The 113,785-nt window shown below is 40.4% G+C and overlaps 7 protein-coding genes across 22 annotated transcripts; 3 read left to right on the top strand and 4 right to left on the bottom strand.

Annotated features, from left to right (window-relative positions):
• Positions 1–7,992: 7,992 nt before the first annotated feature.
• Positions 7,993–9,456, bottom strand: kctd12 (potassium channel tetramerization domain containing 12). Its single transcript, XM_022740858.1, has one exon. It carries the CDS (start codon positions 9,432–9,434, stop codon positions 8,568–8,570), a length of 867 nt encoding a protein of 288 aa, XP_022596579.1. The 5' UTR covers positions 9,435–9,456; the 3' UTR covers positions 7,993–8,567.
• Positions 9,457–10,920: 1,464 nt separating this feature from the next.
• acod1 (aconitate decarboxylase 1) lies at positions 10,921–14,298 on the top strand. The gene is made up of 5 exons (XM_022741098.1): positions 10,921–10,957; positions 11,169–11,330; positions 11,881–11,970; positions 12,074–12,273; positions 13,170–14,298. The coding sequence occupies exons 1-5, from the start codon at positions 10,946–10,948 to the stop codon at positions 14,128–14,130; spliced, it is 1,425 nt and encodes a 474-aa protein (XP_022596819.1). The 5' UTR covers positions 10,921–10,945; the 3' UTR covers positions 14,131–14,298.
• LOC111218685 (ES1 protein homolog, mitochondrial-like) lies at positions 14,295–17,038 on the bottom strand. Its single transcript, XM_022741099.1, has 4 exons — positions 16,809–17,038; positions 16,064–16,235; positions 15,674–15,872; positions 14,295–14,851 (listed from the first exon to the last, which is right to left on the bottom strand). The coding sequence occupies exons 1-4, from the start codon at positions 17,001–17,003 to the stop codon at positions 14,656–14,658; spliced, it is 762 nt and encodes a 253-aa protein (XP_022596820.1). The 5' UTR covers positions 17,004–17,038; the 3' UTR covers positions 14,295–14,655.
• Positions 17,039–20,918: 3,880 nt separating this feature from the next.
• Positions 20,919–24,537, top strand: cln5 (CLN5, intracellular trafficking protein). The gene is made up of 4 exons (XM_022740252.1): positions 20,919–21,090; positions 22,426–22,600; positions 23,147–23,372; positions 23,507–24,537. The coding sequence occupies exons 1-4, from the start codon at positions 20,984–20,986 to the stop codon at positions 23,992–23,994; spliced, it is 996 nt and encodes a 331-aa protein (XP_022595973.1). The 5' UTR covers positions 20,919–20,983; the 3' UTR covers positions 23,995–24,537.
• Positions 24,538–25,406: 869 nt separating this feature from the next.
• Positions 25,407–33,435, bottom strand: fbxl3 (F-box and leucine rich repeat protein 3). Its single transcript, XM_022740251.1, has 5 exons — positions 33,169–33,435; positions 31,051–31,432; positions 30,776–30,898; positions 29,815–29,986; positions 25,407–29,283 (listed from the first exon to the last, which is right to left on the bottom strand). Exons 2-5 carry the CDS (start codon positions 31,429–31,431, stop codon positions 28,643–28,645), a joined length of 1,317 nt encoding a protein of 438 aa, XP_022595972.1. The 5' UTR covers position 31,432; positions 33,169–33,435; the 3' UTR covers positions 25,407–28,642.
• Positions 33,436–34,263: 828 nt separating this feature from the next.
• mycbp2 (MYC binding protein 2, E3 ubiquitin protein ligase) lies at positions 34,264–95,742 on the bottom strand. Of its 14 annotated transcripts, none has more exons than XM_022740522.1 (84): positions 95,107–95,742; positions 92,026–92,101; positions 85,556–85,771; positions 83,546–83,699; positions 83,074–83,270; positions 81,652–81,894; positions 80,908–80,979; positions 80,473–80,569; positions 80,283–80,356; positions 78,264–78,402; positions 77,984–78,060; positions 76,189–76,393; positions 75,905–76,069; positions 75,595–75,753; positions 75,260–75,464; positions 74,949–75,094; positions 74,320–74,430; positions 73,865–73,969; positions 71,525–71,644; positions 71,288–71,369; positions 71,030–71,147; positions 70,475–70,833; positions 70,197–70,369; positions 69,653–69,778; positions 69,296–69,423; positions 68,868–68,959; positions 68,639–68,773; positions 68,423–68,506; positions 68,222–68,318; positions 67,898–68,090; positions 67,212–67,486; positions 66,746–66,967; positions 66,373–66,564; positions 64,914–65,120; positions 64,647–64,784; positions 64,312–64,490; positions 64,071–64,213; positions 63,856–63,956; positions 63,536–63,754; positions 63,216–63,438; positions 62,156–62,274; positions 61,949–62,036; positions 61,776–61,825; positions 61,483–61,655; positions 61,204–61,348; positions 60,836–61,042; positions 60,364–60,419; positions 60,173–60,288; positions 59,865–59,962; positions 58,228–58,344; positions 57,348–57,488; positions 54,191–54,415; positions 52,788–52,920; positions 52,553–52,678; positions 49,508–49,687; positions 47,909–48,013; positions 45,543–47,180; positions 45,214–45,383; positions 44,836–45,083; positions 44,568–44,735; positions 43,645–43,814; positions 43,345–43,544; positions 42,962–43,111; positions 42,704–42,864; positions 42,423–42,579; positions 42,085–42,309; positions 41,882–41,947; positions 41,254–41,493; positions 41,002–41,091; positions 40,824–40,904; positions 40,471–40,737; positions 39,409–39,692; positions 39,210–39,306; positions 39,000–39,119; positions 38,805–38,906; positions 38,578–38,706; positions 38,326–38,458; positions 38,054–38,157; positions 37,363–37,551; positions 37,154–37,261; positions 36,574–36,783; positions 36,383–36,490; positions 35,765–35,930; positions 34,264–35,391 (listed from the first exon to the last, which is right to left on the bottom strand). In XM_022740522.1, exons 1-84 carry the CDS (start codon positions 95,376–95,378, stop codon positions 35,276–35,278), a joined length of 14,295 nt encoding a protein of 4,764 aa, XP_022596243.1. In that variant the 5' UTR covers positions 95,379–95,742; the 3' UTR covers positions 34,264–35,275. The 14 variants fall into 14 exon arrangements, with proteins under 14 accessions (XP_022596243.1, XP_022596244.1, XP_022596249.1 ...); XM_022740523.1 differs by having other exon boundaries at positions 43,645–43,802; XM_022740528.1 differs by having other exon boundaries at positions 43,645–43,802; positions 44,676–44,735.
• A 3,444-nt stretch (positions 95,743–99,186) lies between these two features.
• Positions 99,187–107,972, top strand: scel (sciellin). Of its 3 annotated transcripts, none has more exons than XM_022740923.1 (25): positions 99,187–99,267; positions 100,678–100,715; positions 101,283–101,391; positions 101,618–101,680; positions 101,827–101,898; positions 102,034–102,066; positions 102,181–102,222; positions 102,311–102,346; positions 102,528–102,599; positions 102,701–102,769; positions 103,106–103,177; positions 103,272–103,346; positions 103,447–103,503; positions 104,242–104,304; positions 104,516–104,569; positions 104,658–104,699; positions 104,809–104,877; positions 104,966–105,013; positions 105,112–105,162; positions 105,452–105,520; positions 105,710–105,772; positions 105,871–105,939; positions 106,452–106,560; positions 107,331–107,433; positions 107,576–107,972. In XM_022740923.1, the coding sequence occupies exons 2-25, from the start codon at positions 100,691–100,693 to the stop codon at positions 107,590–107,592; spliced, it is 1,482 nt and encodes a 493-aa protein (XP_022596644.1). In that variant the 5' UTR covers positions 99,187–99,267; positions 100,678–100,690; the 3' UTR covers positions 107,593–107,972. The 3 variants fall into 3 exon arrangements, with proteins under 3 accessions (XP_022596644.1, XP_022596645.1, XP_022596643.1); XM_022740924.1 differs by having other exon boundaries at positions 104,963–105,013; positions 105,874–105,939; XM_022740922.1 differs by having other exon boundaries at positions 104,963–105,013.
• Positions 107,973–113,785: the final 5,813 nt, after the last annotated feature.

Genomic DNA, 113,785 nt, shown 5'->3' with positions numbered 1-113,785 from the left:
CCACTGTATATTTTGTATTTCTATGTGTTTATTTAGAAGTACAAGGAAAAATGGTATTCAGTAAAAACAAAAAAGAAATAGCACAAAGGTCTGGTCAGAAATATGAGGCTTTTACAAAGAAAAAATCCCATTGCAACAATTGGGCCCTTTTAAGTTGATTACTGGGTTTAGACGTAACTCAGCAATGTAAGGTTTACTATGAATGACAATTCTTTTGCGGCTCTGTGGTTTGTGTATTTTTAGTGAGAGGTCAGTGATGACAGTAGTCCTCCCAAAAAAGAAAATAATGGTGGAAATTCCCAGGAAAATGGAGTAAATAGACCTATGTCCTCACATACTCTCCTATATAGGTAGAGACAGGATAATGTTTGTATTCGAATCATATCTGAAAGTGCAGTTTGTGTTTGAGAAAGTATTTGACATTTTTCCTTTAAGGGTAGTTCTTATTTGTGCAAATACAAATAACATTTGTGGAGTATTTACAACAACATTATTGTTGGATTGATTTTAGATGGCAAGTAATACGTTTTCATCTCTTGGCTTTTGCGGAAAATTACATCCTCAGCCTTCTGCCCGACAGAAATGTGCAAACTCAAACAAAAACAGAAAAAAATGTTGTTCTTAATAACACAATAATGATATGCTTTAGGGTGCTTCCTTTCCATGAAATTCAAACCAGCTTTTGAAAGTCGGTTGTACTTTCGGAGGACTACAAATATTTGTAATCAGTGCCAAAAGAATCATTTGAGAATTTTAGCTGCCCACATTGCAGCAGCATTTTCCAGAAGACTTTTACTGCATAAAATCATCTCTTAATATCCATATATACAGTATATTCTTTGATCAAATTCACTGAAAAGGCCTTGACCATATAGTGTAGAGGAATCTGTGCTAAACATATATCAAGTGACTAGTTGAGCTACTGTAGACTAATTTTCTCCAATGACCTTTGTTTAAAGCAATAGTTTGAGGGGGATGTAGCTGTCCTTGACACAAAATCCACCTATCAGCATCTCTAAAGCTCACTCATTAAAATGTTACATCTTGTGTGTTTAATCTGTACCAAAAACATTTAAAAACAGCTATTCACTGTTTTTGCGTCAGACTATTTGTTAGTCAGAAGTAGTTTTCAGGTAGAGAGTCCAAGAAGTTACAGCTGGAATTGCTTTTCTTCCAGTCGTTATGCTAAGCTAAGCACCTGCTGGCTCAAACACCAAATTTAGACATGGTATTGATCCTCTCGTTGAACCCTCGGCAAGGGTTTGATGAAAAGTGCCAAAATGTCAAATTATTCCTTTAAATGGCAAAAACCAGTCAGGATCTATCATTTTACACAGCTAGCCGTGGTTTAATTTTCAAGTCATTTTCAAAACAACTCTTGGGTAAAGATATTAGCATAAAACTATAGCATGAAGGTTCACATGTTACATTCACGTCACTGAAACTAGAGGCCACTTGAAGTCCTTGCTTTAGCAAATCAACTTTAACAGCTAAAGAGGAACACACGAGTTGCTGTGTTTCATGGACAAGCCTGTAATTTAAGTTATTCCTGCCATATATCACACAAGTACAGTTACCCTTTAATTGGACCCAAACTATTGCTGAAAATACATTTGAGAGAAGCCATGAGAGGCTCGACTCTGCTGTGAAAAACGAGTTGTTAAGAATTAATTGCCTTTTCCCTAGTAGTGCAGCAATTACCATGTATTGTACTGCATCAGTACATATAGAGCTGTTGCTGCAGAGCAGAGCAGCTATTCTCTCATAACTCCACTTGACTCTGCTTTACACTTCTGTCCAAAGTAATACATCAGTGCATTAATCAAAGCTATTTCTAAACTCAGACATAAGCTTCTGACTTGTTACTCGCCTTTAGAGTTATTATTCATGCTACTGCGCTCTGTAATTCTGTCTCCCATACACAGAAAAGCTTTTTTCTCCAAAACTAAGCCAGATGTGGAAAACCTGGAACTAGAGCAATGGCTTCAAAAACCAGAATTCATGTGAATACCACGAACCACATTCGTGCAGGCACAACCCTGTCATTGTGGACTGATTCTGCTCTTTTAGGGTGACTCAGACAACTCATAACAACCTCCCAGATTCAGTGAGAACAGAGAAACACTTCAGCCATTAAACTATATTACATTATATTAGAAGGTATGTTGTTCAGCATATGAACACTGTTTATTGTTCTCCAAACAAAGAGAGGAAACTACATGGGGTGTGTTCCTATGGAAAAGATTTGGAAACTGAACACGCACAGACAAAAAGTAGTTAAAAACTTTGAGCATGAAAGTTTGCTCTTGACTTTGAGAACAGTAGTTTGACCAAAACTCAAGTTCTGCTTACTAGCTTTTTGGAAAGCTTTCAACTCCATTTGAAAGAAAAAGCCCAGCAGTTCAAAAAGGGTTTTGCATTGAAAAAGGTCACCAATATTTGGCGCAGGGATCAAAACGATGCAATCAGGTGCAGCCACACAGGAATTAAAACCGTGCAGAGCATCAAGCAGTGAACAAGTGCCTTGCTTTCTTAAAAGGATATCTGATTTGCAATAAACCCTGTTAATGCAGCAAACACTCAAAAGAAAGGGCCTCCATGTGAGACGAGTGGCCCCCGGTATATAAGGCAGCTTTTATAGAAGTGCACAGCAGCTGTGGAAAGAACCTTTTTCTATTTGATGACTGTAATTTTCAAAAGAACTCAGCTGGCGTGAAAGGTGGGAGGTTTAATGGCCACGTGGACGGATAGAGCAGCGTCTCACCTCAGGTGATCAGGACACATTGCATTAGTCTGAAGGCTGCTGATCACAAATGGCATTTGCAATCGTCTAACAGGAGTCGAAAATAAAAGGAGGATGAAATAGGAGTGCAATGAACGTTAGAAACTCTCATGAAAATCAATTTTCTATGCAATGCACTGTCAGCGACATCATTTGCCGTATGGGAGATGTGCTTAGTCTTATGTTATTGGTCTCATAACAATATCAGCAGTAGCTCAGTGGGACTTAGTGTTTTTCTCTCTCTTATCCTGTCTAACATCTTTGTGGCTGTCTTGTAATTGTAATTTAGGTCTTTCATCTAAATGCAGGCACTTGCACTCATTGTGGGTTGAGCTGTTGCCCCTTGGCCCTCTTTGGCTGAAGTGTCCCACAGGACTAAATAAGTAATCATTAGTAATCACTAATGTAGTATTACTGGTATTATTATCATTATTATTATTATTATTATTATTATTATTATTATTATTATTATTATTATTGTGCACTGTTGTTCCTGCATCTATTATTCTCATCTCACAGCGAGAAAGCTCTCATTCATGGCGACCTTTCATTTAACAAGCAATATGGTTATCGTCCTCTGTGTCTGCATTCATTCCTTCAGTAATCTGTGAAAAAACATTCTCCCTCCATGCCTTCTTTATTTATTTGGGTGTGGATGCGCAGGATGTAGGCTGATCTTTGTATGTGATTTACACAGCACTTATTGGCATGAAACTGAGATTGTATTGAGATTGTTATAGTCTTACTTTTTTCTACTACAAATTCTTTTGTTAAAGTCCATTGGCATGAACATCTTCTTTGACCTGATTTTTTTTTTTTTTTTTTTTTTTTTTTTTAAGACCAAAATTTATTTGACGAAGCTGCTTCTATCTTTACATGTTACCACAATAACAGGTGGTGAACATTAACAACAGCGAAACTTGATCAAGCCAAAATAACAAAATAATTCATGCTGACAACCTGCTAACGTCAATATTTGTATACGACGATAATATCATATTCATTTTTGGTTTGATATATAGGTTACTGTGGCCTGCACTAAGGCCCCCACACTCTGTATAATACATATTCTATTCTATTGATTGAGCATATGCTGTGTTTTCAGTCGTATACTGTCAGAAGTCAGTTACTGCTTGGTACGCAGCATGCTGTTTGCAGGGTGTCATGTGTTCAAGTGGCCTGGGTGCATATGATGTAATTGCAATGTCTCTGGTTTGATTTCAGTAGGGCACCTTTGTCGCATGTTTCCCCCTATCCTTCATAATGTCTGTTTAAAATCCTGTTTACGTGTCTTTGTTCTGTTCTGTGCTTACATTAAAAAGAAAATCAACAATGATTTAGTTTTCTAATAAGATGGGTGTCATTCCCAAATGCCCTGCCTGTCTTTATTACAGAGGGAAAAGTGCTGCACATTGTACTGTAAATGCTGAATGTGGTTAAAACTGAAAATAGGATGGACAATATTTGTGATTTATCTTCCAATACCGTACTCACTGATGAACTTTCTTGTTGCTCCTGGGTTCTGTTGACACCCTGAGCCTTTTCACCATAGGTAACACTATAATATATAAATTATATACAAATTTTGCATAACAGTGGGAAACACCCTCTTCTGAACGCTGACTGATGCATATCCCCTGTTGTGAAGTCAAGTTTAAAATGTATTTCTGACTCAGAATTTAATTAGAATAATGAAGCCTTTGGTCCAGAGCCGCTGTTGTGATGTGCTAATGAAACCGACTTTGATCTAAAATAACTCAGGAAGCTGAAACGCATCCTGGACCCATGCATGGAATTCAAACAGTCCCGATTTGTTGAGATTCATGTCAGGGTGCTTGATGACGAGCATGCGCAGACAGAGGAACACATATTGCAGATAGAGAAAGGAAAGAACAGTATAACAATGGTTGACAATCAAGTCTTTTTTCTCTCAATCTTCCTATTTTCCTCCAGTCCCTGACTCACTTTGTCTCACAGCTTCCTTCTTTTGTTCTCTGTTATCCTCTCATCAGTCAAACTAAAAAACCTGACAGCCCATTTATTTCATTTCCATTTAACTGAAAAGCAACATAGTCATGGGAATTTATGGAAAATGTCAGCAGCTGTCATTCGTGTTTAGTATATCATCCTATGTCCCGTATATTGTTATAACAGTCCTCATTCCTCCATTATTTCTTCTCACAATTCAGTGTTAACTAGAAATATATTGGTTGTCCTCTTTTGTTGTTTTCTTTTGCTTTGTAACAGTACCTCTAAAAACTTTACAGACATTTAGACTGAACCGTCATAAAAACTCATTTGCTCCATCATCCATTTAGACTTTAATTAGCAGACGTCAGATACTGTACTGGATGAATTTTACATGGTCACATGGGCATGTGAAAGACTCCACAGTTTTACTGTTGAACATACAATGTTCTGCTGCAGTGTATAATACTTAAGTGCAATATTACAGTTTTAGTTTTAGTGGTTTTATTGGTCTTATTGTTTTTTACTGTTGAATGTATGAACTTCTTCTTAATGCTTCTTAATGTATTTTATGAATGATTGTAAGGATACTGCTCTATCTCTTAACTTCACTTAAATTTACTTTACTAATCTTAAAACAAGACAAGTCAATAAGAAATGTACAATCAAAACTATAGATTTGTAGTTTGATACTGTGGCTTATAGATATCCAAATACTGCTATGGTACCAATTAAATTGTAACTAAACATAAAAAGACAACAGAAGTCTAGCCTGAAGAAAGCTTTATCTTTACAATATAAAGTTACATATAAATGAAATAGTGGACACTAGTAAACCTGAAATGCCTGACTCTGATTGGACTCTACTTTGTGATTCCTTATCATTTAATTTAAATTACAGATAATAAGTGTTGCTAGGGCGGTATAAAATCCTGCTTTATATTAACAGGCTTTAATGTATTAAGAGTGCATGTGTTTCAACAGCATGATTTGTTCTGCAATGAATGACAACCTTTGCTGCACATGTTCGAGTGGGTTTCCTCCCACAGTCCAGAAACATACGAGTGTTGTGGAGATTCACTCAAATTGCTCACACTGCACCGTGTGTAAAAGTAGGTTTGAGTCAGTCATTGTTTGTAGGCTGATATCTGTGACCGACTGGTGACTGACCCAGGGTGTTTCCTTGCATTTGGTCCAATGAATTCTGGTAAAAACAACAATAGTAATTATCACTGTCTGGTGTGTTTTTACATTCACAAAAAAAAACATTTATATAAGCTCTTGAGCCTATTTTCAAATGTTTTTTTTGGGTAGAACTGGACCATGCAAAGGTTGCTCAACTTCAAATCCCAAGATCATTCACTTGACCTAAAAATGCTTCATTCTTTTACACCAAGACAAAAATATGTTTGGACATATTTGGACATCCTGTGTTTCTCCCGATTATTTCATGAGGATTATTTGTTTTCAAGGATATAACACATTTATTTAAAGCAAAAAGATCACTGTGTTGCAAATGCACATTCCTATCCGACAAAGAATAATTTGCATATATGAAGGCGGGTGACAATATCTTGTCTCTTGACCGGATGCATTTAAGTATATCAAGGCTAGGTTACCACAGATGTCTGTGAAGAATCATCTCAGTCACTGCAGCTGCTGCTTCGGTGCTGTTGTCACCCAGCTGGATTAGGTTCAGTGAACCCGTAGAGTCATTTGGTCTGCCACAAAGGCTGACTGTTCATCTGATGTTGCTCTTTTGTGAGACCAAAGAAGAAGCCAATGGTAAATTTTGAGCTTCCTGGAAATACTGAAGCAAGCAATAGGACCAATTTAGGTTTCCAAGTAAAGTATGTTTTGCGTCATGTTTGACTCAAGACAAGTATGAGGCAACTAAACTAGTATTGTTGGTAGTTTATTGAATTTAAATGAAGTTGAAGGAGAGGTTTGCTCAAGCCTAAACTTAGTTGGTGTTACTTTGCTATAATGGGACCATATTTCGAGACTCAGTCAATTTTTAACTGATTTGTTGAACTACTATTAATGTGCATGTAAAGGTAGTCAAACTGTTTCTCACACTTCTCACTCTAAGTTCTTTTTTTTTTTTCATTTTTTAGCACCAGATATTTTTGGCTTGATATAGAGATGGCTCTGTTGTATTCAAGTGTCCTAAGGACCCTGAAACTGCACCAGCTAAATGGAATGCAGCCATCATTAAATTTATTATGCTTTTCTTGCTGTGATATATCAAAATTACCTCGAATGAAAAAAGGCATCCACAGTGGTCCCCAGAGAGATCACTATCCCAGAGATCATTTTCATTCCTGTCCAAACAGCACATCTCCTCACAACTTTTTAAAGTCGAATTGGACCAGACTGATGTATTTAGCTCATGAAACCCAAAAATGTTCCCTCTGAGTGGATGTCCCCAGACCCCTACAGAGGTTACGTCACTGCTTCTGGTCTATAAGCCCCTGATGTTCTATAATCCCACCCATGGCTCTGAATGTAAGGCCATTTTTTCATTTCTGTTTTGAATGACCCACGTAATCCATGGCTGGCTGTACACCGGGCCGTTAAATAAGTCTGCTCTTGCAGCAGAGGTGCACCAATCGACACTCCATTCATCCACACTCCCTGGCAGACCGAACTCTCGCATTTGTGTGCAGCTGGACCCTTTCATTATTTACACTTGAAATGATAATGACATCATGTGTGCACAGCTGCACTATTTGCATCCACATGGCATGCAGCTGAATTTGTGTGACAAAATGGATAAGTGGTAATGAATCCTCCTGCAATATTGACATGCTAACTATGTTCAGAGTTGGAGGTTTTTCTTCATCTGTAAATTAATAACATAACACATTGAATAGAAAAAAGATACAGTGCTCTGAAACAGCAATTTGCAAGAGTGATGAGCTAAGTTTGAGCCAAGGGAAGTTCATGGTCAGGATTTTTTAAGTCAGACAAGAACACAATGAGGAGTATAGACACATTACTGCCAATTGAAATGCATCACTTCTACCTGTGTGGGTTAAAACAGATTTTGTGGAGCTGGCCGCTTCAGTGCCATGATGGGCTGAGGTTCCTGGGTAGCGCATCTCTCTTTGAGGCTGACTCTTTGATTCCCCACTGAGTCAAATTTAAAAGGTTGGAGGGAGATGAATGCCAGTATTTTGTCACACTGTACAGTTCGTGCAGATGTTAAGAAGAAGGTAGGATGATTGGCAAAGGGCTGAGAAGATTTTATTTCATCTGAACAGGTTTAACATATACAACTCTACCAGGCAAGCACATATACTTACAATCATGTCAGTGATAGAACTGCTACAAGAGCCTATTAGATTATACAAAACTTGGCCAAACATGTGATCAAGCAAGCCTAGAAGTTACAATGACACTGAATACTAATTGCTGCTTGTCTGTTCTTGGATGCCGCTCAATTCACACAGCACTGAGTCAGATATGACTGAAACATTGACATGCAGTTCTATGAAACGGAGATGATGGCATTTTGTTGGTGTTCTCCACAAATAGGGCTTTGGAAGAGTGTGTCACCTCAAAACGATGCTCTTCTCACTTTCACCATCCAAATTGCATAATCTTCTCTTGACATGCTGTCAAATCTATTTTGGGGGCATTTTGTGTCTCTGGTAAACCTCAGAGCTGGAAATACTGGTAGCCTATTTTAGAATAGTGGAGCAATATTTTTTTTGCAGTTGCTATTCAACACAGCAAATGCAATACTTTTAAAGACATTCCTTTCTAGATTATGAAATGTCTATGTACATCAACATGACATGACTACTGTTAGTTATTCTCGACAGAAGACATATTCAGTGTAGCTTGTCCAGATTTTGTCCTCGTTTGGATCATTGCTGGTGTAGGCGCAGGTGCCTGTAGAGCTGCAGGCCACCATGTGGAAGCCCACCTCTGTCAGCTTGTCAAATGCCTGCTCTAGAAAATTATACTTCAGATAGTACCGGGATGTGTATCTCTCCGGGGGCCTGTCCGGGTCTCTGCTCTCATTCAGCGTGTCCCCAAACACTTCTTTGGCCAGCGAGGTCTTCCCGCAAACCGTGATGCGCGCCACTCTCCTGAATTTGGCATCGGTTTGGATGTCTCTCCCAATGGTGTACGAGCCTCGGTATCCTATCGTGATATAGCCCGACTTTCTGGAGTCCAGGGATGGGGAGCGCATGGCCCCGCTGACAGACATGGCGCGTAAAGTCTCCATGCCGCCAGAGGAGCCGCACTGCTGCGCACCTTCCTCTGTGTCGCTCTGGCTGATCTCCTCGCTGATTGAATTATCCTTACTCACCCGGGGGCTGAGGCGCTTGGCGAGGTCCCGCAGCTGGAAAAAGTCAGCCTCCCTCTGCAGTCGACTTTTCTCGGGGAAGTAGTCCGGGAGGACCAAGTTGAGGTCTCGGAGATAATCTAGGATGTAGCGGAACAAGAACCCATCCCTGTCCAAGAAAAAGCGCCCTTTGCTGTCTCTCGCCAACTCCTTGGGTGACTTCTTGCTGAACATGTTCCAGAGGAGCGAGTCTGGGACGGCGATCAGAGTTTTGTGTCTGGTAACATAAACCTGTCCGCCGACATTCAGCTCAATGATCTCTGAAAACGGAGATCCCGAGTCCCCGCAGTTGGACACCCCGCGCTCTGTGTCGGCCAGTGCCATCCTCTCTGAGCCGCTGCACTGATGTGGGATCAGTGGAAACACTGAGCAACAAAGTGGCAGCGGCTTGTTTATGAAGCCTGGGCTTACCACGTGCGTGAGTGCGCGTGCGTGATGGGTTGACTGTTAAGTTGACATTTAACTATTGAATGGCTGACTTGAAAAAAATAAGGGCTCATAGCCCCCCCCTCTCTCTTCACACACACACACACACACACACACACACAGAGAGATGGAGAGAGACTGTAATCTCCTCCAGCATCAGTTAAAGCAAACACCCACATTTGATTATGTGTCATTTGTTCCTTCCTGCCCTGTTTGACATGAATTTATATTTATTGTTTAATTAATCAAATAAATTGTTAGTTTTTTTTTTCAAATCCCATGGGAACACACAAAACCAGAAACCATGCAAATGGCTTAAGTTATTCAAGCTTTGAAATCAAGACATGGTTGTAAAATATGGAAAGAGTGACACCCATTGCAGCTCTGAAGGAAATGCAGCCAGCATCTTAGACATCACAGAGACACACACACACACACACACACACACACACACACACACACACACACACACACACACACACACACACTCAGTCAGTCAGTCAGTCGTCACCACCACATGTTGAAGTCGGCAGTGCAAACTGTTGAAGTTGAAATAGCTAAAAAAAAAAAAATGGATAAATGAAACTGTTAAAGTAATAGAAAAGCAGTTGGAATTGTAAGCTATAAGTAATGAAGAAGCACTTCATATTATATATATATACATATATATAATAGTTAGCTAAAAGTAATGAATAAATAGATAAAAGCAGTAGATAAAGAGGTAAAAGTGATGAAAAACAGCAGAAATAGGAAGCTAAGAAGTAATTGATATCTGGGCTTCTGCCATTCCAGTTTGTGTAAGTGTGAATGTATACTTGACCAAACAGCTAAATACTGACAGTTCCATTGTATAAAAACTATTGCATTAACATCCACTTTTAGTGCTTAATAATATCTGGAACATAACAGGCGGTGGGGTAGTCATTGCAAATGTTTTTTGTAATGTTACATCCAAAGACAAAGTCTTGTGATTGTCAGTGAGTGAACTGGTTGAGCTGTGTGTCATTTCCCTGTTCAAACTTCCCATTACAGAGAGCTGAATTTCCATTGTCAGTCATCTCAAAAATAGACGGGTTGTGAAAGACAGCATGATTTCTTTGTCAGATAGCATAGGATGTTTTGAACCGATATCTGGAATTAAATGTGGCTTTCAAATTCAAACATTTGGAATTAAAACAAAGCAAAATCAGGTAATTTAGTAGATTTGCCATCCACCATTTACCAAACAATGAAAATCAGGAAAAATTAATCAAAGGCTATATCCAGTCATTGTGAAAGTTCCTACTTCTCATTCTGGTGGGTTTTACCCACTTTGGAAATTTGGTGGACCAACCTTCAGATAGTCCAAATACATAAAAGGCAGCTGCACTTGAATACTTGGTCATTTGAAGCATTGATGAGCTGTAACAATGATACGCAAGGTATAGCTGTTTTCTTTCATACTCATATCTTTCCTTAGATTACATATTTTAAGCATTTCACTACATGTGATTAGGTGCAGTAGGTAGCTTTTGGAAAGTGTTTTGGGGTTTAAAGACAAATACATGCAGAGTATTTTAGTTAATTAGTCAGGTCTCTGGGGAGGTTTGCACCTTGAGGTTTAGACTGACTGGTCGTGTTTCACCTTACCAGGGTATTACAGAGAGCTTTGGAGCTGCTATCCATGCCCTCAACACCGCTCGGCTAACAGATGGTGTGATTAACAGAAGCAAAAGGATGATTCTGGACACCCTGGGCGTTGGGTTATTAGGAACCAGGACAGCTGTCTTCAACAAGGCTCTCACGTACAGCCAGGTAAAGTAAACTGCTTGACGAGTGGAGGTATATTAATATAAATAAATTAAACTCCAAATGAGAAAGCTTTAATTCTGACTTAGCGAAAGTAAGCTTGAAAACACCACAACGATGGCTGATATTAAATTCTAAATTAACAATATTTGTCAACCCTCTATATACTATATATCCACTGTGTGTCTTTAGTAGTGTCAACTTGTGATCATCATTAAATCTTTATTTATTTTCCGTCATTAGAAGTTATGTGATCCTCACATACTAAGCTATTTATTGTACAGCTGACAAATACTGCTACTGCTAAGTATAGACCCACTATATCTACTATCAATAAAACCCACTATTGTGCAGTGTTCGTGCTTTCCTTTTCTATAGGGTGTTTATATTATTAGTCTACTTCTTGTACTTAAATAGGCCAAGCTGTAGATATGATCCATTTTATTCTGCTGTTTATTCAGAATTGTGGAAGCTGGAAACATCCCTACTGAGTTCAGAGTTTATTTACATCCCCATTTAATTGCACTCTTACCCTCATTAATCTGTCTGATTGCAGTTGTTCACATCTGAGGAGAGGAGCAGTGTTTGGGGTAAATCAGACATAACTCTCCCTCCTCACTATGCTGCATTTGTCAATGGCATCGCGGTACGTTTGCTCAAATAAAAGCATCATATTATATAGAAACATGAAAGTGATGTGGATCTGGCTTGAGACTGATCATTGGTTCTGTCACATTGTCTGATGACAGGTCCACTCCATGGACTTTGACGACACATGGCATCCTGCTACTCATCCCTCGGGGGCTGTGCTTCCTGCACTGCTGGCCCTGGTAGAGACACTGCCCAGCCAGACCTCTGGTCTAGACCTGCTGCTGGCCTTTAATGTTGGCATCGAGGTGCAAGGCAGACTCATGAGGTTCTCCAGAGAGGCATACAACATCCCTGAGAGGTGAGATATTTGGAAATATTAACCAACATTTGAGTTCTGTGCATATTTTCCGTCCAGTTGTAAATTGGAGTCCAGTGGAATTACTTGAGGATTAAAGGGCTGATTCACCCAAATCACAAAAAGTGCAACAGCTACCTCTAGTGGTAACTAGTCATGAAGACAGTTTTGGTTTTAGACAGTTGGGTGGTGAATGGATTTTAGTGTGTGGAACTCACAGCATTCGAAAATGAAATCTAAAAACATTTCCAGAAAGTGTCCACACAACTTGATGAACCTCTCTGTCAACAGTTTTCATCGGGACGACTGGTTTGGTACACAGTAGTTTCAAAGGAAAACTAGTCACCAGGGTGTGAGAATTAACCAAAAAACAAAACTTGCTGTAAATAAATAAGTAAACAAAATTCCTGTCGCATCTAAATCATTGAGGTAGCAGCACAACCTGCCAAAAAAATTAAAAGTTTACTTTTTGTAACTTAGGTGATATGACCATTTATTGCAAAGCAGACAAACCCGAACTTGTGCCACACACCAACAATTATTATCATTATTGATTAATCAAAAAAATATTTTCTCAATTTACTGTTTGGCATCTAAAATGTCAGATAATACCCGTCTTTTAAGGCTTCAAATAGCTTGTTTTTTCTTACCAACAGTCTAAAGCTTGAAAAACTAGCAAATCCTCACCTTTGACAAGCTGGAACCAGTGAATGAAAAATGAATTAATTGATTATCAAAATTGTTGTCAGCTAATTTTCTGTCAGTCAACTATTTAATTAATTATTTCTAATTAATTATTTAATTATTAATTGTTAATTCAGGCCTCATCAAAGCCTCATTAAACTTGAATATATATACTAAGGTTTTGGTCATCTTTCTCCCTCTCTCCTGACACCCAGATTCCACCCTCCCAGTGTTGTTGGGGTGATGGGGAGTGCTGCAGCCTCAGCCAAGCTGCTGGGTCTTTCCCCTGCACAATGCAGTCACGCTCTGGCTATCGCAGCCTCCTCTGCTGGGGCTCCCTTGGCCAACGCTGCCACACAAACCAAACCTCTCCACATAGGAAATGCTGCTCGGAGAGGCCTGGAAGCTGCTCAGCTAGCCCAGATGGGATTGGAGGGGAATCCAGCCATCCTGGATATGGACCATGGGTTTGGGGTTTACTACAAAGACTACTGTCCTTCAGCAGTTGCAGATTCTGCCTCTGGCGGCTTTAAATGGATTCTGGAAGATCAGAATGTGGCCATCAAGCGCATCCCTGCTCATCTGGGGATGCACTGGGTTGTGGATGCAGCTCTGGCAGCCCGCAGACAGCTTGAAAATACAGTTGGGAACTTCGACCTCAGCCACATCCAGCACATCACACTACGAGTACCTCCATCCAAGTACATTAACTGCCCCTTGCCTTCCACAGAGCACCAGGCCAGACACTCATTTCAGTTCAACGCCTGCTCTGCTCTGCTGGATAACAAAGTAACGGTGGCCTCCTTCAGCGAAGCTCAAATTAACCGACCTGCTCTGAAGAGGCTTCTGGCTAAAGTGACGGTCGAGAACCCTGAAGATAACCCACCCAGCTTTGACAAGATGTACTGTGAGGTCCAGATAGAAACAGATCAGGGGCAGACTTACACAGCCAGGTGTGATACCTTTTATGGCCACTGGAGGAAGCCACTGAGTCACAAGGACCTGGTGGAGAAGTTCAGTGTTAATGCATCTTCGGTGTTGTGCACAAAGGGGGTGGAGGGAGTGATTGATGTGATGGGAAACCTTGAAAGAGTAAGTGAATGCTCAGTCTTGGGCTCATATCTGAGGATGACAAGTAGTCCACATAGGCAGCTATACAGCAGGAAGGTTTTCTAATTGTACAGTATGTGATGAAGCCAGTGTCTCTATGATAAACTGTATTTTTGTGTAATATTTGAAACATTTCAATTATCACACATTACGGTGCATGCCATACACATGCATGCACTCATCTTTTTCTTCTGTGGTGTTTGGGTGTGAAATAAAGTGAACTGAAAAAGTGAACTTTTTCATTTTATTGCATTTTTTTGTACAATACCATACACCTATTGATTTTCAAAAATCTTAAGTCTAACCTAATTTCTGTCATGACACTGATCCACTGCATCTCAGTACAATTCAGTAAGATCGAGTTAAACTGAGATTTTTGTCAAATAATAGAGACACCTGAAATATTAGACCGTGCGGTGCACATTGCTGCTACAAACATGTATATTTCAAGAGTATCTGGAAGTGCTTCTAATCAAGGTGATACTTCATCTTCTTAAAATCAGCTCAGCAGGCAACTATCATAGAGCTCGCTAAATCGACACGACCACCGTTCTTTCCCTTGTTTCCACCATCTTTTGAGTTTCACTAGGATCAAGCAATTTTCAGAACATCCCGCACCATCGCGCCAATTCCGTCAAATATCTCATGGATGGGAGCGTTGCACATGAAGGCACTGGTGGTGACCAGCTTGTTCTTCTCGTCCACGTGGCTCTCGCTGACGCTCTTGCTCATATGTTTGCAGCCCAGCTGGTTGATTGCCGCTGCAGTGTCAGTAGTGTCGGGGTACCTGACAGAAAACAAAAGTGGGACCGAACAATGTTTAGATGTTTGAAAGCAGACAATCAAGGAAAGTTAATAATAAATAAAGATTTATTCCAATTTATTTCTAATGATGAAAATGACACTAAAGGTACGTGTAGGTGAGATTAATTAATTGGGTGAGATTTTATACACACGCATGTATTTTTTTGTCTTGTCATTATCATGTTTTCTATTTTGACTTTTAATCTCAGGCCTTTCTCTCAGACTGGCCTCTTAGTTGATGCCCTGATTTGAAACACCTGTCCCAGTTGGTGCAAATGTCAGGTGACTGCTCTATCTTATCCTTAAAAAGGAAGTCCAGCCCCCCGCTAGAATAGATGTGATAATTCTGCAAACGCCAAAGTAATTTCTGAGAATCCAAGAGGTCCAGCAGTACAAGAAACCTGAGCCTTCACATGATCCAACAGATTGCAAACAAGCCAACAGTTGAGCCAAAATATCTGAACAACTTCGTTGTGGAGTAAAACCGAAAATGGGCACACCCAAAATGTGGCAATGATTACAACAAAAAAATCGAACTGTGCATACGTGATATTTTCACCATTTGCCTTTGCTGTCACTTCCAAATAAATCTGGAAAAACCACAGGGTCATCTCAAATCCCCAAAAAATAATTGCTTGCATTTCTTAGCCTGTCAAACTTCCCTTTTCAATGTTGCTGCATTCCCAGACCTCAGCATTTAACTTTGTAAAAGAAAAAGCAGAACTATGACAAAAAAACCCAGGTTGTAATGAACTGGAGTTATACAAGAAGTAGTATGAGGTGTTCTTAAACAAGTTAGACTCACTTATCATCCTTCTCAAGGCCAACAGTGACCTCACACCCAGGAAACACCTTAGCAGCCAGGACAGGTGAGATGCAGCAGAGGCCGATGGGTTTGCCCTCGCCGTGGAACGCCTGCAGCACGGCCTTGACCTCATCATTAACAGAGCAGTCCTTCCCCTGCACTGCCCATGTACAGAGGTTCTTCGCTGCCCCGAAACCACCTGCCCAATATCAAAGAGAAAATTCATTAGGCAGGAATATTAATAGGTAAATACAGGCCCTGGTTTCAACCTTACAGGGTCTCAATCAAGACTGAGACAGTATTTAGCATTTAGACTTAACCACTGAAGCATGTAACACAGGACAGAGAGAGAGGGAGAGAGAGCAGGCTGTCATGTTGTTATGACCACACCTGGGAATATAACAGCATCATGGTCTTTAACACTGAGTTTAGACAGGTCCTGGATGTTTCCACGGGCCAGCCTGGCGCTCTCCACCAACACGTTTCTCTTCTCTTGAGACGGTTCGCCTTTCAGATGGTTCACCACATGCATCTGGTCAATGTTGGGGGCAAACATGTCTACCTGCAGGTGATAAAAGCAAAGGTGAGGACTTCATAACATGAAAAACACCAAACACCATCGACACAGCAACTAATGATTATTTTTACCTGTTGATGCTTTAACCTACAGTCATGTTGTGCAGACTAGAGCCCTTTAAAGGACAGGTTCATCTGAGGAACAACTTCCGTGACTAATAACTCCTGAAGTGTACATATGGACAACTGTATTTTCTAACTGACTTGAAAATATGTGAACCTATCCTTTAAAAAAGTGTCATGCACAATATGTACAATTTAGCTGATCACAGTCAAATGTGCACAGCAGTTTTCTGGGCACCATAAAGCAAGGGTATGTAACAATTTCAGTTTGGTCTAACAAGTTGTATAGGTCATGCCCAGACCCCAAAGCCTGCAGCATGTGTATCTAACTTTTTGTCACATATGCAATGAAGACAACAAGAAAAGAGGAATTTGTATTTGTATCAAACTACTAATAATCTGGTTATAGAGTGTATCTCACACACTTTTTCTCCAGTTCCCCCAGCACAACATACAGTGTGCGTAGTTGCAGATCAAAGCTACCTAACAAACTTACATTCGCACCTCCTCTGCTCAGGTGAACCAAAACAGCGGAGGCCTCGTGGATCTCACTGCCATCATAGACTCCGCAGCCCGCCAGCACCACGGCCACGCGTTTAGCCATATGTGCTGAATAATAGCTTTTGTTCACCGTCTGAATGGTCCTGAGTGTCAGGAAGTTACGACCACAGTGGTGCAGCAGGGTGAGCATGGCGGACTGTCAGAGGAGAGGACGCCCCCTGCTTCCGTTTCTTCTTCTGCACTTGAGGAGGCGATGTGTACGTAGCCAGGTTTCTGGGTACTTTAGCGCCATCCTGTGTGTAAACCCCACGGTTCAGCTGGTGTTTAAAAAATATTAGAGAGAGGAAAAAGGCTGATGCAAAGGAACAAATAAAAAGGTCAAATTACACTTTGATTTAAAGACATACGTTTTTTAAAAAAAAAAAAAAAAAGGTGCGTGCATGAAGTATAATTCTTCTGCAGTTGGTCACGTTGTATAATGTCTAAACAATGAAAATAATTCATAACTGTTGTTTTTTTCCGCCAGCCCACAACTGATCCAACTACATTTCCAATGAATACTGGACACTTTGGCTTTATTTTGTAAATTAGGCCGACTATACTATTACTTTTTATGCCTTACTATATACTATTTTGTTTTTTGTTTTTTTGTTTTTTTTATATTTTAGTGTACTATGAAGTTTTTATGACTTATTATGCTATGACTTTTTTTTATAACTTTTTTATGCCTTACTACACTGTGACTTTTTAATGCCTTACTATATGATGACGATTTTATGACTTTTTATGCATTAATGTACTATGAAATTTTTATGCCTTACAGTACTATGTCGTTTTTGTGCCTTTCATGGATTATTTTGCTATGATGTTTTTTATGCCTTTCTATACTATTTCGTTTTTATGACTTTTTATGTCTCACAATAATGTCATTTTTTATAAATTTTTATGCCTTACTATACTACGATGTCTTCATGCGTTTTTATGCCTTATTATACTATGACGTTTTTATGCCTTACTATATTGTGTCTTTATTATGCCTTACTATACTATGATATTTTTATGACTTTATATACCTTACTATAGGCTAATATGATGTTTTTTATGACATTTTATGTCGTACTATACTATGATTTTTTATGCCTTTTTATGCTGTACTATACTATGACTTTTTATAACTTTTTATGTCTTACTATACTATGTTGTTTTTATGCCTTTTTGTGCCTTACAATATTATGACGGTTTTGTGCCCTACTATATTATGATATTTTTAAGACTTTATATACATGACTATACTATGATGTTTTCTTTGCCTTACTGTACTATGTCTTTTTTATCACTTTTTATGTCTCACAATAATATGTAATTTTTAAGACTTTTCATGCCTTGCTATTCTATGACGTTTATATAACTTTTTATTCCTTACTATACTATGACGTTTATATAACTTTTTATGCCTCACTGAACTATGACTTTTTTATGTTTGTTTATGTCTCACAATACTGTCATTTTTATGACTTATTATGCCTTACTATACTATGACATTTTTTGTCATTTTTATAATTTACTATACTATGACATTTTTTTATCATTTTTATGCCTTAATATACTATGACATTTATGCCTTACCATATTATGATGTTTTTATGACTTTTTATGCCTTACTATACTATGACTTTTTTATGCCTTTTTATGTATCACAATACTATCACCTTTTTATACCTTTTTATGCCTTTTTATGCCTTACCATACTATGATGATCCTGGGGCCTCTTAGCTGTTACTCGTCCTTCTTCAGAGCTCGTGAGATCATTCTCCATCCGTGGGGCTCCAACCATATAAGCAAACACAAACATTCATCTATCTAATCAGGACCTCCAGATGTGCCCTAAATACCTCAGTGTTCTACACATGTATACAGTCACACATCAGTTACATGCATGTAAAACAATTAAAACCTTGCATTATTCTGTCTATTATACTGTCGTTTTTATGCCTTGCTATATTATGCCATTTTTTTATGACTTTTTATGTTTTATTATACTATGCCATTTTCATGCCTTACTATACTATGTTGTTTGATGCCTTGCCATATTATGATGTTATGATGAATTTTTATGCCTTAGTATACTATGATATTTTTTTGACATTTTATTCCATACGTTACTATGATGTTTTTTGGCATTTTTATGCCTTAATATACTATGACATTTTATGCCTTACCATACTATGATGTTTTTATGACTTTTTATGCCTTACTATACTATGATGTTTTTATGACTTTTTATGCCTTACTATACTATGATGTTTTTATGACTTTTTATGCCTTACTATACTATGATGTTTTTTTGATGTTTTATGCCTTCCTACACTTTATCCTTTTTATACCTTTTTATGCCTTAATATACCTTGACTGATGTTTTTAGGACTTTATATACTTCACTATACTATGATGTTTTTTTGCCTTACTATACTACTGTATGTCCTTAAGAAAAGATGATTTTTTTTTTATGACATAAAGATGAAAAAATTATGACAATCAGAACAACAAGTCAACACTTCAATGTGGCTGGTTTAATTTGTTCATGAAGGACAGATCTATTACAAGGCACAACAAGGTCCCTCTCAGTAACAAAGGTTTGACTGCTTGTATGGTCTTTTGCGCTCTGTTGAACGAGAAAATCTGATGTTGATCGGGAGATCTTCACGTTCCTGGGGCCTCTTAGCTGTTACTTGTCCTTCTTCAGAGCTCCTGAGATCATTCTTCATCCATGGGGCTCCAACCATATAAGCAAACACAAACATTCATCTATCTAATCAGGACCTCCAGATGTGCCCTAAATACCTCAGTGTTCTACACATGTATACAGTCACACATCAGTTACATGCATGTAAAACAATTAAAACCTTGCATTATTCTGTCTATTATACTGTCGTTTTTATGCCTTTTTATGCCTTGCTATACTATGACTTTTTATGCTTTATTATGTTATGACCTTTTCATGCCATACTATACTATGATGTTTTTATGACTTTTTATGCCTTACTATACTATGACTTTTTATGCTTTATTATACTATAACCTTTTCATGCCTTACTATACTATGATGTTTTTTGGCATTTTTATAACTAACTATACTATGAAGACTTTTTATTCCTTATTATACAAGACTTTTTATGCCTTACTATACTATGACTTTTTTATTACTTTTTATGCCTTACTATACTATGACATTTTTATGACTTTTTATGCCTTAATATACTATGGTCTTTTTTTCACTTTTTATGCCATACTATACTATGACTTTTTATGCCTTAATATACTATGACTTTTTATGCCTTACTATACTATGGTCTTTTTTTCACTTTTTATGCCATACTATACTATGACTTTTTATGCCTTACTATACTATTTCGTTTTTATGCCTTACATTAGTAAGTCGTTTTTATGACTTTTTATGCCTTATTTTATTATAACTTTTTTATACCTTTTTATGTCTTACTATACTATGTTGTTCTCATAACTTTTTATGCCTTACTACACTATGACTTTTTATACCTTACTATACTATGACATTTTTATGACCTTTTATGCTTTGCTATACTATGACTTTTATTAACTTTTTATGCCTTACTATACTGACATTTTTATGACTTTCTATTCCTTCCTATACTATGAATTTTCTATGCCTTACTACACTTTGATTTTTAAGCCTTTTAATGCCTTACTATGATATGACTTTTTATTACTTTTTATGCCTTACTATACTATGTTTTTTATCCCTTACAGTAGTAAGTCGTTTTTATGACTTTTTATGCCTCACTTTCATATGTAATTTTTTGCCTTTTTATGCCTTATTTTATTATGACTTTGTCTTACTATACTATGTTGATCTCATAAGTTTTGCTTATTTGACAATGTATTTATTTATGTTCCCGCATTTATTATTTTAATTTATTTATATATATAGATTTATTTTCTATACTTATTCCAACATCCCGTGAAATCATAACTAATGTCTTCTTGTTTGGACTCGTCATGTGATTTCGTGTCATCAACAAAACCATGTGACCACTAATGAGGAAGTCAGTTCAGAGGGGAGGGATCATGGGAAGACTCTTCCTTCCTTCTGCGTTTCATTCTTAATTTTCTGTCTGTTTTTGAGAGGTTAACATGACTCAGACGGAGCTTACTCTGTGTTTAAACCTGCTCTTGTTTCTCCATGTTGTCGCTCAGTTCAGGAATAATGTTCAGCGGCAGCAGTGGCCCGTTCCTTACAGGTATGAAGACACCAAACCTTTATCTCTCCCCGCTGTTTCTGCTCAGTAACGTTGAGTCATGTGACAAATAGAAAATAAACGGAAGTGTTCTGAGAAAGTTTAAACTAATGAAAAAGCCTTTGCCCTCTACTTCTGATTGATTGAGTCCTAAAACACAGAGACGATTTAATTTTCTGTCTTCGTTAAATATCCCGCCACCCTACCAAACTTTAGCTGTTATACATCCATTGAACTGTTAATAAGGATTTTGTGTATTCCAGACAATGTGTGTGCAGTCACATTCAAGTAGTAAGGATCTGATCTGAAATAGATCCTAGCTGCTAAATTATGGATGATGCGTTCACGTGACTTTGGAAACTTTGGACTGTAGAACATCTTGCTGTAGGAGCGTATGAGAAACATAATTTTAGCGATACAAGTGGTATACTTTGTTTAACAAAAGTAGTAAAGATGACATTTGTAAGAACTGTTTATGATTTTTAACACAATAACAGACATATCAGCTGATTGACACAAGACTTAATTGACCAGAAATAAAATCACAGGACACAATCATTTTATATCTATGAAAATCCAGTCACCGTGAAAACCCAGTCACCATATCCACACAAAAACAACTTTGTAATACGCATGAGTACCAGAGTAGTGTTTGAGTACTAAAGCACAACCCTGTCTGGTGTACACCTTTTAAGTTGACATTTACTTGTTATTTCAACCATAATATATTCTACACTAAATTGCCAGTTTATTAGGTACATCTAGTTAAAACCAGCAGTTCCTCTGTATTAGGCTGCATTAGATTTTACTAGGTGTACCTAATAAACTGCCAGCTAAATGAACACCTGATAGGTTTTCCTCAGGACCATAGTATGAAAATGAAGAAAGCATAAATACATCAAAAGTGTGTACCAAAAACCTGAGTTGTGCATTTGAATTCAAATAGTGCAATAAGATTGTGATAGAGATTGTGACTTTTTGATTCATGTGAACTCTCTGGATTTATTCTTGTGGTATTTAGGGAAATGTTTCATTATAAGTGTAAGCAAAAGGAATTATATTTTTATTAAGTCTTATCTTGAATGAAACCACCATGCTGGAAGGGATCATATGGACACTAGGGACCTAGTATCGCCATTTTTGGATCAGACCATTTATTTATGTAAACATAATGAATCAGGATTTTTGAATTTTACTTTTTTATTCTTGGTTTTAGTCATGGCCCAGATTGTGAATGTGGTAAAGGTTGTCTAACCATGTTATAGAAAAGTTTCTGTAGTGGTATGAAACTCTCCTTGGTGCTGACATGGTCTGCGGTACATTTCTCATCATCTCCAGACGGTTTGATCATCGCCCTGCTACAGACTCTTACTGTGACGCTCTCTACCCGTTCTGCCCCACCGGAGACCGCGATGGACGAATTCCCTACATGAGAGACACTGATGTAATCTCAATTTATCGACTGCAAACACCTGTGTGGGAATTCAAGTACGGAGATTTGCTTGGGAAGTTTGTAAGTACATCAGTCCTCTTGTGGTCAAACACACAAAAGTTACCTTCTGTGAAATGAATGAGATTTGAAAAATGAACCAAAAGTGTTTGTGGCAGATACAGGCACTTTAAGCCTGTAAAAAACCTATTTGAGGATCTTTTATTAACACTGACAGGGGCAACGTCAGGGCTTTGTCAGGCTCATGAAAAATGCAATAGGCCGAAGGCTTAAACACACACAATCAATCAATCAGTAATCAGTCTGTTCATCACAGCTAATAACTTATAAATTGCAGGTTTTGTCAGTGGAAATAATAGGATGAAATATTTTAAACTAAATGTAATCAACATTGGATTGGATTGGATTCATAAGGACAGATATTCTCTGTTGTTGATAATTATATTCTCTGAAATTGAGATGAAGAGACGACTGTGTTGCAGCTGCGTTTAGATGGTGAAACGTAATTAAATATAGTAGGATTATATTTATTCATAGAAACACAGCTGTACACACTTCCCCCATGTCCACACACAGAGAGCCAGTATAATGTTTCTGTTTGGTTCACAGCGTATCATGCATGACGCTATTGGATTCAGCAGTTCAGAGACGGGAGCCAACTACACCGTGGAGTGGTATGAGCTGTTTCAGCTTGGTAACTGCACCTTTCCTCACCTCAGACCAGAGGAGTACGCACCTTTCTGGTGCAACCAGGGAGCTGCCTGCTTCTTTGAGGGCATCGATGACTTTCACTGGTCACAAAATGGCACCTTGGAGAAAATAGGAGAAATAACTGGTGAGACTTCAAGTTTAATCCTGTATTGTGAGTTGCTCTAACTCAGTCAGAATAATTATTTTTACAAGTGATGTTTTCCTGTGCTTGTTGATGTCTTCTTGCTTCCTGCAAGTCATTTTCCTTTGTTTTTCCAGGGAGCCAGTTCAATGACATGGCCCAGTGGGTCCAAGACGACAATGAGACTGGGATCTATTACGAGACATGGACAGTTCGCTCTGACCCCAGCCCTAACTCCACAGTGTGGTTCGAGTCTTACGACTGCTCCCAGTTTGTCCACCGCACATACAGGAAATTAACTGAGCTTGGAGCCAAACTGTCCAGTCGCTCACAAACCAACTACACCAAGATATACCTTTACAGCGGGGAGCCCACATACCTCGGCAATGAGAGCGCCATATTCGGACAGCCTGCTCTGAAGAATCTGGCATTGGACATCCGTGAATTTTACCACACATTCAGGCCACACCAGTCATTCATAGACTTTGCCCTCAGTATGTTGGAGGCTTATAAAAAGGTTGTGTTGGACAAGAGCTTCTACCTCTACTACAACTTCGAGTACTGGCATCTGCCCATGAAACCTCCCTATGTGCAGATTACATATGAAGAGGTGCCTTTGCCTTAACATAACACCTGCACCACAGTTACTCACATTAATGATTAATCTGTTGATTAATTGATTATCCAAAAGCCAAATGTATTAGTAATAAATAAGAAGTAGCAAATCTTCACATTTGAGAAGCTGAAACCAGTGAATGTTTGTGGATTTTGTTTTAGAAACGACTTAAATGACGAATCGATTATCAAAATAGCTGTCGATGTTCAAAGTTTTTTTGCCCAGAAACAGCTGTTGAGAAAACAATCTCACCACAAACGTCACATGATGTTCATCAGCAGGTTTTGCTCAGTTGAAAAAATGCCCTCTGCAGTTTTCTTGTAAACAAACAAAAGTTGTCATTCAGTGTCATTCAGTGTTTCTCAACAGAATGCATTGTTTGTAACCCTGAGGCCTAACAAACATGTTTGCTGCATTTTCTTTCTGTTAAATAATTTGCAACGTTCATGTTTTGAGTAATTTGAAGTGTGCATTGTTTACATCTGTGTTTGTTAGCTTGCAGAGCTAACGGTCTTCTCTGACTCTGTTGCTGGCATTGCTGCATTTGAAGCTAAAATTCAAGTCCTGGAGTGTGAGCGCTCAGAAAAACATGGAAATTTACTATTCCATGACAACTGGGCAAACATTAAATATGACCTCCAGAACAGCTACTTTTTTTTTCCAATTTATTGAAAGTAAAAAATTTGCACAAAGCATTTGGTTATTTTTTGTATGTTTGGGATGGGATGATGGACATAAATATTTAGACAATAGAGTTTGCTGTTAATTGGAGAATAACATTTTCGTGAGAATGCCGTTATTTTATATACAGAAAGAAAGTCCCCGCAGTTTACAGTAATAATAATTTATCCCAGGACTACAGCTAAAGGAAAGAAAATTATATCATATCGTGTCATGAATATCATCACCATGATCATCCTATGTCATACTCTCAGGTGGGACTACTTAAGTTAAACTTTGAGCACATGTCCCAGCAGAGATTCTGGGATGTTTGATAAATACAGACACAAAGTATTGCAAAGCATTGGAGGTGATGTTCACCAACATAACGATGAATGCATGTCAATATTTTAGCACGGATTTCCATGATTTCTGGACTTAGGGGCTAAAAATGACTTTCAATTATTGTAAATCTACATGGACGTGTCAGTGTAAATGAATCACATCAGGTCCAGCCTTTATGTTATGTGTTCATATGTGTACAGTCATTATCGAGTTTCATATTTTAATATCGCAACAATTCAATGTTTTTCAATATATAATTTTTGACTCATTCCCACATAAACTTTACATGGCATTGTGAATTTTTTTTATTTTTATTATTATTAACTGAGCTAATCATGTGCACTCTGATGTACTGCACTGTTAGAACTGATTTTACTGCACTGTCTAGAAAATAATGAAATGACAGATGCAAAGAGTACATTCACAAATTTTTATTACCGGTATAAGAGCACATATCCAAAACAATAATTTTAATTTCAAGACAGGTGACCAGTAAAGCAAAGTCGACAAAGCATTTGCCCTACAGAAACTAAAGTAAAGACAGCATTCTTAACACCAGTTTACTCCAAATAAGACTTACTGGAGGATTCTTCTGAACCAATGAGGTTAAAATAACAGTTATTGACAAAAGGGTTTTTATAATGAAAGATAAATAGATTGTCCTTCTTAATCTGTGCTTATGTGCAACATGTTAAACTCATTCAGCTGAATTTTTCAATAAAAGCCAATAAAGGCAAAAGGAAAATGGTTAGAACCAGTCGAATATTGAGACATAGCCTTCACTTCAGAGCTGCTGTCACAGCCATTGCACAAATGATGAAAGACAATCAGGAGATATGTTACTGTACCGTTGAGATGCTAATGTACATGAGCACAGACAATCAGCACATGTATCTACTTCAATGATCAGAGACCAATGCTATCAATAGACTATGTTAGTTCAAATACTACAAAGAAGGAACCGCACTTCTTGCAATTAAGTGTCTCATTTTAGTTTGTGTTATTGTTTGACTACATGAAATGTTTACATGAAAATTATGGATACAAGGAATTCTGTCTGGTGGAAAAATAACGCAAAATCTGGGTTTGACATAGATCCTATGACATACAGTGACATCCAAAGGTTTGTTCACTACCAATAACTATTTATAAAAATACATTTTTGACTAATTATATCTTACATTCAATTACACAGCTTTCAAAAACATGCTGTCAGAAGTCAAAAGCTTTGTGAATTTGCAAGTAATTTCTCAATATCTGAAGTGCCTTCTACCCATTTCTACAGATTTTTAAAATCTATGTCACTCCAGCTGTTTTTTTAAGTACATCCCAGTTGTCTTTTGATGTTTCACTTTTTTGAAATTTTCCAAAAGATGATCAGGATTCTGATAAGTGTGGAGATTATGTAAATCTGCACTCCTTCGTTTTCCTGAATTTCAAGCAGGGGTAGTACAATTTAATTCTGTTTTAGTGTGGGTTAAATTCTCTAAATGGAGTGTGGCGCTTCCTTGTTAAAATCTCTCTATTGTGTTGATCAATGCTAAATTGTATAGTAGTGAACTCAACACTCCTGAACTACCTGCATGCAACAAAACCATGGTGACAGGTGGAAGGGTCAAAACCAATAAAACCAATCTTGGTGCTGGTCTGCTTGCTGGTTATAATGATTGCTTCTTTTTGTCTAACTGAAAAACACAAAATCAATTACAAAAGCAGTATCCATATCAATAAATTACGCAGCTTATCTTCTCTAGTGACTACAGTATGAAAAAGATCCATCTAGTAAAGGATAACTCGCACTCTGGTTTTATAAAAGACACGAGCTGTTAAGGAAACTTCAAACCCTGACAGAGGGTGAAATAAAGAAATAAGTAAATTTCTATTCATAATAATCAAACACACAGCGTTTTATATACAGATGCATTTGACTTCCTTCTTAAAGGAAAAAAAGTTTGTTTCACTCATCTGACTTGCCAATTTCTTTTGACTGAAATGAATGGATGTTTGGGACAGGAGCACTAATGAAATCTGGAAAGACTGTGTTTGTAATGAGACGATGAATACCGCTTCCTCTCCTGTATGTGTGAGGTGATAACATGATACAGAGCAAATGCGGGCTTATAGGAGGGCAGATATTCACAACAGGTTTAGAACTTGAACAGGCAAATAGCAGAAGATACAAATGAAACCTATATAGGAAATATATTCATTTAATGCACCTGAGACACACAAAGGATTAGTTTTGCATTCTCAGTGTGTACTGTAAGCTAATAGCTGAAGAGGCTAGTCTATTGTGATTACAAAACAATCTGAGTTATGAAGGCTGGAGACCAACATCTACCTCCAAATTCAGACATGTCTGTGCACTGTTTATATTTACATAGAATCATTTCTCTGATTGCTTTTTAAAAAATCATTAATTACAGCTTAATTACTTCAACATACTGTTCTTGGTATCTGACTCATCAGAAGCCCAGCACAGTGTAAATAATCAAGATTAAAATCTGGGTCCAACTAAGACTAATTGGAGCATTATTATAAAGCTCATTTCCTTGCTTTCATTACAGTAGGAGGACATGGTTTGTCCGAACAATTATTTGGTTTTCATGTAAGGTGCTTAGGAAATATAACTGTACAGAAGCCTTCTTAATAAAAACAGAGAAAGTAATTTGTCAAGCCAATTGATGCACGATGCAGTAAAGAAATACCTGCATATGTTGGAGAAAATAAAAAACCCATGACATCAATCAACATTGTACACCTTCACATCACAAATATAGAGACCTATATACACATGTTCTGTTTTTTCCTCTGCTGGTCAACTTCTAACATTTTCAAAGATCAACCATCTTCTCTGATGCGTGACTGCGCTCGGGCGAGGAAGAAAAGCAAGATGTCATCAACACTACTGCTGTTTAAATTAGTTTAAAATGAGGTGAAGGACCCAGCCACTCTACTGCAAAATGAAGTGAATTCACGCTCAATTACACCTTCAAAACAAATCATATATGCAAATAACATTGCAGTCATTAGGAAACCTCCAATGCCTTATTGTGTTACAGAGTACAGAGCTGCTATCTCAGACTGGATTTAAGTAGGCCAAGTGGTAGTCTAACAACATGCAATTGTGCACCTAATTGTCCCCAATTACTCCACAATGTTAAAAAACATTGAGAACACACGCGCGCGCACAGACACACATAAGCACACATACACACACTGACATCTCTCATTATATAGATTATCATAACCAAGCTACAATGTCCATATAACTCAGTTTGCAGTTATAAAAACATTGCTTTTCTTAGTCAAATATTTCCACCCACGCTGGTCTGTGTGCTGATTGTTTAATATGTGAAGAAGCCAGCCGGCCCTTTTCTGTCTCTGCATCAGACAAAGCCGGATTCCACAGTCCACAGAAGCTGACAGGCAGAGATTTTTGTGGTGTTAGCACTACATGATAACATTGTGTAGAAGTTGGGTGCCACATTATTCCCCTGCACAGCACTCCACACAGGGGCTCAGCAAGCTTATACTCTCCATGTTGGCACCAAATATTCCACTACAGCTGAGCATTTAAAGGCTTTTCAGTGCAAACATGGAGGCTGTGACTGTTCGACACCACGTACTCAAACTCCTCTCTGGCTTTACTTTACCAGGTCGGCATCATGTCTGGGAACCAGACCCGGCCCAGGTGCTTCGAAACCTCCCAGTGAATCTCATCCAGGGAGTATTTGTGATCGGGAATCAGCACCTCCTCCATGATGGACAGCTGCGACAGCCTCCGCCCACACATCTTGACAAACTCTACAAAAGCGCTGCAGGAAACTTCGCACTCACCCAGGCCGATGGCCGACAACTGGGTGCAGTGCTTTGCGATGCGGATCAGCTCCTCATCAAGAGGACGCAGACCGTTGGCGCACACCACCAGCTCCACCAGACGGGGGCAGTGGAGGCCAACGCGGCCCAAGACTTCCTTGCTGACTGAGCGGCCGAAGTAGAGGTGTGTGACCGGGATCTCCTCATTAAAGAAAGGGCCGAACTCGTCCTCATATAGGAAGAAGTACATGACCAGGTTGAATTTGGGCGAGTGCCGCACCATGGCATCCCAGCTGCTCTTTTTGATGGTGTGGAAGTGCTGGCCAGGGTTCTCGCTCACAACATCGATACGCAAGTGTTCCAGGTGGACGTGTTTCTCCGAAGAGAGGGCCAGCAGGAGTTCATCACTCAGGAGGTGGTAGTTCAGTGCTAGCTCTCTCAGCCCGTGACACTGGTCTGCCACGCACAAGATTCCTAAAAAGAGGAACAGATTGGTCTTTTAAAAAGATCATCAAATCCAGTTTTTAAATTTCTAAAAACGATAGAATCCCTGAAAACCTATGGCCATTAACAGGAGGGAAAAATTTGCTCCTAAGCATAAAAATCCATTGTATTTGCCAGAGGTTGCAGTTGAATCAGAAGTTATTATCACAGCTGACAATTAACAACAGATCCAGGAAAATGAATGTAAGGAGAAACAGGAAAACTACATAATAGTTAATGCATAATACATCATGCGATGTCTGCCAGGCCACCTCAGGAAATGACAACATTGCATGAGGCCAGACAAGAAAATTACAGCGTCTTAATAAGCCACTGACTGGGAAACACTGAAAGCCTTGTGACTCAAAATAGCAAATCAAAAACATTTCATTAAAAGTACAATGCAGGCAGAGATAGAAAATATTTTGCTTTATGTTGTCCGACTACCACAAAAAACAAACATCACACAAAGCATGACAAATGTAATCTTCACAGCTACAGGAGTCTTTGCTCTCATTGTACCTGCTGGAGAGACGTGAGGGCAGCTGCTCATCTTCAGCAGTTTCAGGGTGTCACTGTTGTTGGCCACCAGCACCTTCAGAGACGGATCATCAACTGGCGTGTCGTCAATCTTCAGCGAAGACAGCGACTTGGAGTTGACAAACACCACAGTCAGAGCTGAGATGAAATGAGACTGTGGAAGGACAAAGACGACACACGGAATTACGAAGCAATCAGAGGCAGACAGCACATTTTAGAAGCGGCTAACAAGACATCAACAAGAACTCAGTATAGTGGATAAAATCATTGTCTTATTTAATATTTAATCATTTATATTTGGAATGATGATGCCTGATATATAGTTTACATAGTTTTTCATGTGGAGCATTAAGTTTTTACCAGTAGCCTGATTTACTCCTGATATAACACAACTCTCCTCCTCTCCTGTTCACCATCTCTATGTATCTAAATGATGTCTTTCCTTGATTAAGTTACTAAATCAAAGTAGCAAACAGCATTTATTTGTACAATATTTGTTACAGAAATAACTGCACAAAATCTGGAGGATCTGGAGAATGTGCAGTATGTGTTCACGGTATGTGTCAAAAAAAGTTTCGAGCTGCTCTGATGATAATGCTGATGATAAGTCGTAAAACGACTCATACAATGCTGAGAGCTTCCCAGAAAGATCTCTGTGCAAAGAGACAAAACAAGACTTGCAAAATCCACCTCCAGTGTCCTTCCTAGGCTGCTGAACTAATTACAAATTTGTCCTTTGCCATGCATGAGAACAGACACTCTTTTTCAGCCCCATCCCCAGATAAGATCAGAATACAAAAACAATTCTGTCCACAGACATAAGCATTGTATAATCAGATGAGAATGTACACAATAACAACAAGACTTCCTTTGACTTTCCTTACAAAACTGAAGAACAGGATACTATAAAGACCATGACACATTGAGTTTATGTTAATTGTACCTTTGGAACCTCCATAAAACTGGGCCTGGCTGTTGAGATGAGCCCCAAAGTCTTCAGTGAGCAATTCACCAACTGTGAAAGAATGTCACATGCTGCTTCTGCAGACTCTGTACTACTGTCCACCTGCCAAGCACAAAGATTGAATATCATGCCAGGAACATAAAAACAATATTTTTACACCAGACGATGCCAGCGAGTTATATTAAGACAAGATTCAAGACATTCCTGATGTGTTGCATGTTTCTTCACACAAATAACTGCTTCTACTCTCTTACCTTGAAGCTGACATACTGCAGGTGATTGGAGTGCCTCTTTATGATCTGCTTGATGAGGTCTGGATGTGTGGCTTTCAGGTAAGAGCTTGCAGGCTGGTTAAGCTCAAACTCAAAGCATCTCCACAGCTCGGGCATGTGGAAAGCCTGGTTCCACCTGCGACACACCTGAGAAGCATAAGCCCGGTCCAGCAGTGGGAGGTACTGGAAGATGTGGAGCAGGAGCTCCTGAGGCAGCCGTGCCCATTCGCAGTCTAGTGACTCGCTTGCCGCCACTGCCTCCGACTCCTCTCTCATCTGCTTCCGAACCTTCTTGCGAGCCTCTGGTGGGCTCTTACTAGAGGAGCTGTTGCTGCCCTCCTCAGCTCCTTTCATCCGCTTCATCCTGAAACACAGAGATAAACCAGCTTGTTATGATCCAGCATGCTGAAAAAACATTAGAGACACATTTTAACTACACAATAGATTATATTGATGAGTATTGATGATATATATTGATGAAGTCCATTCAGGTTAACAGAAAGAGATGTGAAAGATTATCCAAACAGTCACTTTGTTACAGGTTTCCTGTTCCAAACACTGCACACATGCACTTAATATGGATAGCACTGAATCTGAAAATAATCTATCCCACTTTCCAGGATAGATGCACAAACATTCATCCTAGCAGGGGATCTGAACTGCTTGAGTGGTTCAAGCCTTACACAAAACAGTTATATAGATCCTTTCACATTCAAATATCCATCTAAATAATACAAGTTTTACTCTTGTTTACAGATAGATAAGGCTGCAATTTTACTTGATAAATGACTGCTGATTGATCTCTTAGACTATCAAATGTCAAAAAAAAAAACTTAAGATGGTCATAAAATGCACATCACAACTTTGCAGAGCTGAAATATTTAGTTTACAGTTATATTTGACAAAGAAAAGCATGAAATGTTCTTATTTGAGAGGCTAGAATCAGAGAATATATGGAAATATCTTACCAATTTTACTTGATAAATGACTGCAGTAATTAATTGATTAACAAAACAGTTGCAAATTATTTTTCTGTCAACAATCAACATATTGTTTCAGCGCTTCATACTTTAATTTTGTTTACTCCTAGCATCCCTGAATCCCCTCTTTCTGATGATTTCCTACTTGTTCTCTTGGTGAAGAATGACTCATCTGACCATATCATTTTTTTCCACATCTCTATAGACCAGTGCTTATGGTTTTTGCACCACTGAACTCTCACATGTGCATTCATCTTTGTAATTAGGGGTTTATGCACTGCAACCCTACTATAATATTCCTCTCCCTCGCTCAATTGTTGACTGTTCTTGCTGACACAGTCTGATCACATCCTGCATTCACATTCTCAGTCACCTCAGGAGGAACCGCTCCTCTGGTTATCCTAACATATAGCTGTTATAAACGAGCATCAAATGTGCACTGTCGACCACAATGTCCGACCCCATATACTGATGTATTTCCCATAGATCTAAACACAGATGTCATTATTCATGATCTATTGAAACACTATCCAGCTGAACAGTCTTTGTGACTCATGCTCCTGCCGTCCCTGCCCCAACAACGAACTATAACTTTGATCTTTACTTCTTGCCATCTTAATATAAAATCAGAATAACCTGGGCCTGTTCAGCACTTTTATACCGGCCACAGAGCATGGATGCTAAATGCTTAATTGCATCGTGCAGTGCACATGTGCAGCAACAGCTGCATTCGTTATGTTACTCCATTCATTTATTCAAGTTTTTCCTTTAATTTGTCACCGGTGTGTACATTTACCGGAGGCACGTAAACGTCTATACATTTACATTGAGAATATACGCAAGAAAGAATATTTAATTTGAGTATTAAATAGCTGGCTGTGTAGCTTGTCTTGTTGCACCAATGCTCGGGATAAACAGAATTAGTAAGAAGTCGTTTATCGATAAAGTTACCGACGCAGTGAATGGATGTAACCATTATTTTGGGTTGCTTACTTAACAAACTCGTGGTAGAAATGTGCCTTCGTATGATAATAAAATTCAAGGTTTTATTCGCAGAATGACCAACAATCTAATTTCATACCAATATAAGATGAATACAACGCAACTTGTCCAAACCTACCTCGTTGTTTACACACAGCTAGCTCGCTAGCTGTTAGCAGGAAAATCCGACAACTGGTAGTCTTGACACTTCAGCCCGGGCCCACGCTGGAAAAACTCATTCGCACCAACCAGACAACACGCATCGGAACACAATAACCGAGCCGTTTGACGATGTAGAAGAGTGAGAGGATGTATTCGGTCAAGAAACGGCCAGAGCCTGGTACCTCCGCTCGATTGACCTAGTTCCTCCGCGGGAGTTACGGCTCCCCTGAATCTGAAATGGCGAAGTGTTGTTGTGACAGCAGCGCTGCATCATGGGAAATGCAATGCGAAATGGCTGTTGGTAAAGATCGTTTCTGGTCGAAAGATGACTCACTTGAAAAGTAAACATATCTTATCCCGTTTCTCTTGAAATGAAACAGACTCACTCCAACAATTATCACTGACACAGTTTCAGAGTTTTCTGAACACTTAAAAAAAACATTTTTGTTAGCTTACACATCAGTTGCATGCAGTTTTCACACTTTATGAGACATATTATCAATAACCTTAAAATATATTTTTACACCCTTGTTGAACGGGTTACACCCGGTAGACATAACAAGGAGCCAGGGCTGGATTTTTTTTGTTTTAAGAGGTGACTGAAAATACTGTTGCCATTCACTGACAAAATATTTTGCAGACTGGTACCAGAGAATAAGACAGAGTAACACACCATTGTATTTTCATAGTCTCTGTTGAGATGCACAAGAGTTTCACCTTTGATTCCAATATTTACAGAAATTCAGTACACACTAACTATATACGACTTTAGTTAAATATGTCAGCGTCATGTCACCACTCGTGAAGAAATGACACAGTGTATACTTTGTGAAACAGAGAACCTGGTTTATTACCATTCAACTCCATCCACCACAGATATTACAGAGCAGATTCACAAGTATTAAGCTTTTTTATATAACAGCAGCTGCTTTTTTTCCACACTCTGTTCCCATGATCCCCCCCCCCCCGTCCTCCCTGCCTCCTTACTAGGGAAAAGCATTACAGGTGCACAATTTATTTGGTGTGAAGACTGGCCCCTCAATTCATTCAGCTGTAATCAGTCTCACTGTGAGGTTCTTTGTTTGTTCTTGTACTACTGTAGGATTTGGTACTTTTTTTGTTGTTTTTTTTTTTAAACAGAGCTGCAAATGGGATTTACATCCACCATCATTCACTGCGGGTGCCAGGCTCCTCCTTCTCACTTCTAGACAACAAAAGAGATCTGACATTTAGAAGAGGGGGGAATTACGACTCTCTACTGTATAAAAATGTACAGTGGCTTTATTGACATACATTCCATAGGTTAAACAGCTGCAAAATAGGAGGCACACCCAGTATTGCACTTCATTTAAAGTTCTGGCTCAAAACATAACCCAGAATATCAAACAAAACTGAAGTGAAGAGTAGCAACTTCGGAATACAGCTATTTTGAATAGTATCGTTATATACAAGATTAATTAAATCGTACACTATTTTCCGCCCAAACTTAATATTCTTAACAGTCTTATCCACCAACTCAACTTTTTTTTGTCCGTCAACCCATGATGCACTTGACAGTGGAGGATACTGTACAAGATTACGAAAAAGGTTTACATACAACAATATTTTAAATTTATAGTTAGGAAGCTGGAAATACGGCCTGTTCCTTTTTTTTTTTTAAACCCACGTTCGATCCACAGTTGCCTTTAAGCAAATTTATTTCATATTCACTGTTTAATCTTGTATTGTTACACTTCAGGAGGTGTGCAACGTCTATAGAAGCCGAGGGAATACAACGGCCGCATGCAAACACGTCACAAGTTATTTTCTTTTTTTTAATCTTCTTTTTTTAAAATTCTATTGTTCTTTTTTTCCCATTCAGGTCACACTGAATCCAAAGGAGCCACAGCTTGTGGTCGTAGCAGGGGCCCAGATACTGATGTTGGTAGAGGAGCAGACCTGAGGACTCTTGGCGTAGAGCAGGAACCTGGTCCAATGTCCAGGAGACTTGACAATGCAAGAGCCAAGCTTCACAGCTGAGCTTCAGCAGCAGCAGCCAGAAATCACAGTAGACAAACTGGTTTTCAGTAAAAGTCTTGTGTCGTTTAAAAGGTGTGGGCATTCCTGCACACCCCACAGCCCAATGCGAACTCCTCCCCTGTAGGCGGGTGAACCACATGCAAAGGGCACTCAGTGCCCTCCAGCTGCTTGCCTTTGGGTCCTGTGACAGAATGGACAAGAATTACATCTCAGCTTTTTTCGGTCTGGTATTTGTTGTTGGTCAGTGTCTTCAAAGACACAGTGGGATGAAAAAAATTCACTCTGACACACTTTGTGTCAGTTGTTAAATTATCTCATTGGATGCCAAATATCGGTAATGGTAGATGTGTGTTTGGATGTTACACAAAAACTTTGTTTACATTTTCTTAAGAATGTGGTCGAAGTCTCATCCTAACCAAACCCCTCCCACATATTTCACTTCACTCACAAAAGACACTGCAACTGCCATGTCATTGTGACTTTAAAGGCTGCATGTACACACTGAATAATTCAACATTTTCCAGAAGAGTAAAGTCAATAGAATTATTAAGTACCTGCAGGACAATGCGGCAATTCCTCCTTGGGGACACTGGTCATCCTCTGGAAGTCATCATGACAGGCGTTGCAGAAGTGTGTGGTGCCAAAGCAGAAGAAAACAGCCACTGAGCAGCAGTACCGGCATTTATACTCCAGGAAGTCGGTGCCGTGCTTGGAGCACATCTGGTGATAGTAACAATAAATCATGAGGGGTAAGCCTATATTTTGTTTTATGAGTACAGATGAGCACCATTTTAAATGAATAGTTTAACATTTTGGGAAATACACTGGTCGGCAGCCATTGAACAGTTCCACTCACAACATGTAGTTTTAACACTGGTTTTTATACAGATTAAACACGTTAATAATGAGCTTTAGAGGTACTGGTAGGTGGATTGTGTTACCTTTGGAGAGAGCCAGGTTAGCCGTTTCCCCCTCATTTCCAGCCTTTGTGCTAAGCCTAGCTAATCATCACTGAATCCAACATCATGTTTAGCATACAGAAATAAGAGTGGTATCAATGTTCTTATCTAATGTCAGTAAGAAAGCAAATAAATGTGTTTCCCAAAGTGTTGAACTGTACCATTAAAGCGGTTGTAGTATAGCTGGGATCCTCCCAGGCATCGTTTACCTACCTGAGCCCTGGAGACATCTGAGCATGCTCCACAGATCAGCTCACTTGGGTCGTAGTCATCTCCCTGTCCTGCCTCTGCATCACAGCGGGCCTCTCCACCAAAGTAGGCCTGGAAGCAAAGGACAGCGTTCATTCTCTACCCCTAAACGACATTTAAATGAAAATGTTTTGCAGCTTTATTTTACATGGTACCTTCTTGCACTTGTAGCAGACATAGTATGCGTATCTGTTCATGGCAAAGCCTGCAGGGTCGTTGTGGAAGCGTGCGCCTGGTGTAGTTATTGCCTCACTCTTATGCAGACCCTCGTACTCCAGCCTCATCAGAGCCTTTCTCCTCACGTCCTCATAGAGCTCCTTGATAGGGTCGAGCAGGTCCTTGATCACAGAGTGATTGATTTTGTTCTGGAAGCAAACAGTGATACAAACAAACCGGTCAGTGTTCATAAAGGTGGCTCTGTTTCATTTCAATTAATTGATTTATGAACAATGCATATTAATCCACTTTGATGTAAATGTGCCAGTGTTAGCCAGCAAGCTAATTTAATTTTTTTCTAATGTTGAGTTACTGAGTCTGTCAACGGCATTTCACAAAGATTACAGTGCAAAGCAGTCATAGTCTGCCAGAGAAAAGATGAGTAAAATGAGCTTTCATCAAAGCATTTAAGCAGACTGAGCTCAATCAACTTTGAGGCGTGGTGGAAACAGTTTTCAACCTCTTTGTTGCTAAATTAATCTCAGACATTAAGTCAGACAGGCGCAGGTAACGCCTTACCTTACAAATAGGACACAACATGAAACCAAACGTGATTCGGGGGCCGAGCCAACGATTTTCAAGCACACGACGAGTACACTGGAGGTGGAACACATGAGTGCAGTCCAGCTGGGAACAGGACAAAGAGTCAAACATTAAACAAGGGCAAGTTTTAACTGAGATGTGAAAGATCTGACACCAAATGGACAAACAGTCATATTCAGAGCTACCTGTACTGCAGGAGCAGCAGAGAGGGCTTCTGTGAAGCAGATCATACACATGTCATCTGCATCCTGTTTCAGACAGCCAGTGCTCTTGTCACAGCCATGCAGACAAGGGAGGCAGGTCTCCTCATTCTTAACTCCTCCACAGGGGTGTCCACAAGGATGAGTCTTACTGCACGCCAGTTTAGCGTACTCCTAGAACACACGACAGAAACCGGTGAGGCTTAGAAACATCACAAATTAATCTGCCTGCTCAGATTTGGTCTTTAATTTCTAGATTATAAAATACACTCTTTACTACAGAACTCTACATTATCTAATATTCTCCTCAAGACAAAGACTCACCTAACACAAATATCTGTCTTATGTATTTTAAATAGGATACAGTGTTTTAGCCAAACTGGTCAAGGTTATTTTTCTATCTTGATAGATAGTTATATAGTTATATGATAGTTATAATTAAGATATAATTGTTCTGTTTGAGTGGATCGACAGATATCGGTTAAAAATTTAAGTATAATAATCTAGGTTTGTTATTATTGTTTTTGTACATGTGTTTATGTTGTGTTTATTTTGTGAGATAAAATCTAAAAAACATATATGTTAGATTATTTTTAGAGCTTCAACTCTCTATCAAAACAATAGACAAGAGATAGTAAGTCATTGAGTTTTCTTGTTTATTGTTAATGTTAAGTACCTGGCAGTCTGGGTCTGAGCAGACACTGCCCACTGCAGACAGCTCGGTGCCATTCCTCGTACCACAGAACCTGCAGGCATCTGAGCTGCTGGAGGCTGGTTTACCTACAATAAACATTAAGATCTGTCAGAACAGGATCACATGCATCGAAGGAGGGCATAAGGAAAGGTTTAATAATAACAATGGCACAATTTAAGCAACTTTTTCAATAACATACTAGCAACACCAAATATAGTCACACAAAACATTGATAGGCTTTGTTTATATGTTACCCGTGTGCTCTCTGAACTCCACCATAGCCTTCATAGTCTTTGAGTCAGCCAGAGCCATGAGCCAGAAGAGCTTGGTCCTCCCACAGCCTTCATGGAGATCCACCTTTATTGCCTCCTCTTCCTCTTTGAACACCTGAATGCACGAAATCATGAAAATAAGATTTAACATCAGCCCATTCTTCTCCATATTCCTTCCTTTTTTCACATTTTTTTTTCACATTAGTAATTTTCAGGTAAACAACTAAAACCAACCTGTCTCTGGTGAGAGCGTGTGCGTCGGTGCAGGTGGAGGAAGCGGTCACAGTCAGTGCAGAGGTTGCCGCACATGTTACACAGTATGATGGCTGCTGTCTCACCGTCGTCGTGGTTGTCACACATGGGCTGTGGGTAGAAGCAAAGGATGATGATTAGTTATTCATTTGATTTTCTTTCCATTATTTTCATACAGTGCAGCCCTTGGCGTTTTATATCGTTCTCACCATCTGCTTCTGCTGTCCATCTTTGCCCATCCAGCGACCAGAGGACAGTCTGTCTACATGGTCCTGGTCTAACACACACAGTGATGCTAAAGCCAGCCACAGCTATGAGGCAGAACAAGAAATAATATATTATTACTTAATATCATGTGTTTTTAAACACAGATACATCTCAAATGATGGAATCTGTATCCATACCCGTGTGGTGGCGATACAGCGTACAGGGGACCGATGCTCCTCCTCCATTTTAGTCAGGGCTATAATGGTCTCAGCTATTGCATTTTTGGTGACTCTGGACCAAGCATCTGAAAGGTGTCCCTAAAAAAAAGCACATTACTGTCTTAGACACATGACATGAGAGGTGCACGCACTTAAAAGGAGGGATCGGTAAAAACACCAGGAACTTACAGCTGCCATGTCTTTAACCAGCTTTATGATGATCTCTGCAATCTGAGGAGGAGTCGAGCCTTTCATCCACCAGTGGCTCTCCCCTCTCCGGATGTAGCTGAACAGAACAGGAATCATAAAATTTAAAGGGTCCAAAAAAAAAAAAAAAAAAAACATTTAACCACAAACTCATAAATTACACTATCTAGCAGAAACTCACCTAGAGTTGAAGATCATGGGCAGAGTGACAGTAGTGACCCCTTTGCCAGCAGCCGTGCCAGCTGTGCCAGAGATGGTGGTGCCTTTGGCTTTCAGCTGCACTGTCAGGGCTTTTGCGATGCAGCCAAGGAACATGTCAAGGATGCCAAGCTTGTTCCAGTCGCCCTTCTCTGTGGAGTGGATGATGTCACTGATGTCTGCTGGCGGGAGAGCCTTCACCCCGATGATGCTTGCAAGTCGTACTGGGGTCACCTCTGGAAGGACGCGTCTAAGCAACGAAGTCACCTGAGAAGAGCAAAGATCAGATATCAACCAGGACCTTTTTTTTAATTTGTCACAAGGTATTTAGCTAAACATGAACACACCAAAGGAAAATCCTCTGATATACTCCAAAATGACAGATGTTACTCTTCTTAGTCTGAGCTGATTTGAAGGAGCTTTGCATGTGTCACAACTATGAATGATTTAAAATATTAGCATCCGTCATGCAGTCTATACAACCTAGTAGCTGAAGGAACCAAGCATTACAATCTCCCATCATGTGAGAACATCTTAAGATAATCACAATGCAATGAATTATAATTAAAGGTTTACACAGCATTATGTTTATGTCATGATATTAGATTACATTTTAGTTCTTCATGACCTCATTGTGGACAACAGCAAATGACAGTCCTTGGCTCCTGGTCTCTTGCTCACATTTTGTTAGGTCTTGACATCCTTTGCCATGTGCCAGTGCGGCATGTTAAATGTGCCCTGGAGAGCTTTTGACCACTAGTAGCACTTAAGGGCAATACTTTGATGAGTAGGTCCCTCTTTTGTTTGTGGCCGCCGTGCATTAGGACACATTTCCTGCTGCCAGTTTATTGCTGTTCCACTGATTGACAGTTGGTGGCAGTAATGTGCAAGGAAACACGGCAATGAGCCAGGAAATGCAGGTGATGAGATAACACTGCCAGTTATCAAACATGGGTGTAAACAATCCAGCTTTGAAAAACAAAATCAGCTTTGCAAATGTTTTATGAGTAAGATAAATGAACTCAGTATAGTAGTAGTGTGTCACCTGTCTCTGGACTCGTGGGGAGGCCGTGTGCAGCAGAGAAAACAGGTCTTGCATGAGTGTTAGCTGCTGAGCGAGATACTGGCGGCCCACGTTGGAGCCACTCAGCGCCAGGACCATGGACAGGAGCTCAAAGCAGTAGGCGTCTGAGGAGGCATCATCATCACTGGGCTGGGAGTTGGCGTTCTCTTTGCTGGAGATGGCGTGCTCCCACTCCTCCCTCACACGTGTGGCCTCCATACGGATGGCCTGGACGATGTGGGCGCAGACCTGGGATTGAATACACAAGTTTGGTTAGAGGGCTGAGTGTATAGTAATTCATCCTGTCTGAATGGTCAAAGGAACTGATAACTTACCTGTTTCTGTAGGTTGGTCAGTTTGCTCCTGCTGAAAATGATACCCACCATGTGCTCTTTGAGGTCTGCATCAGATGGTGCCTATTCACAGAAATACCAAAAGAGTAAAGCATTAGGTTAAAGGTCACTAAATATGCAAGGCAGTTAAGCAGGTCAGTTAAACTATCAGAGTGCAGACCTTGTCCTCTCCCTCTGGTGATGAAAGCAGGTTTTTCTCCTCCTGTTCTGGAGTTGGCTCTGCATCTCCACAGATTAGTTTTCCAAAGACCTAAATATAGACAATAAAGAAGTAACAGTAATGTTTCAAGAACATCCAGCTATTTGCACCAAAAATGTAATATTTGCAAGACATCAAGGTTTCAAACTGACAGTGCAGTATGGTAATAGAAAAATAACTATAGGCCGTCTGGCTGAAGCAGTTAAAACAGACCTGAGAGGTGATAAGGCGGAAAACTCGGAGCGTCTCTGCCTCGCAGTTCTTCTGCTGGGCCATGCTGGCTGAGATCTGTCCAGGAATCTTGATGCTCTCGCCCTCTTTCCAACCGAGGACCTTCACCTGGCGGACCCTCAGGGTGTTTTCAGGACCTTTCAGTTCCACCTTGATCACATGATGATCTCCTCCAGGAAGCTCACTTGTCACCCAGCCCATGTGACGCGAGTCGAGGTCAACCTGGGACGCAAAGTCAAAGGGGTGTTCACGCAGAGCTCTGCCACATGTGCATGTAAATCTGTAGCACATTAACCGCAGTGAACCTTATAAAAACAACCCTGCAATTTAATGCTCCATTGTTTCTACATTCCTTGATTCCAAGGTTAATAAAATTTGGAAGAGGGGCAAAGAAAAAAATCAATATAAAGTATACAGCTATATATAGCACAGCAGCAAAGAGACAACACAGGCCACTTGCTTTTGTGTTTTAAAAATGACTTAGTTACACTTTGGCTGCACTTCAAAAACTCTAGGCCTTTGAACTTTAAGAGCATTCATTAAAACACAAATTATACTGGTTATATTCCCACGTTTTTAATTATTGTGAAGCCAAAGAAACTGACCATACCTGTTTAATTCTGCAGAGGTCCTCTATTGCTTTTCCACATAGGAATGTCACTGATGTGACTTTGTTCTGTGGAGTTGTATAAGAAAACTCATATAAATACATTTTCATCATCAATTCTATTAAAGTCATAATTTTGCATTTATACAAGTTGGGCATAAAAAACAAGTAGTTTATTATGCCCAAACACTTCAGTGTCCCCTTACCCCGATGTCTCTGGAGTTGTCCACATGAACAGACACGTTGGAGGCATTTATGCCTTTCACACAGCTGATGGTGATGCTCTTGGTTTTGTTCTTGTCCTCATCTCCAGATTCCCAGAAGGTCTCTGTGGAGCCGTCCGTTAGGCTGCCGATCATGGCAGGACGGCTGGACGTCTTGATGTCCACTACACTGGTCAGATCCTTCAGACAGGTCACCAGGCAGAGATCCTATCGCCACAAACAGACACAACAGGGTCAGGTCAGCACATGGCAGATGGATAACAGAAGACAGAGCTGTTGCATAATTAAGTGAGTAAGGAAGGAAGTGACTGTGTTCTTGCCTGGCTCATTGCTTCATAACCTGACTGGACACTGATGTTGAAGCTCTCCTCGCTGTCTCCATCGTCTGACTTGGACAAAATATTGTTGATGTGATGAAAAACGTTGCTCTGGTGGAGGAACTGGTGGTCCGACTGCTTGAACTTGAGACTCCAGCACCTTAAAGAACAAGTCATAAACATTTACATTCCTCTACAATGTGAAAAAGGAAAAAATACAAAGGAGGTGGTGACGGTTACAATCACAAAGGAATTTGTGGCATATTTCATGCTGGAAATTCTACCTCAGTGCCATCTGCTGAAGTGAGCTGCCACTAGGAAGTGACATCATGAGGTCAGAGATGGTCTGAAGGAGGCGGTGGAAAGTGTGAGGGAGAGGATGAGCTGCCTCCCCGGCGATAACAATATCTGACAGGGGGTGTTCACAAACACCAAGGTCTCTTTCCTGTAGGGCGCAGAGTGCAGATATATTCACATTTAGAAGATGCAATAACAGAGCAAAAGTAATCAAGCATGCTTTTTGACTTGTTACCACTCATTACCTGTTCCACAATTTCTTTGTTCCCCTTGTTCTCATCATCTTCCTCATCCTCTGGTTCAAACGGCGACGGGGTAAGAGATGCTACAAAGTGCCAAAGGATGTCGTGCAGAGAGGTGGTCTGGATCACGTTGCACAGCAGCCAGTTAAATGCCTGACAGGAACACCAAGAGTAAATCACACTAATTAGTCCTGTTATTACATAAAGACAATGATAGAGTCAAATTAAAATATATTAGCTAATTTAGTACACAAATCTAATTGATTCGCTCATAGTATTCAGCCAACTAATTGCCTATAACCCTGAGTCCCTGCTCTATAATAAGCAATAATCAAAGCATGATTGAGCTGAGCTTGAGACAGATATTGCAGCCCAGACAGCTGTACCTCCATAGCAAACACTCTGCAGGCAGACTTCCTCAGTGCATGCTTCATAGCCACCTCCAGGCCCTCCAGGTCGTGATGCTGGATAACAAAAGCCAGGACAGGCCACTGGAAGTTCCTTTCCCCTTTACTGAGGGAGCCGTGGGCCGAGATCAGCCGGGAGAGCTCGGGAGACGGGTGCCTCAACAGGGAAGAGCCCACCTCTGAATGTGCGACAGAGCAAATCAATGATCAACAGATGATGCTGTGCTTCGTATAAGACTCAGCATCACTAACCGTTTCTTAAATGTCATACGTGATTACCTGCATCACCACTGTGGACCCTGCGTCTGGGCACAGCTTTGACCCGGGCTGGAGACGGTGAGTGTTGCTTGTCATACTCAGAGGCTACGACTGAGTAAGACCTCTGAAACACTGTCCGCTTCGCCGTGTCGCTGTCTGTGATTGGACTGGTCTCGAGACTAAAAGAGAGCCCATAAAGACAAACACAGACATATACTGTTTAACCATCAATTAAAACAACTTTGAAGACATCGACATCCTCTCTGACTTTTAACATAGTCCTAGATGAAGTATGTTTTCCTAGTAAGATGTGTGTTTGCTGATAGAACAGTGTGTGTTCCTTTTCAGCAACTATTGATGGGTGGACTTATAGATGTCAACAGATTTTGGGAGTAATTCAATACTTTTTTTTTTTTTTTTTTTTTTTTTTTATAAATACAGTTTTCTTTGCTTTACAAGAACAACTTAATTAGTACTTAACAGAGAATGAAGCAGTCAGGCTCTTTTGTACTCTGCAAGATGAGCGTGGTCATGATAACAAGGCATAACAATTAAGACACATCTTATGAAGAATATTCAAGTGTGCTTGCTGCCAAACTGTATAGGGTGCAGGGGAGAGAGAGGGAGGCAGGGGGAGGTGGTGTATATCTGCATGAATAAAATTGCATTATCTGTTGGCCTGCATGAACATCCATTCATTATTCCGAGGAAATGAAATGAAATATTTTGGCCACTGGAATTTCAGTAACTATAAAAACAATATGCACCCTGATCTGCAGTTGTATGGAACATTTAGAATTTATGTCTATTCAGCCCGCAAACAGCAGAGGTTGGTGCCGTGAGAAAAGTGGTAAGTAACGGCAGGAATGTACTTACTTTCCATAAACACACTAACGATGGAAGGTGGAAGTAATTAAGGAAAGAGTACTAGTAAGATGTTTTACCTGGGGGGCATTGATTTCATGTTGCTCTCAGGTTCCTCAAACACATTGGGGCAAGCATCAGGGGTGACTGAAATGTAGGGCGCAGGAACAGATGTGGAGCGTAAATACCTCATCTCATCTTGGAAGAGGTTGTCATCTTGGTAGGCCCCAAAGTTCTCCGTGTGTTGCCTGGGGAATGCGAGGGAAGTGAGAGCAGCGCAAATCATTAGGCAAACATGTAATACTCATCTATGAAAGGCAACGTATTATTAACTGAGCCGTTAGCTACCTAGCAAGTGTCTGTAGGTAGAGGCAGCCCATTTTATTGGGGAGTTCATCCGACACACCCTCCTTGAGGCTGGGAAGCAGCTGGGAATGCAGGGGCCGAGGTGGGTGGTGGCACAGCATGCTGGGCTCGGCGGCGCTGCTGAGGGACAGCAGGAATAAAGCATTTGCCCGAATCACTTGGTGGGCCTCCATTGTGGGCAGCGCCCTCGGCGTCTTCACTTGTAGAGGTTTCTTCCTTGACTGCTTTACCTAACAAAGACCATGCAGATTGGGTTTGGTACAAGTAGTTAGTGTGATATAAAAAAAACCAAAAAAAAAAAAAAAAAAACTTGGGGGGGTTTGATTTAAGCGCTAAAACCTTCTAACAGCAGTGGGATACCTTTTCCCTGGCAGCAGTCTGTTTCTCTCTGAGGTATTTTTCCCGACAGCGATCACAAACCAGGTACCAGGTGCTGCCTCCTATGCCTCCATCTCCACAGTTCCCAGCCCAACCACCGCAGAAGTGGCCAATACTGTTGTAGCCCTGGCCTCCAGCATAGCGTCCACACCCTGCCAAAGGAACAATGTTAAAATCACAGAACAGTTTTTAAATTATGCCACTTTTAAAAAAATTTTAATGGGAAACCGACACAGTAAAACACTATTTGAAAGTCTAATGTACTTATGTCTAACCATGAAACTCTTAACCAAAACTTCCTGAATTCTTACCTGGGTGAGCCTGTCTCATATGGTAGGTGACAGGGTAAGGGTGAGATTCCCCACATAGTTCACAGATGGTGTCTTTCTCCGGACCACCCATGGCGAGCTGTGCCATCTCTCCAAACAGATTCCCTCTGGGCCGCACCTCTGCCTTCTCCCTTTTCTTCTTCTCCTTCTTTGCCTTTTTACTGTCTTTCTCATGTTCCTTCTTTTTTAAGATGGCGCTGGACCCCGGGCTGGGGAAGATCATGTTCTGAGTTGCTGCCTTGATGGTGGCCATTGATATGTCCTCCCAGAATGCCACCAAATGCTGTAATGTTAACGGTAAGATTGACTTTGCCCTCATAGAGGGATGAGAAGACATGTCATAGGAAATGGCATCTCCTTTACCGTCTTCACACTTCTCTGGCAATGGGGGTTCCTTCAGCATGGACAGTACCTTGTTTTTGTTGATGCTGCCCATTTTAGAGATATCTGGGCCATGTGGAGCAATATTGAACATGTTGAGTGCAGAGGAAATCTCTAAGGAGTGGCGGTTCTTTAACTTACTTTCCTTCTCCTCAGCACCCTGTCCTCCCAGGGAACTGCGGATCGGGGCGTGCTCTTTGGTTAAGTCTGGGTTGAACTTGAGGAAGGAGGAGCAGGCCATTGCGTCGTGTACAATACCTTCATGCCACAGGAACGCTGCAAAGACTGCTCGGGCACATTCAGCCACAGAGGGAGACATAGCCTGTTTGGCAGGCTCTGTGATCCTTGATGTACTCTCACCTTTAAAGAGAGGCCCAGATTTGTCCTTCTTAGGGCGCGCATGTCGACTGGAGGTTTTGCGGCTGACTTTAGGTGAAGAGCGGCTCTCTAGTTCCTCTTTGACAGGGGCTTTGCCAATGCTGAAATGCACCTTACATGATCCTTCTTCAGAATTACGAACCTCCGCATTCTCATCATTGGCCTCCTCGTTGGAAAGGAGTGCACTAGAGGTGCATACCTCCACTACTTCACTGTGGAGGTTCTCTTGGGTTACATGAGGAGAAGGAACACGGTTCTCTGCATTACTGATCACACCTTTATTTGGATCTTTAGGAGACAGTTTGGGTTTGGGGGAGGTAGATCGGCCTCTAAGTGGCTCTGTAAGTGGAACCTTCTTCTTTCTGAGTGTGTCTGGGTCCAGAGTGTAGGAATCTGATTTGGATCTCTCTCTAGGAGGGTCTAACCGGGCTTTGGAGGATGGACTAACTTTAGGTGGGATGTTCTTGTCATGGTGGGTTGAGGAGGAGTGCTGTGAGGAGGTGTTGGAGGGACTCGACCTGCCTGAGGAAGATACACCCTTTTGTTTGGGAGAAGAGGAGCGAGAGCCAGGATTTGGGGACTCAGCCCGAAGTCCTGAGGTTCTGCCGTCTGCCTTTAGAGCCTGCAGAGTGTTGTGATTGGGTGAATGAGAGCGACTGTGAGAGTCAGACCTCAGTTTGGCCGTGTCCGACCGCAGGATGAGGGCTTCACTGGCTGAGAGTCCCCCCTCACCCGTCTTCACCCTGCTCTGTTCAGATGAGCGGCTTCCCCGACTCTCCTGTTTGGGCGAGCGATTCTCCTGACGGTGTTTGGAGGCTGGTGACATGGGCCGAGCACCGGACATCAGGCCCCCTCGTTCACCTAAATGTTAATAATTCAAAGAGTTATACCACAAAACAGGGCATCATCAGTGGTAAGAATTTAACCATTTACTCAACATGTGAGTGAAAAGCAAAAATGTAATGTTAAAAAGATAAGGTAAAATGAAATGAAGAGCAGAAAGACAGACAACTTAAGTTACAAAAGTGGAGGATGTTATACTTTGTAAAGCAAATGACAACAGTGAGTGATAGATTTTATTAAGTACAAACTTTGGTGACTTCTACTTTAGCAGCTGGGTGTTTCTCCCAGCTTTGTCTATTACCAGACAAACTCTGATGTGAATGATGATAGCTAGTGGACCATGGAGGAGCTGATGAAAGATGGATTCCAGCCCAGTTCTGGGACCTCTCCTACTAATACTGGATCGAGCCTCTTGTGTTGACCAGAAACCAGGCACTTAGTCTTATAAATGCAAACAACCTAATATTGTCAAGGCAATCAGTAGCATTTAAAGTCTACCTCATTTTAAACTGAACTTGGACTCAAAACTCATGTGTAATCAGGCACTAACTTCATTTTTTTCCTTTTATTGTGTTTATTATATACAGTTTTGAAGGTTAGAAGGTTCAACAAGGCACTCATGAGTAAATTATTATTCACAACAGAAGCTGTGGTTTTTTTTTTCTCTTCAGCTGTGTGTTTTTGTAAAGAGTTCCTACCCACCCTCTGTTCAGTCTGAGGGAGGCATGCATGCTGTGATTACCCACCCTTTTGCCTCAGAGCGAGAGATGAGAGAGCAGTACCATGCCCAGCCACGGACACACTGCTTTTGTGCACACGCTCGCGAGAAGCAAGGCTGCGAGATGAACCATCTACAGCGGAAAACAGTGGAGCAGGTAAACAAACAAGGCACGGAATTGCAAGGAGGCCACCGCAGAGAGAAAGAAAGAAAGCACAAAGAGGCAATGGGGTCAAGTCAAGAAGGCGAAATAGAAGAAGGCAAAAAAGGACAACACGTTAAAGTGAGGGAACGATCTATAGATGGGTAGAGAAAGTGATAGACATGAAGATAGACACCGTTATAGAAGAGGAAAAGATAAATCAGAGCCGTAGAGGTGTCATAGAGAAGAAAAAAAATGTATGTGTGCATTTTTTCATTATTTGTGCTCTTGATTGAATATATGATGGACAGTATTAACCCTTCTTGTAGAAGCTAACAAACACCTTTGGCACACTGCATTCATTTAGCCAGGATTCTGAAGAGGCTGACGAAGAAGACATTTATGAAGTGCTCCACAAACATCCTCAATATCAAAGGTTTTATAGTGCAACAATCCTTTATCCTGTAAAATAGGATTAAGGTATCTCAAAAATAACACAACATTGTCTTTTACAGCCCAAATCCGAATCATATTCACATAACTCATTCCAAGATCAAATAAAACATTATTTAATCCATGTTATTCATAGTGAGAGTGTGAATGGTACATGTGAAGACTAAGTCACCGACCAGTATGCTAAACAGAGAGCATGAATTCTTTTTTTCTCCATGACATCTCCATGAGAAATAGAACGAGTAGAGAGAAAACACAAGAAAAGACAGACAGGGAGAAAGAAAGCTATACAGGCATACAGGCTGAAAAAGTTACCGACAGAAAAACAGATATTTTGGATCATGTTGTAAGATAAAATCTTTTGAAATAGTGGTATTGTTTTTATTTGAATTATCCAGTGAGAACAACTGTTATATGTTAAATGATTACTGATGTGAAATGTTGCTGTTTTAGGGGATTATTGTAGACGGAAAACCAACAACTATTTAGTTGTTTATATTTGCAGTGAAGCCCTGGGCTGGTTGAGGCAGAAAATGAAACAAGGTGTTGATCGAGGATGGAGGATGCCAATCTAAAGTTAAAGCAGCAATGAAGAAGATGAGGAGGCAGAAAGGCACACTTAGCGAGAAAGCAAGCAGAAAATTAAGCAACTCAGCCTATTACTTCAGCACTCGGCAACAAATATCCCTTTTAACAAGATGTTTAGTCTACTATTAAAGTTTAAAATCTTGTTTTAAAAACAAGTGAAAATACCCATAAATGCATATTTTTTAAGGTAGTGTCACCTGACTTGTTTTTTTTTTTTTCAGAAACAAGATTTAAACATTGAATAATAGACATGTTGGCTTGTTATGGATATTTCTGCATTGTAGAACATAACTACATCGTTATGTGTCACATATCGCTGCTGCTCCTCCCCAGAAAAAACATAAAATAAAATGAACAGAGAAAAAATCCGGAAAACAAAAAGCTGTGAGGAAAAGGAGCAACACCTGTGCAAGCAAGCGCTGTCAGAAAGCAGGACAGACTTACTCAGAAGCTGTGGTTGTGGCTGAGACAGTTGGGAGGGGGATTGTCCAAACACAAATGGGCTGTGGACAAGGGAAGAGGAGGAGGGAGGTTGGGCGGCTTGCTCAAATACGGAGGAAGAGGGAGCTGCTGAGAGGAAAGGCCCAGACTGAATGGAATTCAGTATGGCACTCAACCGGTCACCTGCAAACATGGAGACAGAGGAAGGGGAAAAACTAGAGCTTATACTATGGTTTAAGCTTTCCAAAGGGGGATGAGGGTCATTAACTGTTTGTTTTCTATCAGTCAGTCATCTAGTCATCTCCCATAACACAATAGATGTGCGAAATGGGGGGAGCTATTATGGGCATCCAGAGTCCTGGAAAGTTCTGTTCGTTTTGTGCAAAGACAACATTAAGTGACGGGCAATCGGGGAACTTCCAAGGCCTACAATGGGCATGACACGCCCCTGGTTGAAGCAGAATTGAAGGGAGTACAAAAGGCGAGGAGCCATACCAGGAATCATCTGGTTCTTCAATTAAAAAAAGGCAAAAGATACAAGCCTGCGTGCATACGGAAAAACTGAAAGAGACAAGAAAACGACGATTCCCCTGAAGCATTTTGGCAAAAAACATCCAATACGTACACAAAAGACGCGAGGCTAAAGATTACACTTTGTAAAAACCTGACTATACGATTTATATTAAAAAAGGAAATCAGTTGACTTTTGGATTCTCTGACAAATTTTCATGATTCCAGTAGCTATGATGTGGGGTTTTATTCCCACTTGCAACATCAAGGCATTCTGAATGTTAAAGCTCTGATTTATACCTTTCCAGAGTAATGTAGGCTGTTTTAGTATTTGCCATTCACCATACCTAACCAATGCAAAAAGGGGACTTAACATAAACTCTGATAGTCATAATGTAAAGGTAAAGCATTGTTAAAATATGCAGAAATCTCCAGTGTGTCTATGTTGAAGAACTGCTGAGAATATAATTAACAGAAAACTTTCCAGAACAAGCAGCTCCTCCCATTTCACAACTCTATTTGGGGAAGAGATATATTATGGGAGGGGCGGAGAGGGGTCTCTTCTTAAGCGTTCATTTTAAGAATCACTCTGAGGAAAGCCTGCATGACCACTTCAGAAGATCCAAAGACATGTGCAGGGGAAAAAATATATTGTATATTAAGCTGACACTGCATCATTCCTCATTCAAAACCTTTCACCACTCATCACAGAAGTCTCCCAATCTCTAGACACAACTGTTGTTCAGTGACTAGTTTAATGGTTCACCAGCCGGATAGAAAACAGTCACTATGTAGTTTATGACAGAGTACGCAATGTACAGTAGGTTACTGAAGAGATACTCTGAAGTGTCGGAGCCAGGATTGGCAGGCTCCCTGGGTAAAGCCGAGATGGGGAAATCAACCACCATGGCTGAGTATTGAAGCCTGAGAGACCTGTCAAAAAGCTCTCCAGCTTCCTCAAAGTGTTTTGCCACAAGCTGGTGCATCAAGCTGACCAGTCTAAAAGGTGGCCAACTGATAATCCACAGTACGTTGGATCCCTTACACAGGTGACTCGGGTGGTTCAGCAGAAGCTGTGACCTTGACCTACAGTTGCAACTTGAACTGCGATTCCCAAACGCCGACATGCAGCATTGTACTGACTGATTGGTTCAGTGTAAACAAGGAAAGGCGACATAATGAACATAGCTGGATCTCTGTTTGGAAGGGACTATATTCTTGCCTGTGCTAATGACAGCCAAAAATGACACTGAAATTAGTCATCTTTCTATCTGTCATATTAAAATGACAGAAATAAAGGGAGCTCCTGCAGTTGTAACATTTGCAATCATACAGAAAGCTTGACAACATGTTTGCGTTCTGTGTAGCAAACAGATTCAGGTGCATTTCCATCAACCTCCAGATTGGAGCAAGAGCTACGCAGATTTGCATTTAGAATGGTAAAAACAAGTTAGAGGCAATCAGATTTGTGATCTGCCTAACTAAGACACATATATGTGGCTTAGTGCAAACGCCAGTATGAAATTGAATCTGGTTTTTATCCAGACACTTCAAATGAGTGTGTGAATGAGAAGTGTCAATGGGGCCATTAATATACGGAAGAGCAAGCATTGTGATAGCAAGAGAGATAACTGTATTATTTGCGGAACCATTGTTCTCGGATTAGCATGGTTATGTGTCTCAACAGATCAACCTCCTTTTTCAAGCAAAGTGAGGAAGAGAAAAGCAGTTTGAAAGAAAATTGACACAGCGTCAGCACAATATTTAGGCAGAGAGACAAACAGATATGTTTGGAGCGAGCTAATCTTTGATGGTGTAGCAAAACTGATGAGTTCATTCAGGTGATGTTCTCAGTAATCACCTATAGTTTAAAGAAAACAGTGAATTATCAAATGTTTTCTAAAAGACTAAATTAAGACAACATAGAGTAAAAGGTGAAATCACAGAGACGTGTTCAGGACCAGTTATCTGCGTTGGGCTATCCCACATTACCCAACTAAATGAAGCCCACAGTAGTCCACTAAGTGGAAGCACATGGACTCGCCCATGCACACACACACAGACATATGCCTGACATTGCGGAGATGTTAGGCATGAGATAACAAGAGCAGACACAATAAAAAAGCATGCATAAATAAAAAGAAATGATAGATCAGTGACTGATGGCACCTGTGACTTTAAAGGGATTGACCAACCCAAACATCTGAGCCCAAAAAGTGTTCTTACCACATCAGCCAAATTATACAATTAAAATGCATTATCTATCAAACTATTTGTGAGAAAAGTCTCAGTCAAAAGCAAGGGAAGAGGTGAGGCACTGTCTGCTAAATAAAGCAGGAAATAATCAAATCAACACAAGTGGGCAAAGTTAGAGGTGAGATACACATCAGTAATGCAAAAACCTCATGAGGACTTAAAAACCTCAAATGTAAATGAACAGAGTCAAAGAATGTGATGATGTTAAAAGCAAAGTGATATGCAGATTGAGGATATGTTTGCAAAATCTGGTCTCTTAAAACCTTCTCTAGTTCACCTCACCTTTGTTGTTGGAGATGCCATAGTCAAAGCCCTGTGCTCCGTTAGAAGTTGCGGCTCTGTTGAAGGCCTGCACAGAGAAAGGGCTGGGTGGTGGGGTCTGGGCCCCATGCTCGAGCAATGCTTGTTCTGTAAGAGCAAATTAGATTGTGGTATCTTAAAATATATCACATTTTCTCCTGGGTTTTAATTCTGGTTTATGAGCAGTATTGTGAAGCAAGGTCAAGCTGTGGCTTACCGTCATCATGGCGAAGGTACTGGTTTCCCCCGCGGTCTCTGGCCAATGACCAGGCCTCTCCTTCATCACTCTCACAGAACTCCACTACACTGTTCTTATCCAGCTGTACCCAGGTCCCCTCTGAGTTGACCACCTGATACACAAACAACACTCTTTATCTGTACTCACACACACACTGGACACTTGTCTCACACACTTGCATACTCTGTCTGGCCCTAGTCTTTAAAAAACCAGTCACAGCCGTTTCCCATATCAACCCTCCGTCCATCCATGTTATTACTGCACAGACACAAACTTTACTGGAGTAGATCACTAACATGCAAACATTCAATTCATCTGATTGACACATACAAAAATCTACAGCTGTAGATCACATCAATTGATTTTGTGTATCAGCAGACACTGCAGGACAAAACTGATGTAGCCAAAATGAAAAAAAAAAAAACTTACTCAAAGAAACAGGTAGCTTATTGAAAGGTAAATGCAAGAGGTTGTTTTTTCTCAACTTCCTGGAATATTATCATTTTGGAAAAACACACACAGACGGTAGTATTAGTATGTGCAGGCTGCACCTCTCAGATCCAGACAGGGCATTCCAGTATAGGCTCAGAGAACAAACTATTGAACAGCATGACACACCGCAGCAGCCAATGACAGGTCATATCAAAAAAAAAAAACTTACTCAAAGAAACAGGTAGCTTATTGAAAGGTAAATGCAAGAGGTTGTTTTTTCTCAACTTCCTGGAATATTATCATTTTGGAAAAACACACACAGACGGTAGTATTAGTATGTGCAGGCTGCACCTCTCAGATCCAGACAGGGCATTCCAGTATAGGCTCAGAGAACAAACTATTGAACAGCATGACACACCGCAGCAGCCAATGACAGGTCATATCCAAAAGAGAGAAGGCTTCACTCATCACCAGGCCAAAGACAATTTATCAAGTTCAAAGAATATTGACAGAATTGTTAAAAGTGCAAGAAAGATACAGTCAAGGCACAAAGAGGCTCCAGCATTTTGTGATCAGACTTCCCCTGAGAAGTCTCGAGGCAGCTGAATATGAAACCCTGAAACTGCAATGGATTTATAGACAAACTGAAATTAGTAAGTCAGGAAGCACGCAAAAAATGTTGCAGCCACAGGAGCTGATTAGACCTCAACAAGTGGAAAGATACAGAACACACACCCACACCCAGAAGCAGCTGATGTATTCCCCTTAGAAAGAGAGATTACATTCTTTACATTCAAAATCAATTTAGGAAAAACAGGGAAGTCTAATTTCTGAGAATTAAGGCCAAAATCTGCTAGCATCAGCTTTAGTACATTGCGTGATCTAAACAGACTGATTTATTCATCTCCAGCCACAAAAAAAACATTGCATTATTTGGGGTGAGTGCGTACCTCGCCTATGGCCTTGACCTTGTTGCCAAGTACTAACATTCCAATGGGGATACCCCTAAGGTTTGGACAGCTTCTGATGTTGTGACCAGAGGGGCCGGTCTTCACTACCTTATAAAGCCCCGGGCCGCCGCCCTGCCCTGCCCTGTTCTGCACCCGAATGGGGGCCTCGTGGGAAGGGCAGCTGCTCACCTCCTTAACGTTCTCCTCCGATTGGCCCCTGACCTCCTGCAAGAGGTAAGAGCATGGATTAGAAGCAGAGTAACAGATCAACAGGCGGCAAAAATATGAAAGACCAGGACAAGGCTCAGACAAACTAAGTCCTAAATTATTACGGGGAAAAGCCAACGTTGGCAGTGTAACAGGGAGTTGTAAAAGAGTGTGTATACTCAGCCAACCTTCCCTGTATAAATTAAGGTTACATTTTTAGAAAGCAACAAGATTAGGCCTGTGTCCAAGAAATCATAGCAAGAAATCATAAAGCTGGACATGTGCTGTGTGGTCCTCATGGTCTTATATCAACAGTAGGCCATTTTGGAAAAGACTCTCTTGCCAGGAGTTAGATGAGAAGACTGATAACACTCTCACATCTGTCCGTTAATTATCAAGAATATGGAGCTACAGCCAGCAGCCGCTTATCTTGGCATACACACTGGAAACAGGGGAAAACGGTTAGCTCTCATGTTTTGTTTGTTTAATCTGTACAAAAAAACCCCCAAAAAACCAAAACGGGGTAGTTATGTGTTAGTTACGGGGCTTTAGCTTGGCTCAGCAATGTTCTTGGAGTCACTGTGAGGTCTCAACAGAAACTTTATGAAGTTACAGTTCCCTGCAAATAAATAGTCAAGCACATAACTCCTGTAAAACCACATCTTGCTGTTTTAGCACTTTGCTTTCGTATGGATTAAACAAATGAGATAAAATGCATTAATTAGTTAAGCTTTAGGCACTGTTATGCTCATTCTGTCACTTTCAGACAGAGTTAAGTCGAGTTGTTTGTTTCCAGTCTTTATGCTAAGCTAAGCTAACCTGTAGCTTTACATTTACTGGACAGGGAGTTCTCATCTGAGTCTTGGCAGAAAGAAAATAAGTGTGTTTCCCAAAATGTTGAACTATTCCAATAAACTATTTTAATAGGCCATTTCCCTCTCAGATGAGATACTCTTGTCTTACCTCTAGATATCACATGAAAGGGACAACTAAAAACCTACATACACTTCCATTCTCAACAGCAATAAGTCAGATTCAAAAACCAAATTTTTACCCCTAAATATTAAATGTCCTGTACGTACATGTTAAAAGATTAAAATATTTGCAGTACATAAGAACATAAGAACTCAATATTCCACTCAACATCAAATTAATGCAATTTAGATGACTGATAGACAATGGACCTACTCAAATGTTCACTTATTTTCATACAATCAAAATGGAGGCATGCTATGAAACACAAGGATACAGGACTATATTTGACAAGCTTTTCAAACAAGACCTCATGCAACAGACTGGACATTAGTATCTTCAACCCCATGCAACATACAAGCTTGTACAATAATTATTCAAAAATCCCAAATGTGAATACTGCAGTAGTCTATAAGAGTAGTAGCCGCTGACATACTGTATCAACCATGCAATTGTGGTTCGGTCTCTTATGCCCGATTAACACTGTGGGAAAACTACAAAGTCACAAGGGGTTCAAGAGGACAAGGAGAGCAACAGATAGATGATACGCTATGGGGCAGACAAGCTATTTATCCCTCCTTCAAACAACTCACCTGCGGTGGGAATATAGTTAAGGGGGTCCACGACAAAAAGCCGATATCCCTGACTCCTTGGCTAGCGTTAAAGACATTCTGAGCAACAGATCGTGAGACAGTCAAGAAACAGTAGACGACCCGAGAAAGGAGAGAAAATAGGATGGGGGAAGGTGCTCGTGTATTTTTTTGGAAGAAAAAAATCAATTTTGGCCTGGCTCTTCTGGAATTTCCAGGATCAGAGGTTATTTGAGAAAGTGAAGAAGAGAGGACAGAATCTGACTGGTGTCAGATAGGCCGGTTAGTTGTGGAGCACTGATAAAAGGGGCCATGAGGAACTGCAAATACAGGCACAGCCTGTAATTTTACAATACGAATCCAAGAATCAAATGCATTAATAAATATACAAAACCCAGTTGCAGGGGCAGAAGAATTTCAAGTCCACTCTAAAAACCACGGGCTCGTTTTTCCAAATCCATGACCAAATGAAATACATATAAAGAAAAAACTTCCAAAAAAATTCCCCACTTGGATGATGTAGTGTGTCATGCTGTTCAGACAGAGACCTTACATGGAAGCCTCCTAGCACCTAAAGCATCCCAATGCAAAGGTGGAATTGTAGAGCAGTAGAGGCATAATTTCCCACTGAATTTTTGTGGACCAGTGACTGCTTCATGACAGAAAACCACCTAGACATTAACATCTTGTTTTCTGATACTTTCCTATTACCGAAATATTCATGTCTTCCATCATACCCAGTCACATTCTTCATTTGAGTCTGTTGCATATTATGGCGGTTTTTGTGGCATGGAGCAAAATGCGAGAGAAACCATTGTTATCACATGCTGTAGTGTGTTTTCATGAATTGTGAGTGAGAGGCAATGAAGAAAAGAAGACTGAGCAGTGCAGACTAACAAACTTCACCAGATGAAATTGCTCCTTTACTACCTTTTTTCCTTGTCTGTCAATTCCTGCATTGGGGTTCACTTCAATGCACTAAAAATATACTCCCTTGGCATGTGAGCATTTACAAGTGTCCTGTCCAGCTAAACATACAATGGTCGCGTGATGGTAAACTTTTTGCCCTCAAATATGAGTTAATGCATGCATGCTCCCAGCTGCTGTTCCTTTGCAGTGTGTTAGTGAAAGTTTCATACTCAGTGTTGTTATATAGATGTTTCATGCAAGTGAGCACCCCAGTAGTTATACTCTGATAAAGTTCTCAGTTTACCATGCTTTGAAGACATTTGGGGAGTGGGTGCCAAACACAAGTAAGTCCCTGACTGAAAACCCATTATCATTAAACAACAAAGATGACCTTTGAGCTTTTCCCTAAATGAACAGCACAGGAGCCTCTCTTCTTGCTAAACCGAGTCAGACTGCTCAGCAGGCCGTCTTCTACTTACGTCGGCTGGGACCAGTAGGCTCCGGCCCAGGTGCTGGTTAAAAGAGAGGCACCAGGCTTCAGTGTACCCATTCATGCTGGGAACATACTTCTTTACTGTTTCATCATTGAGCCTGAGCCACACACCATCATCATTGTGGATCTACGGGAAAACAAGCAACAGAGCAGAGCACAGCCGTGCCCTCCTGTTACTATGGAAACAGGAAGGGCAGCACCTTCACACACGCGAGCTCTCTCACACACACTCACACTCACACTCACACACAGACACGCATGCGCGCGCGCACACACACACACACACGCTCACACGCTCACACGCACACCACAGCACTCCTGAGGCTGCAGGAAAGTCACACTAGAGGACTCTAAGTTGAGCTTACAGCAGGGTGCAAGTGATACATATAGAAACGTGTCACTAGTGTTGCTACCAAAGGGTGAGGGTGCAGCTGCTGTGCAGGACTGGTAAATATACTAAATACTTGTCATTAAATAAATGCTACAATTTTAATTTTGGTTTTGATTTAAATCCATCACATCCTTTGGATATATTGTATGGTGCAGGCATTCAAGACTTTCCTGTAGCCTCAGAGTGCCTTGCAAGAATATGAAGCAACATAAAGTAAGAGCAACAAATTTATAAGCTTTGAAAGTTGTAATCATTACTGAGAAAGGGAATTACATAATACACCGAAACCATCTAAGAAGACTCAAAATTACTTAAAATTGTTAATCTAGACAAAAACACCAGGATTACAATATTTATGATTCTGTCTTAATGATTTAAAGAGGAGAAATACAGAAATAGAATAAAAGTGGACAGTGCTCCAGCTAGTAAACTTATATGACATAATTTATATTCCGCCTGGTCTAAAGTCAATTACCTCGTCAATGAAAGTGATGGTGCCATTGACATGCACTATGCCTATCTGTTCACTCTGCAGGGAGGGGTGACTACGCACACGCAGGCCTGCGCTGTCCTTGGACACAAATTTGCGGACCTGAGAGAAGCAGAGGGGAGATGGAGACTGTGAGCGGCAGGAGCAAAGAATAGAAAGAAAAAAAAAAAAAGACAAGAAGTGCAGCAGCAGGAGGAGAAAGAAGAGGAAGCAGGACAAGTTGACAGTGGGAGGTTGCATGCATTAACCCACACAGAGCTAGCTTCTGAGTACACACATACACACGGGAAAAGTTAAGGAAAAACTTTGGCAGCTCTATTTTCAGTAGCACAAGTCTACAGCTATACTGGTGCATGGAAAACCATGGAACGCACGTTCCGAAGGAAGATACGCAGTGTTGATTTAAAGCGTATTGCTATATTGTTGCTTGTTTCCCCATTATGGAGTGCAAAATCAAAATGCCACACGTTTCACAAAATGATGATGACCCCCAACATGCCTAACATCAGTTTGATGCATTCTTTGCATGTGAACGTTCAAAAATAACTTCCGACCACTCTTTTGTTAATTTTCAAAATATCAGTCTCTGCTGTTTCAATAAATGACTGAGATACAGTACCAGCAGTCAGAATGTTTACATGCACACAATAACCTGAGTACTGTGAATAACCCAACTTATAGTCTTATTATGGAAATAGAAATAAAAATAGACAGACTTTGTTATTTCACAGAATACAACCAAATTAAGGACGCTACTCCTGATTAGTTCATTAAAGGACACAGGGAAACAAAACAACCTCAGCAAACAAACAACCACAGCCAGCAACACAGGTTCTAAAATAATAAGAAAAATAAATAACTGAATGCACTTATTGAATAAGAATAAATGCAATTACAGCACTAGATCTAATAAATATTGTCCAAGAAAGACAGTCATCATATTGCACGTAAGGGGTCATTCAACGCTTGTTTGAGTTAACTGTGTTTATGACGCTGGAAAAGAAACTGTCTTTGAGTCTGGTGGTCCGTTCTTTGATGGTCCTGTAGCACCCGTCAGAGGGCAACAGGTCAAAAAGGTGGTGTCCGAGATGTGAAGAGTCCTACAAAGAACCTCATGAAGTTACGAGGAACATATTAACAAGCAGTTTGCTTGTTTGCCCATTACACAAAAATATGTCTCTCTTTTCCTTGCTAAATATCTGAATTTGTTCACTGGTTTGTATTGGATCCCTTCCACCTCGTACTGGACAGATATCTTACAGTCAGTCTTCATTGCTTTTCAATGAATCTGTGTTTGTTTTGTTTGTCAGATCAGCAAGCTAGAGGTGCAAACGGACATGTCTTATCTCAGTACAAATGGCAATATTAACAACTCCATGTTATAGGAAGTGCCTTGTTTCAGCATTTATATCAAAATATTGCTCAATGCAGCTTTTGGGGTAAGAATTTAGTTAAAGTGGTTATAGTTATGAATTGATATTAACAGGTATAAGGCAGGAAAATATTGTTTCTGGTCTCTGTTGAGTTGTATTTGATGGGTGAGTGCAAGCATGCATGCATTTTATAGGTGTATTTATGTGTATGTTCATGCCCCTGGTGATTAATCAAAAGAAAAAGCTCACCTTGCTAGGCTGAGGTTCAGCCTTTGGTTTCACCATCTGAGTTCCAGGTGGTATCATGCCTTTGGGGGGGTCTTTGACTTCCACCTCCAAACCAGCATCTAAATGAAAAGACCATTTACAGCTCAACATTGTACACATTCTGAAGGCCTGAAAATATTAATTAATCAATATGCATAGCAGATGCATTGTATTATGTCACTTAGTGGGGTTTAGGAAGTTGGTAATGGTCATCAGTGAATAACCTCTATTCACAGTGTGGGAAACACTAGAACAGGCTGTTCTATCCAATCAGATTTACACTGATTTACCTATCTCAATGCCATCAATGGTGACGTGGATTGTATAGAGGCCTACTGCTCCTGGGGTCCAGTTGGCGCTGTAGGTTCCATCAGTGTTGGCACGAATCAGCATGTTCTCACTGGGTCTGTGCGGGAAATGATCAATAAGTAGATTGTGTCTCACTGGTAATTGAGTTTTGTTTCTGCATTACCTCACTTACCTCTTTGGGGTGGGGGAAGCAAAACGCAGCTCTTCAAAGGAGTAGTTTTCATATGCCTGAAAAAACAAAGGGCACAACTGTGAAGGTAACAACAAAAACACTGCTCTACCAAAATACAGTATTTTACAAGTTTAGTATGACAGAAAAAGAAACCATTTTTACCGGGTCTTCTCTAATACCTTTAATCTTTCAATTCCAATTTATTTTTTGTCTTTTCCAATTATGCTTTATTTTATATTGCAAGATGAGTTGGCACAACTTTTGAATGTAAAACTGCAGATAAACAGAAAAACAACAGCTGTAGACAGTGTAAGAGGTGCACATGTTTACATTGCAGATGCTAACACCTTTCTTGGCTTATAGTTGTAATACTGACAGGTTCTGCAGGTCTAAACTGCTATTCCCTATAGGGAGCAAACAACTCCCCCTTGTGTAGAATCTACAGGACAACCGCCAGTTGCATGAGGCTGACCTTCATCATGGTAATAGCAATGTATCGAGCTTCTTTCACAATCATGGGCTCGTACGTGGCCTCCAGCTTGGGCATTGGCAGACCTCCAAAGGTAAGGTCAGGACCAGAGGACGAAGGGGAGGAGCCTCCAGGAAGCCGCTGCAGCTTCTTCACATTTTCAGGCTGCATTGACTTCTTTTGTGAAACAGGTACAGCCTTTACTTCCACCTAGACGAGAAACCGAGTCAAACCAATCAGAAAGGTGGCACGGTGGCACTGGAAAAATGATGAGTAACAACTTTACTTTTTGATTTGACATCGCAGACAAAATTAGTCAAAAGGCATTTCATTTCATTTGGAAGCAGAAAAGCCAAAGCAATTATCCTGACCTTCATGTTGGGAACATGCACCACATCTCCATACTGGTCTTTGGTCTGTACAACCACGGTAGCTGGCCATCCACAGCGTATGTCATCTTTGTTCAGGATCAGAGATGTCTTCTGAGGGTCTGCATAAGAGTCTGGCTGCAGCCACCTGCATGTGACAAAAGAACAAAGGGGGAGAGAGATGGGGAGGGAAATGACTTGAATTAGCAATGATGTCAGGGAATCACCACTCAAAACCTAAACAACTGAGTCATCTGCAATCAACTGCACACAAAATCTTACCTGGCCAGACGTCCTCCACTTGAGCTCTGTACACAGGTGATGAAGTCCTCAAGGAAAGAGTGCTCATTGGTTTGGAGGTGGAGGGGCAGATTCCCCTCCAGGGCTTCCAGGATGGTAGGGGAGTGAGACAAGGCCAGACCCTTTCCCAGAATCCCTGAGTGGGCCTTACACACCTGGGGGAGGGCAAAGGAAAAACTGTTTAGTATAGTATAATATAGTAAGAGATATACTGTTCTTTCCACAAGACCACAACAAGTCTTAAAGAATATCTTTGAATTTAAAAGAATACATACCTGTAAAGAGGCTTCCTCGAGAATCTCAAGATCCTCCTCCAATTCATTGCCTTGAATTAAAAAGATTAGAAAAATAGATGAATGGTTTACTCAAGATGTCACCCAAGATTCATTTGCTCCCAGTTGTCACAAAGTATCATGGCATCATACAGGTTTTTGGGTTTTTTCCTTACCTATAGGGAGTGCCAGGTCCTTCTTCATCAGAGCTGCAGCACATACGCTGCCCAGGTAGGCCAACTCTTTCTCTAGTTGGATAATACCCTGAAATGTCCAAAATACTTTGTTAAGAAAGTTATTTTTTTTACATGGTAGAGATGACATACAGGATGCAGCACAGTCAAAAGATTGAATTATGATGCTTGACAGAAGAGTGTCTGTACCTCATCAGGGCCAGGGTTGAATTCATATCCCACAGCCACACACTTAAAGCCGTAGAAGCAAGCTTTCTCATCTTTAACATAATCGGATGCTGTTTCCAGTGAGAACAGAACTTCATTTCCTGAGAGTAGGGAGGACAGAAACGTGTAATAATGGATGAAAAGAGAGGTTGGAGCTCTGTAAGTGATCACTGGTAAACTAATGGCTGCCTGCTGTGACTGAGTAAAGCCTCATTAAGCAGATTAAAGCACTCAGGAGAACAATTAAGATCATTGAACAATAACTAGGCTGCAAGAATAACCGATGGGTTTAGAACGACATCACTCCTCAATCACTCCTTATTAAAGCTTCATCATACACATTTCACCATAAATAATGCTAGTGCTCTTACAGTTAACAAATGAATGCATTGCCATAATTCATATTTTGGGTTTGTCTACTTGTCTTGTTTGGCATAGCTTTCTCGTGATCACAGTGCAAGCGATTTTGGGAATTTACTGCCCTCGGTTCGCCTTGTAAGGTATGTAACACATCATCCCAGAGTGGGAGCTTAAGAGTACTATAGACGCTGCTGCCTTATGAGGGCGAAAGAGTTGCTTGTGCAGTACATTGCGCTTGGCAGGTGACGATGCTTTCCAGAAATGTAAACACTGTTGCAACATGAGAAGGAAGACGAACCTCTGATCCTCATAGCAGAGCTGTAGATCGTGGTGAGGTAATTGAAATGCATTCTTTTCCTCATCCTTTGAATTAATGTTTGGGACGACTGCTTTCAGCTACAAGTCTGACAAGCCCCTCAAATAATAAAGGGTGTTTCATGCAGTTTAAGTGTTTATGAATTCAAATATCAGAAATGCACGACAACTTTATCATGTCAAGGCCAACCATGCTTTTAATATGATAATAAAAGCATTAATATCAGGAAGTAAAATTTGTCCGGTGCAATTATGTGTCTTGATTTTAAAATAAGAAAAAAAAGAACTTCAATTTTTTCTTTGTGATTCTGTTATGACACTTGAAGCTGCATGTCCAATAAAAGTTGAACTGCTAAGCTTTTCTTACCTGGCAGCACGAGGACTGTGGTTGGCCACCCTGTGGAGCCTGAGAATTTCTTTAGCTCAGTCCAGGTGTTGATGGTGTCATGGATCAGAGGTTTTCCCCCCAGGCTGGACAGGTGAAGAGTTCGGCTAGGGATGAGCAGGCGTAGGACATCCTCCGGCTGTGCAGTGCCACACTGAGGATCAAACTCAATGGTGGTCCAACGGACACAGTCTGGGAATGATACCTGAGGCAAGGTGGAGAGGCAAGATTAATTTCATGTCTCTTATTTTTTCAAGTGCAAATTACTTGCTAAGCAGCTAGAATGCAAAGGAATACTTTACCCTGTATTGTGTGACACCTGCTTGCTTGTAAGGGTGGTCACTCTCCATTACTGAATAGTGGTTTGAGGTGGTACAAGCTGACAGGCCCTGCTCAGGCTGGTTGCCAGTCGTGCTGTCTGTTGACTGGTTGGGATTGAAGGTGGGTGGGGCATATTTTTGGTTGAGGGCAGAGACAGCAGGTAGCAGCTCCTGAACTAGTCCAAAGACCTCTACAGCAGCCTGGATGAGGAAGAGGAGCCATTTCACCACAATGCCACATCAGGAAAAGACAAATTAACACTTACAGACAAAGGGATTGCCCTCCTGCTTTGACCTCTTACCTTAGGTACAGATGCAGCCACAGGGCCAATGTAGGCCAGGATAAGGGGCAGGAGCATGGAGAACAGGCTGGATGAACTTAATAACTCCGGAATATCATCCACTGGAAAGAACAAAGGACAGACAGGCTGAGTTTATGTGATCTAATTTAAATCCAAGAAGCTCTACAGGAATTATCAGGGCTTCGATAAAACAGGTGTTGGTTTGCTGTGCCTACCATCGACAGCAAAGGCCCTATGTAGCAGGTCCTTGGCAGCTCTGACCACAGCACTGACAACAGACAGGGCTCTGCTGCAGTTCTTGTCCTCCTCATTGGCTTTGCTCAGCAGCTGAGACTGGAGATCCCCATCATACTCACTCCTTTAACCATGAGGAAAAACTTGAGTTAGCAAAAAAAAAAAAAAAAAAAAAAAAAAAAAAACTTAGGAGACATTACATAAAGCTGGATTTGTGTTTACCTGTAGTAGAGGATCTGTGGGATTTGTCCTCTGGTCTGGTTGGTCCCATTGCTACTCAAGCTGCAGGTGCTGAACGTGAAGGACACACCGTCAGAGCACTGCACCGTGGTCATACCTCCGTCCCCATTAGCTGTCCTGCTACCGTAGTTTCGCAATCGGACAGCATACTTCACCCCCTCCTGCAATGGAATAAAGCCATCACTGACACATCCACATTTTTTTTTTTTTAAAACATCAGAAAATTCTATAAAGTCAGACAATAGTTACAATAACAGCTGCATCTTAAAAAAATATAACACCATATGTAAGTATTGTTTTTCTGACAGCCTATGCACCTTGAGTGGCACAGCCTTGTCCAGGCGAATCTCAGCAATATCACTGGGAGAATCATCAGTGCTGTAGGTACCCTTCACCAGCTCAAGAGATGTCCACCTGTGGGAATGTGCAGAGTCCCCTGGGTGCTCTGTCTGCGCCTGAAGGGTGAGGGAACAACAGTGGTACAAAAACAGTGAGCTAAAAAAGCTTCAAGCTCATTCAGCAAGGCCAGAAGACGTGTAAAATATAATAAAAATATAAGCTGACAATGTTTCATAATCACTTACGTCATCAGCCAGCACCTCGAGTTCATACTCATGGATGCCCCCTCCTCCGTAGACACAAACGCCCACCAGCACAACGCCTGGCTTGTCCACTGTCAGACAGATGGCATCCGGAGAGCCATTGCCAGTGTTCCAACTCCTGCCCTGGCTCGTTTTAGTGAAGCGGTTGGGAGATGCTTTGACAGAGTGGAGGGAGTTCAGCCCATCAACCTTAAGAGCAAGAACATATTACACAGGTTATTCTATAACCACATACAGCTGTTTAACCCGTTTGAGGGTTTTTTTTTTTTTACTACAAATATTGGCAAACAATGAAATACTGAATAGCAATCATTTTCTTTGTCCACTGCATAATCATCACCTTACACTCAAAAATCAGTGTGCAAACCACCAGACTGAAATATTGAGGACAAAGCATAAAAACTGCAATAAATTTAAAATATTGCTGCATAATCAATGGATTTCATGGATGAATGTATAATGGCTGTTATCTAAAAGTAAAGGCCAGCAATGTGGTTTATTTAGAGACAGAGAGAAAATAGATGGGCTCTAAGAAAAACACTGACATAAAAAAATCTCATGTTTGAGATGTGTTAGGTAATATAAACTACTTCTATTTATATCAGCCTACTGACTAAAAAGACACAGCTGCAAAGGGACTCATCCAGGTGCTCCGGGGAGGAAGCGTTGTTTCCCTGACGACAGACGGGGGAGAAAAACTGTGATGTCGAGTGACGGTTACTATGACAACGAAAGCTTGAGTCCTGACTGCAGTACCCGGGTATGTGTGAGAACAGAAAGAATGATGACAATTAAATCAAATGTGTGAAAGAGGAAGAGTGACAGACGTCTGTCCCACCCACTAAATGACTCAGCTTAAAAACAATACAGAAAACCCAATGCCTCTCTTCCTGTTCTTTTTTTTTTTTTTTTTTTTTTTTTTTTTTGCAAAAGTAAAGACAATACCTTGTCCCAAGAAAGACGTGTCACTATGAAATGTTACTTCAATAACAACAGAGCCTTGAGTAAAAGGATATGGCGTGAGGAAACAGGAAAGAAAGATGAGGACAGACACGTAGTTTAGTTGACAGGTCTCATCTACAGCTATTAAGGCTGTTATGTAAAGATTCTGGTTTCAAAAGAAAGGGAAATGGATGCAGTTGTGATGCAAGCTGCTTGAACAACTAAAATTAATGTGGCACAAGTCATCTCCAATCACAGACGACCACAACCGGACAGAAACATCAGAGGTTAACGAAAAAAAACATACACATTCTAAGGATGACAGGTGTTTATATTTTTTGGGGAAAACCTCCAAAAAAAGCACATCAGGATTCAGTGTCTTTTTAAAAGGACACTAAACATGGGTCTATATATGCCACATCCAAGCCCTGTGTCCCTACATATATTACGTGTGTGTGTTTGTTAGGGGGCATGTGAGTACTGGTGTGAGTTAAGTTACCTCAGAGCCCAGGGCAGAGGCTGTGAGCTCAGAGACAATGGAGGCCAGCAGACCACAGGTGTTGGAGACCAGGTGTGGAGAGAACAGCTCCACCTCCTTTCTCAAACTCTTCCTCACCGGCAGCACCACAATCACCAGCATCTTCTCTAGTACCTCCCGGAAACTGGTCATGCCCATCAAGTTTTCCTCCGTCTATGGGAGTAAAACATTATTTATATTTATTTTGACAAGAACAGGATATGGTAATAATCAGAGGCCACCATGTTCTCTCTATCAAACATTTCTGGGGTCACAGACCACACCCATAAGCACTCATGTCCACCATTTTGAAAAAAGATACCTGATGTACAGCATATGATGTGCAAACACTCACATGGCTTAGCTTCTCCATATGGGCCACCAGCAGGGGAAAGCGGTGAGCGAGGGCCGAGTCATTCTCTGTGCTGACTTGCTTGACCAGTGAACGCAGCAGCACTTCCCCATCATATGCAATGGGCAGGATGGATGTCAACTTGACTGAGGTGTTGCATAGAGCTGACATTACAGCCGCCAGCAGGCGGCTGCTGGATGTGCGAAAGTTGGCTTCAGCAATGTCCTGAAACACACGGAGTATAAGAATGAATCACTCATCTTATTATCTTCTTTTTCTTTACTCTAGATAAGAGTATCATGTCTCTGTCTGAAAAAATAAGGTAGGCCTGCTGTCTTTGTTTGTATTTATCATCATAGATCAATAGATTAATCGATAATGCAAACAATAATTTGTGGCAGCCCTTTTAAGCACCGTTATGTGGTCTGCTGTCAGATCCCTCTTAGAAGAACTTTTGCCAGCAAATTACCTGGTCGAGGCAGTTGAGAAGGTCACAGAGACAAGCCCACTGCAATGCTGGGGTTGGATAGAAGGAGTGGAAGCAGGCAGTGAAGGTGTTGTGGCACTCCTGCAGTACAGCTTCTAGCAGGGTAAGAGGCTGAGACAAGTAGCCCTGGGGGTCATTGTCCAGCTTAGTCAGGCAGTTGTCCATGCCTTCTGACAGGATCTTCTTCAGCAGGCTACGTGTCTTTCCCACACACTCTGCCAGCTTGCTTGACTCCTCCACCACAGCTTTGGTGCTGGCTGGAATTCAAACAACAGACAATTTGAAAGCTTGTCAGAGCTACGCTCTATTTAAGAATTCATTGAAATGTTCTTTTTGAAATAAAAACGTACAGAAGTTTCATATTTCATACATGTGAAATATAAAACTTTGCAAAGGTTTTAATGTTTTCTAGGCCACAGGCATATAAGTATTAAATGGCAGATACACTATTTGATTGATGATATGATTGTTGTCAGTCGTTTTAGTTCAGAAAGGCATTCATAACTGAAGAGGAAAAGGCTTTTTTACAGCTTACTCTTAATTCAAATTTCAAATCATTCAACATACACTAATAGTTTGAATGCAGCAGCACTGTGGTTTTCTTTTTGCAAAGCACATGCCATTATATTGTAATGGATGAAATGCGTTTAAGCTTTCTGTGTTCCTACCAGCAATGGGGAAAATCTCACAGATGTAGACCCTGAGCAGGCGAAGGCAGCATGTGCCGACAAAGCGCAGTCTCTCTAGGTCTAGCAGGGTGGCTGTGTACTGGAAGCCCTTCAGCCCTCGCAACTCCTCCACACCCAAAACCAAGGTGGTCCAACTCCAGTGAAGGATACTGAGCAGAGACTCAAAACACTCCTTCAAAGAGAAGTGGTACAAAGTTAAACACAGTGCTGTAAAAAATGACCTGCCAAGACACTTTAAGTGGGGGGAAATCAAGAGGACTAAACAATATTAAACACTAACAAAACATAAGAGACAGTACTCACCACTGAGACTGTACGAGCGAATGAGCGTTTAAGGATATGGACTGGTTCACTGGTCTGCTGTTTCCCTTTAGACGCATTGCCATCATTTGAAGGAAGCCTAATGTGAAAATATAAAGGAACAATACAAATCATATACTTGACTAGCGTCTAAACAAAATAAGGTTGCATCACTGGTAAGAAAGTGTAAGAAACTTTACTAACCTGTAAAGCAGCTGAGGTATTTGACCCGCATTAACATCTGTACCGTTGTTTGACTTCTTAGAGCTTTTGAACTGAAAGACCACACTGAAGAGGAAAATAAAAAACAATTAAGAAGCTGTGGTCAGTATTCAAATTGAAACATTATTTAGCATTTAAATTTGAACAAATGACATAAAAAAGTATCAGATGTACGAATTTTAAATGCAGTAGTTTTACCCATCATCAGTGGTAATGGTGGCCTGCCCATGGGAGCCACAGTCACTGCTGGGACCAGACACTCTGGCCCACGCCACATACCACCAGCCCAACTGCAGCAGCACCGGCTCATCAAACATCATGGCATATTTCTCCCTAAAAATAAATCATCATCATCATCATCACCATCACTCATAGTTAGCATACATAAAGATTGTATCATTCTACAGCTTTCATACATAAACAGTACCTGGCAGCACAGTCATAGGCCAGTACATCAGTCTCAGCCAGCAGATCACCATCTGTCTCATGGTCACCTCCATCAGGTCCCAGCTCAAAAAGCTGCACAACAAGAAGACTGGGTTAATATATTTTAAATGCTTGTACTTTGAGAACAGCATCCCACTTCCAATCCATTGAGTGTATTATCCCCCAGTGGTGATTTATTAGTTTCAGGAGGTGTATCTCTTACAGTGCAATTATTCTAGCCTTCCTATATGATTATGGTCAAACAACTAAATGAGGACATTTTACAAGCTCTGTAAATGTTTTGTGAAATACTTGCAGCAAAGTGCTTTAATTTTGAAAAAAATATATGAAAAATGTAGACAATAATAAATGAACATTGAAATGAACAATGAATAGAGAGAGAGAAGAAAGAGAGAAAGAACTGCTCACCTTGATCTTGGCAGTGTACTCCCCTCGACCCCCAAACAGGCCCAGCCCACCCAGCAGGATGTCTGCATCAGCACAGAAGCGGATGGCCTCCACAGAGTGGGCTGAATAACCCCAACCACCGCCATGACCTATAACATCAACCAAAAGATCAATAGAATTGTATCAGGCTATGCAGGGTACAAAGAAGCTCTATTGTTTATCTACTATGACATTTCAGCAGTTTTGACTTACAGGTAAGAGGTTGGTCTGGCTTGATATAATCACAATATCATATCAAAGCTCAGAATATCCAAATGTATCACCCAGTATGTTGTATCATGAATCATTTTTTATGTGTTCTGTAAGAATGCCACTTACTCTCAAAGCGGTTCACCACGCTGTAGTCCTCCTTGGAGTAGACCTTCATCACTGCCTGGGTTTCTTCCTCTGCACTGGCTACGCCCATTTTTAGCTCCTGCATGGCTGCCAAAGTATCCAAGCAACCTAAGTGGACACCCCAGTATACTATATATTAGCAGTGAATGATGACAAAGTTCATAATCTACAGTAAGCATTCCTGCAAATACTTAATAATATACCTGGCTATGATCAAAGAGAAAATCTTTATTTCAAGTCGGTTTTCCCAACAACAAACTGAAAAATAATTAATGCTTCAGGGACAGAGGATAAGCTACTGGTAATCCAAAAAAAAGGCCCATTGCATGAAAAATTCAGAGGCTACTGGGACTAAACTATAGCCTGGTCACAGCAGTGGAGTCAGGCTGAATCTCATTTAGATACACAGATGTCCAGTGACCCAGCAACATATGCATTGTAGCATTCGTGTACATATTTATGAGACATTCATAAAAGATTCATATGACCTCAGATCCTTTGCTGAATGGCTAGTGCAGAGGATTACCAAGGATGTGTAGGGCCCCATGAGAGCGAGTGGTAGTTGCATGTGATCCTGCGGGCAAAGCAAGTTCTGGACTAAGGATGCTACAGCGAGCCTGTAGATCTGTAGCAGAGGGCATTCTGGCATCAGCTATCACTGCATTGTAACACCACATCTCTCTTGCGGCTGGCAAGAACCTAGAAGGACACAGGGAGCCACGGTTAAGGATAACATATGGAATGGATTCAAATCAGCATACAGTATATGGCATATAATTAACTGAAATTAATCATTATACTGACCTCCAGATGACATCATACACAGGGTCCAGACACAGGCCAAATCCTTGTAGGTCCTCCTGCTCAGAGTCATTGAACGTCCTGCAGCTTCCATCCATTTTGTTGATAAGCAAGCATTTAAATGGAGGCGGCTCAGACACAGAGGAGGGCACAAGGCCAATGATATGTTTGCTGGCAAAGATCTCTGAAGTTGCCAGGACATGGGAGTTGATAAGAGCCTCATCGATCCGCAGGAACGTCTGGTCTCCGCTGGCACCAATCCAGGTAGCCTTTCGTCCATATTTGGCACCAATGTTGGGCATGGGAGACGGCTTAGCATTCCAGTAGGGCATGTCTAGAATTGGCCGGCCAAGCTGCCCTTTCTGTAGAACAAGAAGACAATAGAGTCACTCTCCAGAACACTTTATGGTGAACTACTTCTTAACAAGTGTAGAGTAATGTACATCTTGAGTGTAACCTCCATTATGTGTGTAAAATTAAGCTTTGGATGTCAAGAATTGTGCATTAATTGAAAAAGAAGTTGGTCACAAATGTTATCAGGAACAATATTTTTCTTACCGAGAAGCTGCCAAATGTGAAGACCTGCCCATCCATGAGGAGAACGGCTGTGTGGTTACTGCCTGCTGTCACCTGGACACTCGGACCGGGAAGGGCCTGCACCAGAGTTGGAGAACCCCTAGCAGATAGAAACATCTGGTTTAAATACTGTTTGTTTATGTTTGTAATGCAATTCAAGTCTAGATTACATTTACAAATCTTTAATAGAACAGGCGGACTGAATGAACAAATGTTGTGGCTAAATTATGGCTGTTGTACCTGGAGTTGACATCTCCATGTCCGAGCTGCCCATGTTGGCCGTAACCGAATGTGTAGACATCTCCATTTTCCATCAACACCACTGTAAAGCAACATAATTATGACCATTATTTTCCCCACTTTCTTTACTTCAAGGTCAGACTACTCTTGTTAGACGTTTTAAACGTTTTCTTCATATGATATGTTGACAAAGCTACTGAGGTGCCTGACCAGACGCAGCAAGAGAAGCGAACCTACCTGAGTGGTGAAAACCGCAGCTGACCTGCACAGCTCGCAGCTCGCAGTCAAATCTCACTGCCCCTGGCGGGTAGGTGGTGATTTTGCTGGCATCCTTCTCTCCTCGCTCACTGCTACCATCTACAAGGCAAACGCTCAAGTCAGCATATTTGAGTAGAGAACAGGGAGAGAGTGAGGTTTAGTAGCAACTTCAGACCGCTGAGGTTGAATGTTCTCTGCACAGCCCGGAAAAAGGAAAGCTGGAGGGTAAACAGTGGAGAAAACGGGGGGGGGGGGGGCATGCCAAAATAGAAAGGAGGGAACAAAACCTCTGAAACAGAAAGGCTTTGGCAACCAGTCCCATTACAGACGGACGGATTGTTTATTTCATAAATAATTTGGTTTTCTTTTAAACATCCGAGGAAATCTGGTTTACCCAGAGCCCTGTCTAAGAGGTCACAGTTGTGGTGTGTGAGTGGAAGAAGTTGGATAGAGACCCATGCATTACAGTAAATATAATGACTGTCAATACCTTTTTGGACCAGGAACCAGCTCATTGTGGTGTACCTCTGTTACTGAGGCCAGCCAGATGAGATGACAGCTTTAGGTTTCAATATTTGAACTTCACAGGAAATGTAAAATGAGTATTGACTGACTCATGGCCCAAAGATTCATAGGATAGGGTTGAAAGTTTAGCCCATGTACACAACTCTCAATGTTGATGAGTACACACAGTGCTCTTAAGTGACATCTAAAGCACAAAAAAGATGCGCCTAAACAGGAACACAAATATTGGAGGTTGGGGGGGTGGGGGGATTTGGAGCAAGCATTCCTCTCCATGAAGGTAAAACCATGAAGAGGTATGCTCAGGGGAGGTACTCCAAATAACATAGCCTTACAAGTGTGCATCAATCACAATGAAAGGACAGTAAATCAGCAAATTAACAGCCTCAATTTCCTAACTGACATTAAAGCGGAAACCACTGCTGCTCTGAAATAAAATACACTGTGGCGTCATTCTTTCCCATTTAACAGTGGGACATTAGAACAAGCCATTTATCTTTTACAATGAGTTTGTATTGAGAAGGTTTTCAAACATGTACATGTTCAGGAAACATTCAACAAGGGCACATTGTCATTGAAGCTAGTCATCAAACATCAGTCCCAGCCAAAAGCATCCAACTACAGTGTCAGACCAACTTGCGCCACCTATCAGCAAGAAAAGTAACAGCAGCAGTTGAGATGGAGAAAATGTAGACCTGCTGATATGCACAAAAATAACAGCAGCTTTTGATACTTTTTTCATTTTTATAGCTATTCTTTGTGTGCCTGACATTTTATATTTTACTCATTTTATATGTTAACTGAAGCAGATTCCTACTACTACTAATAATAATAATAATAGCATTCACAAGGCTAAATCAAGGTGTTATGTGTCCTTGTTATTTTTAGAAAGCAAAGAAAAATGCTCCTTCACAACCACATTTTGTTTTTGCAAAGAAAAAAGGGGGCTGAGATCAGAGACCAAAACAAAACAAACGATGAGAAAACTAGAAATATAGGATGTCTCTGTTCTGTCTTTTCTGCTCAATATTTGAATAATTCATGTAGGTATTACTGAAATCATGTTTATTGGTTGAAACTTCGCTTCACACAAATGACTATTTCTCCAGGCAATTTACATACACACTCACTTGTCTGATGGTAAAGTGCCTGAAAAGCTTTCTGTCAATGGATGTTTAGATGTTTGAGTCTGTGAGTGATTTCTAAGCGATTTCCATGAGATGCTTCTAAAATATGTCAAGGTAAAAACTCTTCTTCCTTCCATGTGTGTCATGTTTGTCAGCTATGCTATTTTCCCTGCTTGTAATGCTGCAGTTGGACACACAAAGTGACAAATCAGCTGCTATGGGAGTGACGGTAAATCCAGTTAGACAAGGACATTGGTTTATATTTAGGTCTAAACAACGGCAGTGGGCAGAGTAGTCATCCTCCTCTGAGGATTAGAACTGTTAAACCAGAAAAATGAATTAGCTTAACAGACCAAATCTTTATTATACCTCAGTTCCTTCCTTCCTAAATGAATATAGCACAACATACAATAATCAAATCCAAAAGGGAACCAGCCTGTTGAAGAGAATCTGGACTTTAACCTAGTCTAAAGGCTCAGTCATTTCTCCACTGTGAGTCACAGTGAGTTCTTTTTGCCAACAGGCTACATTGTGTGTTACCATTAGACCTGGTGAGTACGCAAGAGTCCTGCCTTCAGAGAGTGAGAGAGGAGGTGGGCGGGACAGCCAGATTGGGAGATGAGTCAAAGGGGTGTCTCTGCACCCGTTGAGTTAGTGAAGACCGTAGTACCTTTGTGCTTGTCCCGTTTATGCCTTAGTGCCTGAAGGGGTCTTATTCTGGCTAGGGCCTGCTCACGCTGGTTCATAAAAATGGGACCAGGAAAAACAAGGGGGCCTGGGGGAGAAAGAAACTTTCACATGCATGCACAATGCTCACAAATGGGAAAGAACACATGAAAATACTACACCACAACAATACACACACACTTAAAAAATTATAAAAGACACCAGCAAGGGGGAATTCACCAAGGCACAACACCCAAGCTCACACAGCACCTGAAAGTTATTTCAAACTGAACAGGATGGGTATATTGTTATCTTCACCCTATTCATTAACCCCCACTCCCACCTTCTCACTGTGCCTATGTTGAATGGTCTACCACAGAAATCTTAACTTGCTAAAGCCAAAAAACCACACAGCTCTTCCCTTAACATAGTCCCATTCTGTCTAGCCCTGATCCATACCTCTGCCCTCCTCCAGCCTGTGCCGGCGGTTGATCCTCTGTCGTTTCTCCTCCTGACGGATCTGAATGTGTTCCTCGATGTTCACTCCTGGAGGGGGAGGGACAGGCACAGCTGAAAACACAAAAGGCCCCGGGTATACGCAGCCCAGACAGGACGCAGGAGGAGGAGGAGGGAAGACAGAGCAGAGCAGAACAAAACAAGACACACATCAATGAATGATGGAGAGAGGTGATGGAGAAGCAATGACTCTGCACAACACAACAATAAAATGAAGGACGAGTGACGAAAGGTTTGTGAAACACTGCATCCAAGCAAATGCAAGACAGTGTGATATGTGCAGTATAAGCAGCGCGCTGGCACAGCTCAGAAGGATATATAGCTTACACACATCCCTGCTCAAGACATTCATTCAGTCATTTATTCTGATCAGTTATGGAGGATTCAAGATACTGCCAACCACCTAAAAGTGTTATATCAATATCGGCCACAGGTAGATGATTGAGATTTTAACATGCATATGACTTATCAGACATTGTGGTTTTGAGCAAAATGTAAACAATGGAAGTGGTGACACAGATGAGATGTGAATGTTGTATGAATGACAGAGCAAAACAGGGGAAACGTGATACCTAGCAGCAGGTCCAGCGGAATCATCTCCTTCACAGCATCAAAGATGCCCCTCTGTCTGGCCTCCTGACCATCAAGCTCCCTGGCACAGGCCTTACAACAGCCACACGCTGAGCAGCCAGACTCTCCAGACCCACAGCCACAGATACTGGTCACAAACAAATACACACAAACGTAATATTCAAATTATGATATTCAGCTCAGATAAGCATTTGCATGGCTTTAGACAGTACTTAATATTTGATAAACACAAGTCCAGTACAAATACTAATGCCCATATTAACCCTTCCACGGTTTGTGTGTGTCGTCTTACCCTCCTGGTACTCTGTCTGGCCGTCCACTGCTGACACAGCTGGCACCGTAGCCAGTGCAGTCTCCGCATACCGTGCAGACCATGCACTGGTCCAACTTCCACTTGTGCATGCCTGGCTGGCACATCATGCTCTTCTCTTCTTTCTCCTCCAGCTCGTCCTCCAGGTCTTCATCCATGGCTGTGGCCATGCTCTCCACACCAAACGCTACACCAAGCATACACACCAACATGCAAGGCAATGGAATAAGTGTAGTACAAAGCCAGTGTACATATATGTAAGACATAATATATATTGCTATGTGTATTTGTTTTTTTGTGTTGTTACATTTCCTAACCTTTCCCTGTCTGGCTCATGGCTCCAGTGTCTCTGCCACATTGGCCCTTGTTATTCACACCAAATGTCCATACTTCACCACTCTTGGTCAGGACACATGTATGGGCCTTTCCCATGGCAACCTGAGTTACAAAGTGACCTTTCAGGTCAGTCACCTGGCCTGTGGAGAGGAAAGAAGTTGTTTCAAACAGAGATATCTTTATAGACAAATAAATGTTTGTTCTTAAAAAAAAATCTTTAATCTGTCTTTATCAAAGAAATGTAGACAATGAGCTGAGAATTTGAAAATAGCCCTGTCCCAGTCAACTCACAGGTACTGTCACTGTAAATGGCATCTTTGCCAAACATGTAGAGCTCTCCATCCTTGGTGACAATGCTGCTGCTGCCATTGTTGCACGCTGTGTACACTGCTGTCTTGGTCTCTAGTTTGATCATCTTCTTGGGCTTGTACGGCTTTGGCTGCCTGCGACTTTTAGCTGAAAAGGAAAATAGCACACATCACCTTTAGAACTGCAGCTGAGATGGCTTTGATTCTGTGTTTAATGAAGGTTGAATAAAGTGCTTAATTTTTGTTGACCGTTTGAAATCGGCTTACTGGACTCTCCATCCTCTCCCTTGCTGGCAGAACCTGTAAAGAAAACACTTCCGTCTTCGGCTACTAGCAGTGCATGAGAACCATCATGGCCGACTGAGAACTGAATGATCTTAGGAGACTTGGTAACGGGCAGTTCCACCCATTTTCCTGCTGACGGGCCACCCTGCTTTATACCCAGGCTCTGATACTTCCCCGTGTAGTAGATCTGTGAAAAGAGGTGGTTTGAACACAGTGAAAGAGAAAAACCAGTTCAGGAAATACTAAGAAATTCTCTAATAGTGACAATTATTGAGAAGAGCAGGATGAACTCTATGTACTTGTTGAACTGTGCTGTAGCAAAGGTAGAGCCGGGATTAACTTTTTTTTTTATCAGACAGCCCTGTGTTTTTAGCCACAATCCTCTATCGTGTCACTCCTATGTCAGTATGGACACAGCCTTAACACGTGTATATTTTACCTATTCAAACAGCAGAGGCAACCTGTGACGATACATGTACAACGGCTGCTGCTGGAGGTGAATGAATTTTTATGGCTCAAATCAACTGACATTCACTTTGCAAATTACGCAATTCCAACAACAACCCATTCAGAAAGAGCAGTAGCTTGTAAGAAATAAACAGTGGGCCTTTGGTGTTTGTCAGCAATATCACATGCCCGGCACAATGTCCAGTCCAAGTGATGAGTGACCTTTGTGCCAAGACACAGGTCAGCTGCTCCTATTTTTACCCATCCAGCTGGTCTGGGTTAGGGTAATCTGTAGATAAAGTGTGCTGTGAGATTAGGCTTCTACACAGACACAGAAATGTGCAACAGGCAACTGCCCTGAACTGCTATCTACAAAAGAAGCACGCCGCACCACACCTTAAGCACTGACACACACACACAACCACACCCTCCACACACCCCAACAATCAACATAGTTAGCATTCTCGTCCGACTTAAGACAGTCTGCATAAAAATGTGAAGTATCCTCTTCAACACAGCATTGTGATTGGGCCTGCTTTGCTTAATTACAAAGAATACAAAAACCCTGCAGTCTAACAGTTTAAGTAGTATTTCCTCAGTCTCTGTATACAGACACAAACATAATATCTATGCTGTTTACTCTAGCTTTAGAAAAATGTGTTGCTATCATATATAATCTAGTAAAATCTATTATTTCATGTTTGGTTATACTCTTGTATAAGTTCATAAACATAGAAAGCTGCAGTGAGCCCTGGTACTTCTTCCTGGAAGTGGACATCACACTACAGGTCAGAGCCACTGCTTAGCTGGGTGAAATACTCTAATCACTTCCAGTTATTTAAGCAGGGATGTCACTTTCTAAGGTCAGTGTGTATATAACCAGTAACAAGAGTTTATAAAAAGACCATCAGACATCCAAAAGACACAGTTCCATCCTTCTGTATTATTTAAAGACAACTTACCTAAGAGAGCCACCAACTTTTTCCAAAACAAGAGGACATGTCTTATTGTTAGGCTTTAGTACAACTTGATCTTTGGAAAATCTGACTATAGCTAACTACATACAGATGTCATGGACTAAGGGAAATGTTAATTTTGTCCGATAGGCTTCATGTGGCCAGTGTGACATAGAAGGACAAAACACATGAAGAAACCATATTAATTCAGAGCTTTTTTCCCCAGTTTCACCCTCTGAAGTGCCTGGTCTGTCATTAACGAGACAAAAGTTGTTGAGAGCTCAGCAGTTGAACCTGTTCCAACTTTCTTTTTTTTTTTCCTTTCTTTTTTTTTACATTTTGGGGACACCACCAGATCAGATTTTCATTCTCACCTTTCCCGAGGCGGTTTTCATCAGAGCGAACTCCCTGCCCGCTCCAAGCAATGCTGCCTCTTCATCAAAGCCTGTGCCTGAGAGAATAACACACTGTTAAGGTCCAAACACACAAGGAGACAAGGTAGGAAAGTACTTCTTTTTCTTTTCTTTTTTTTTATTCCTCTGTGTTTTGAACAACTTCTGACAAATTTGTGACCTTGTGGACACACACAGTTTGAAGTGCCTGAAGCAGGTGTACAGACAACATGCAGATATTAGAACATTTTATATCACTTACTGATGATGTGCAGATCCTTCTCGAGGTCAAAGAGCGAGATGCCGCAGGCGTGCAGACACTTCCTTGCCAGCTTCAGCTGCAGTTCCTGCTGCAGGGCCGGGTCTGAACTCATAGTATAGATCCGCACCACAAAACCATCCTGCAGGAGTCAGGGCCAACAAGAGGAAACACTGTTTAGTTTCACAACTCCACATTGCTACAGAGTGGAATTCAGAGTCAATTTAACAGCTTTAGGACACAACAAGCCCCTGATTTAATGAAAATATATCCCTGCTGCAGCTCACTGAATGTCACAATCAAAATGAATCTAATACGCTTTCTTGCCAAGAGTGAGACGAGAAGATCAACACCATTTACATGTATGCACACTAAATATGAATATTTACAGTATATACATGAGGGTGGCAAGAAAGCGAATAAGCATATTTCCCAAAACGTCAACATATTTTTTGAAGTTACGGTGTTTGTTGGAGAAATGCAGTGGAAACAATACTTCGACTACGCATGTGTAACTGGCCACAAGTGCATGTGTGCGTTTTGGTACAGTGGGGGATGAGGCAAGACATAACAACTTGGCCTTACATTCAACCCACACACTCATGTAGGTTAGTCAAACGGCAGGGGATGTGGATGAAAGAGACAATTTACAGGAAAGAAACCCAGTATAGAGAGGACCACAACGGGAAAATAATTGGGAGACAACAGGGATATAAAAAAGGGATGAAGGGTAGCGTGTGGATGGTCTGGTTTCCACTGTGTGGTAATGATGACAGACTCATCTATTGTGCTTTGATTCCTACAGAGCAGTGCACATGTGCCACTCAACTCATTAAATAAGCGCCTTTATCCTCTGGCCAGTCCTACCCCCCTGACATTGCCTCCCTACATGTTACCTTCTTCCTGTGACTATTTCCTTGACCTCCTATAGTTTACCCACATTATCTTCTTCCTCTTCTTCCCAGCATCTGAACCCCCTACATTGTATGTGTGTCTCTTGTGGTTTTCCTCAGCTGTAAGTGGTCTGTGCAGTGATTGCATTTGCTGCCTGCTCACTAAAAATGCATGCAGCTTCTGAGGATGCCCCCACCCCCCAATACAGTATCCCACCCCCTTTGATTAGCCTAGAAACTGCTACTCGGGAGGAGGGCTAGTTGCAACGGCATATATGTGGATTTCACATCTTCCCATCCCCCATCCACATTAGAGTGCTTATGCAGATGACTGTTTGTGAGATTAAGCTCTCTGGAGAATACCCACATGTGGTCCCACTGCCCTCGCTGCCACGCCCACATATACACAACGCAAACGCACAAATATACACCCATACAGAGCTACACACCCCTGTGTGGCACAGCTGCTGATCAGCTGAGGCTCCTTCAAAGAGAGGCTGGAGCCTCTTTAGCCGGGGAAGTGACAGAACAGCTACCCTCATTTTAACAAACAAAAGAGTTGGTTTTCAAGACAGAAACAACACATATAAAAAAAAAAAGAACTTGCTCAGTTGCTCAAGCTAAAAAAAGATTTAAAAAAAAAAAAGATGAACTGAAGAGAATTTGATTGCACTGATGGGTATAAACAACTGAGAAGACAACCATGTACCATCACGGTCTCTGTATCTCTTTCACACTAAGTAAGAAGGGAAACTGCTCACAAATGCTGACAAACACGTCTCTTTGCGATTGTATCTATCAGTCTGTAACTTAACCACTGTGACGCAGCAAGTCAGTGACCAAGTGAGACTTTTAAAACCTTGCTCACATACTGCAGACTGCAGCAGGGAATTTAACAGCACTATAATCTTAAAACACTACGCAAGCACATACAGTAAGTGCATAATAAAGTCAGCTCCCTCCAACCGTGTTTCCAGGGGACATGGGCAGTACAGCTCAGGTGTTTTGTGGTTTCTGTTCCACATTTGGGGGAACTCCTGAGCACACTGAGGACTAGCCTCACTGAAACTGATTTAATTTAAAATTTCACACTTAAATGTTTAAACTTTAGCCAGAACATTAAACTTACATCTTTGCAGGCTGCGATCTGGTTGATGTACTCTCCATCTGTGAAGATGATGTTCTGTCCATCTGAGTGTTGGCCTGCAAAGTGACAGTGAATATATTTTGACAATTTTGTTAGTTGCAGTTTTGACGACTTAACCCCCATGAGGTGTTTTTTTTTTTTTTTTTTTTTATATAAAGTGTTTTATCAGCACCTGGCATGGTGACAGTCCCCTCATGCTCCAGAGTCTCAGGGTTGATCTTGATGGCCGACATACTGTGGTTACTTGTGTCCCGATACAACAAATACCCCTGAAGATACAACACAAACATCACTGCTAATCTGCAATCAGAAAGGGCTTTCCCTAATATAAGCCCTACAGCAAACTTGGACAGATAAAGATGACTGTGTAGTTCAGCAATTTTAATTTAATTTATACTTTCATTGACGTCACACTCTTTAAGAACAACACATCAGAAGTTTTAAAAACAAAGTTTACAGACTTTTGGGTCGACTTCAAATAACCAAAATCACTTAATTCACATGGAGATCAACTCAAAGTCTAAATGTGATCAAACTTTTTATACACTCAAAGCTGCTTCAGTGAAATGTATGTGAGGAGCATCTTGATCAAAGCTCCACTACCTACCTGAGCAAAGCCCAGCCATGATCTCTTCTCCTTTCGATTCCTGATTCGAGATGTGGAGTTGTACACGTGGCCCTGCGGGGCATTGATGACACATGAGCAGACAATCACAAACACTGACAAGCCTTCATTTAATGTTGACAGATGAAACACTGGTGTTTTATTTAAGACTCAACAAAGTCATCAACTTCTTTAAAGCAGGAGAGCTTCCTGTTTTAAAGTAGCATTGTGGCTCTCTAGTGTCACAGTTCTCTCCTGCTCACATTCACATAAAAATAATAATTAACCCTATTTATATACAATTATGGAATGTGGAGTTCACCTAAATCTCAAATAGGCCTATACTGTATACTGTATGGTGCCTTCATGTTTAAACTTAATTTCATCACATGATCACGTATAAAATAAAAGTCAATTCCATCTTTAACATAATGTCTCATTTAGAGAGATACTGCTAGACATGCACCTCTTTCTTGCAAACATCAGACAACTGTGAAAACCATGCATCTCCAAAACGTCAACTGTAACTTAAGAAAAACAGCCCTGTTTTAAGTTTTGTGACAGTGCATTCTTCAGATAATCCAATGGGTTTTTCATGGTTTATTTTTTCTTGAGAATTAAGAGAATCTTCTCAACCCACAAAAGGAACACTTAATCCTTCACTTTATCTGAAAAATCACCAAATTGGGATATACTGTATGTGTTATCACTGGACAGTGCCGGCATGCAGCTGTAAGTGTTACATACCCTGACAGTGCCACTGTATCCAGAGCCCACTTTGTAGAGCCCATCCTTGCAGAGCAAGTACAGGAAGGAGCCATCAGTCTGCAGAAGACAGCGCTCGTCCTCGTCAATCACCACCTCTTTCAGGATCCACTTGTTCATCAGGGCAGCGCGTTTAATGCCGTTCCCAAACCAATCCTGAATTTGAATCTTTCCCACCAGGACAGCCTGTACACTCCTCTGTAATGCGTTCAGTATGGTGGGCACCTGGTGAGATTTAGGAAGACAGAGAGGCTGCTGAAAAAACCACACACCTCTAATGTGATGTAATGGGATGTAATTGTGAATTAAATTCTCTATTGCTGATTGAATTAAATAGTTTGTTTAGTGACTGGGACTGTGGTTACCTGCGCATTTTGCCGTCTTCTCATTCTGCCTGAATACATTTTCACACACATTCCCATCATTTCCATGGCAGCTATTACACACACCACTGATCTCACCATTCACACACATGCAAACAAACACAAACACACAGACTGTGTACAACACGCAAGCCCACACTTCCCCCTCTAGTCTGCCTGCCATTATGATGACTCACAGTCCAGTCAATGCCTAAAAGATGACGAACTAGGAAAAAGAGCACACAGGTCTCTGTCTGTGGGGGATGCAATGTGTGAAAAAAGTCCCTGTACCACCCTGGTCATGTGTAGGAATTTGATGCAGGTACAGGTGAAACATTTTATGGTCACAAAGCCCACAAACATAATTAAATTAAGTAGTTATGGTTCAAGTTTCTCCCAACATTTTGCAGCAGCAGTTTTGATATGAAGCAGAGGCAAAGAGTAATAAACAAAGAGAGGAGAGAGAGGACAAACTGGAGAACCAAGCAAACAGAAGACCAGCTAATTGGCGGAAGAATGTAGGCAGGGTAACATAATCAAACAGGAGAATCAGAGCGGCTTGACATTTTCAGAAACTTAATTTGTGCTGTCCAGACACTGCTCTGAGTCTCTCTGCTCAAAGGAAATGCCTGGAGGAGCCAGAGGTTACTTTATCCACCCAAAAGGCACTATGGTGATCTAAAGCATTTTGACTAATCTGAAGGAAAAACATGAATGGATAATAGAAAGGTCCACATTTCCTTATGGAGGTGGTTTAGAAAACATAACAATTCAAATTCAATTGATATGTAAGACCAATGTAATTCCAACTTTTGCTTCACTGAAAACAACCAACAGGATCAGCTGGAATGCCTGTTCCAAGATAAAGATGTTTGTTCAGTGTAAGATAGTGATCTGAATAGGTGATCAGTACAAAAATGAGATGATGACATCTGATTATCCATAGTAACTTGTGCCAGCAAAGCCTTGCATCACAAGAATGAATACAAATATGCAGGCAAATTGCCAATTGCAGTGTAATTGATTTAAATTGGTTAAATACCTGTATCGTCTGACAGGCATGGCTGCCATTGTTGGTGAGGATGGCAGACACGGCCTGCAGGATTTTGCCAGTGTCGCCCCAGGCCACCACCAGACTGAAGAGGCAGGCGCAGGACAGGGCAGTGATGGCCTGTCCTGTCGGGTCATTGGGCCCTGTGCTCCGGACTGTGGTCTCCAACAACAACTGGAAAAGAGACTCTGAGGAAGCATAAGAGGGATGGAGAGGGAGGGTAGACATTTGTGAAAAAAGAAAAATGTGTATGTCAATCAGGCTGAATTTTAACTATAATGTGGGCCAATAAGACACTGCGACTAACTATGGCCTCAAAAATGGTCATGAAGTCGCATCACCATATGTCTGACTTGGTGAATTTAACTTTTAAGCTTCACAAACAAGATTTGTTACAGGGCTATTGCACTGGATTACATTAAATTGTACACATTACACCTAATAAAACCTTTTTCAGCCTCACCTAGCACATCCGGGGGCTCAGTCTGGAAACCCTCAGGCTGTTGTCCCTGCAGCATGTCCAACAAGGCTTGCAGGCTACGCAGGCACAGTGAAGGGTGAGAGAACCTAGTCTCTTTTATCAGCTCAAATACCCCACACAGGCCAATGCCAATGATCTGCGGACACACAGAAAGAAACACATTTCTATGAGCTAATAAACACCATGCTGCAATTCCACAGCCAGCTAGACTAGCTGTGATTACAGTTTATGCAGCAAATGAAGGTGAAACATGCTGACACTGTGCATAGATGTGGATGCATGGAAGTGCTGTAACCAAACAGAACTGATAAACAGAAGCTTGGAGTGGATGTTTTCTTTTAATAGCATGGTGAATGGTCATCCTACAGTAAAAAAAAAAACAACATATATGTATCCAGGGGCCCACAGTACAGTTACTACCACTGACTTCAACATACACTGTTAACATTGTGTATAATGACAGACCCACTTAAGTGTTTGGAGAGGGGAGGCAGGCGAAGGACTTTGGCCTAGAAAAGTCTCTCTCTCTCTCGCTCTCTCTCTCTCTCTCTCTCTCTCTCTCTCTCTCTCTCCCTCTCNGGTCGCTGTGTCTGGCTCTCTCTCTCTCTCTCTCTCTCTCTCTCTCTCTCTCTCTCTCTCTCTCTCTCTCTCTCTCTCTCCCTCTCATAATGATCCAATGTTCCCAACTATCTCAGGGAAGAACTATCAGAAGAAAGTTTAGCTTCAGTGTATACCTCATTTTCTAATAAGCACAACGGAACAGATAAACACAGATAAGATCATCCCAACTAGAAAAGATATATCAAGACAAGTACAAGACATTCAAACATAGAGTAGGTTAACAGACAGGTTATGCTACATCTTTAAACGCATTAGATTTACATTATGTAACAGACCAAATGACACTTACAGGCACTCTGTTAGTGCTTGCTACCCTTTTGAAACACACACAAGATCCTCAACATATGGCTTGTTAGACATTGTTATTAAGATGGAATTAAAACTAAATCCCCCAAAATTATCATTAGCAATTTTAATTTGCCTGAAAGAGGATAAAATGGATAGAGCCTTAACCCTAACCATCTGTGTCATCTCAGTATTCACCTGATAACCAATATGTACAGCAGGCACACATCACAAGTTGATCAGCACCAATCAACATTCCAAACAGACATGTACACCACAAACACTGTTCAAAAGCTGTGCTGTCATACTGTAGGAAGGTTTGTCCTGTTTTGAGCCCTTTAAAGCAGCAACACAGAGTGCACGACAGACAAAGAAAAGAGGGGCATAATTCATGTAAATTGAAGGCATCTCGGCAGCCTAATCCTTATTTGTACAACTGATGTTCAGTTCACTTATGTCACCCCTGCTGCCTCACTTAGAGGTCATGCTAACCACTACTAGATTTGTTATTGTGGTACTATAAGGCCATAGCCTTTCACAAAGTCAGCAAACAATGTTAATTTTATCCCTTAATTTAGCAATTTATAGTGTTGAGCCAGACAATATTATATGATGCCTTGCTTCTCATCTGCTTTCGTGTTGTAATTTTCCTGTTCATCGTGGCTTGCTAGTTTCCTCTATTTTAAGTAATCAAAGGAAATATCAATTGCTGAGTTTACTGATATAAATAATAAGCCATGCAATAGGTCTGTGTGAAAGTGCATTTTAATTCAATTTTATCTGAATATTGAATTAGAAAATATTGGCCCTGACATGGAGTAAGAGATAAACCAGCAGGTGCACAGAGTAGAAGAGGGAGCTGAGGAAACAGAGCAGGAGAGGCTGCAATCCTCACAGGATGGGGATTTCAAACCTCTGGTTACGAGTGAATTATCACAACAATAAAAAATGATGAGCCCTAAATACAAGCCCTGGGAGATAAAGGATCAGTGCGTCCCTAAGATAAAGAGCACAGCCTGGCTCTCGCCTTGATACCAAGCGCTGCTACTACCACGTAAGCAGCCAATGCAACCCCCCTGCTTATACCTTTGGCAGCTTGACGGCTGGCTCGCGGTACTCTTCCTCTTCCTCACTGTCTGAGTCGCCACTCTGCACCGAGCTCCTGGAGGCCAGCGCCAGGGAGGCCTCTCTCTGCTGCCAGTCCAGCACACAGTGCCGCACATTGCAGTAGACATTGAACGCAGATGGGTTGCTGTGCAGCTTGATGTCCGGCACGCAGAGGGCTCCATCTAGACTCTCAGCCTGTGGAAAAAAACAAGAGTGGAGGTGGTCAGCAAGGTCAGCAAAACCTTTTCTTGGTAACCACATGTATAATATGATTTGGTGCATCGATAAGCAGTTTTGCACACCACATACTCATTCATAAACACTAATGTGAGTAGGCATAATTTCAAAGCGAAGGTTGGTTCATGAAAAGAGACACCTTTCTGTAAGCCTTATTGTCATTTTATTGACACACTATTTTTAATATCACCTTCAAGACACAGCTATAAAGAATATGAAACAAAACAACAAAGACAAAAGTGACTGAAACCATAGTTCTGTATTTTGAGATATCTCTAATGGGGAGTCATTTTCTGCAAGCTTTTTGGAGCTTGTCATGAGAGCAGCTACTTTTGGTCTGGAACAAAACTGAAAGTGACACATTTTAGTTCCTGTCTGTTTCCAAGTCAGGTTACCACTGCCTTATCTACATTAATTTATTCATTTTAGTTTGTGTCTCTTGACTGTTCATAAGTCATGCAGTTAGTTAAGTTCCTCTGTTGATATCCCTGACCAAAGCACATGCCCACTGACCACAATAAGTCGGGAACTTTCTCATCCGGCTTTACGATCTGAGAACTCCTCTGACGTACAGGTTCCCAAATTTAGCTGTTTGCTATTTGCCTTGAAACTAAATGATTTAACAATACAATAAGCTGAACACAGTGAGTCTTTATACAGTCTGTTATGTCATTGTCCTCATGTCTAGTCAGTGACACAAATGCAGAATTAAATAACTTCTCATTTTGCTTTGGATTCACTCCTAACGACACTCACTTTTGTACACACTGGGCTTGGCAACTGTTTACCCATTTCAAGATCAGCTCAACACAGCTTTCGCTGTTACCAAATGTCTTACTCAACATATTATATAACCACAAAATATAAAGTTTATATATTTAAAGTGTTCAAGTTAAACTCAAGAGAAATCAAATGTTTTTTGGCCAATATTTCGCTCTCCTGAAGTTTCTCCCTTTGCTTGAATTTTTTTCTTTTCTGAATTGAGGATCTACGGATAAAGTGTACAGTATGTTTTGTGGGTTGCAAAGAAAAGAGACAAATATGTGATTTTAAGCTATATGAATAAAAATATATTATCACAGATACTGGTGTAAATGCTGGCCATTAAGTAATGGGAAATTGCAGTACAGATATATGCTAAGATGTATTTCCATTAACATAGAAACAATGTCACCATTACATAGTTCTCCAAATGGCTCTGACAAGTTAAAATTTCACAGGTAAAACAGCCTTTCTCCATCAAAATTTATGGATCACTAAATGTAAGACATCATTGTAATTTCTTTTTTTATGTTCAGTGATTATGTTAAAAAACATTAATATCAGCCATATACCAAATACATATTCATATTGTTTTGATCTCAAATACTAATATTGGGCATAAATCAAACATGGACAAACATTTTCAAAACTCTGTCTAAGAGTTGAACCCAGCTCTACTTTTTGTTGAAGCTGTTTTAGGAGAGGTGCTGGTGCAACTTTATGGTCATTTTGGAGTCTGCAGTTTGTGGTGCTGTTGAACAGCGTTACACTAAGAGACGTTTGTAATATTGAGTCAACTCTCATTGATATAAATGAGTTGGATAAGTGAACAGGCAAAGCTGACAATAAAACCATTACAGAAAAGCTTAAGCGTTTACATCCAAATAATCATTATGATTACACAAACTACAATCCACAGAGAAACTTGATAAACTAACTAATTGATAAGGTTTCCCTATCCCACCAAGCACGGGCTTTTTAACTACAGTCCCGAGGGAACCTCCAGAGAATAATATTGATCGATTGTGCCTCTCTTGCAGTGCGGTGCTTTTGCCATCACAATCTCAGGGTTTGATGTCATCTATTTGGGGAGAGGGGTCATTCATTCGCAGCTCAAACCACTGGGGAGGATATTAGCTCCCCTCTCGTCTAAATGTACAGTCTACTGCTCTCCTGCCTTGCTGCTAATGTAGCATTTGTGACCGAGTGACTGTACAGCACTCACAAAGGAGCCTGATGCCTGGAAAGAGCATTTAAATTTTAAACATGGAAATGCTACATAAAGCCATGCAGCACGTGAAGGACAGCAAACAGCAAAACAAAAGGAAGGGTGGTATAAGGACCAAAGTACTGAGATAGGAGGCTCAGCATTTTCAGACCACATGTAGCAGGAGGGTCCCTCCCTTTCTGTGTGAGATTCTGTGTGTTTGATTTTTCATATCATATATTAATATTTTTTATCATGCAATGTTTTAGTTGTCTCTATTGTTTGGAAGCAGTAAAAAGTATTAAGTTTATAAAAATAGGAGAAATACAATATTCCCCATCTGATATTTATCAGGACAAATGTGGTATTATTATAATAAAAATAGTCTCTGTTACATATCATAAGGGGGTACTATTGTTAAATTCTGAAATCACATTATCACCTATTTTGAAACATTTGATTGGTCTCCTGTATACATGTTTGTTTAGATTACAAATGCTTTAAAATACTGATGATTACATTTGTCTGAGCATCACAAACACATAGAAATGTCTCTTTATTGTCAGAGTTTCATACAATCAGTCCAATAAAATTTGTTCAGCAGAGCCGTATCAGTAAATTATTTCATGCCATTCATGTGTGCAGGGTGCCAGCAGATGGGGCGTCATCTTGGAGCATAGTATCCAGTTTTCTAAATAGATCCATAAACAGATACATATGTGGTCATGATATATATTAGTTTATTTGCTAATAAATGACACAGGGAATGCAACTACAGGTTCAGAATCTGTTTGTGCTGCTGCACTGCAAATGGATGACATTGGCTGAGCCGGGTTTAAGGTGCTTCACATAATTTAGAATTTACAGTATGCTTATTCACTCATTTTATGGTGTTTCTGCTTTAAAAAAGTGTAATATAATTTAGTATTGTACTTCCATAAAGGCAAAGTAATTGTGGGAGGTAGATCAAAAAGGATGAGTCAAAAGTAGCTAAAGCCGGAATCATCGGTTAATCGTCTTGTCTTACCTTAAGTTTGTTTGTGATAGATGTTTATAATTCCGTCGGACTAACTTTTTAACACAATCACCAATTTCAGATATGTTACACTGCATCTGATCCATATCTGAGGTTATATCTTGCAGGCAGAGCATGAGGCGGCTGAAACGTGGTCTTCTCAATGAAAGTTGAAATTACATTTGACAGATTTCACTGGAGTTGATAGTTTCCCATTTAAAACTGGAAAAAAACACCAGACACTTCTGATTAAAAGTGACACCTTTGAGATATGTGATGATGTACATAAGCAAAGGGAAATCCAAGTATGCAAAGCCCAGAGATCTGCTGATGTTTAGTGGTTTTCCTTTCACTTTGTAAGAGCACCAACCTATAACAAGCTGCTCGTCTGATGGTTTCTTTTGTGTTTCTGTCTGCACTTCACTGATGATTTAATGGCCATCTTAAAAGCTTTGGAAAAGGCTGGTATGGAGCTCCTGACCGCACTTAAGACATCTACACCTTTCAGCTTGCTGGCTTTACAGATAAATAAGAAAGGATGAAAAAAAAAGGGTTTTCCAACGCAGAGGCTCAAGTGGAATTACTGTTACTTTACAACACCAATTCAAATGAGTAAATCTTTTATCACCAGGAGAATAGGACAATCCTTAATAGACAACCAAAAATCACTGTCTTCACATAGTCCCAACATTTGGCTACAAAATCCAGTTTGTCAGTGTTTTACCTCTGGTCTCCATACATCCCCATACATTCAAGTCACACAATTTAGCATCCATTTCTCTGAAAGCTAAAAAAGTGGTGATGTGGCTTTATCTTTCAGAGAAATGGAGGCTTAGCTCTGTAATTCATGTACAAATTTAATGCATGAAAGGCACAAACTGGGACTACTAGACATAAAGCATACAAATGTCAAACAATTTAGATACCAGTAGTATTAAATAGTCTGTCTAATTTATTCATCTATTTAAAAGGTTAGATATAGTGCAATTTGATTTTACTTGGCTGACCTGTTTGTTTTGCCATTTTACTATCACGACACACATTATCATCATCGTTCTCTGTCATATCTAATTCAGTTCATCCAGACCCAGATTTTTGTGCACTACAGGTCCTACTCCATTCAGCCTTCAACAAATTACATTTATATGCAGCTATTCTGCTTGATCAATTAATGGCAATATTCAGTTTGAATGAAGGAAGTAGTCTGACATTTTTACAGAACAGTAAAAAGTAAGGACATGAAGGTCACGGAGGTGGATGAGCACATGAGTACTTCCCTTTAACACCAGCCTGCCATGCTTGAATCTCTTCACATACTAGCTGTCAGATTAGACATTTCTATCTTTTAATCATGACCAGTCTTTTTCTAACTGGTTTTAGCTGCCTATCCGTCCCAAGCACTACTTTTATTGGAATAGAAATCATAAAGCTCTAAAAAAAATTATGTTTTGCAGATGCTACAATATGAATATTCTGATACAATGAAAAGAAAAGTAAGCTTGTTGATATTAAATTTACTCTCAGATGTGTCATGCTGATACAGAACAGATGTATGAGAGTGTAATTTGTAGCAGATACTGTGGATTCAGACTTGCCAGAATTCAAAGAGAGGCGCAGAATCCTGGTTTCATGCTTTCATGCTAGGCTGACAACAACATGGATGGCTTATTTAATAAAGTAGGTACTTAGTATCTACCAGTCTATTTAATGAAGTATGTCAGATTGGTTTTGAAAAAAACTGGCAAAGGTGTAAGTATATTTTATAGATATTATGTAGATTATAAGGGAACTATGTAGATTTTTGATAATTAATTTACTGAATGTATCCTTTTGTACCATTTATTATTAGAATTATAGTTGTTGAAAAAGGCAAATCACTCATCTGCCTGAACAGAAGACATTACCTCACACTCTTCATTAGGATGATGAGTGTTTATGCTCTGTCTTTTGTTCTGACTCCACTTTCACGTGTTTATAAGCACAGAAGCAGACAAAAGGGGGAGAAGAGGCCCTTTGAAATCACACTCTTGTCTGACTATGCCGGAGTGAGAGGCGTGACAGAGCAAGAGTGAGGACAACACATACAGCATGACTGCTCGTGTAACTACCCACGGTTTTATGCCTGCCTGCCTGCCTGCCTGCCTGCCAGCCAGCCAACCGGCCTTGCCTACCACTCAGTTCTCTGTCTCTACAAAATAATATCTGATAATGTTCCACGACATCAACTCACTGAACAAGTCGATCTGAAGAGAACTTAACAGACTATCCCACTGTACGTTGAACTGCCTGACTGGAATAGTTTTGAGGTAAAAGCCGACAAAGTAGTGCAGCCTCTGTCCTTCTCTAAGACTATCACATTCATCACTCTCCCCACTGCCTGCAAGATGCTGGAAAAAAAATGTCTAATAAAGTTAAATTCAAACACTGGCTAACCATATTACAGACCAACCAAAGAGCAGGCTGCTCTCTCAATCTCTGACAAAAACAGCAAAGAGATAAATCAATATAATCTGTGTGGATTATGTTTGTTGACACAATTTGGGGATCGACTAGTTAACCTACGCTGTCCGTGCAAAGTATACAGCAGAGGCAAAAACACAACCACATCCTCTGATACAGACTACGTTCCTTCTTTGGATGGAGGAGATGGAGGCCGGCAACTGTTGCCGTGGAGATGTGGAACACATTAGGTCGCTCGGCAACAGGCCATCGTGCACAAGCCAGAGCCACTCCCATGTGTCTCACATTCTGTCTATCCACCTCTCCGGCTTCATGTGTGGATGAGCTTCCTGGCACCTGACCAAACGCACCAATGAAAATAACGATTCTGCCAAACACCTTCAAGATTACAGATAATCTAACCTCATCTTTAATCCTATTCCAATCTGCTAAATTTATTCAGTAAAGTCAGACCAGCTGTGAGGACTAACCAGTGCATACCAAGTCTCTGACAGTTGCAAATTAAAACTGTCAGTCATGTTTGTATTAATGTTTTTTAAAAGCAAAATTCCACATGTAGACATTTAATTATTTATATGAAATAGTTTGAGTAGTACTATGGATGTTGAATATTGCACCTATTTATGATTTGACATTGCACTTGCACAGTGTAGCGCTGGCCTTAAAACATATTTATTAACAAACAAATATAAATACAGCAATCGTGACATTACATAGAAGAAGTGTGGAATTCTGTGATATTTATTTAGACAATAAAGTATCTCTTACCTTTGTTCTTGATTTGACTTTTGACTTCACTTTCTGTCGCCTTTTCAGCTTCTTCTTACTCAAAGCCTTCTTTCCCCTGAAAGTATAAGGTGATCACTGAGTATAGCAAAATATACTGTATCCTTAAGCACCGGTTAAAGTCAAACACATGGCACAGTATTTGGTTTATTATGAAAAGCTTGTGATAAGATAATGGTCAAGCATTCTTCTTCAAGCCTGTCATGATGTTCTCAGAATAACTGTTGCAATCTTGAATCCATTCCAATGCCTTTAATGATTATGACTCACTGGTAAATTAAAAAAAATGCCTCTTCAATCTGCTGTTGATGGGCTGTTTTAAAGGAGTTAATATAACATTTCTGTACACTTTTTGCTCAGCATGCTTAAATGATGTTCTTTGTTTCACCACTGTTCTGTGGAGCATTTGTACTGTCAGGGATGGAATATGGAAAGAAATTTATACCAGTATTTTTACTACTTGACAGTGCAACTGTGTGTTTTGATTTCTGATGGCTTGTCACTATAGATTTCTGATAGCTTGTCACCATAGAAAATGAGCTTCAAATTGCTCAACCCTTTGAGTACACAGTGACAAGACGGGTTACTCTTTCTCATCAAAATACCAAACTAAAATCCGGCTGAATTAATCAGACAGACAGAAATGTCAATCTGATATTTTGAATAGTAGATAAATATCAACAAATCAATCAGGGTAATAAGGCTGACTGGTAGTTGGTTCAAATGGCTAACAAAACATTTCCCTAAAGGTTCCATGTATTAAACTATATCTGAAACTAACAATTATTATAATCAATTCATCTTCCAATTATTTTCTCAAGTAATTGTTGTCTATAAAATGTGGAAATTGCTGTATAGAATTTCCTACAGCCCAATGTGAAATCTTCGAATGTCTTGTTTAGCCAAACAACAGTCCAAAATCCAAAGGTATTAAATTTACTATCATATATGACACAGAGAAGCTGCAGCCAGCAAATGTTGGGCATTTTGCATTAAAAAAATTATCAAAATTATTGTGGATTAATTTGCAGCTGATTGACTAATCGATCAATTGATTAATCAATGCAGCTTTAATTGGACTACTACCTGCATTTTATGTGCAAGTAACATATTTTAATATCAGCTCAACAAAGAAAGATTGGTGCCAGATAAAATGGTTGCTCAATATCACACAACTGGAGAAGTTGAATTTGTTTTGGTCTAGTTGCTTATTTTGACCAATGAAATAAGGAGTTGGTTATGGCAAAAGTGGTCCAATAAGACTAACGTTAAAAACTCCAACAACAGTTTGCAGTTGTATGCAAAAGTTTGGGAACCCCTGAGGAAATTACATACTTTGTTGATTTTTGGCAGATGTCACATCTTGCAAACCCTTTTTGTAGCCAGCCAAGTCTTTTATTATCAGAATTAGGAATCTTCACCCACTCTTTCTTGCAGATCACTTCAAGTTCTAAGATATTTTTGGCTGCACACACAGCATGTTTAAGATCTAAGTCAGGGAACTGTGTGGTGCATTACTAAACTTTAGCTTGTGCTTCTTGAAGTAGTTAATGTTGGATTTTGTGGTATGTTATGGATCACTGTCTTGCTGTTGAAGCCAAATCTTAACATAAAGCAGTTCAAGTACAGAGAAAAAAATTAGTTACAAACAAAATATTAAGATGGTTAAGAACATTCATTGCGTACATCCATGTCCTGGATCAAGCGCTGATCTCAAATTACAGACACATCACACTTCTCATTTAGTAGTGACTCATGGTTATACATACACAACCTATGTTGTTCCATCTGTGAAATGTTTCATGTGCCACTGGCTGACACACAACCCCAAAACAATTCCATTTCGACCCACATACTTAGTAGGGTGCCAAGATTTTTGCACATACCTCAATTACTGTTCCATAGTTGTTTACATCAAAATAAAAAGTCAGAGTGCATTTAATGTCTGTTTGCTATAGTGATTGTATTTAACTCTTCACACAAAAATGAAATGGAAAAAATAGACAAACTTTTTGCGTATAACTGGCCCATGCTTACAGCAAGTACTGTATACTGTGGACTGAGAAAAACAATTCAGTGTGAGGGAGGATGCTGCAACGATCAAGCTAGTCAGTCTACAACCTGACTGACAATGACGTAACTGTATTACCCGCTTATGCCAGAAAAGCAAATGAGTTCATCCACCACCCAACACATCCTCACCAATAGATGTCTAACGTTTTAAGCCCTGTTTGCTGTGTTTACTATGCGTTTAAATGCATACCTGCTCATTATCAGATGTGTTTTACTTGAGAAGTAAAACTCCAGTTAAGATAACCTGGGGAAGGGCTGATGCTTCTCAACGTTCGTTAACGTTTGCTAGCTATCGAAACAGTGACGCCGTTGGGCCTAAATACACACAGCTCACTACATCAAATTAAATGAAATGACAACTTGGGTAATGTGCATTTTGGTGACAACCCCAGTAATGGTTGTTTAAAATGTTTACCAAAAAATTAAAACATTACACAAGCAGTACGTTTGTTTACGTTTAGCTAGGTAGCAGCTATTTACTCAAAACAAACTGACAAACTGCTGTCATGACTGTTAGCCAGCTAGCTTGTTTTGGATATCAGCCGGTGTAAGTGTACTTTTTCGAGTCCAAGTGTAGAGTGTCTCAATTTCAGTGTCAATGTGTCAATGTTTGGCTAAAACACAATGTCCAGAGCACCCGGAGTGCAAATCCCCCGCGCAAGGGTGAAGTAACGTAACATTAGCTTAGCTGACACGGATAAGCTAGGGAAGTCAAAGCCCAAATGCTACCTAGCAAACTGACCCCCATAACAGGTAGCACCCAAATTAAGGAGCTCCTGGCATCTTGTTTGTAGTCAAAACATTGTCTAGTGTGACAAAGGTCTAAATAGCTCATGAATCATGAATATCTTTTAACTTTATGTATTGCTGCTATTAACCGACGTACCGATGAGCAAGGGTTAATGTTAGCTTACGGTCGTTAGCTCTGTTAGCAGCACAAATGACAGACCAGCTTCTTAGATATATATCTTTTTCACGTTAACCACTCACCTTCCTTGATTTATCCCTTGCTCTTTATCGCTGATAGCAGTGGTATAAATCCGTCTGTATCTTTCCGCCAGAGCTCGTCCTGAGAGTAAAAGCTGGTACCGAGTCCGACAATCCGACTGGGCTCCGGGTGTCGGACAAGAACCCATACCCGAACCAATGGTGGAGAGATCGGCTCCTGCTCCAGAAATGACCCTGACACCCAGCCCCATCGACGGTGATGAGGAGGGCAGAATCCCACCACCGGCGGCCGCTGCCGCAGCAGCACACATCATCGTTTTGGAGAACAATGCATATATCACTCAAAAGATATCACAGCTAGATGATATCTAGCCATCAGATACAATCCGCTTGTCATTAAATCCTCCACATGTCACATCATTTCCCCATTCCAACTCGCTGAAATACCACAATTAGCATCCACGGTCCACGGTTATTACAAGCGCAAATTGTAGCCAGTCTGGTGGTGCAACTACGGTCTTCCGATCCGGCCACAGCGTCAACACGGTGCTTGTCGTATGAAAATATATCTTCTCAAGCCATAATAGATTTTCTTTTAAAATCGCAGAAACGGCACCATTCATTTCCAAAAACCGCGTTGTCGTGTTTTGGTTTTATTCGCTCCTTGAATATTTCTTGACCCCGAAGAGGCAGCACCCTCAGTTGGGCTGCCATCTTAGCTTCATCGTCCCTCCCCTCCCTGGCTAAAATTGCGTCGCTAGCATGCCGGGATATTTTCATACGACCAAACCGAGCGATGCTATCATTGATTTATTTGAACAATGACCTCCCTGTATAGAAACATACTGATGTATAGCTACATTTTTAAAAACACAAATCGACATTCGCGGAGGTGAAATATATCATAACAGACAGAGAATAGAACCATATGGGTTATTTTGCACACTGTACAGTTTGAATCTGGACATTTGATTAGCAGAGGTTCATCCAGAGCCCCTCCCAGTTTGATCTAAAATTGGCTCTGAAAAGCGATTAAATGTTTTGTTGCCCACAAAAAAAGCACTGAAGCTCTGGTGTGATTTCTAAAAACAGTGTTGCATTATGTTAATACTGCTTTGATTTTATACTTCACAATTCCCTCTCTGCCACTGTCAGTTACAATCCATTTGCTACTTTAATACCATCTGCCTGGAATAAGGGTAAGTGTTTGCATTCCACCTCCTTCTCCAGAGACCATAGAGTAACTGTGAAATGTTGCCCTTTGATCTCAGACATGTCTTCTAAAACAACTCATCAGTTTGCGCAAGGGGTTGCAGCTACCTTGTGATGAAATCGTCTTAACGATACAGTGGTCTTCTTCACTGAGCAGGCCTACAGAGCCGTGTCCTGCATATAGTCCTATTTACCTACTGCTAATGATGTGCCTTTTTGTTATGAATGTAGATGATGTAGCTCATACTCAATGAGATAATAAAAGCACTATATGTTTATTTCTGCCTAAAACTAAAATAGAATTGGAATATTGAAGTGCCTCAGTAATGCAACATGCAGATTATCATGATGGCAATACTTGTATTTTCATTATCCTACTGACAGGGGTGAGACAAGGGTGCAGAAGGAGCAGAAATACTGCAGGAGGGGGAAAATGGGAGATACTGTGAGTTGGGTTATATCAATCAAAATGGTGGTAGAGGCCAAAACACACTACAAAGCAAAGATGGACACAGAAAACAGTTGCAGGCCGTGCAGATTTCACAGAAATGCACATAATACGTTCCTTACACATGTACTGTATGTTTGACTGAGAACATGTATGTACACGTGTTCAGTAAGTACGTTTTCCGAACGTTTTATTTTATACTCTCGGATCTCCCTGCAGTCAAATTGAAATGTATTGTCATCTCTTTAAAAAGGTGGTATAAATGTATGTACATGTGGATGCGCATGTATATTTATTGAGAGAGAGAGAGAGAGTGAGAGGAAGAGATTTACACAGGCCCTAGTGGTGCTTTATTGGCTGCAAGGCATTGCAGTAGCCCAATGACAAGAGAGGGGTCGGACTACAGTCTCTTCTCATAGCAACCCAGGAAGCATTCGGAGATTATCATGCGCAGTATCAGAGTATCAGCATGTATCAGTGATGGCAACAGAAGAATTTATGAACATAAAACTGAGGGATTGTGCTATTAGTGTTTTAGTGTCAAATATTATAAGTGAAAAGGAGCTTAGTTGAAATGTATTGTAATGATCTACTCTAAAAGCACCATAAATATGCTGGATCACAAACTGCTGACATTCACTGTCCCTCCTGTCCTCAGTGGTCTTTAGGTAGAACGTTATAAAAAAAGAGAATAATCTGATGAGAAAGACGCAGTCCCATTCAGAGGCTGCTCACTTAACCCCTGGTTGCCTCAGCCCTGTCCAGTTACAGGACGAATGGAGGCAGGATATCTAGGCCAAGATGATGACATAGGTCGGGCAACAAACGTGCGCAGAACTGGCAGAAATGAAATCCATTTGTCGTCAACACATCCAGGAAGCAGGGCCAGTATAAGAGTCTGAATAGGTTGTTCGACTAATATGAAAGTGTGTCAGTGTCCTGACATCATAGTTCTTAGTCTGTCTCAGTTCAAAATCATACTCACGACTATCCCTTTCAGTCGCCAGCATAGAACAGGTTACACTAATTTCTGCTCCTTTGACTAAATGAGAAGAGAATCATCAGGACATGTTTTGCCAGGAGCAACTTGTTATATTTATTTATTTTAATAGAGCTGCACAGCCAGTATTGTTATTTCCACCATTGCAACTCTAGCACCACCAAGTGCCAGTGATTTCCACTTGAATATATACAGCCATGCAGTAAAGTCAGCAGGAGATTATTGTTGGCTAATGAATGAATGACAATAATGCCAGTTTTCTACATTCAGGATTGATTTTGGGACTTTAAGTTAGTTTACATGCCTTAAATTAGCTGAGAATGTTAAAGTGAATTGGCTAAATATATAGCGTTTTCTTTGAAATGTGATATTCGGCCACGCTTGTTCATGAGGAAATACCTGTCTATTAGAAATGTGCCATGGCCTGTTGACATTTAGCCTCATAGTTTGGTCATTGTAGTGCAGTCTGCATTCCTTGAGTTCCATCATTGTCACTAGGAGGGGTTCACCTACCAGTATCAGGCCGTCACACCCTGGCATGTTATGCACCGTTCAAACCTTGGATTGCCCAAAACAAGGCACTCCTAGTAATGACGCTCACATTCACAGACACATTTATAGTTTGGATGTCAATTAAGTTTTACATTTACTCCTGATGATTTAGACCTCGAATGAATGAACCTCTGTCTGTATAATTACACATGATATTAAATGTCATTCAGTAGAAGTTTCATTCAAGCATAAAGATGTGGTGAGACGTGCCGAGGCATCAGTGGACAGTGGTGTGTTGTTTGCCTATCCTGTGTGTTTAAGTTTATTTCTGATTGACTGTTGAAGTGTAACTCATCTCAGATATAATGACATTTATCGGACTTCAGCGAAACCTTTGACCTGAGAGTGAAAATCAAATTGAAACTACCTTATCTTCCAGTAGTTTTTTTTTTAGCATACATGTGTAAGTAAAGTCCACTGTTAACCAGGTATTGTATGAAAAAGACAGCAGGAGAATTATACACAGGCATAATGGAGGGTAATGCTTTGGAAGGGGCCCTGTTCTCACGCTTTACTTGTATTATATCACAGTTAATAAGGTTAAAATATTATAAATAGGAGATTCCTATTTAATGATGTCTCAATGAAATTATATTCCACTCAGTTCAGGGCTATAGTAAATCAGAGAAGCACAAAATCCCACACCCATGTTACAGTTCTGCTTCCTTGACACTAAGTGACACTAAGTTGTTGAATTACAGGTCCTTCAGCACCCCACCCAAGTCATTTTTTCTCTCCAACTTACAAACAGAAAGCAGAGCAATTAATAAGACATAAATGGAGATGATGGAAGGAGTGAGATTGTGTTCTTTGATTGTCGTGTGAAGCCACACCCATGGGTGGCCTTGGAATCTCCTCCCCTGGTCGTTAAAGCAGGAGGAATGACAGGGCTGCGATTGCACACTGCAGAGTGACAGACAGGTGTTGGGAGCTGAACTATAGTGAGAGTTTATTGTTTTTTCACAGTAGAGTCCCAGAGCTTTCTGTGGAGGTACGTACAGTCTCTTTCTGAATCCTTTGTCAGTTTCTAGTTTCAATTAATGTGTGTGTGATTTACATGAATGTGAAATCGTAGATGGTTTTAATGTGTGGTACTGAGTTCTTTGAGACAGCGTGTTCTGCAGTGAGGTTCGACGGATCCTGAAAAAATAGATATAAATCCATATGGTATATGAGGATCATGTAATGGTGTAACTTTAACTGTAGTAAATTCATTACGAAATGTACTTTTTTTGTGACTTTACTTGTATGGAAATGAATGTCTTATTGATACATTCATACACGACATGGGGACATGACACACACGTACACACACTCTCGGGTTTCTGCTTATATTGCTTAATATTAACCTCACAACTGCCGTAGAGTCCTTGCAAATATTAGAAATGAGCATTTTTACAGCGCTAGTCTGTACAGTTGAACAGCATGTTCAGTCTTGAAAAAGTTTTCAGTTGCCAAACAACATTAAAATCTGCCACACAATATCATAAAGTCAGAAAATATTTTGAGGACGATTTCAGGATTCGACTGTGTGTTTGAATTATACATGTATAATTTTTTTCTAAACAAAGCTCGAACTCTCAATAGCAGGGATTTTACCAAATCTGTCTTAGAATAATAATTTACGGTTTATTTTTGAGAATGGCCATCAATCTCTGTAATTTAGAAAGATCCAAGACCAGTTCTGTTGGCCTGTCAAACAAGGGATACAAAACTACTTCACCCAAGCCAAAATAATGTAGACAACCCCAGTACTGAACAGGTCTGAACTCTGTTTTGGGACAAATAAATGTCATCAGTCACTAGATTGTGTGTCTGATAACTGGACATGTTGCGTTCACAGTTATAACTTCCCTCACGGCTGTAGATATCTGCCCTCAGACCTCTGACATGAAAGTATTTGTGCTGGAGTGTGGAGTGTAGTCGAAAGGGCACTATCTTTATCATCGATAGTTAATGGCATGTTACTGGTACGCCCCTCTATTTTGCTGACAAAGGTGTGTTTGGACAAGGTGTGTTATGGAGGGTGGGTGTGTCTTCAAGTGGGTTCAGATCAAGACAAACCAGTTTAGGGCTTAATCAGCGAGTCTGGGGTTGAGCTGAACTTAAGTTGATGCACTTCAGACAGAGAGACAAACCCAGCGTGATGTTCACAGAGCCAGCCTGATGAATATGTGCATATAGGTGTTTATGCAGAGACAAAATGATACTGTGGATTAAAAGCACTGACTCATTAGCTTTGTGAGTTGAGCTTTACATGTATACCGATCTCAGGTTAAACTTCACACTCACTGTACAGTTCAGCGTATGAAAGCTCTCAGCACACAGTACCACCTAGTGGCTGATATACTGTAGTTTCATTATGTGACGAGTTCCCTTCTTGTTCTTTCACACTGAACAGGTGAAGTTACAAGATGAGCAGGTATACGTCCCAGACATGTAAGTATTGAGAAATATCAAATAATGAAATAATAAAAAAAGATTTAGATTCCATGTAGTGCCAATACTGTAGAGGTGAGATTCAAGGTGCAAAGGTTATACTTGTCACATGATGCTCATACAATAAACAATTTGAGACTAATGCACACAAGAAACAGAAGATGTAAACATGAAACAATATAAAATGTATATATGAAAAAATAACAATAAAAAATAACAGCATTTTCCTGTCATTTGTGTTATGTGCTAGGAAGACTTGTGTACAATAAAATGATTATAATAAGAGCAGAAATTAGATAAAGAAATTAGAAGGATTGAAATTCAAGGAAAAAATATGTATATGATGTTGACATATGTCACAAAAAAAATTTAAGCTCTGTAAACTGCTCACAATCACAAAACATCCAGTCAGCTATTCTATTTCTCCACAAATATATCAAATTATAGAAGCTGAGTCAAATGTAAAAATGATTAGGTATGTACCAGTTCTCTGTTGTGTCACATTAATTCAGATTACATTTTGTCTGCGGGAGACCCATTCATACTTTCCTTGTCTTATGTTTGCAGCCAGGAGCACCAGGCCCAGCCAGGCAATCGAGGACAGCAAGAAGAAGTCATCTCTCCTGAAAGACAACAGCTGGATCAAAAGAGCTGATGATGAGGATGAAGATGTTGAGTAAGTCATGTAAATCATAGAAGCTGAAATGCAAGAACTCTATTCTACATGCACATGAGCCTCAGCAATGGCTGGAACTGTTGGGTATGACTTGTTCATATCTCAACTGAGTCAGTCTTTCATCTTAAAAAAGGCCTCCCACTACATTCCTTCTGGAAATCACAGTGTTGAATCATCTCTGGGAGTGAGAGTGAATTCATTTTTTTATCCTTTTGAACTCCTTCAGCCGGGACCCAAACTTCGGCAAATCTGTTCTGAACCGGTACAGATCCAATGAGTCTCTGGAGAGGTAAAACAAATGTTTCAACTTTTCCTCAAATAACGGGCAAAATAATGGATATCTATCACTTACTATGGTGAACGGGGTGTAACGTAAATGATATTTTCAGTCATTAATCCTGTTAATTAATGTAATTTATTTTATGTTGCTCATAGTTCAGGGGGTGAGGAAACAAAAACCACCAAAACCATAAGCACGTCAACATCTGTGCACGCTCTCACCAAGAGGTATCATTTTACATAAACATACTGGCGTCTTTTAACAATACTAATGCTTGAATCTACTGGATTACTTTTATATAAACAGACTGTATGTAAGCAGACTGTGACAAGAACTATCAATTGTGATTTTTGTCATTGCAGATTCAGTGGAAGTCAGGATGAGCTGAGGAGCAGGTAGGTGCAGTATAGAAACACTATTATCGTTGTTTTACCTTTAATTCAAGTCAATGTACTTTCAGTAGTTCTAACCAGAACTGTGGCCTAATAATGCCTCTCTTCTACTTGCAGCACCATCCCTTCCAGCAAGACTACTACCTCCTACACCAAAAGGTACATTTTCATGATAGCACAACTAATGTTGCAATATCTGGAGATTCTTTTCAGGAAATTATTTTAATAATCTGCCTCTTTGTTGCAGCTCGTATTCAAGTCTGAAGTCAGATTCTCCGAGCACGTACGTAAAGCTCCAGTCTGTCACACACACGATGCAAAAAAATCAGCAGAAAGACAATGAAGATAATGCATAGCTTTGTTTTTATCCACGTCCAAGACTACTTCAAACCAACAAGGAAACATAGGCAACAAAGCACACTGAAGCATTTTGTAACTTTTCTTTCCTATTACTCTTCCTTCAGTACCACAACCTCTATTATCACCAAGGATGGCAAAACCACTGAGACCACCACCACCACCACCCAGAGCCTTAGGTAAATACTTCAGCATTAACATGTGTCATCTTATTGCACATTGAGTCCATATCAGATTCATGAGAAAATATATTGTTCTTTTGTTGCTTTGTTTTTTGCAGATCTCCTGTGATTAAATCTCCCACCAAGACCGACATGTTCACTGAGCGGGTCCTGTCTTCAAGCAAAGGGTAAAAATATACTAATATAAGTTTTTTTTTTTTTTTGTATTCAAGTACAGACACAGAGTATGATCAGCAAACTGTACTGAAAGTATCAAAGGTAAAACTCAATGTACAAGGAAAAAAAACCCTGCGAGTGTTTTTATATATAACATTACGAGGCTGCTGACACTGATGCATGTAAATAGTTATTTTCCATCTCTAGTTGCCAATGAGCTTCTTGCACCAAATATGAGCACAGTGTACTGTTACAGTGCTGGAAAACAGATTTTATTGATCATATGATGTTGGTTTGAATCTGTGTTTGAATGAAAAGCTGATTAGCTGTAACATCTTCTCACACAGGACACTATACTCAAACATCTCACCTACCAGAACAACCAAAGTGACTGAGACAACTGTTACCAGCATTAAGGGGTAATGTACTTTCAGATTAATAAAAAGCTGTATCAATAGCATTTAAATCTCCATCAACTATAATTTTACCTGTCTGTAATATATTTCTGTGCAGTGCGGAAGACAAACTTTATGACACCCCACGTGTCATCCCCACGTCTGTCAAGGATGATATCTCGCCCACAGACAGGTGATAATCTTACAAATCCTGTCTAGAAAATGAATTATATTTATGACACCAGACAGTTAGTAATTATGTTCTGTGCTAATGTATATTTCCTTCTTTACAGCAAGACGACTGTCTCTACAACTGAGACTGTGGTAGTGAAAAGCAGAACTGACACTAAGTGAGTTTGGTCCTGTAGTGGGTATAACGCAGGCTGTGTAGTATCTAGATGATATTCAAGTTAGTCAGATGAATCTACTGATCATATTTCTATATTTTTAATTGTCAACAAACCCAAAAATAAAGGTAAACCAACAATGATTTGGTCCTACTAACAAGTCTTCATGGCCATAGCCCAATATATTTTATTCCTCTGTGCCATAGAACTCCATACTATATACTATTCTATATACTGTCACTGAGTCTTTACACAATGAATGCTCATCCCCACCTCTAGAGACATGTAGGATCATCTAAGGCCCAGATGGCCTGTAGGAGTGTGACTGTTTTGTGAGTGTATAGTGTGGTTTTGCAATGCCTGGTGCCCCCCCCACCACCCCCACCCCCCCCAGTCTGTTTCTGTGCCTTACAGACATACAGCCAGGATTACAATGGAGAGATGTAATAACTATCTTTTTATGTTACATCATCCAACTATTATTGGTTTCTTTTTTTTTTTACATTAAAGTGAGACCATGTAATGTTTGAAGGAACAAATAACAGAATATTCCTCTTCGAAGAGAAACATTTAATTCATAAGCAATTTATAAAAAACACCTTCAATCTATTCAATACACTTAGGGGGTTTGCTACCACAGCTTTACTCATTCTGGTGTGAACATTCACTTAAGGTGGCTACAGTTAGCTTAACTGCTCAGTATCAAATGATTTACCCTTTGTTGAAATTGTTTCTCTGCAGCTCTGAGGACAAACTCTATGATACTCTCATTCCCACATCTATCAAAGGCGACGTCAAAGACAGGTAATGTTTGCAGTCACTAATAAAACCTGTACCAAAACCAATATATATATTCCTCCTCCTCCACCCATAGGCGGAGGCTGCCGTATAAACATATAGTGAATGACAATATATTAATTAGGGAGACTTAAAGTAGAGTTGCCATTTCATTTAATGCTATAGTCATTGATTATTATCAGTTAATATGTAATAAGTAATATTTTCTTTATTACAGCAAAACAACTGTTTCCAGTACTGAGACTGTGACAGTGAAGAGCAGCACTAATGGGTGAGTTACTGCACGACAACTGTCACACTGTGACAGTTACATTAATTACCAGGCAGTCAGATAAAAATATTTTCTCTTGTGTTTTCAGAGATGATATTAAAACTACAACCACAACAAGGACTTCATCTTTGTAAGTTAAGCCTTTATCACCCTTAATCATTTGTAAAATAAATATACCCCCAAAACATAAGGATTGCAATCATAATCTCTGTATATTTATAATATTGTTGTCTTTGCAGGGCTGAGGATGACCTGTATGACACCCTGCTGCCTAAAGGCATTTCGTCTAATCTGATGTCTCCTGTCAGGTGAGGTGGTGTCTGAGTGATTGACTTTTAACAAGACTCACATAATTATCTTGTCAGTCAAACAAGACATTGTCATTGTCACCAGCAGCTCAAGCGTCACAAAGAGAGAAACTGTCACAGTGGAGAGCAGCAGAGGGTGAGTCTTGACTGACTGAGAGTGTTCTGGTTCTTTATGTGTACAGTAATATATACTTTATCCCTTTTTTCTCATGATATTTTTTTTGTGCCGTTTAGAGGAGACAGTCCAAGTCTGACATCGCCATCCTCCACTATCAGAACCAGCAGGTAAACATGTTGACTGCTCAACGCACAACTCAGAACTTGTCAAAAATAACAGGTGTTGGTAGGAAGGTGATTGTACGGTATGTTGTTGTCAAATCCAAAAAATAAGCAATTTTATCCATCTACAGATTTTATTACTTATCTAATTTTCAGTTTATTTTTCATTTATAATGACTAAATTAAATAATCTTTCAAAAAAGGCCAAGTTAAGTTAAATAGACAACTGATAGACAAAAAAATGTATTTGTAATACTTAATATCCAGCTCATCCCGCTGCCTCTTTGACAAACAGTTACAGCTTGTACTCTGATGACAGTCCCTCCACCCGCACCAGCTCCTACACCATCAGCACCAAGCCCAGGTAATCATTTTACCAGTATCTCTCACACTCTTACACACACATACCAGCTAATCTGCTCTGCTTGCACACACATACTCTAACTCAACACCAGACTCCAGGTAGGAAGCTGAGCAATCTCAGACCTGACTTAATGGTTTTACTTTCCATTCCATTCTCATGTGATCTGTGGTTCACATTGTCTTTGTACAGCTACGAGTACACCAGTATCACCAGTCCCACTACCTACACCTCATCATCATACAGGAGCAGCAGGTATTAGATGATCTTAAATATGACTGGGTTTAATATTGGTGTATAAACATGATATGAGATTAAAGCAACACTCCAGCTGATAACTGTAACTCTCACAGCAGGTCAGATGACACTGATTCAATCTACTCTACATCCTCCATGAAGAGTTTGTATACATCCCCTGAGAGGTAGGACAAGTGCGACAACAGTCTTTCTCGACCTTGGATACAGTAGCTTTTGCAAAAAACTCTCACGATGACAATGCTAGAGGAAAAGTCTGGTAATCCCCAAAGTCGTTAGGACTCCTCATCTGGAAAACATGAATGTCTGTACCAAATTTTGTGCCAATCCATCCAATAACTGTCATGATATTTCAATAAAAGCAAGAAATGTCAACCTGCTTGGTACTAAAGGAGAAGTCGTGGGATCACCCAAGTCATTAGGATTGATTCACCTCTGGGAACCATGAATGTCTGTGCAAAATTTAATGGGAATTCATCCAGTAGTTCTCAGTCTGGACCAACTCACAGTCTGATCTTAAAATGTTTATTAGCTTATTTCAACAGTTTTCAATGGATGGGTTTTGTTTTGCCACACTACTGTTTTCATTGTCAAGGATGAACTTAGAGCATATGCTTAATCTTTTTAATGTTCTTTTAATATGTTGTGATACACATTACCAACCCTTTTCCCCATACAGGACGGTGCATGAGAAAGACCTGTGCACCTACTGCCGTAAGCCCTTCGTCGGTGATGCCAAGATGGTCCTGGATGACCTGAAGATCAACTGCCACGCGTCCTGCTTCAAAGTGAGCAGATCAGCTTTGTCTCTCAATGTGCATTCAAAATATTACTTAAGTAAAATCATCATTTTCATTTCAGAAAAATGCAACATCGAAAGTAAATGTACTCATTATGAAGAGTGGAGAATGCCGATGCTGTGTTTTTACAGATTATTACCACTGATGCATTAATGTGTAATGTTTAATGTTATAGCTGGTCAAGGTAGAGTAAATTCTAGCCATCCCACTTATTATACTGTTCACTGTAGTTCAATCATTTATAATGCATCATATTTTATAAAGCGATCATATGTTTTGTATCTAAATCCTACAGGCCCTGTGCACTCATAGTTCATTCACACAGGTGTTCACATATGTTATTGCCTAATTAGACCTACTCTCATCAGCCAGTCGTTACTTTTATTATTTACACCTGTGAGTTTCCTCCTGGGACATGTTTGCTGGGACATTAGTACACACAGTGATTCCCTGAATACTTCCACTTAACTTACACCTGACTAGACGTCTAATCAGCTGGAGTAATTGAAAACACCTGAGTGGGTGTTCGGAGCTTTTAACTCGTAACCACAGCTTTCAGATAAATGTAGTGAAGTATAGATCTGCATATAATAGACATACTTAAGTAAAAGTACCTCAAAACTGTACTTAAATGCTGTACTTGAGTAAAAGTATGTACTTTCATTCTGCCACTGGCAATAAGATATTATCGGGAACTGTGCAGCTGACTGCTCAGCGTGTATCTGTCCTCATGTGAGTGTTTATTTGTGTTTGAACAGTGTGAGGTGTGTAGCAGCACTCTGGGTCATCTGAAAGCTGGGGACAGCATGTGGATCTACAAACGCATGGTGCACTGTGAGAACTGCTTTGAGATCACCAGAGGTAAGGAAAAAAAAAAAGATTGTACTCCCAGTTCTTCATCTTTATGAATGTCAAAGTGCAGTGAATAAATGTTGAAATGTATTTGTTTACTTTGTTGAATTTAACAGGTAATATCCTTTTTTTTTTTTTTTTACCCCCACAGATAAATGGCGGCGCTGAGCTTCTCCCGAGCGTTTAGTGGAGATTCAGCACATGTGACTAAAGATAAAATGAATTTCTGTCTATCAGCATGTTTTGGGGTGACACTGGTTTTCCTGCACTGAGGTTTTTACAAGATGAAGGGTGTTAATCTGGGTGTTTTGACAAATGACAGTTGCATTACAGATATAATTCTTTTAGTAACATCCACACACTACTGCAGCTATTTGTAACTGTCATGGCATTTCTCTCTCTGTATTTACTCTTTCTTAAGTTCAAGATAGCATTTATGATATTATACTAAGTCTGCTGCCTGTAGGGGGACTGACGATTGGAGGTATTGCAATATTTTGGGCCGGGGGCTTTTTCTTTGTGCAATAAAGGCAATCGATGCAGCTTTATCCAAAGATAGTCATATGTGTCATTTCTTTTGGTGTATTTCTTTTTTGAAGAATAGTTCTGAGGTATATTTCTCTTTAGAAGTAAAGTTACAGTACAGTTATAGTAAAATGTCTTATGATAAATGTAGGCTATTATGTGATCATTCATTATTTAGTAGAACAGAATAAAGCAGAAGAGATTAGGAATGATTTAAAAAGAATATATTATTTCCTCAAATATTATTGAGTTAAATCTCTACAGAATTAATCTACAGAATTGTTGAGCCTATAATTATTTAATGTTCATGGAATAAAATGCAAAGTCCTTCCTCTTTCTCTTCTTTGAATAAACTGACATTTATGTCAGCATGACACACAGCTTTACGTCTCTGTGGCCTCCATCACTACTGCCCTTTTCACACATATCAAGAAAGCTGCTGTTGCCAGGATAAAAACAGTGCCATACATTTTCCTATGTTTTTATTCTATCATATATATTATACTGATTCTATAATAACCAGAGAAGCAGTAGCAATACAGTAACCTAACTCTACTCTTAGGAATATTATGCATGTATAATTTCTTTCTTGTGTCATTCCTTTGTTATTTGATAACCTTATGACAGGTTTGCTTCAAGTGTTCATTTGTATTCATGAGGTATAGTTTTTGCCACAACTGATTAACAAGTGGTTGCACCTTCTCAATACAGGTGTAGCCCATTTGACCCAAAGGTATCAGAATGTACAATGTGTGTTTGTAGTTTTTTTGGTCTCGTTTTGGTCATTTTGCATCTCTTTGTAGTCGGTTTGTCTCTTTGATTGTTTTGTATCTGTATTTAATATCATATCTGGTTCTCTCCATAATGACGGTGCTGTATCTTTCATGTAAAGGCTACCAATTATCAGGCTATTTATTTGTAATTGAACGTAATAAACATATGAGTTGATAAGTGTGTTTACAATTACCACATGGAAAAATCTATGTTTGCATTGAATGTATATACGTTCAAAGCGCCCTCACTAAATACTTCTTCAGCAGTGGTGTGATGGGAGTTGAACTCCAAGCTGCTGACCAATGAGATGGAGGCTGTGCAGTCATACCAGCAGCAGCAGCAGCAGCAGCATCAGTGTGTGTATTTGTTGTGTGTGTGTGTGCGTGCGTGTGTGTGTGAGAGAGAGAGTGTGTGTGTGCTTTAAACGGGGGAATCTGGACACCCTCTCTGAATTGAATAGGACCTTCTGCAGGCAGGCCGTGCTTTTTGCCCCTCTCAATGTGCTTTTTACCAAATGGAAGCAGAAGTGTTGAACCCCCAGATGATGGCAGACGTCAATGGCAACAATAAAATCACTAACGCGGAGCTGGAGGTGTTAAAGCTTCAGGAATTGGTCCGAAAATTAGAGAAGCAAAACGAACAATTGCGGACACGAGCGAACGCTGTAAACAATTGCTCCATCGGCCCTCATCTCCAGACCTCGTTGTCGTGTCTGCACGGGGGTACAGCGTGTCCGAGTGACAATTTCTCCTGTAAATATGGCATTTCGAGTCCGACACAGTCGCATCCGTGTGCCCCCGGACCCCGGAGTTCAGCGGAGGAGCCGTTCGCCTATTTTCAGCCGAGTTCGGTGTCTCCTGCCGCCGCTGGGGAGGACAGCAGCGGCGCCGCTGGAGCCACAACTGTTTTGGATGAGGTTGATATTTTGGACCTCAACACTGTGCTCCCTATCGGAGAGCCTGATAGCTGGTAACTACTCTGTTTATATCAACCACTTCATTGCAGCCGTGTGCATATGCAGTATGTCGTTGACAAGTTACGATAAAAACAGCGTCCTTTGTGTTTTAATGACCAAGCAGATGCTTCATAGGCCACAGGACTGTAACGAGCCACAGTTTTGAGACATCATGTGTAATGCGACCCTGTCATGTATCCTCTTATTGATCACATTATTGATTCTCCTGCAAGAAGAGGAGACTTGCAGACACTGGTAAACAGGGTGACTTTTTGTAGGAGGAAAACGAGCAAAATCAGATTTGACACAAGCTTTGGGCATCCCAGAATGCACTGTGTCTGCAGCATAGGTATGAGTTCAGAGTAAGACAGCACTGGGATGAAATTAGAAACAGTGACCCCCTTCAGCTTGTGATCAAAAAGCTCGGCTTTGTGTGCAGTGTTTAGCCCCAGGCTGAACTACTTTGAAATGCTGTATCTGCTGACTTAGGGAGCTCACACACTGACATGCTGACTGCTGAACCGTTTGCAGCTTTATGTATCTGATGTGATGATGTGGAAAAATGTAGCACACAGCTCAAGGCAGCACTGATGGGATCCAGCGTACACGCAGTGTGTCGGTATACCTTCAGTCCATTTAACATAACTAACTGATCCCCCAAGTCAATGTAACACCATGGCCTGGTTACTGAGTAGCATGTCAGTTCTGCTTGGTTCTTATTCTTCTACTTGGACACAGAGGTGACACATCATTTTTTTATAACCCAGTTCATTTTTGGGAATCCATCGCTCCAGTGTAGCATAGTCACACATCACACGTAGTCACACATCTAAGTACGTCACGTCTATATATTTAATTAAAATGAGGATCCAGTTTTCAGTTACTTTCAGTTTTTGTCCGGCGGAGGCACAAGAATCTATGGATACAATGATTGATTATTTTCAGTAGTCCTTTGATTACTTTCACGATTCATTTATTCATCATTTGGTGTATAAAATCTAAAACTCCAAAGATTTTCATTTTACTCTCATGTATGGACGTGAAATGCAGTAAATTTTAGAAGCTGAATCCAGAGAATCTTTGACATTTCTGTTTGAAAAATGACTGAAATGATTAATCGATTATCCTTATACTTGCTGATTAATCTTATGTTGACTGTCTAATGTATTAACTGATTAATTGAGTATCTACCTGTCGAAATGAGAAGAGATAACATCTGTAACCCTCCAGTGTTTTACTGTGGCAGTTATACTGTTCTCACATCCTATACATCACTGCACTGAATGAATCTGTCACCGACTTTTATTTTACACTGTTGGTTTCATGGCTCATGTTGTTGCCAATAAAATGGTGATTCCTCTTTGTGGAAAGTTTGAACTTTACTGGTGTATTGGCATTTGGATTTCATGACAAACACTCCCTTTACACAGCCCCGGGTTTACCTTTACTATAAAGGGGCTTTACCTTACAGGGTTGTGCATCTGAGAAATATTGCCACTGTAAAACTCAACCCTGAAGATCTCTAGCTACTATTTTATGTGGACACAGATTGTTCTACCAATAACATACAGCAGCCTCCAGCTTGTTTTACTACAGTTGTCACTGTAAAAACTATGTGCTATACTGTGCTATAAAGGTGGAAGGTGGCAGGACTAAACAGTGGGTTCTGCTTTGTGTTCCAGGCTCTATGTGAGTCCCAAAGCCAAGCTGCAGGGTGAGAGTCTCCTCAGTCCTCTCCAGTGGTGCAGGCAGGTACTGGACCACCCGGGGCCTGAGGTGGAGCTGGCTAAGATGACCCTCTGTCACAGACTGGACCAAGGTACAGTGTATTTAGCAGTCAGATTAACAGCCTTCATCTGCAGCCGCATCTGGACATCTGTCTCTCTGGCTTTCTGACATGTGATTATAAGCTGTGACACACTTCACCCACAAAATGTCTCCACGTGCAGCAGGATTTCAGCTACAGTTTCTGAGCCGTGGGAGCATTTCACTTCACACGGCTCAGTCGTTTCAAACCATTTGACCATATAACTCACTCTCTCTAAATTTATGGGTTTTAAAGTACCTCAGCCAACTTCCCACAGTGATTATTTCTGTTTTAGTGGAGTTGGATGGGCTCCCATTTTTACACATATCACTATCTCCAGAGGAACAATTAGGATCAGTTTAATGGATTTGCTTTTCTGCAGATCTAAAAAAAACAGCTCCATTTGGAGGAACTCATGCTGTGCTGTTGGATGGCATTACACTGTGTTAAGTGGGAAACAGTGTAGAGATGATTATAAAGCTCTGAAAGTATCACCATTATTACACTACACCATCCACAAGTGGTTTATATATATACACGTATACATATACTCATACACACGACACTTTGATTTCTAAGGGAATGTTGAAAAAGCACATTTCAAGAGAAAAAAATACCCATTTTAAATTAAGTATATACGCTAAGCTAAGCTAAGCTAAGCTAAGAGCTTTATATTGAACAGACAAATGTGAAAGTGGTATTGATCTTTTCATCTAACTCTCCTGCCCCTTCTGTCTCCTGACACCTGAATGAAGATATCTACCTATATCCTGCAGTATGTTGGTCACCGCTCAAAGGTGGCACCCCCTGTACAGCTTAATGAGCTACAAATATGACATTGACCTCTCTTTAGGAATTTGACGTGCACACTAGTGTCCTGGATTTGAGTCTTGTCCTGGTTTTGATTATATTTAGAATATACTGGAACATTTGCACAGAACATAGTAAAAACCTGACTATTCAGCTGCCTGTATGTTTGATTCTAACATTATTATCCAGGTTGCTGATGTTTTGTGATGTTGCTGTCTTTGACTCATCCACATCCAACTATCCAATTTGTCTTTTCTGCGTTGACTGAGTCATTTCAACAGCTGAAGACGAACCCATTTTGGGTTCTGGCTAGACTTTGCTTCTCCTTTTGATCATCAGTAATGGAGGGCGAGAGTGAAGATACAGTTTATCCACTTATTATTACCACTGTCATTCATTAAATCATTAATCATCATGTCATAATCACATTTTTTGTTTTTCTGACTAAAAACTACATAACTAAAGTTAAGGATGGCCCTGCGCTCATGGCCGACCTGGAAACGTCATTTACATGCTGTAATATCCTGCGTTTCTAAGCATCGAGGTCATATGATGTTTATATGCATTAAAACGTAACCAGGATACTAGAAACCCCCCTTCATAACCAGGATACTGGTGTGCTACGAAATGACATTTGCTGCTGGACCCAGTTTTAGATTTGGTGCTTCACTGTTTCTTCACTCCTGCAAGGGGATATGGTTGCCATAGAAACCGTGCTTACATTAACTGGGTTTTTGAGGCAGATTTGCCCAGCACTCGGCTGCTCAGAACAGCCTCTTGTGCTATCACAGCACTTAATAATGCACACGTCAGTGTGTACTCTGTATATGCATGTGTTTAAAATCTAAAAAAGAGCTCTCAAAGATCCGTTACATATTTGTGGGCCTGTTGTGTCCACGCTGTGATTCAGTTCTGTGCTTTAGTTAGTGTTTGTTTGGATGGTCATTAGTGTGTGTACGGTTGAAGGTCCTCTTCTGTCTCTAAAGCTGTATTCAGTGAAGGTTGGCTCTCCTCCTATGGGTCATGAATACATCCTTGTGCCTGAGCTCCAGTGGCTGTTGTTTGTGTAACTTGCTGTGAATGCTACTTTTTATCCAGTAGTGTTTGAGCCTAATTGTGTCAGGAATGCCAAATGCTCCACTCTGTCAGGTGTGTGCCACTCGGACTACCGATCAGTGGGGCTGAACTCAGTGTTTACACATTGAAGACACATTATCTCAACTCAGTCATGTCATTCCAAGCCTAATCTTTTCAATGCTAATCAGCATGAGCTAGCAAAAAAGAACAGCACCACTTTCCTAATAAGCCATATTTTATTAGGGCTTTATAAGTTACAACTGATTGCTTTAAGTGCCATTTAATAAGATAATATTTCAGCTGACAGACAAAGCTTGGCAACCTAAAATCATTGGGTTGTCAAGCTTTCCATTTGTGGTTTATACTACTGATCTATAAATTCAATTAATTATGTTTTAACCATGATAGGTTAC

This window comes from Seriola dumerili, unplaced genomic scaffold, assembly GCF_002260705.1.
Source record: "Seriola dumerili isolate Sdu_G_001 unplaced genomic scaffold, Sdu_1.0 BDQW01000052.1, whole genome shotgun sequence".
In the NCBI taxonomy this organism is placed as follows: Eukaryota; Metazoa; Chordata; class Actinopteri; order Carangiformes; family Carangidae; genus Seriola; species Seriola dumerili.
The sequence above is the reverse complement of the archived record's forward strand: the minus strand, read 5'-3'. Positions and strand labels throughout refer to the sequence as shown.

Coding starts and splice junctions, on each gene's coding strand:
- kctd12 (XM_022740858.1), bottom strand. CDS start 9,434: ATGGCACTGGCCGACACAGAGCGCGGGGTGTCCAACTGCGGGGACTCG.
- acod1 (XM_022741098.1), top strand. Junction 11,331..11,880: donor AGGCTCTCACGTACAGCCAG/GTAAAGTAAACT, acceptor GTCTGATTGCAG/TTGTTCACATCTGAGGAGAG. Junction 11,971..12,073: donor CATTTGTCAATGGCATCGCG/GTACGTTTGCTC, acceptor GTCTGATGACAG/GTCCACTCCATGGACTTTGA.
- LOC111218685 (XM_022741099.1), bottom strand. CDS start 17,003: ATGCTCACCCTGCTGCACCACTGTGGTCGTAACTTCCTGACACTCAGG. Junction 16,236..16,808: donor TGAGCAGAGGAGGTGCGAAT/GTAAGTTTGTTA, acceptor TATCACCTGCAG/GTAGACATGTTTGCCCCCAA. Junction 14,852..15,673: donor GGCCTTGAGAAGGATGATAA/GTGAGTCTAACT, acceptor GTTTTCTGTCAG/GTACCCCGACACTACTGACA.
- cln5 (XM_022740252.1), top strand. CDS start 20,984: ATGACTCAGACGGAGCTTACTCTGTGTTTAAACCTGCTCTTGTTTCTC. Junction 22,601..23,146: donor GAGATTTGCTTGGGAAGTTT/GTAAGTACATCA, acceptor TTTGGTTCACAG/CGTATCATGCATGACGCTAT. Junction 23,373..23,506: donor GAAAATAGGAGAAATAACTG/GTGAGACTTCAA, acceptor TTGTTTTTCCAG/GGAGCCAGTTCAATGACATG.
- fbxl3 (XM_022740251.1), bottom strand. CDS start 31,431: ATGAAGCGGATGAAAGGAGCTGAGGAGGGCAGCAACAGCTCCTCTAGT. Junction 30,899..31,050: donor TGCAGTATGTCAGCTTCAAG/GTAAGAGAGTAG, acceptor TGTGCTTGGCAG/GTGGACAGTAGTACAGAGTC. Junction 29,987..30,775: donor GTTTTATGGAGGTTCCAAAG/GTACAATTAACA, acceptor GTCCTTCCACAG/TCTCATTTCATCTCAGCTCT.
- mycbp2 (XM_022740522.1), bottom strand. CDS start 95,378: ATGATGTGTGCTGCTGCGGCAGCGGCCGCCGGTGGTGGGATTCTGCCC. Junction 45,084..45,213: donor AGACTGCTGCCAGGGAAAAG/GTATCCCACTGC, acceptor GGTCTTTGTTAG/GTAAAGCAGTCAAGGAAGAA. Junction 43,545..43,644: donor GGTCCACAGTGGTGATGCAG/GTAATCACGTAT, acceptor TCGCACATTCAG/AGGTGGGCTCTTCCCTGTTG.
- scel (XM_022740922.1), top strand. CDS start 100,691: ATGAGCAGGTATACGTCCCAGACAT. Junction 101,392..101,617: donor GATGAGGATGAAGATGTTGA/GTAAGTCATGTA, acceptor GAACTCCTTCAG/CCGGGACCCAAACTTCGGCA. Junction 104,878..104,962: donor AATCTGATGTCTCCTGTCAG/GTGAGGTGGTGT, acceptor CATTGTCACCAG/CAGCTCAAGCGTCACAAAGA.